Consider the following 122,138-nt stretch of genomic DNA (forward strand, 5'->3'; position numbering starts at 1 on the left):
ATGAAGATCCACATAGAAGCTTCCTATGTATGGAGTTGATCAATATGCATGTATCGTATGCTGGGGTACAGACAGGATATATATATTATATTCAGACACTCTGAGGACTTTTATCTTCCATGATGAGGACCGTCTCTTTGGAACAACCTACTTCCATCACTTCAATCACCATCTACATTATTGTTATTTGAAAACACAAGTGAAAAAGTCTTTAATTCGAAAAGTTTTATTACACATCATTTCATTTTTTGTAATGAATCACAACTATTTAAACGTATATGCAATTTGTTCATTTTTATACATTTTTATAAGACTGCTTCTTGCAACTTTGATGAATTATGCAATTTTTGTTTCTTTTATCTTTTTCTATTCTATCCTCTTATGACTATTGCTATCTAATATGGGAGGTATATTCATAAGTCATTTCTATTTATACATGTTTATATGAGCAAATAAACTAATAAAACATAAAAGCATCCACCTATAAAAAAGGTAGATGAAGAAATACAGTTGGACACATGAGACTGTGTACACAAACAGGATATATAGGTAATTTTGGGCAAAGAATGCCAAACTGGATGACTAGTAATTTTGATAATAAAATAATAAAGAAAACATTGTTTTTGGAGCCACCAGCAGAGCCAAGACTCTTTAATTCAAGTAGGCAGCAGCACTGTTTATCTCTCTGGTGATGATGCTTCTACAGCATATACCCACTTTTAATCCACAGCCTCTTTATTTGATACTGTGTTGTTTTTAATGATAAGCAGGAAAATGTTCAGCCATAAGAAAACATGGTCACTGAATGCAATAATTCAGCATTTTGGGTAATACACTTAGAGTCAGATGAGAAGATTGTTGACACAATCATATCTGTCCATTTAATATGAAGCTACATTGTAGCTTAGCATAATAGTAGAAATAGAAAAAGTCTGGTACAACACAACTTGTCAGATTAAACAAGACAAGATGAAACATGTTAATAAATTAGCCTTAGAAGTCCACATAGGCAGCTTTTGTTACCTTTGGACAGAGCCAGGCTAGATGTTTTGTCCTATTTCTGGTATACATGCTAAGCTAACCTAAGCAGCTGCTGCTGCTAGCTTCATATTGGATCAACAGCCCAGAGTTAACAATCTTTTCATCTAATTCTCGGCAAGAAAGCTATTAAGTGTATTTCCCAAGATATCGGACAACACGCTGACTATCTTTGTCTTGGCTCAAACACTTAAGACAGATTTTCATCCCTCAGTGACAACTGATGGCCCTGCTGACACGTGTTTACACTTCTCTCTCTGCAGGAAGTTGCAGATGACAGAATGGTCACAAGAGAATATAGAGCACGATGCAGACTCCATGTATAGGCAACAGGGATAATAAATGTTCAGTCGGAGGTGCAGCATGTACTGAAGGCTGTGTGTTTTTCTGTTTGTCCCGTTGAGGGAGAGTGGGCTATTTAAAGCTTTAGGGGAGGTGGAATAGGTGTAACATTGACTTGGCAGTGTAGGCTGCAAAGAGTTTGCAAAGTGGGACATACTAGTGTGTCCCTCTATTCTTCCAGCCTCTCCACATCTTTTTTTCTCTCCCTCTCCCCATCTGTTAAAGGCGCAGAGAGACACAGGACAAGGTGCAAACCCAGAAATGTCAAGCCAATGTCAAGTGGACACAGCTATTTTCCCATATGTCCTATTTCTCAGTGTTTTGTTTTTTTTAAATCTCAACCTCTTATGTAATAAAGTCCTTACTTTACCCCTGAAGATCTGCCGCCCACACAACAATGAAAGATGAGACTGCATGCTGTTGTAACTCACGACGTCAACATCAACACTGCATTGCCTCCTCTAAACTAAAACGGAAAATGGCCAGAAAGTTTGTTGCACACAACTCTTGCTGTCAGAGCATCGAAGGTATAAGAAAAAACGTCGTAGATGAGGAAGTTCAGCCCAGAAAACTATTTCAGCATCTTTGGCATCAGCTTTTAATGACTCCTGAGGCCGAGCACAAATAACAGAGCTGAATACATCTGACCTTATTGAGTAGGCTGTGTGTGTATGATTGATTATTTGTGGCTCTCTGCATTGCTCCTGCCTGCAGCAATATGAAAGTAAGCTTGGATTATGACACTGTTGCTGCCCTACTGTAAAAAAAAAAAAAAAAAATCACCACCACAGCAAGCTTTCATCACTTGTTTTTTTTAATAATTAGTATATAGTAGATTATTAAATGTGCAACTGGACTTGTAGTTTTAGTCTTGTTAATGATGTAAACGAGTTCCTGTTTCTTGCTGCTTTGTTATGAACAGAGAAATCAAAAGTAGCAGTATGGTAAAAATATAAATATTGACATTGAAATCAAGTACATTTTACACACAACACTGAAGCACAGCCGATGTTATTCCACCAAAAGGACTCAGTAAAAAGGAACAGGTGCAGGAAGCGTGGGATGATAAATACTTAAAAAAACTGTAACTTGAAATTAATTTGTGTATTGTGTCATCACCAGCAGCAAAGAAGGAAAGAAAACACCACTTGATAAAAAAGTGAAGCGACTGAGGAGGGAGAAACAGAATTGGAGAGAGAGAGAGCAGAGTGATGAATGGTCGGTCTTCTATGTAGGACGAGGTGTCTGCAACTTTTCAGGAGCCCCAGAAAGCAAACTTTCTGCTTAATATCATTCTGGGTTAGGAAGCCTCGCGGGGAGACAAGAAGCAGAGCAGTCCTGGCCTTTCTTTGGCCGTGCAGCACACTGGTCCACACATCATTCAGTCCCCGGTGTCTTCCCGATCTGCTCAAAATGTGATCTAAAACACTTCATCAGATCAGGCCTCATATGGACTACATGTCAGTGCAGACTCATATAGGAGGTGGTCCATTTGTTATGTACATTCTGAGCTCCATCAGCAAGGACACAGTGACAGGAAGTCAATGCCAGCCTGTTGTGTTTTAATGTTTAGTCACCTGCCCTCTAGAGGACATGAGGAGGATAAAGAGAAAACACAGACAGACTGTTTCCATTGTTAAAGCCTTTTACTTGATTTGAAAATAATAGTGTTAGAAATTCAAACTTAATAAATGCAGTCTTTATACAAATACAATATACATTGTACTTGTTTTAGGTATTTCAAACCATAAACACGTAATCGGCAACATTGTTTTAAAAGTGTGTACGTGAGTTCAGTACAGTAGCTGAGGATCTTGGCCTCTATGATGAAGGTACACTCATATTTCTTTTTCAGGTTCATTCCTTTTTATATCAGTGCAAAAAAAAAGCATAGAAACTGTTTATTCACTGGCAGAACCGTCTCCAACAAAACAGTGCATGTCGAAGCTACAGACACTTCTATACATATAAAATGACTAACTCTTTGATACAGCCTGTGCTCTAAAGCATTAGTCTCAGAGATGCATTTAATCCAGTGTAGAAACACATTTTAAATTCAAGGTATTAAATATAATTTATTTTTACTGAAGATCAGGTCAATCCAGATTTGGGCATTTTTGTGCAAGTCTTGAAATGTGTTACTATTTTTTTTAGCCTCCCTTGGAACGACAGTAAAATAACTGTGGTTAAAGTTTTTGTCCAGTTATTTCTTCGTCATTTTTTTTATTATTTAAAATGTTGATAAATGTTGAAATCATAAGATTTTCTTTCTTTTCCAAAGATCCATAATGTTCTCTGTGATTTGGAGGAATGTCGCTGATCAGCTGCTGGGGGAAATACAGGTCACATCAATGTAATGTTCCACACTGGCAGGTATCTGGGCCAATGTGTCTCGTGACTCTCAGCATCACACCTGCTGTAACAGCAGGCAGGGGACACTGGAGGTTAACAAAGTAGGTAATTGTGTCCCTTCTCAAAGAATAAAATGTCTTCTCTTATTCAGTCCAGCCAGACAAGTTACAACTTGCAGACATAATCAAATATATTGTTTTCTTATTCCCCACTTTCCCCTTTTGGCTTCACAGTCTGTAGCAGAAGAAAGGCAGCAGATTTCCATTTTCAGCGATCCACCCAGAGTAACTTATCCTATAAAACTGTGGCTTCCTCCATGGCATTTACCCACCTGCATGAGTAGAGGATTTTACATTAGGAGAAAGACAGCATAAAATGGAGGAATTTCAGTCTGCTTCACCTAAACATATCAATTCTGTGCCTTTCAGCAGGACATATAGCTGCATTATCAAGTGAGCTAATTTGATAGAGTGCTCCTGAATTTAAAAAAAAGATTTTAGTAGTATTTTGTCTTAGAGGAGTTAGTACTACTAACTTTTTTGTTTTTGTAAACTCCACACTTCTGCTGCTGTTCAGAGAAAACACTGAACATCAACAAATTTGGTGTTGATCATGTTTCCAGTTAAGTCAAGAATGACATTGTCATCTGTGGGTCAAGGAAAACTATCCAATCCTGGGCCCATAAAATCCTATGAGACCCATTGAGTGAAATTAAATTTAAAAATGTGACTGGTTTTCTTATTTTTTTCCCTGCAGAGAGCAACTTATCAGTAACAACCCTGTTGGTCATCAGACAAAAATCTTTAAATTGTCAATCTCTACAAACATATTGAAATTAGCTATCAAGGCATCATGCTTCTCACCTCTGGGCTGTGTAGTTGTCCTCAGCTCTAAAGGAGTAATACAAAGTGTTTTTGTGGTAAAGCTGGAAGATGTTGGCCTCCTCCTCTCTCCCCTGCTTGTCAGGTAGCTTCACTGTGAAACCCAGCAGAGGTAAACTCTCAGATGCTACTTTCTCCTGCAGAATTTGTCAGGGGAACAGAAATGGATTATAAGATACTGTGAGGTAACTGTGGGTTTTTCAGCACTTTTAGTCATGCTGGCTATAGACCTCACTGTGTAAAGTCTGTTTAAGTGTAAATATGTGTTGCTCAGGTTTAGGGGAGTGCATGTTTCCCCTCACCTCTTGGACTCGGTAGGTGTAAAGCACCTTGTCTCTTAGGAGGAACCACAGTCTCTTCCAGTTCCTCTTGCTCGTCTTGCTGCGCTGCAGAGTGCCACTAATGAAGCCTTCCTCTGACACCGTCACCTGCACAAAATAGGAGAAGGAAGGGACTGATAACTATCTATGCTACTTACAAAACATGTCACAGCTGTCGCTCCTATGATGATCAACTATTCAGTAATCTGCACTGTGCAGTGAACATGGCCCTCTCATGTTGCAGGCGTACCTGGGTGAAGGAAGCAGTGCCTTTCCGATGTCTCCAGATGTTGGGAGGATGAATGTTTTGGAACACAGCAGAGAGAGGACGACTGGAGCGGTTTGGACAAGGGCTACTCTTACCTGACAAAGCAGACACATCTCCCCCTGCAGAAATATACAATTGCTTTCTTACCACAGCTGAGGACGATACTATAACACTGACAAACTAAGTGACATGGCAGGTTACTTGTGCACTTTGGTGACTGAACTGCGCTGCAGCAGAGGCTTTATATTCAAGTAACAATGGAAAGACTTTGGGATGACTTTTTCTTTCACAAATGAAACTCAGCTTCAGTTTTGCACTTTTCATACATGCATATGACACAAACTGGAGTGTAATTTCTCACAACCCACATGTGCAACCCATTGAAATCAGTTTATGTATATTTTTGTTTGGGCTTGTTTCATACATTTTACATGATCATTATCCTGTACCCAGTGTTCCTTGAACCAAACTCAGATAGCTATATTATGATGCAACTGGCACTGATGGATTTGTGCACTAAGTAACAGTACCCATGTCTTTCTTTGTTTTACTTCTACTTTTCCTTTTTGTACTACTTCCTTTATTTTAGTAATCTATTTCCCGTAAAATAAATGTATTTATCCAAAATCTGCTGGCTCTGTCTGATTATTTCAGTCCATTGTAAGTAGGGCATAAGAATAGCAATTCTAGATGTGTGGGCTGATAAGCAGACTGACAATCAAAGTGATCAATTAATCATAAAAAAATATTCAAGCAGAGCTTCCCTACCTCTCTTCTTTAGCTCATTGTAACAGTGATCACACACTTTGGCCATGCGGTCTTTCATGTATTTCAGTGGATATCGGTTTCTGGAGCAGCTCCTACAAACAATCTATGTGAAACAACATCAATTCACCACAGGCACATTTAAAAGAACACACTCTTTTAGCACACTTATAGTTCTCGGCCAAAGACACATTTTGTTGCATCTCCTAACAGATATTAATGTCTTATTGAGCACTGTGTTATATTTGTGTGTGACTCACTCTTCCGCAGCCATGGCAATGGTGTCTACGGAGAGTGAGGCTGAAATCTGAGGTGCAGTTCATGCACATCATCACTTGTGAGACTGGAACAAGCGTGGGGGCTTTCTCTCCGAGAGTCAGCCGCAGACGATCTCTGGCCTGGAGCAAACACACAGAAACAGAGAAGCACACTAGAACACACTGCGTAGATTGGTGTCGATGACTTATAACATCCATCTCAAACCGGTTGGATGAGGATAAGCACGACTGAGGAAAAATGATTAATACAAAGAGGCAGAGTTTGCTCACCTCTCCTGAGCAGCTGTTGAATGCTACAGATCCCCTGACATGTTCAGTCACAGTGCGGTTCAGAGTGTAAAACCAGTCCTCTCTTTCAATGAAGGAACTGCAAAAAGCACATTACACTACTAAGTAAAAGAATACTCAATGTTCTACATTCACGAGTTAGTTTTAACCTTTTTTTAATCACTGCCATTATTACTATTAGTCATTATTCAAACAGGACTCAGTACAGTGTCACCCACCTTGCAGACAAAGTGATGGAGATGTCTGTTCCTTCAATCCTCAGTGCATTTTGGACATTATCCACGATGGGTTTACTGACCTGAGAAATCATTAAGACTAGGTTGTAAAAACTTTCAGTCTGACAGTTAAGGAACAGCTAATTTTTTTATTCTCACAATCTCTGTTAACTGCAAAGAAGTAAGTAATATAATTAAAACAACATATGGCTGTATAATTTACACATGTACTGCCAGCTTTAATTGCATATAAACTCTGTGGGAATTTGATGTGAGTGTTAGAAATCAAATCAATCAATTAGGCAACTTAATGAAAGACTCTGACCTTCAAGCCAGCGAGTGGCAGAGTATTCTTTAGTCTGTATTTCCCGTCCTGCTGAGGGTAGGTGTACAGCAGCACATCATTCATCTGACAACAGACAGAGATAACGCTCATAATTCACAGAGAACAGACAAGTAAATGCCGATCAGAGAACATGTTGAAAGGACCAAATAAAATGGTAAAATAGTCCAAAAAGTAATTCGCACAGACTTCATCATTCATGTATGTGCAGAAATTCTCCAGTAGGTGACACTCTACTACAAAACTTGACTTGATGAGTTCACATACTTGATTCACTTGATGGGTAAAAATTGTGTGTATTTTTTCTCTTATTTTTAATAAGGGGGATGTACAGTCACACCATTGTCCATTCCACACAGTACAGATCTCTAATGTTAAACACAAAATCTGAAATTAAAGTTCCCCTCCATATAAAAAAATGCTTATTTAGTTGGATGTTTGAGCTTCACTGTGCATAATGATGTATGTGCAGAGTTTGACACTAGAAGGCTGTTTTCACCAAAGGGGGACCTTTTATCCATGTGGGGGATCTATAAATTTAAAACCCCTACCTTGAATTTTTACGATCATACATGATTGAGATACTTCCGCAAATAGATAACGAAGTAGTTGAAATCAAACTGGATCATTAATCTCTGTATCACTTTTTTGCTGTGTGTTTAAATACTTTTTTTATGAGACTAGCTGCTCCTGCAGACTCTTTTTATTATGCTGTCTCCAACATTAATAATAGCTGATAACACGTGATCAGAGTCTGGGTGGATAAACTGGCAGGATAAAAGTAACACAACGATGATTACCAACATTCCTCCAGAAGAGACATTTACGAGCTTTTTTTAGTGTCGAGCCCAGACCACAAATTTCAAAAACGCCACAGGAGGGAAAAGCAATGTGCTATGATGATGCCCTATGGATAATTTGCGAAGGCGTTTAATTTTGTAATCTTTCTTGATTATAACATTTTAAGGCTATCTCTATGTTGTGTTATGCTATGTGATTTATACATACAACTTTATCGATTACATCCTTCTCCCCTCTCTCTACATCCTACATCCATATTTCCTGTAGCATGATCTTAGTCAGCTGAACAATTTTTCTACAGTAAAGGTGCAGAAGACACATCAAACTTTATATATATATATATATATATATATATATATATATATATATATATATATATATATATATACAATATTTAACTGACAGAATTAAAGTCATGAAATTTAACAGGAGGCACACATGGATAAGGAGCTGGTGTTGACCTTCCCTCGGCTGTCAGTAAAGAACTGGCTCAGGAAGTCAGAATTCAGAAACATCCTGCCAGGAAACCCTGCTCTTAATAGTTCAGTCTGGACATAGAAACACTGCAGACAAAAAATGCATGACTCTTCATTTTACACAGTGATGCCTTAGGAACGTACTGTGGTTACTGTACAAAATATAGCAAATAAAAAGATTATAAAACTTAGTATGACCACTGGCACATGTCTGTTAACTTAGCAACTACAAACAGGAAGCACAGGTTACCAGAAATAGATGGCGGGGCTGTCGACTCTTCCTGCTGACCTTCATCAGGGTGCCCTCCTTCACAAAGACCTGATTAAAACAGCAAAAACAAAGTACCAAACTGAACACTTCACAAGTCAACTGATCATGACACCCAGAGGCCATCTGCAATAATTAATGTTGTTTTAAAGCCTGGCCGGCTGGGGATTCCCAGCTGAATGATTGTGTAAAGGGCAACACAGGGTGGTGCATGGCAGACAGGGTGGGCTGGCACGGAAACAATGCTGTTATCTGAGTCATACCCTGCTCGGTTGCAGCAGATCCCGCAGGCCACGAACACTGTACTCTATGTTGACCAGACGCAACAAGTTCTCCTGAGACACCACATACACACACACACACACACACACACAAAAGAACAAAAAGAGAGGGAGAGAAAATGAGACAACAACAACAGAGAAATGATGAAAGAGTCCATTAAATGTAATTTTCCTGTAAACCCCAAACTATTTTCTTCTACTTGGCTATTTCGCGGTACGTCTCTTTGTTTTAGACATAGTTATCGCGTGGATCAGACAGGCATGTTCTCTTTAGAGAGCCACATTATTTAGAAACGTTTTTATTTGGCATGCGGCTCTAACTAGATCTACTGTAGCCATCAAAAAAAGTACAGCATTGCTTTGAGCTACATGCTACAGCAGCATGCTAACAAGCTCAAAATGGTAATGGTAACATTCTGATGGATAGTAGTCATCTCAGTTGAGTGTGTTAGCATGCTAACACTTGCTAATCAGCACTAAGAACAAAGCTCAGGAGTCTGGGGGTGTTTCCTGTGGGTGCTGTGACCCTATGAGGCCCACAGAGGAAGAATAAAATAGAGTTGGACCTGTTGCTGCCCGAATATTCACAATTCACAGCACATTCAGATTTTGATTGCAGCTTGTTTCTCAGCTGTCGGTTAAAGCCTTATCCCTCAATACTGGACCAATCTCAAAAACACAGGAAAATAGTCTAGGTTGAAAAATACCGAAGAATACTTGTGTGTTCATTACTGACTCACACTTAGGTTAAAAATAAGATATGTAATTCAGAAGGCAAATGTTTGTTTATTGGGTTCAAAAGTTTCATACATGACACTCACCCCATGTTTCAAGCTGTCATTCACTTGATCTGCAATGTCAGACACTACAGCTACAGCAGCTGTTAAAGAAGAAAACACAGAGAGGAATCAGGAAAGACAATGAAAAATCATAACTGATTAGATGTTCTTCTTCTCCTTGTAGAAAGTCACCGAACATAAAACCTGAAATGAGAGCGTGAACATGTCTGGACTGGGGTGGCTCCCTTATTGGAGATAAGAGATAGTATTGTTGCATCTGGCCTTCTCATGAATTACTCATTACAATGTCCACACAGAAGAAAGCTGAAATGTCTGCCTTTTGGGTTTCCACCACAAACAGGATAATCTAGGTTGTCTCTCTCAATGCTGTCTTTCCATGCCAAATGTGAGCAAATAAATTCCCTGTACACACACAAAGAACAAAAGTCACAAACACCAGTGGGGCTCTCCTATGAGTAACTGCCTCTGTCCACACTGAGACCGCTGTTTGTTTCAGGTACCTTGTGTGTCTTTATATTCCTTGGAATCTGGGGAGAGATTGTTCAGGTAATCTGTAAGAGGAGTGAGAGAAATAAAATGCCTTGTGAGAGTTGAAAATGTAACCACTATTGTACAATGTATGTTTTAACCAGAAAAGATACTAAATCTTGTCCTTTACACAAGACTCACCTGTGAGGAGCATGCGGTACTGAGCCACACGCACAATGACCTGCAACAGTTGATGTTTCAGAGACACTTTTTCCCCAGCTGGACTCTGCTGCTGAGACAAATAAAAAATTAAAAAATTTAACATTTTCACTGTATAACTCCTGCACATTAAGGCCAAATGTATTGTGGAAATCCACATGAACTGTGGCCAAACAACATTTTAGGTTATTTAAAACAGTCAAGGGATCTCACTGGGTGTATACAAAACCTTGGTAAAGAAAATAAAAGTTGCACTGAGAAGCAAATTATACAACAACACTGGAGCTTTGAGCAGAATCGCCGCTCATATTTTAAGTGTGAACAAGGGCCAACAACAATGCTAGTCAGCACGCAGGATAACGAGTGTGTGTTTGATTGTTCGTATGTGTGCATGTGAAAAGACAGCAATTTTTTTAATAATCACATCAATAATTAGTAATCTCTCTCTCTCTCTCTCTCTCTCTCTCTCTCTCTCTCTCTCTCTCTCTCTCAAAAACACAGTCATAATATTATCTTACCTGCTTTGGTTTTTTAGTCCTTCTGCATGTTAAATACAACAATCTAATTTTGAACAGATTTATTTCAAAAGGGTGGAAAAAATATTTTGTCACCAGAATATCTCAAAATTAAAAACTCATTTAAACATGGGTGCTATTGAATCTGACAGAGAAAACTGCAGATCTGCAAAGTCTTCTCCTTGGTGATCTATAAAATGGAGGGAAAATATTGAAAACATTATTTTGTCCATGGCTTGGTAGTATTTGATTGTTGCACTGTCAAGCATACTGTTACATATCCTATTTTCTATGTTTAATATTTTTAACATATTAATAAATTGAATAGCTTCTCTGAATGACTGGCTTTAAATACACTGCCTTATGTGTGTTCATTAATTTGAGGCCAATTATAGCGCCACACTAAAGTGCATTGTTTGAATATGTTGGGAAATTCAACCTACATAAATTTTAAGATCCCCTTGTTTTAAATGAGACGTTCAGTGGTTAATTGTTGTTCTGAGTGGCTCATACCGAACATATTAGTTGTTAACATCCAAACATGTGGTCTATTTTTCCTTTGGGTGTCATGACAGTCTCTTTTAACAGCCAGGAACACTGTGTAGTTGTTGCTCTAAATTAAATCACTACTTTTATTCACTTAGCTTTCTGCCTTTTGCTTGAACCTTTCAAGGGTTTACATCTTTTGCTTTCAGTCACAAGGTCTTTCTCATACACTTAGCCATAGCCATCTCTGCTACCACAAAACACATACTTCATCTTTGTCAATGTACACGTACACAAACACACACACACACACACACACACACACACACACACACACACACACACAAAACTCTTTGATAAGAGACAATGTGCAGAGATAAGTAAAGCTCTTGATAAGTATAAAATATATGAGGTTGAAAGTAAAGTTTCCCTGTTATTTTTAATCAAAACCTCTGTAATTTTTCACCACCTTGTCAAGTGTTTTCTATTAAAATATCTAAATTATTTGAAACGTTCCCAGTAGTCCTCTGTTTTCCTGTTGTTTACTCATTATGTGTTGCATTACACATTTTGTGTTTAGAGTTAGGGAAGCACTTTAGGTCTGACCTCAAACTGATGAACAATGGCTGCAAAGGCAGGTGAAGCTCGGCAGCTCTCCTCCAGCAGGCTCATACTTCGATCGTAGTGGCCGATATAGGTGGTGAAAACCAAGAACTCTGCTTTTCTGGACAAGTAGATGTCTGCGATCCTCTGGCTCTCCTCCCTGAATGAAGGAGAAACAGAGGTGAGCGCGTGGAAGGTAATTCATTTTTAGTTATAACATATGTGTTCATGCGTCTGCACATCATTCTCACCAGTGTCGGATCCGATTCTCCAGCTCGCTGAGGATTCGGCGGTGCAGGGTGTAAACATCAGGCAGCTCGTTGAGAATCTCTCGAAGCCTCTCTTCGTCCAACACAGGATCCCCCTCGTCCCCAACTGCTGTCCCCACTGCTTCTCGAAAGTCCTAACATACAGGCGAGTGTGGGGGAAGGCTTATTTTTCATAGTTTATGCTTAAAATCTCACTAAACTCACAATTTTACTGAAGTCTGCATTTCTACCGTTTTTCCTTCCCCTTTATTTGCAATAGTGTAACAAGATAAGCTTATATATATCAAATCATCATTAATCAAAATATTGGAGCAGGGTTGGTCTATGTCACCAGATTAATCCCCACACCAGAGACATAACTCTAGGAAAGAGAAGTGTTCCTCCCTCATTACCTGATAACTGGTGCGGTGGAGCTGCTCAGAGGCCAACAGATCAGATTGTGTTTGTGATGTGCAGTTTGTAAATGAGAAGGTGAAGAGTGTCGAGCAAATGTTCCTGAAAATGAGCAATTGTGCTCAGTGAACCTACTCTGGTTAAATAAATACATTAATAGCATTTAATTAAAGGTAACTCATGAAGAGCTCAGCCTCCTGCTAGAGTCAAAACCACTGTCATTCCCTTCCACAGATAGATACATACATGATAATTATATTACAATAGTAATCTAAAAAAGAATATAGATGCATCACTCACTTCCTGAAGGAGCTTGAGGGCTTCCACGTGTCTGTGGACAGAGAAATAGAAACACCATCAAACAGGAAGGCGAAGGGAATCTGATTTGTTTTGACCGATTAGCCGAGATATTTGATAGAAGGAATTAGTGTACATGTAACTTACAATCTCTCTGTATCCACCAGCTCTTTCGCGACGTAAAAGGCTCTGGATCGGCCGTCAGGCTGAAAACAATCATATTATTTTACTTGTAATAAGCCCAAGGTTAGGAAGAGATGAAGCATTTTGGCACCAGTTCAATAAATATATCTGGCTCCCTTTTCTACATCGTCTCCAAGTGGCACTCATCATCTAAATAATGAGGATAGCCTTGTAGTAGCCCATTAACCTCCATTAACCCACATTAAAATCCTGGCTTGTGTGGGCAATTATGCAATTGCCCAAGGTCAAAACAGTTTACTTTGTTTTATTTTGTTTTGTTTTGTTTTTTTCTAGCAGTTGGAAAAAGGTGACACAAAACAGAACAAATTAAATCATTTTAAACTTTGAATTAAAGCAAAATATATCACAACGGGTATCTGAAATTCTAAAACATGTTATATAAATAGGTATTTCCAACTCTGCACAAATTCAACACACATTTGTCAGAACTAACCTGTCTGTCATAAATGCTGTCTGAACCTCCCTCTTCCTCCTCAGAGGTGCGTCCTTGGTCTTCTTCAGCCGCCGTCTCTCCCCCGACATCACCCACTGAGACAGTCTTTGGAGCAACAGCCACCGAGCACACATTGTAGGCTTCTGTATAGGCACTGGTGAGAAAGAAGGGGTGCCATGGTGAAATTTAGCATACATACAATAAATGCATACAGTAAGTAGACAGGTAATTATAATGGCTGACGGTCAAGCTGCAAAGTAATACATTAGAAAACCTTGACTGTGTAGAAGACTAAAGGCATCTTTAGTAATAATTCAACACTGACTGTTTTAAACCTGCATTAGAATTATCCAGGCCTAGTCCAGTGGTTCCCAAAGTTTTCAGCTTGTGACCACTAATGATGAAGTTATGGCCTTGGTGTAAACATGATTGGTGATTTTTTTTTTCTCTAAGTTTCATTTTAAAGGAATAGTTCGACATTTTGGGAAAAAACTTTTTTTTGCTTTACCACGGAGTTAGATGAGAAGATCAAGGTCACTCTCATGTCTGTACAGTAAATATAAAGGCTATATGTTTAGCTTAGCATAAAGACTGGGAACAGGGGGAAACAGCTAGACTGGATCTGTCCTAAGATAACACTCTATCTCTACATCAGCATCAACATCAAGTATCTCATATTTCTCAAGACAAAATAAGCGGCAGAAAAAAACTAACTTCTTAAAAAACAAATAAATGTTCTTCTTTCTTTTTGTGACCCATTGGTTGGGTATGTGAATAGATAAAACATTGCCGATCTTGAGAAACCAATAAACTGATTGGGTGATGACCCAAAGGCTATTGGTAGACTGTATGCCTCAGTGGTATTATAGTGCCCAATAGTGTTCCGTGCCCAAACCTTTATTTATGACAATAAATCAGATGAATTTCATTTAACCATCCAAGCCATCTTTATAGTCCTTTATGGTCATCTGCATTGAAATATCACTATAATAAACATATTCAGCAAAAGAAGAAAATGTGAATAGATAAAACATTGCCGATCTTGAGAAACCAATAAACTGATCCTGAAAGGCCTGCAGTGACAACTGTACTTAACCAGGGACGCATATCGGTATTTTATGCTACGAGATTCTCTTCTGCAGGGAGCCCAAATGAATATGCTAATGTCTGCAGCTCAGTGGGGAGAATAAGCTATGCAAATAAAAACACATCCTTGACTTACAGTAGTGATGCAGTCGTCCTCTATATGTGACCAATTGCCTTGCCAATGTTTCTGCCATGTTTCACTCCAAGCACCAGTGGATTTTAACCCCACTGAGATGCAAATTAGCTTCGTATGAAGAACATATGTGAGCAGTTCAGATCTCTGCATCACACACATTAGAGCTGCATGGCCCATTACTGCTCACTGGATCAAACTCTGGATGAGATACCAGAGGGTGTTTGAACCACAAATTACTTGCACGGTTCTTATATTAGGCTATCACACCACAGGAACTGCCTCTGTCACTTCTCACAGTCCTACTATGTTGTATAAAGGCTCAAGGCAAAATCTATGGAGATAAATTGCAGAAGGAGACAAAAAAAAGTATCCATTTTCATTTTGCCTCAGGTTCATCTGTGAGCCTATTTGTCCCGGTGATAGCAGTGATGGGGGCAAACAACCTCCAAACTACGATCTGCTAATATTGCCCCTTCAGGCTACTGCAAAACTTACTGCCTCAACTACCGACTCGTGTCCATCCAGATATCTCTTTGCTGTAATAACAGGCACCGTATCCACTGGAAGTGTGGACAATGACAGTCATACCAATATCTTTGTTTAGTACTAGCATAGAGAGCTCAGGTTCTTACACAGAGGCATGTCACCTTTGCAGTTGTGTATTTTGCAATGGAAAAGCAAAGACTAAAAAAATGTATGAGGCGTCAGATGTTTTCCCCCGACTTTGATGTCTTACCTGCCATAATTTGCATTAACAGTATTAGGCGGATTTTTCTAATTTTATTCAGATTTAGGAGGAATTAAGTGCAAGATAACATTCTTTAAGAAGGCACCTTATTTACATATCCAGTAACTTTTGGCTTATCCAAATGTAATAACAAAATTATTTCTGGAGGCCTTTCAAGTTGGAAAGAATAAATGCTTCGGCTTAAATGATTAATCACTCATTAAAATTGTTGCTACCAATTTTTCTGTTGATCAACTTATCAATTAACAGCTTAATTGTGTCATTGCTACTCAGTCTATACACACACATATCTGAATTCAGACAATACATAAAGTAATAGCAGACATGCACTGCTATCAGTATTGTAGTTCTCAAGATCGATCTCAAGAGCACGTTTTGAAAGTCTCGGAATTTTTTTGTCGTTCTTGTCTCAGATTTAGACAAAGAAGACTTTGGGTTTTATATCAAGACCACAGCTGCGGGGATTTCACTAAATTGCCTGTGCATTGCCTGATTTATTTGTTAACATCATTACTGTTACTGATTGGATGTAAAACTTCCTGCTTCAACCAATAACTCATTTCTAATAATTGTTACTGTGGCTGTCAGCCCTCCCTCTTCACACGCACTCAAAGAGAGTGAGACAGGAGAAGAAGCTGTGGTTGTCTGGAAGGAGATGTCAGTCAAATCTTCAGTATGGAAATTTGGCTTCCTAAAAAAACACAGCAGTACTAGGAGTTGCTCTGGTCTGGTCTTTGTCTTGACTTGGTCGAAACCCCTCAAAGTCTTAGTCTTGTCAATTTCTGATTGTAATATAATTCTCATGGATGTATCTAGATCATTTCTATGGGAGGAAGTTAAACAGGTCATAATTCCATCTCTAGTATATATTTTATATTGCTGTGAAAACATCTCCTTCAAACAACTATTTAGTCAAGTTTCTTGCCAAAACTATATTTTACAAGATTACATTTGAACACATTATTATAACGTTGTAATTTACAGTTTGGAGCTTGAACGCACCACAATTCTTCTCAATTAAAATGAAGATGTTGTATTTATTAGTGTGTATTAAGTACTTATGGAAATACAAAAGATTACGTTGTAATATCAAACAAAATTTCTGTCTTTCCAGTATTTTAGAGCCTTTGTAGTACATGTGTTTTTGCACACAGCCACAATGGTATACATGATGAGACTGAAGCACTGCAGTGACTGCTGACTACAGAACATACTGAGATTTTATCTCAGCCTGTTGTTTCTGACTGGATAGAGAAGAGCAATGACTCCAAAATGCTCTCACTATTAATCATCCTGAGCGGCCTGTATGATATGGGCACAGCCAACAGGAATGCAGGGGGGATGGGTAAATGTCAGCAGAGCATGGCTGATCATACCAACAAATAACACTACAGCGGGGAGGCGAGAGGCTCTACCTACAGCACCAACACATGGGCCTGTTTTCACAACTAAAAAAATTATTTATGAATGAAACCAGCCTGTTTTCACTTAAATCTGAAGATACCACCCCCACCTCCAACATCACCTCCAGCGTTTCCTTCTCTACCACCCAACATGCCCCAACAACACACGGACACCACAGCTGAGACTTAGTACATATCACTGCATAGCAGGGAAGCTACTGCACTGTCCTCACTACCACTGATCACCACTTCCATGTCTGCTGTGACAGCAGCGTCAGGGGACTCAACATAATAAATAGTTATAAATCTTCCTCCCCAGGGGCATTGTTAAACCCACACAGTGGCCGAGCAGTAATAAAAAAGCCTTGTGCTCAGTGTAAAACATCACTAATATTATGTCCAGCTGCATCAATCTACATGAACACACAGACACAGGTTTTAGCCACACTAGCGACATGGCTCTATAGATGGTAATGTCAGCAAGTCGGTCTTTTTGTCCAAACTAAAATATCTCAATAACTATTGGAGGGACTTCCATCAAATTTTGTACAGATGTTCATATGCCCCAGAGGATGAATACCGAGGATTTTGGTGATACCTAGACTTTTTCTCTAGCCCTATCATGATTAGTTTAGGATTTCAAGACTCAAATGTGTAGACTTTTGTTTACATACCTTTCTGTTTCCTGTTCAGGTGACTGTGTTGTATTCTTGAAACCAGGGAGGCTGCTCATGTCCACGTAACCGTCAGTGTCATTGGCAGAGGACAGCACCCGACTGGGGCGGTCAAAGAAGTCTGTGAACGGCGCCTGGTAGACTGGCCTCCGCTGTGGGACCTGAAGGTTCTCGTAGTCCGAGCTGATGGCGGGAACATTTTCATAGTCTGAGGTATCTGCGTTGGGGAAGGAGATGGAGCGAGGCTTGGTCAGGGGAAGAGGTGTGAAAGGCACACGGGAGCGTTCCTCAAAAGACTCAACCCGGACGACATTGCGATTGAGAAAGGCCACAGAGTTCCCTTTTCTTTTGCTTTCCTTGTAGAGCAAGAAGGAGGAGGTTGGCTCTGATGAAAAATGAGGTTTACTAGCAGAGCGCGAGTTGAGCTGTGGAGAGCTACCGATGCTGCGTCTCTCTAGATCCAGCAGTCTGCTGGGCGTGTGGTGGTTGGACTCTGCTGAGGACTTAAACAAGGACGGGTTCACATCCACTGGCTTGCTCTCTGTTTTCCGCCTAAATTTAAGCATCAGGAAACGCTTAATGGAGGATTTCTTTTTCCTGTTATTCCCAGACGAGTCTCCTTCGATGAAAAGTGAGGGGGAACTCTTTGTGATGGGTCTCTTGGTGATGTAGGCCAGCTCAAACGGAGGAGGGATATCCACTACAGATGTTGGAGTGGACAGGCCACTGGATGACAACGGCGAGCACCGTGAGAAGCTTCCAGATGAACAAATGGCTCCTCCCTGTCTTGGGGATCCATCCCTGTAGCTGTAGACACCCAGAGGCATGTCCTGTCCCTCCATAGAGATGGAGCGCGGGTACAGGGACAAATAGTGGGGTTTGCTGTAGCTCTTGTGCCGCGTTGAGCTTATCATGGGGCTGCTGCTCAGAGCAGGTTGTCCAAATCCACTCATGTAGGGCCTCTGAACAAACTGCACTCCTAACTCAGCCACATTATTATTAATGCAATGTGCCAATGAGCAGGGGAACATCTCTGCTGTCCTCTTATGAGAAGGAAAAACATGTTCACCCTCTGAGCTGTGCCCTGGCTCCTCATAAACATGCTCATCACTGATGTCCGGTTCTGTGTCAGAGGTGTCGTCCAGAAACGGCACTATGTGACCCTCTAGGTCTTCTTCGAAGACATCAGAGTCACTTGGAGAAAGCAGCTGGCTTTTCGAGAGAGAAGATGTCAGCGAGGTGTCCGTGTCTGTCGGCAGTGAGATGGATACAAGCCTGAACCTCGGCTGGCAGTCCACGTGATCAAAAAAGGCCTCGGGTGTCTGAGCTTTGAGTTCTTCAGTCATTTTCAGATATGATCTCACCTTATTTTCATTCCTGTTGTAGCTGCTGTACTCAAGAGGGTTACCAACCTCCACATAATCCTCAGAGGACACACACTCTGTTTGTCCATTTTCTGCTGTTTTCTCATATTCCCCGGCTGATACTCCACTGCTGTTTACAGATGAAAGTGGCCTCTGTGGTAGTCCATGAGCTTTATTATTCCTTGATATCATCTCTCTGTTAATGATGTCCTCTGAGGAGACGTAGTAAGGCTCATGAGTCGGATCATCCACTACAGCAAAAAGTCTCTTAGTTGTGTCACAGACGTTTTTCTGGTCTTCAGGTTTAAAGTCGTAAAAACTAACGCTCTGTATGTTTCCACCCTTTTCCTTCACTTTATGGCCACATTTAAACTTCAGGATGTTACAAGTGATGCCACAATCAGGATCAGTTTCCTCTTCTTTCTCCTCTCCGTCTATGAGAAAAACTTGTTGTGTATCAGTGTCCTTCATGTTTCCATTGCTGATGAGACCAGGTTCATCTGTGAGGGACTCAGTTATATCATCTGCTGTACAGTCACCTGTTTCATCCTCCTTGATCTGGAGAGGTCCCTGCCTCTCCCTCATGTCTCGATTTTCAGCAGAATAGCAGCCTGCCTCCTCATCAATGCTATTAACAGAGATGTCTCCCATTGAGAGGCCATCTGTGTCGGCCAGCGCTTCGCCTGCGTCACAACTTTCGGCGTCCATGTCCTCCGTCACGTCTGTGTCAACCATCTCCACTGCGTCCTCAGAGTCAGCTGTGAGCCCAGCATCACTGACCCAAAGTGTGTCCAGGGAGTCCACCTCCTCTGTTAAAGCACTGTCAGTTAACCTCCAGTCCTCGTCTACCTTCTGAATCATGTCTTCTTCCTCTTCCTTTTCCTCCTCTGTCCCCCTTCCGTCCTCCGACCCCTGAACATTATTTTGTGGTGATTTAAGGATGTAGACGTTAAATTGTTTCTCTGCTGGCAACTCGTCTGCAACCACTTTGTTTAAACCGTTCTCTGTCTCGTGCTCTTCATCAACCTCGCCATCTGAATTTAGTAAGCCGCCATTGAAGCATCCTCCCTGGTTACTATTAAGCTCTGGTGTGACTTTAGGTTTTGGGGCTATAAAGGGTTTTGGACCTCTGGCTGCGGACATGTGAGGGGAGGGTAGCTTCAGGCTGGCGTGACAAACAAATCTTGGCTTTGGAGCAACAGAAGGCTTGGTGCAGTCTGAAAGAACAACAGGAAAAGGAAACTGTAAGATTACGCGCTTTAAAATAGCTTACAGGTCATTTACATTGTGTCCCTTTGACCTAAAACTGTTCCAAGATTCTAACTTTAGACATAATAAAATTTGAATAGTGTGTGTAATAGTCACAGTTAGATGATTGTTATCATGTGGTTGCAGTTTGACCATTTTCGTCACAAAATGCGGAAAATGTTTGTTGTAACACATCTAGCAAATCTGGCAACCTATCAAATGTAGCTAAGCTGAAAAACTTTCCAAATACTTTCCAGAATTAGCTACCCAAAAAAAAAGAAGTTGATCATAAAATGACAAAATACTTTAAATGAGTAATGAGTGATTTTACATCCTTTGATAAAGAATACAAAAAAAAAATCTAAGGGAATTCCCTGGCTCACTTCCTGTGATTCAAGTTAGAGAAACTCCTCTCGCTGCCATTACTTCTTTAAAGAAAATCTCATATACAGTTCCTTTTTATATATATTTTTGTATATATATAGTAGATATACCCATTAAACCCATGCACACCATTTGATCACTTTCTGAGAAGAACCTGACTAATCTAATCAGGATAATAGGCTCACCATACTACGTTTCTTGCAAACAACAATTAACTCAATATTTGGCATAAAGGGCAAGTATCTACCCCCAAAACTAGAACAAAAAAATTGTTTTTAAAAGAGTGCATTACCTGTGGACGACTGCAACGTTTGCTTGAGTTTTTACAACAAAATGAGCTCAATTGGTGCTAAATTATGCGGAAACCTCTTTATTCTACCAGAAAGGCATAAAGTGAATAATTTATCAACATAACAATGAACTCTGCTCTGACATAAAGAAACACTGAGTTAAACACACTTTGGTTTCCTGTTGCTACCGATGTATTCGCCATACATAGCCTCTTAATATAAACTACAAAGTCATATAAGATAATACGAGACAAACTAAAACTCTATGTCCAGCTCGCTTAATACTCATTTACTCTAAATACATAAAATACCAAGCAGTGAAACAGAGGCTTTGGTTCAAAACCACCCTTGTCATTTCAAATAAATCTCACCTGTGTTCATTTTTGCGAAGCGACCGTCTCCAACATCTCGTCCACGAAAGCAGCTTCTGTACACAAAATGTTGGATAACGTGTAAAAACGGAGCCAAACTCGGCTGAACTGTGCAAACAGAGACTGAGTGAGTCTGACTGAACAGCAGCTCTGTCTGATCTTCTGAGAGGGAAACCGCTGCTCAGCTGATCGTGTGTGAGTCTCACAGCGCGCAGGACGCGACTGGAAACCAAATGGAGAAAAAAAGGGCGACCCGAAAACCAGAATCCCTGCAAAACCAGCAGCAGGTCCAGTCAAGTGTTGGAAATGTTAACATCAGCCTTCAACTTAAGACTGATTAGCATTTATTACAGCAAAAAGGAAAATGTTACTGCTGCAAAGGAGGTGATGTGTATGTTTTGACGGTGGCAAAGTGAGTTAAATACTACATCGAATTTATAATAAAACTTTTCAAGAACAACTTTTCTTGATTATACACCAGACTACCTGGGACACAACTTTTTGTGACAGAAATTAACAGAAATAATTCCAATTTTTAATATATATAATATAATATTTTTATAAAGTGTTTATACGTTCTAAATAATTGTTGTATTACTGTTAGATAAATCGGTTACTATAGCCTAATGCTTTATAGATCGGTCACAATCTGTTAATAAGAATAAACCTTGATGGACTAATACTAATGTATTAATGACTTAATAAGATCTATAGTTTCACACTAAATGGCTCAATAGAAAGTGAGAAGCCCATGAGCATTTGCTAACAAACTAACAACATTATTTACTGCATTATTAGCAAATAGAAAGGATAAACACCAGGCAAAGGGATTTCCCAACCTGGCAACCCAAAAGTTGTTCTTATTCATAGTGTACAAATAAATAACTAATATATTTACCATACACAAAGCCATTAGTCACAACTTCATAAGGCGTGCCTTATTAGAAGAAAGAGTAGAACCAAAATAATATGTTTTACTTTAAAAAAACACAAGATAATATTACTTCCATTAAATCAAAGCTTCCCCTCATGCTTTCCACAATTTCTGTCTGACATTTAGATCGAGTCATGATTAGGTGAGAACAATACATTCCCAGATCCCTGTTGTTTCTGGATATTATCATAAAGCTGTATTTCTCAGTATTACTGATCACGTCTCATTAAAAAAAGTAAACTATGTGTGATCTTAAATCAGCTCTCCCTTATTGATAAACCAGTCTTGCTTCCCTGTCTGATTGGTGCACAACAGGCTCTTTTCTACATAACAGGAAACTGCTCTCCCTGTTTCCTGCACAACCCAACTTCACATCCTTCAGCTTATGGATGGCATGCTCACATTTAACCCCTCTGTGAATTAAATGTGACTCACTGGGAGTGAAGTAAGGGAAGCTATTTTTACTCAGCTGATGGAGACTTATTACACAAAAACAATATCTGTGCTGTGTGTTACAGATTCAGTAGCAGCAAATAGGAGCAAGAACATGGAGAGTGGCTCAGAGGGAGGATCAGTACGGCAGTAGAAAGAGAAAATAGGGAGTCAAGTCCTGGCCGTTTTGACTCCAAACACAACACATGAATCCATTTTATATTTGGTGCCATAAATGGACTGACTTCAGACTTATAAGTTACCCATTTTTCAGGCCATGAAACATGATTAAATGTAATAACATACAGTGTATTACCAATTGCTGTAATCCTGGCCAAACAGCACAGTGAAGAGTCTCCCTGTTAAATGGAAGCTTTCCCAAACATCAAGCAGAGGCTTTCTGTGCTTAAGGTCCTTACAACACAATGATGAATAGTGTCTCCTTATGCTCTTATGCATCACACGATAAGGTCAAACATCAATCCAAGGAAATCTAGGCACATTACTCCACAGCTACTGGCATAGGACTGCAAATATTTTGTGTCAAACCATCTGTCCGACATGACCCAATGTAAAACCTATAAACAGACTAACTCTTCCTAATTAATATAAACAGTGAGGTACTAGAATGCTTCTTTCAGTGTGCTGCTCATGGTGCTAAAAAAAGGATTGTCACCAACGGAGAGTTCAGCTCATTGAAAAACATAATGTGGCTGCACCTTTGACCACCTTTTTGTCGGTGCAATAATTGTGTTTTCATATTGAGTCAATAAAGGGGAGGTAGGTGGGCTCTGCAGCCTGCAGCACGAGAGAATAACATGACATGTTTTGGGATGAGGGGGTGTCCCCACACACTGATGATACATGATGTAGTCAAGAAATACCATGTAAAGACCAGAACAAACAATGCTTCCTTCAATCCTTTACGTCCTCCCTAGCCCAGTGGTTCTTAATGAAAACGTGAATCTCCAAAAGTAGATCACAAATACAGTATATACATTACATTACATTTTCAAAAAAAGGCTCAGCAATTTCCTAAAACAGCTGGGCATAGTAGTTTTTAAGCGAACATTACTCAAACAGGAGTAGATTTTGCATTTTTTAGGGACTATTTTCTCCTGCAAATTAATCCACAATTGTGCTCTAATGAGTATTTGCAGGACGGTGTTTTGTGGGATTGACTCAAAATAATACGGTAATTCAACCGTATCAATAAATCATCCTTTATCTATGTGGATCTCTCTCATAAAGAGTTGGGATGTAGGAGATCCATGTCAGACACGTATACAGCCATGATATATTGGATGTGTACAGTAACAGTATTGAGCAATATTAGTATGTGTTTGGTAACAGATTAGAAAAACTGTCTCCTGTTTGCGTCAGGCGAGGAAAGAGTGCGTCTCCTCCTCTCTCCTGCTCTGAGGTGAAACAATAAGACTGGGGCTTAAAAAAGGAACTCCATCTTGATATACTCCTTCCTGTGACTGTTTTCAAGTCTTTCAGCAAAACTGGAGCCCGGAGGGCGTAGTCACCAAACTTAAAGGATAATTCCAGTTATTTTCAACCTGGGCCTCATTGGCCTACTTTTTGACAGCATCGCAGGTTTATATGCTGTTTTTTTTTTTTTAAAGAATGTCACTTTGACATTTTCTGACTCATTCTAGGTCTCCTTTCAATCACTTCACGTTTACTTGTATTATATCAGAAGAATTAGGGTCCATGGAAGGGGAGAAGTTCTTAAAGCTTGAAAAGGCAGGTTATTTTTGGCATCATTGGGCAAAAAGTTGATAATAACCTTTCAGCATATAGTAATTCAAGTGTTACCCCAGAGTAGGCAGGGTAGGCTCATCCTGCAGCTCTCTCCTTGCAGTGCTAAGCCCCTCCCACCAGACAAGCACTAGCACATGCATGTCCTTCATATAGTAACCTTTACGAGTATTTGTCATTGATTTCAAACATCATCCTGCATCCACATCATTGTGATCCCGATGCTCTTATATAGCAGCAATTCTATGAGAATAACCCTCCTTTGTTCTTGGCAAACTTGTGGGCCTGTAAAGTCCTTTCAGAACACATACTGTGATTAGAGGCTCTAGTGAGCTACGATATTAGTGAAGCATTTCAGCGATGGAGAGAATGCTAATAGTTTAGCTTTCAGCTACCCGCAGCCAGATATATACAGGATACTCTGCAGCTGAATCAAGCGATCACCGAAGGGATGCGTATGGGTATCTGCATTTCTAGAACAGCCAATGGGAATGCCGTCTTTCTGAACTGACCTGTTATTGGCCAAAGTCTCCCATCACAGGCTACATTTTCTAAAGCCTGAAAACAGAGTCAAGAGGAGGCGCAGAAGTCTAGTTTTCTCTCAGATCTCTTGAATTACATCATGCTGAAAGGTTATCATGAAATAAAGTTTTCTTGTCTTTATTTTTAATCAATATTGCATATTCAAATTACTTTCTCAAAAAAATAAAGGATCCATTAGACACATCTTTTGGATTTTCTGAGGACAAATTGAAACAAGAAAGGAACTAAGTGACTACTGTAAGTCCACACAACTTCCTACTTTCACAAAATATAAACGAAAACATAAAAAACAAAGGAAAGTATTGTTGACTTGTGCTGTCTTTGGCAACAGTGAATCCTGTAAACTGTCAAGTATTTGAACTAGTAGGATGCAGGAACAAACTCTTGTTCACGGCTGTCTAAATTTAGTTTCCCGTCGCATCATGACAAGGAAGAAAACACAGCTGGAGGGTTGTTTTTGTTCTTCTGTGAGAACTTCTGACAAGTGAACAATGGGATAAGTTCTGACAAAAGAAAGCTGGAGGAATTGACTGAATATGTAAATATATTATATGTACAGTATGTATATGTATATATTTTAATATGAAGCAAAAGTGTGTGTTATTCTTAATCTAATCTCTTAACACACTGTTATTCAACGTACCTGTACATTCAGTACTCGTAAATTGGCTTTAACATTTTCTGTGCTGAACGAATTCAACAGCATAAAGCCCATTAAAGCACTTGCTGAGATTTATTCATTGGCTTTGACTTTCAGCCAATTAATCACTGTTGATTTAAGTGACAGCTATTAACTGAAACTGAACAATACATCCATCAGTTTGTTGTCATGGGAAGCATTAAGTATAATGACCAAATTAATGTGAGCACAGATCACACATCACCATAAAACCACATTGGATTAACCTAAACTGACCCTCCGTCATGTGTCGTGTGTGTGTTAGTATGCAGCGGACAAGACAGGTTAAACTTTTCAGGAAGTGAATTTAACAAAAGAATGCAAAATTACAACAATTCAGTTAAAATCCTCAGGACTCATATATCCAGCAAACCTGCAACAAAGATTCAACTGAGCTTGATAGTCCATCAATAATTTATAATGAAACAAGTTTTACGTCCCTTTTCAGGAATATGTCAACAAATTATTTAGGCAAAGCCCGAGAAGTTACTTGTTTTCTATCTATAACAACACATGTGTCAAATTCATAGACTGTATATATAAGAAGACAACGTAGTCAACATGACGTCACCCACTGGTTTGTAGGCTGCAGTTCTGAAGACTTGAGTTCTGCATTTTGGCCTTTGCCATCTTGACTTTTTGCAACCAGAAGTGATACGAGAGGGTGAAGTACAACCAAACAATGAATCAGACATTTTAAGGCGACCAAAAGGTTACAATTAAATTTCATGAAATGAAAACACCCTGTGAAAGGGTTAAAGTTCTAACATGAACAACGGACAACTCCCAGACCAGACAACGCCATGGTAGCGACCTGTCAATCACAAGGTAGCCACGCCCTAAAGCATATCCTGCTATATGGTCTATTTTTTTACCAAATAAACTTCATGCTGTATTGAAAAACACCTGAAACTTGAGATTGAGACCATAAACTCAAACAATGTTTAATGAAGTAATAAATCAAGTGAGAAGTAGGGTCAATTTCTCATAGACTTTTATACAATCTGACTTATTTTTGCAACCAGAGGAGTCGCCCCCTGATGCCCAGTAGAAAGAATAAAAGTTTAGGTACTTCCTTACACATTGGGTTCACTTGTCAGACCTGGAGGTTGCTGCCTGGTCTAAGCAGATAATTATCTGACTTCCTGACTTACAGTAAAACTATTACAGAGAGTTAGATACAAATATTGATACTGCACTACTCTCATGTCTGTACTGTAAATATTAAGCTGCATCCTGCAGCCGGTTAGCTTTTCTTAGCATTAAGAAAGAAACAGTTAATCTAGGTCAGTTTAAAGGAAACAAAATCTGTCTACAAGCACCTTTAAAGCTCCCTCATTAATGAACATGTTGGATATTGTCTGTTTAATCTGTACAAAAGAAGTGTGTCATGTGCCAGACTATTACTTGGCACAGTTAGTAGGGAGCAGTAACAAGTGAGCTTTTGAGGTGGATGGATTTTGTTACCTTCAGACAGAGCCAGGCTAGCTGTTTCCCTCTGTTTCCAGTCTCTATGCTAAGCTAAGCTAACTGTCTACTAGCTGTAGCGCCATATTTACCATACAGGCGTTAGAGTACATCAATCTTCAATCCATCCTCTCATCTAACTCTCAAACAATTGAAAATGTTAAAAGGTCAGCCTATTTCTTTAGTGATTACATTTACACATACACATTCTTTTTTTCTAAATATTAATCCTACGATCACTATTTGTGCTTGTTTTTGTTTAATGTTGGAGCCGCTGTGTGGTTAGAATCAGATGTTTATTTTGGTTTGGCAAACTGCCATTTACGTTTCATTAATAATGAAGAGAAATGCAGGCGGGAGTCTGTTTTTTTAGAGGCAACATTAATCTTCTACTGCAGGACACATTGAGATGCAAGTAGCAACTTAACAGCCCCTGGATCTAACAATCAATACTGGCCATGTGACACCAGTGCTGCCAAGAGACACTGCCTCCACCCTTTAAAGCAGCTAATCTAGATTAAAAAAAATCACTGACGATCACATTTCACTACCAAACCGATCTCACTGAGCACATAATAAACTCTTATTATTCAGGATTTTTCCCCATCAGTGGGTCAGAATAGACCCAAAATAGTTTTATCGATTGATGAAGATGTACTCAGTGATTTGCCTTTATAGACAGAACAAGGTGTAATTTGAAATAGAGATGAAACTAGGAGATCAGATATTTAACACATTTAAGAGTAGGGTTACTTCAGAAAGTGACAAAGACATTTCACCAGTTTGAAGCCAGCTGATTGATTAAATCAATTAGGTTAATTATGTTTCAAGCCAACACTGCTTGTAAGAACAATCAGCAACACGTATCAACACCACATATACATCAACACACATCAACACTCAAAGCTCTCAACATCCCTGTTGAAGGAAGGTTGAGATCAGCAGATGGCAAATTATTCTTTGAGGAAAAGAATCTCCAAGTATTTTCAAACATTTAATGTCATATAATGATATTAAACATATAATTGATATAAAAGACTGACTCTTGGCAAAAAGATGGAGACAACTCATGAAAAAGACAAAACACAAAAGTAACTGATCAAAGTACATATTGGGACATCATTGCATAGTTATGACTAGATAAGTAACAATCAAATTTAAATTTAGAAAAACATTTTTTAGTTGTTATTTAAATAATTGAACACCCAAAAAACGTAAAACTGGAAATTCTGAGCTCTGTTCTAGAAATAATAAAACCTCATTCATAATCCATTCGAGTCACTACTGTAACTACGCTAATAACAAAAAATCCTATGTATGTGACATTGCATTTTTTTTAGCCCTGTTCAATTCAAAAGAGCACAGACAAAAGAAGAACTGTGTAAAGTGGAACAACCAAAACTGCTTCAAATTTGGGAGAACATTGTGTTTCTATGTAGGAACCCATCGTTAAAGAAACCTCCTGATTGGAGAAATATGTTTTCAGAGCCTTTAACATCAATAAATGTCCATAAAATGTCCATAGAATTACATTCATATATGTAGTGTTTTTATGACTGTGACATTAAAAATATAAATACAAAGAATTGCAAACACTAGGTTAGTAAAAGCCTCAGTCTTTTTGTTAGTCAGTGCTTTGAAAAGAAATTACTCTACTAAATGTATTGTATACATACACTGTGAAGTGCAATGTAAACACGGACGTCAAATGCTGCCTGGAGGAGTATTTGCTGCATCTGTTAACTGCAGGTATGGTGCATGCTGGGTGGTTTAAAGCAGGCAGAGAGAGTGCGAGTGGACTGCCAATGAGTCCACAGTGCCTTTCCTTGCTTTTTCACTCCCTTTCTCCCTTTCACACCAGCAGAATTTATGAGGCCATTACAAGTGTGCATGCAGTGTCAACAGTGCCCAGCTAATATCTTTATCCTGCACCGTGAGGAGCCTGTCAGACAACACATGCAGCGTCCAGGAGACAAACTGCCCTCCCAGCTCCCAGTTCAGATGAAAACACACGTAAACACTTAATACATTAACCATGCCTTAGCATTTCAAACACATTATCTGGCTTCTTAAGGTAGCTAGTAACTTAAATAATGAGTTCAGCCCAAGCCTCCACTTACTATGAACAAACCTGTTAATGAAAGGAGGACACTGCAACCTGGTCAGATACACAGCGGATTTAAATCAATGCAAAAATAATGCTTCTGTGTGTGTGTGTTGTTGTTGTTGTTTTTTAAATGTACTGAAAGCTGTCATCACATGTCTGGACACATTACTCAAACAGGAATAATTTGGTTTTAACCTTACCTAAATGCAAATGTGCAGATGGAGCCTTAGCTCATCTATTCTGGCATTGCACAAAGCTTAATACAATCTTGAGTGACATTTTTCACTTCCTCTCAGAGGTACACAAATGCAATCTTGCCCCTGACCCATGAATAGCCACTCTAGGCTGGTCACAATTCACCCTGGGCTTAAACTACTGGCAGCTAATCGTGATCCCAAAAAAAGAACATTCTGAGCCTGTGTAATAAAGATGCAGCACCTGTATTAAATAGCTGGTTCAGTGAACGTACTAGATTCTTTAATATGGAAAGAATCCATTATAATGTGTCAGGAAAGCCCAATACTTTTATCAAGATCTAGCAACCCATTCTCACTTTTCCCACCCCAACTAACTAGACCAGACTAGAACATACATTAATGGCTTAACAGAAAAGAGGCTGTGGTTTGAGGTATGTGATATGATAGTGGCATCAACGGTAAAACAAAACTGGTATCAATGTAATTTTCAATGTTTGTATGGAGATTAGGAGATGATCACATGGAGGCGATGATATTCATAATAACATAGTATTATCTATTGGCATAATGGCAACCGTTTCTTTTCTTTTACCTTTTCTTCTACTGTTTTTATTTTTGGATACCTGTATGTTTTGTTGTTTATGTGTATGTGTAATAATTGTGTAAGACATTTAATTTACACTTCCACTACTGTCAGTAACAGTGCAGCTAATTTATGTGTTTGAATAGATGCTGTACAACAATGGAGGTCTGTGGCAGAGAGGAATAATGTATATTAGGCTATGGCTATACTTATTAGGATCAATCAATTGTTGCTTTTAGTAATTTTTTGGAATTTATTGACATTAAGAGCTATAGTAAATTGTACAGTTGTATCCTTTAATGTTTGCTTCTTTTGTTGAATGACAAAATGGGTTTTGCAGAAAGCATTATTATTTATCAAAGTAATGTATCGGTATTGGGACCAAAACTCAGGTGTTGTATCGTATTGTATAGTAAAATGTCAATGTTAACGATATGTGGTCAACAGAGAGCAATGGTGTTAAATACAACATAAATTCAGTCGCCCGATGTTGTGACTTGAACTGCAGCTGAATGCTGTCATTAGGGACTCCACAGGGCCTGTGTCCCTCTTTCTGTGATCCATCTGCTGCTGGGGAGACAATGAAGCAGGCCTGCCATCAAGCTCACTGGCACCAGTCTGTTTTGCATGTGTCTGTTTGACACAACACAGCAGGAGTGGCATTATGGCCTGGTGGCAAAAACGGCTCAATAGCTGTGGCGGCATTAGCTCTCATTACACACACACCAGCTCATTACAGCTCACCGTGGGGTGATGCTGACAGAGGGACCCGGGCCTCCATGTGAAGAACATTGTCTCACAGTGTGGAGGTGGTGATACACACCAGTGGAAGATGCTATTCACTGATGGACCATTAAAGAAGCCCACAGCAGCAAAACAGTGCTCTTATTGAGCAGTGTGGGGTGTTGCGGCAATAATGTGCATTAATTGTCAGCCCTATGGACGTTGCTCTGATTTGAAAGCATGTGATTTGAAATCTAGGGCCAAATGGAAATCAGATATAGTAACACCCATTTTTAAGTCAGGAGATTCAACCGATGTCTCTAATTATTGGCCAATCAGTATTCTCCCTGCTGTTTCCAAAATTGCTGAGAAATGTGTTGCAGAGCAACTTATTAAACATCTCAACAGCTCTCCATATCAGCTGCATCCTATGCAGTTTGGTTACAGGGCTAATCATTCAACTGAAACAGCCAACTGCTTCCTCTTAGAGAATGTGAAGCTTAAAATGGATAAAGGGGGTGTAGTAGCAGTAGTTTTTCTTGACCTCAAGAAGGCTTTTGATACCGTTAATCACAATGTCCTGATTAATAAACTGCTGTCAAATTTTAACTTTTCCCGAGAGTCTCTTGCCTTGCTGAAATCCTACCTTGAAGGAAGAACCCAGTGTGTCAGAGTGGGTAATGTTTCATCATCTACTCTGAGATCTAATGTGGGAGTACCCCAGGGTTCTATTTTAGGACCTTTATTATTCAGTTTATACATTAATGATTTGCCGAGTGTCTGCAATGGGTGTAGTATTCAAATGTACGCTGACGATACAGTGATTTATGTGCACGCATAGAACAAAGAACAAGCTGCACTTAAACTCACGTCCACAATGACAAATGTAACTAAAGATTCCTGCCTTCACCTGAATGTTAAAAAGACTGTTTTTATGTTCTTCACAAAGAGGGCTTGCAAAGTGTCACCGGAGCCAGATGTTTATGTTGCTGGTGAGAGGCTACAGGTAGTGTCAGATTTTCAATATTTAGGAATTTTTATTGATTCTAATCTCTCTTTTAAAAAGCAGGTAAAACATGTGACAAAGGTCTTAAAATGTAATCTCATGAATTTCAGATATATAAGAAACAGTCTAACCATGCAGGCTGCGAAACTGTATTTTAATGCAATGATTGTCCCCCATCTGACCTACTGCTTAACCAGCTGGGCACAAGCCAGCAGCACAACATTAACATCTATTCATATTCTCCATAAACAAGCTCTAAAAACACTTGATAAAAAACCCAGAAGTCACCATCACTGCAATATCCTCATCAAACACCATATCATGAGTTGGGAGAACCTCATTAAATTCACTGATGTGTGTCTGGTTTTTAAAATTGTACATGGTATGGCCCCGCCTCCACTTAGTGATTTTATTAAACAAAGCGCTCAAAGCAGCAGACTCACTAGATCTGCTTCAAGAGGTGATTGTGTAATTTCACATAGGTCAAGCTCTTTTAGCATATCTACATTCTCTGTGAAGGCAGCTCACTCGTGGAATGCTCCGCCACCACACACACACACACACACACACACACACACACACACACACACACACACACACATACGCACACAAAACACATACAAAACATTCAAACATAGCCTTAAGGAATGGCTTGATGCCAATCAGGTGTGCAAGCATTGATGTACTGTCTGTCCTGCCTGCTTGTTTTGCCTATATGTGCATTTGTCTTGTTCAGTGTTGCTATTTTCCATTTTTGATGTGTGTTATGTGTCTCAGTGTTATATATGTGCTTGTACTGTAGGTGGGTTTGTTCTGCTCTACTCTAGTGTCGTACACTTTTCTTTTGCTTATATGTGTATTGGTTTTGTCTATACGTTACTGTCTATCTATGAATTTTAATTCCATTTTATTTGAAATTTTTTAATTTTTTAGGCAGCCTTCGAACATCTGGCCGGGGACAGCAGATGAAAACTAGCCTCTCTGGCTAACTCTGGCTCACCTACAGTTTCACTGTTGATTGGTGTGCATTGTCCCTGCAAAATAAATAAACAAATAAATAAATAAATAAGTCTCTTATTTTTTTATGCCTAATTCTATTATGTGCAGATTTTCTCCTTTAAATTATGAAAAATGTCCTTCCAAAGACTGGTTTTTAATTGTGGATTTAAGGCAACATTATTTATTTTGATTAAATTGTGCGATTTACTAGCATGCTTTTGTTGTTGTGATAACTGTAATAATTGTAGCAGTTGCAGCAATAGTAGTAAACAAGGAGATGAAACAGGCTCAAAAACTAGCTGCCATTCTTCTCTTTGTATTTTTATATTTTAGTTCATCTTCTACAGATAACAGATAACTCCTGCAGCGCTCCACAGCTGAGAAAAGCACACAGAAGAACAACTTGCGTCCCAAAGCAAGAATCACATCACGTTCAAAGTAAATGAAACCTAACAGCTGTCCATCTCAGGTGGTACAGAACAAAAGGTGAAGTTAATTTAGATGGATAAACCTGCTTACGTATTAAAAATTAAATGTAATAAGCTCTAATGAATGTTCGATTTTGTCTCTCTTTCTTGCCGGACCTCACAAAAAGCCCCCCTATTGTTTTATGAGCCCAATGAAAAGCTAATCTTAAAGTTACTTTACAAGTTGTCTCGCAGCTTTCTATCAATGTTCTTTGTGTTTGTCTTTCTTTTACCTGAACTCTGTATGTTTTTAAGACAATTCTATTATTTATAACTCAAAATATCCTGTTTAAAATGTTAGAAAAAAATCCAAGTTATGAGAAAAACACAAACAAGTTATTTTCTTATTATCTGTCCAAAACAAATTCTTTACACATTTGCATTAGTGTCCCAGTTTTTGGAGTTTCCCAGTTATGTGTTGTGTATGTAAACATAACATCCTGGTTTTGACAAAACCTTCCAGGTGGAGTAAATACAAAAATAACACAGTTGCATTCCTAATCATTGCTCAAAAATATTTTTTTGTTTTTTTTAGAGTGTGCGAGAACACTTGATGTGAAAACTGCAGTATCCCTTTAACGAGTTTTCTAAATTTGTCTGATGGCTCAATATGCTTGCTTTTACTGATAGAGCCTTAATGGCCTATTATCCTTAATGGAGCCAGTTGTATTTCCTTTATTCCCTTCACTTGTTTTTATGTTAATGTCTATAAATTAAAGAAGAATCCTAAAGTGATCCTACAAGCTCAAAATCTTGCCTCTTTGGGCTATTTTTTTGTCTCTTTTGGTGACTTGTAAAATTGCACTGCTCTTTTGTTGAGTAACCCTTCCAATATCAAAGATTCATCCAGCTCAGTGAACTAGTTGCAGAATGTGCCCTGGGATTAACAATTTATGAGTTTGATTCCCTCTCTCAGTTTGTGAGTGCAGTCCCCAGTTGGGTCATTGAAACTCTGCATCATAAAACGGATTCGAGAATTAAAAATCTTCTAATAGACGAGTGTCTTATCTGAGCTCGTAGCACATCTGGGTCTCAATAGAGTTACGCCAGCGGTGCAGATTCTGCATCATGTTACAGTACAAGCAAAGCAAAGAGTCTCCAGGAAGGAGAAACACTTTTTTTTTTACAGATTAAGCAAACAAGATATAATTTGTTAATCTGTGAGTTTTATAGAGCTGTTGAATGGATGTTTTTTTACCCTTTGGACAAAACCAGGCTAGCTGTTTCCTTCTGTTTGCAGTCTTTATGCTAAGCTAAGCTAACTGGCTCTTTAGCACTTTATCCTTCTACATACAAAAATATATTTCAAGGAGAGGTAATTAAGGTCCAGTTACCTAATTTGATTAACTTGATTTATTAGACAGGTAAATACTTTTTGAGGCCAAGACTTGTTTTTAGTCTCATTGTGGCATTTTCTTAATTACATTTTTTTTTTAACTGGAGGTACATTTCCCCAAAACGTTATCATGTTGTTAGTACACAGCGACTGTCTTTCAAATATAAAAGACTCAGCATCTTACTGCTGCTGCTCTCGTCAATGGCTGTTTACTTTTTAAATTTGTGTTAGATGGAGCCGTAACAGATCAATAAAGACACAATCCAGAGCAGATCCAGACCAAAAACACAAAAACACCAAACCTCTGCACTACTCTAGTGTATCTGAATATATCATAATATCTATGAGGTCTGTGAACGGATGCATTTGATCTTCTTACCATGTCTGAAGTTTCATTTAGCTTTTAGAGGGTGTAAACATCACAGTTTATTGTCCTGGCCATTCCTTAGTTGCCTTTCATCCCAGTAAAGCGTCATTAACCAGGGCCAGACCTCCTCCATACTCCCTCTCTGGATCCAGGACCTCCAGTGCCATTAAGACAACATTGATTGCCTGCTCAGGTCTAGAGGATATAAAACAGGATTACTGAGGAACAAGTGTCAGGCCTCTTAACCGTCCTCATAGAGGCTCCATTAGCTCCTGCGCCACAGTAGCTTTATAGCTGCACCGAAAAAAATATTAACTGTACACTGACACCTAACTGTGTAGAAAGTAGATCTGGACAGTGCATACATTACTGCTGGTCAAACAAATAATGCTTTGCAAAAATATATTAATAAAAAGAGACTACTTGGAAAAATCACATTGGATCTGGAGCTGCTTCTACAGGCTGAAGGTCATTTAATTTCTATTATGAAAACAGCAGGTAGCCATTTTCCTCAGCCACAGCAGGATTAAACTGCCACAACTAAATGCAGAGATCATTTGTCAGTGCAGCTGCTCCCTAAGAGGAGGGCAGATCTGTCAATGAGACACTCCTTCCTGTCCCTAATAAGTGATTAGACTCATCAAAGTGTTGAGTCAGCAAGTGAAATTAAGCTGAGAAGATGCACATTTTTCTTAAGTCTATCTTAGTTATTAGTGCGGTGGTAATTCTACACAGAGGAGGTTTCCTGTTCTCCTCAATGCAGAGTTGATGGTCAGCATAAGTGCTGAGAATAAAAGAAGCTGCTCTGAACAGCAACTGTTAGTTCTATAAGTCCAGTAAAGGTTCCTGTACATACTATACATAAAGGGTTTACAGCCATGCTAACAACTCTGCAGTGCTTGGAGCTAAATGCTAACGTCATAATGCTAACATGCACACAATGGAAACGCTAACATTCTGATGTTTAGCATGTATAATGTTTACTATGTTCACCATCTTAGTTTAGCATTACCATTTAGCATTGAAAATTTGGATTCTTGACATGGACATGAATTTGTGTGTAATTTCATGGCCATCAATTTAATAGTTGATGGGACATAAAACTCAAAACCACAAATGTTAGCCTCATAGCGGCGCTACAAGAGTCACACCACTGTTTTGGATAATGTTGCTCCTGCCCACATTTTATTTTATTATTTTCTGTCTTACTTAAGATGTAAGATTGTGTCAGCTATGTCTTGTCTCATAACTATCTTTTTAAAAGCAAAAAAAAACATACTGTGGTTCCTCTGGGAACCATGAAAGTCTGAACAAAAATGAATGGAAAATCATCAAATAGATATTGAGATATTTCAGTCTGGACCAAAGTGGCCTAACTGCCTCTGTGTGCTGTTGGAAGTGCTACTTTATTCTGTTATAAATCTCATTAAAAGGGCCTTTTCTTTATTGTTACGAGTATTGCAGTCAGTACTGCAGTTTGTATGCGTGTAAGAGCATATTTAAATCCCTATATGACTATCACTCTGTGAGGTCGTGTCACTGTATCAACATCATCTCACCTCTGAGGCAGCCAATTTACTCAGGCAGCAAATTGGCTTCAAAAAACTCAAAACAAACACGTTAGCTCACAAAAAGACACTTAAACATACTGTATATAAACACACACACACACACACACACTTACCAGACGGACAGTGCTGAAGCTATCGGAGTGTGTATTTCCCACTCTGGTTGAACTGCTCTAACTTGAGGCTGCAGGAACAAATAAGGAAATAAACATTGTTTTTAAGGTCATAGTGTGGTCAAACATCCACCACAACAGGAAGAAAATCACCGAAAAGAGACACACAAAGTTCCAAACTACCTGTTTATTATGGAAACAAGTGACCCAGACATCATGCCAAAGAGCTAATGTAGAGGATAATGGGGTAATCTGGTCTTTGATCTGTGGTCAAATTGTAGTTTCAGCTCTTATTAAGCAAAATACTGAAAACGATCAACTCCTCTGAATAGCTCCTCTCTTGTTTCCTGACATGTTTTAGGTCCCACATGGATTCTGTGGACCAAGACATGGGGCGGAGGTCAATGTCAGACAATTGACCATGTTACATTCAAACACATGTAAACTAACGTGATCCACTGGTAGAACTATTGTCTTATGTAATCTTAAGACCTTGTGTCTAAATGCACTTTATTGATGTAATTGATCCTGCTATCAGGAACAGGACTCAGATGCTCTGCCAGTAGGAGGCGACTGTTTTGTCAGTATAATTGCTTTGATGTGCATGGAGGTTACTTTGGTAACAGTACAAGACTGTGATACTGTAAGTTATTGTATCATCTTTTACTGCAATAGATTCCATCTGCACACTACACGGTGCTTTTCAAAAAGGTATTCACCAGTCACGTGGTAATACATCACCACAGAAGACCTTGGCTTTGAGTTTGTGGCAAGAAGCTGAAGATAAATGTGTTCCTCTCCAGTATTAATTATCCCACTTCCATTATTTGGACTCTGATAACACTGTGAGGAGCATGCCAGAAGGAGCTGAAATGATTCAAACTGAATTAAATTGATCTTCCCTGGACTTAGGAACTGACATTGTTAAGTTGGAGACTCACCAGCCCGTGTATACACAGGGACTGGAACTGGCACAGATCTGTTGGAGGACTGAGGGAGGAGGTGATGAAGAACACCAGGATGACTCCGGTCCGGCATCAAGATGCAGCAATGAAGAGGTGCAGTTCAGGTTACTAATGGATTACACTTCAGCTGTACAGTAAAACCCTTTTGCACTCATTTTACAGGAAAAAGACATTTCTGAAACAAAATGCAGTCACAACTTCACCTGCTGCCTTTTCCAGCTGCCATGACTTAGCACATTTGGCATGAGAGACAGAGACATTTGTAATTCAAACACTCATACTTTGTTAAAACGATTCAACGATTGACAGAAAAATAATCCGAAAGGTTTTTGATAAGTCAGTTCTCAAGCAAAAACATCTTTCTCAGTTGTGACAATGTGCTGCCTTTCTTTCTGTTGTGTGAGAATACACTGAATATCTTTGGGTTATGGATTGTTGGAAGGACAACATAAGACATTTGAAGATGTCATCTTGAGGGAGTTTTCCCTACAACGTAACAATTGATCATTTATGGGTAAAGTAATCAGCTGATTGATGGACAATGAAAATAATTGCGGCACTAGAATGATGTCCTTTAACAGTTCAGATAGATCACAGCATATTTTCTCACAATGGAGGTGTACAGGTCCACCTGGTGGATATTTTCATACTGCAGCTAAATGTCCAAACAGACTACTTCATTTCATAACCTCTTGCCGTTAAACAAATATTTCACGAGGTGGAAAAAAACTACAAAAAAAAAAAAAAAAAAAAAGTCAGAACAATGTTTAGTTGAATTCCTGATATTTATTCAATTCTAAAACTCCAAAGAGCTGAGAAGTTGTATGTTGTTGTTTCTGTGATTTCCTGAACAAGAAAAAAAAAAAAGGAAACCGCAGAATTTACACTCTCAGTATGAAGCAACTACACGTTAAATGTGGCATTTTAGAGATCAGGTAGTGTTCCTGTAGAAGGACAGCATGTCATCCAGACTCTCTGTAGGCTGTCTGGCCTGGCTGAGGTCTACAGGCTGCAGGAGCTGCTGAGGCTGAGGTGGATGCTGAGGTGGATGCTGAGGTGGATGCTGGTGGGGATACTGGTAGGGATACTGGTAGGGATACTGGGGTGGATACTGGGGTGGATACTGGGGTGGATACTGGGGTGGATACTGGGGTGGATACTGGTTTGGGTATTGTGGGGGAAACGGAGGAGGCAGGTGATGTGGTCCAGAAAACTGAGGAGAAGGAATCGGAGGATAAAATGGAGGGGTATACTGGGGATTAGAAGGAGGAGCAGACGCAGGAGCTGAATCTGCTGGGTGATCTGAAGGTGATGACTGCGATGAAGTCTGTGGTTGTGATGGAGGTGGAAGATTTTGTTGAGGTGGAGGAGGTGAAGGAGGTGAAGGAGGAGAAGGAGCCGTTTTAGGCGGAGATCGTGGTTCCTCCTTGCTCTCAGAGATTTCTTCTGGGCCTTTGGTCCACTTAAAGGACATCTTGGATTTATTCTCCTGAGTTTTAATCTTCCCTGGTCTTTCTCTCCTCCCCTCAGTAAAGTAGGCAGAGGGAGGTGCAAAATCGGACTCTCGCTCTTCGCGACACCGTGTTTTCCACTCAGCAAACATAAACTCTGGAAGAAACAGTAAAAGAAGTTCATGAAGTCAAGTATTTGACAACGGACAGAAAGAGCTTTTCTTTAATCTTGAAAAAGCTTAACCACTGGCACAGGCACAATTATACATAATTCAGTTTGAATTATTGTTTCTTTACTTATAGATACAGTGCCCTCCAGAATCATTGGCACCCTTAGTAAATATGAGCAAAACAGGCTGTGAAAAAATGTCTTTGCTGTTTATCCTCTTGGTCTTTCACTCAAAATATTCACAAAAATCGTACCTTTTCATTGAAGTAAAATGATTGAAAGAAAAAAAATGTTGACATTAAATAAATATTTGTCTCCAAAACATGTGTGCCACAATTATTGGCACCCCTAAAAAATCTCATGATTAAAATCTAACTGAAGAATAATTCCAGTCATATTTTACATTTGTAAGTTCACCTGTTTGATTGAAACTCTTAAGTGGTTAACCATGACTTCCTCCTTCACTGGGGTATAAATATGAGGTGACACAGGCCAAGATCCCTTAGTCATTCATCACAATGGGAAAGACCCGAGAACACAGTGACGATGTGCAACGAAAAGTTGATGAGCTGCACAAATCTGAAAATGGATATAAGAAAATCTCTAAACAGTTGAAAATACCCATTTCCACAATCAGGGCAATAATTAAGAAGTTTAAAGCGACAGGACATGTTAAGAATCAGCCTGGAAGAGGACGTATGTGTAAATCGACCCCACGCACCGTGAGGAGGATGGTTCGACTGGCAAAAGAATCTCCAAGAATCACAGCTGGAGAATTGCAGAGGTTAGTTGAGTCTTGGGGTCAGAAAGTCTCCAAAACTACCATCAGACGCCACCTACATCACCACGAGTTGTTTGGGAGGGTTGCCAGAAAAAAGCCTCTGCTGTCAATCAACAACAAACTAAAGCACCTACAGTTTGCCAAACGTTACTGGGACTTTCAATGGGACCGGGTTATATGGTCAGATGAGACCAACAGCTTTTTGGCAACAAACATCAAAGGTGGGTTTGGCGTAGACAGAAAGATAGCCACACAGAGAAGCACCTCATACCCACTGTGAAGTATGGTGGCGGATCTTTGATGTTGTGGGGCTGTTTTTCTTCCAAAGGCCCTGGACATCTTGTTAGGATACATGGTACCATGGACTCCATCAAATACCAGCAGGTATTAAATGAAAACCTAACAGCCTCTGCCAGGAGGCTTAAAATGGGCCATGGTTGGACCTTCCAGCAGGACAATGATCCAAAGCACACCTCAAAATCTACACAAAAATGGTTCACCGCCCACAGAATAAAGGTTTTGCCATGGCCATCACAGTCCCCCGACCTAAACCCCAGAGAAGATCTGTGGGATGAGCTGAAGAGGAGAGCCTACAAGCATCGACCTCAGAATCTGAAGGATCTGGAGAGATTCTGCATGGAGGAATGGTCTCAGATCCAGAGCCATGTGTTCACCAACCTCATCACGCATTAAAGGAGAAGACTCAGAGCTGTTATCTTGGCAAAGGGAGGCTGCACAAAATATTAAATGAAGGGGCACATATATTTTTGAGAAAAATATTAGTTTCATGATAATAATTTAATGTTTCTTTAAATTATGTTACTTCAGTTAAAGTTTAGTGAATATTTTGAATGAAAGATCATGAGGATAAACAATAAAGATTTTTTTTCGCATCTCGTTTTGCTCATTTTTACTAAAGGGTGCCAATACTTCTGGACAGCACTGTATCTGAACACTGCTCCATAACAAAAGGAACACAAAAAGGGAGGAGGGTAATTTAGATCTATACTTCTAACTTTCTAACCCATAACATAAGCATAAAAGTACATGTGCTACTTTTGCAAGACATTCCCTTCATGTCATGATATCATTTTAAATATGGACCATTAAATAATAAGGATTACCTTTGCCTCTGTCCCATTCTCTGACATGAGGAACTCCTGGTTTGGTGTCCTTCCTTTCCTGGATCTCCACTACCACCTTCTTTACTGTGATCACTTCTGGGGGGTCCTCTGGTGGAGGCAAGGGTCCTATAAATTCACCTTCGTCCTCCATTCCTAGGACAAAGAATTCAAAACAATCCATTGAACTGCAGTATGCAAACAGACTTTATATGCAAATAGTTCCAACTATTTGATACCAAATAAAGGCCGTGGCTGCGTTTGATCTGAGGTAGTTGTGGATCCTAACCTTCATTGTTCTCCTCTCCCTGCTTGTCCTCGGTGCCATCCAGCTTGCCCTTGTTCCTCTTCCTCTGCCTCACTTTGTTCAATCGGGCCCGCAGGATGGCCTGCCTCTTGTCCTTCAGTTGTTCCCTCTTGGTGCGCTGATTGGTTGTCTGAAGTACAGGACAGATGTAAAAGAGAGAAACAAGGACTGAGCAAAAACTGACAGGGACATTATTCATCCGTTTGCACTCAAAATTGATTTTTTTATCATATATATATATATATATATATATATATATATATATATATATATATATATATATATATATATATATATATATATACATACACAGTGCTGTGAAAAAGTATTTGCCCCCTTCCTGGTTTCTTATTGTTTTGCATATTTGTCACACTTAAATGTTTCAGATCATCAAAATTGTTTTAATATTAGACAAAGATAACCCAAGTAAATACAAAATGCAGTTTTTAAATGATGATTTCATTTATTAAGGGAGAAAAGCTATCCAAACCTACTTGGCCCTATGTGAAAAAGTAATTTCCCCCCCTTGATAAATCATGAATCAACTGTGATTTTTTGGAAAGCTGAGTTCAATTTCACTATCCACACCCAGGCCTGATTACTGCCAGACCTGTTGAATCAAGAAATCACTTAAATAGAACCTGTCTGACAAAGTGAAGTCGGCTGAAAGATCTCAAAAAGCAACACATCATGCCGCGATGTAAAGAAATTCAAGAACAGATGAGAAACAAAGTAACTGACATGAATCAGTCTGGAAAGACCTCAGAACAACATCTAAAGAACTGCAGGCCTCACTCGCCTCAGTTAAGATCAGTGTTCATGATTCAACAATAAGAAACAGACTGGGCACAAATAGCATCCATGGGAGAGTTCTAAGGCGAAAGCCACTGCTGACCAAAAAGAACACAAAGGCTCGTCTCACATTTGCCAAAAAACATCTTGATGATACCCAAGACTTTTGGGCAAATATTCTGTGGACTGACGAGACAAAAGTTGAACTTTTTGGAAGGTGTGCGTCCCGTTATATCTGGCGTAAAACTGACACAGCATTTCATAAAAACAACATCATACCAACAGTAAAACATGGTGGTGATAGTGTGATGGTCTGGGGCTGCTTTGCAGCTTCAGGACCTGGACGACTTGCCATAATTTATGGAACCATGAATTCTGCTCTCTACCAGAACATCCTGAAAGAGAATGTCGAGCCATCAGTTCGTGACCTCCAGCTCAAGTGCACTTTGGTTATGCAGAAGGACAATGATCCGAAACACACCAGCAAGTCCACCTCTGAATGGCTCAAAAAAAGCAAAATGAGGGTTTTGGAGTGGCCTAGTCAAAGTCTGGACTTGAATCTGATTGAGATGCTGTGGCGTGAGCTTAAACAAGCTGTTTATGCTCAAAAACCATCCACTGTGGCTGAATTAAAACAATTCTGCAAAGAAGAGTGAGCCAAAATTCTTCCACAGCGACATGAAAAACTCATTGTCAGTTATTGCAAACGCTTGATTGCAATTGTTGCCGCCAGGGGTGACAAAACCAGTTATCAGGTTTAGGGGGCAATTACTTTTTCACATAGGGCCAAGTAGGTTTGGATAGCTTTTCTCCCTTAATAAATTAAATCATCATTTAAAAACTGCATTTTGTATTTACTCGGGTTATCTTTGTCTAATATCAAAATTAGTTTGATGATCTGACACATTTAAGTGTGACAAATATGCAAAACAATAAGAAACCAGGAAGGGGGCAAATACTTTTTCACAGCACTGTGTATATATGTGTATATATGTGTATTTATGTGTATTTATATATATATATATATATATATATATATATATATATATATATATATATATATATATATATATATATATATATATGTACAAAGTGCACAAGGACTTCAAGTGTGTAACAATATGGAGCGAACTCTGTAAACAACAAAGACGATGCACATGGACAAGATATTTCTGTCTGTCCAGTACATTGTGGATATCAGTGTTTAATGTACAAGCATGTAAGAGTGTGCTTGTAGTGTGGGGTGATTGGTTATCAAGGGAACTTTCAAAAAGACACACACTAAAGACAAATATTTCTGTGTTTCCAGCTCACCTGGTCTCTCAGCATGTCCAGAGTTTCTCTCTGCTTTCTGCGCTGCTCTTCATTGTGAGCGAACGCAAAGTAACCGACACCGAGATCTCGAGCCTCTGAGATGAACAGACACGTAAAGTTATTTCTACAGCGAAAGACTCACAAACCAAAACCCTTCGTTTCAAAAGTGTGCACAAGTGTTTTAGAAATGATTTGACAGTAACCTTGTCCCCTGATATCCTCGTAGTGGATCGGTCCAACAGGCCTCTTCATAGCCTCCTCTTCCTCCCTCTCCCACTCCTGCCTCTGTAGCTCCCGACGCATGTCCTCCGACAGTAAGGTCTTATCAGCTGAAGCGTTTCTATGTGGAATAGTCAAATCCAAAAGAGTTGCAGTTCCCAGTATGACACTCACATCCAGAAACCATCACCTGAACCGTTAAAGAGTTTTTATTTGTAGAATATTTACCCATTGCCATGAATGTCTTGGTCCATTTTCTTAAAACCTGGCAGGTCTTTCTTCATGCATCTTCGAGATCGGCCCAAAGCGTCCACATAGTCCACCCTACAGAGAAACAACGCAGAAGGAGAACAGTTTACCAATAGTTTTAAACGGTTTAATAAATTAAGCATTAACTTAATTATGTAATAAATACATTTTCACTTCTTTTATTAGAATGTTGTAATAAAAAGAGGTGATTTTGAGGTTAGTAGTGGCGGAGTTATTGGTACTAGTTTAAAATAAATTACTGGAATTGGTCAGTGTTTTTTGTATATATAGTTAACGTATCTAGGTTTAAACAACGTACTACCTCAACTTTATATTTCCAAATCAAACATGTAATTGATTGAATCTGACCTTACCATTCCTCATCTGGGTTTTGAGGAGGAGGGACAGGAGAAGACGTGTTTATTTCCTCAACATCTCTTTCGGTTTCCGTCTGTGTTTCTCTCCTTTTGTCAATAATCTTCTGGGTGAAATCAACCAGGAACAGTCCCTCCGTTTCTTCATCTGAGGTATCACAAGACAAAAGGATTACAAAGAAAATACATTTCGTCATCCAACTAAACATCAGGGAGATATAATGTATAATCCACCAACCTGGAAAGTCTCCTTTTATCATTTGATCATAGAGTTTGGCCTTCTCCTCCAACTTGCGTCTGTTATAAGAAGACACATGAGGAGTCAGAGGTTTTGCTTGCCACTGTATCTCAACAGTAGATCTACTTATGATGTGTTGAACTCACTTAGATGTGTCAAGGCTGTTCTGCTCCTCGGCCAGCTGCTCCGCGTCTTTCTCAGCTCTTGCAGAAACACCAGCGTTTTGTTTAGTCCAGACATTTGGTTTCTACACAGGACAATGAACACATGACACCCTGGTTAGTCAATCTGTAGCTATAGAAACAGCTAAAAACATGTTAAAAATGAACACACATACTGTACCTTGACTTTGGATTTTGATGTGAATCCAGCACCAGTGTTTTCATGCCCAAGTTTTTCCTGTTTGAATTGTTCCTGCTTTCTGTACAGTTCAGCTTTAAGGTCCACCAGCTGCAAGAAAGACTTTATTACTGAAATACAGGGAACGAAATAACAGCAAATGTTTTATTTTCTACTTTACAACATGCTAGCATGTCGCCTGAGAGTACGTTTGCTAACGTTAGCTGTTATTGTCGTGTATTTAATGTCACACAGGGAATCAATATAATGCTTATAAAGATGCATCTCAATACAACTCACAGATGTAGCAGTCACAGCGAAGGGTTTCTTCTTTTTATCCATGTTTACGACTTGTTTTCTACACTATTATATTGTTCGGGCTACTGCTGTGATAACTGTCTGACTTCTTCGTTTTTTCTTCTCTCGCGAGTAGAATCTGACTTTACCGCCACCTAGTGTCGTTTCAATATAAACACAGTATCTATAGATCATACCGTCCCAATCTGCTCTGCTCTGGTGCCTTTTTCTCTCTCTCAACCCCCCAAAAAGTCTTCATGACCTGTATCTGTTTAATTTATTTCTGTCTCATGTGCAACTTTGTCTTTTAACTGATTTCAACATTGCCTATAACAAAGAAAAGCCAGATTATGTGGAAGTGAAAAGGTAAAAAGTTTGTGCCTGTCCACAGTCTCACATTTTTTGTGATCATCATCCTCTTGGGAAGAAAACTGCAATTCGATCCAAGCTCCAAGGCCTCAAAAGCAAGGAAATCAAATGTTTCTGCTGTGCTAGACCGACCAAATGTGTGCAAAGTGTTTCAGAGCAGCTTTGATTGTAACCTTGCTCCTAATGATCAGCTCCATCAGAGCTGCTGCTTCCTCCCTCGTCCACGTCTCTCAATATGTGGTGTTAGATTCAGTACGTCCTCTCAGCTGGTTTATGTTGATTATATCCAGCATGAGGTTATGTCAATATTAGGTCCTCTGTGCAGCATTTAACAAATTATACCAAGTTTCCTCTCCTGTAGTATAAACCATGGACATTAATGCCTTGCAGGAAGTTCTAATACTAAGTAATAATAATAATATTATATGGACTCATGTGTCTGGAAAATAAAACAAAGTAATAATAATAATGCATTAATTTTGAATAGCGCTTTAAAAGGTATTTAAAGGCACTTCACATGGTAAAAACAGAAACAATAAAAGCAATAATATATGCAAAGCAGATAAATGACAATATAAAAGTTTTTCAAAAGTAAGTATGTAAGTAATTTGTGTCTTATTCATAAAAACACAATATTCATCAATAAAGATTTTTCTCTAATGGCTCTTTTCTGTCTCCAAGCAATTTGTTCACACCCCTCAGAGTGTAGTTCTGCTTAAGAGTTACATGCATGTCTGTATTTTAACTGTTAGGCACCCATGTATTAAACTGTTTTAACTGTGTGAGGTTTTCATCTTCAAGATAGACCGACTAACACTCATCAATATGATACTTAAGCTTTTTTGTGCTAAATAATTGTACAAGGCTTTAAGTATTACATTAATAAATATTGATTGGAAAATGCCAAAGTCCCATTTCATAAAGTTATGAAACATCATGATTTTACAGATATCACACATTACATTTCATTATATGAACAATGATTAATCAAGGATCAGAATGCTGTATTTTAGCTTATCTCAAATAGGTTTGATATCTTTTAAAAATTGGTAGCATTATACGTTTTATTCTTATCAAATATACATTTATGGGCTCAGATTTAGTTAACTTCCTCAGTTTGATGCACTTAAGACCCATTATAGGAGATTTCTTAACTGTTGAGCAGTGTGCCTGTTCAATGTTTAGCTTAATATATAACTGTGTTGATATGAAGCAGATTGTTTTCCCTGAGTAAACATTATTTGTAATAATTTCCATGTGTATCGCACAAGTCCTGGGAACAATAGCTCAATATTGGCATGTTGCTGTAGACATGCAGTCCCAGTTATTAGTATCTCTATGACAGTGATAGCACTGTCTCCATCATCACATTGGATAGATAAGAGGATCGGGAGGCTTGCTATTAGGTTACAACAGAGAAATGCCCACTTTGTTATCAATTTAAACATTTGAACAGTCCAATGCTACCAAGATACGACTGCACGTTACTATTCTATTTAATGCATTTGTGAACCAAAATGAAAGAGGATGAAAGGTATATAAAGGTATCAAGCCACAAGCTCCCCAACAAAGGAAGAAAAGAGAACTGGTCGCTGTCAATATCAGATTAGCAGATCAATCTTTTCAACTCTTCACACTGCAGATTATCATAGTTTGTGCAGTAGATCAGACAGAGATTTTACTTCCATCATGTTTGTGAAGAGAAACACCTGTTTGCTCGTCTTTCTGTTGTGCTCTCTGACCCTGTGGTGCAAGTCCACCAGCGCTGGCTCCAGCTTTCTCAGCCCTTCACAAAAACCTCAGGTAAGACGCTTCCTCTCCGACAGACATTCAACACATTTGGATTCATTCTTTAAGTCTTCATTAAAATTTGAGGCATCACACAAGATTAATTAAGGGCTGTATGGATAATGAAATCATAGTTAGATCTGCACTGACTGCATAGACTTTATTAATTTGTCTCATTTACTGCATTTGAACCTCTGTGAAAGTGAATTGTTTACAATCATGAGATTCTTCTGCTCTGGGTCGACCACAGAACAAGGGGAAGCCTCCCAGAGTCGGCCGCCAAGTCATGGAGGAGCCTAGTCAGCCCGCTGAGGACAACCACATCACAGTGAGTGGAAATCACACTCACGACTACACCGCGTCACCCAAAATCCTCTCGATAACTGCATGGTGTTCCTCTCCTCTGACTAGATAAGTGTCCCCTTTGACATTGGCTTCACCGTGAGAGAGGAGGACTTTGAGCAGTACGGTGCTGCGCTGCAGGAGATCATTCAGCGTCTGCTGGGAAGCACAGAGGAAGCAGCAGGTTTGCCTAATTCCTGTGTTTTATACATTCAAAAGTTCCTTTTAGCCAATATAAAGTAAAATAATTAAACTTACAATTATTAAATGTTCTTTTTTAACATGTTTCATCTTGTTTCAGAGAGACCATCCCAACTTTGAAGATCATGGTCAAGAATTTAAAGTTTGCTGTCTCAAAGCCTTCCAATTTCCCCTTTAATTATTCGATAGTAATCAAGAAATTAGTCTGTAGAAATGTTGGTCTCGTCTTTAATTTCATATATTCTTTAGCTTAAGGCTCTTAAAACACAGTTACTCAGTCTGTGACTAATTCAGTTGCAGTCTGTGCCACTAAATCTTAGAGAATCTACTGATGTCCGTCATTACAAACTAAAAAACGAGACTGTTTTTCAGATGAAACCGTGTGTAAGATCTTTTTGGAGCTTTCAACCACATCCCAGGGTCTTCATTTATAGAGTAGGTTCAGCTTCCATCACATTAACATATTATGAAGCTTGGCTCATGTAAAAACACAATATGGAAGCTGATAAGTTGATTATAGTTATATATGGAACTTGAGTTATGATTTTGTCAAACTACTACAACTAACGAATGATCATGTAAATGTTTGACGTTTGTTTGACGTGAGAAAACTACTAAAAATTGTAGTGAAATGAATGTCTATAGTTTTAATTCATCTTCATTTAAAAAATTGTCTGCAAATGAGCCACTCATATCCTGTGTATTGATTTGATGTTATTGAGCAATAAAACCCCAATATCTATTGTTCTTATTCATCTTCAGAGACCCACATATGCCTGCAAAAATAAAGGATCAACTCATCGTTTGTCTCTGTCTAATCGTTAACCAAAACGAACAAAAAAATCAAGGTCAAGATTTTGGGCGAAATTGAGGAATTATGAAGGGGTGGGGAGACACACAGGTTTACTTGTTCCCCTTTGAGTCAGTGATACAAGGTTAACTGGTTTTGAGGCATTAATGTTGTAAATTACGTCAATATTCAGCTTGCATTTGAAAGAAAATCAAGTAAGAACCATTCATTCTCCTCCTAAATGAACTGCACCTTTCTGTGGAAATGGACATATACATTTATTGAATATATATATATATACATACATATATATATATATATATATACACACGTGTATATATATATACATATACATATATATACATATACATATACATATATATATACATATACATATACATATACATACATACATATATATATATATATATATATATATATACACACACACGTGTATATATATACACACACACGTGTATATATATATATACACACGTGTATATATATATATATATATATATATATATATATATATATATATATATATATATATATATATATATACATATACACACACACACACGTGTATATATATATACACACACGTGTATATATATATATATATATATATATATACATACACATATATATATATATACATACACACACACATACACATTTATTCACCAGGAACTGATTCGAGGATCTGAGTGTTTTAGTGTCTCTACCTTTACAACAGCCATAACAGGTTTGAATGTGTTATTGCAGGTTTTGCAATTCCCAAGACTGGTACTGGCACAAGTATACTTTATTACTGCCAAGTGATAATTGCTTGGTACGGCATAATAATCTAAACCACCAACTCATGTAGCTCATCTATTGACCATTTTGTGTATATCTTTTTCTTTTATGTGTGTAGAGTTTTGAAAAGCAGGACCCTAGTTTCAGAAACTGTTTTAGCAATAAAACAAAATTAACATAGGGCAGAATAAATGACCAACTCCCAGAACAAGGTTGGAAAACTTCCTGTTCAAATCTGAAGAACTTTGTCAAACAGCAAATGACATACTGCTGTGATGCTCGTGTCCATCCTGCATCTCACCTTGTAGCTTTTAATAATAAACACAGACAAACAACCATGAACATAATGTGCTCTGGCTGAATGTCTGAAGAGGCTCTAAACCTCTTGGAAACAGCTTTAAGAACCTGAAAAAAGGAGGTCATGTCTATTTCAACACATCCCTCTTTTCAAACCTGATACACACGAGACGCATATATTCATCTACCATTGAGCTTGTCCTCAGTCAACACTAACCACCAAAAAACATCACGGGTAGGCCAGGCTACTCTTTCTTAAAATAAAAAGCACTCAAGCCAAATGTGTATGACAAACATGGTGGAATGAAAACAAGGTAATGGACTATCCTCGCAGCCACTTCCTTTCTTCAATAAAGAAGCAGCTTTGCTCACAGCAAACGCCACATGTTTTTGTGTTGATGTCTGACATACGATACTCTGATGTGCTCTTCAGTCTGCACTCATGTACATTTATGAGTGATTTAACAAACCATACATACCACAAAATAGCAGGATTAAAAGATTTGAATACATGTCCACTGTACCAAACTAAACAAAACTACACATCTGGACAAGACAAACATCCAAACAAATTAGAACAAACAACCTGTTATTTAAAATAAGACATTCCACCATTCCTGAGGATCACACGCCATAGAGCTGCGTGGTGTTGTCTCTGACGGTGGAGAGGACCGTGGCCATGTCCTCTCCCTTCAGCATGCTCAGCTCCTGCAGCGTGTGGATTCCCATTCCTGGATGTGAGAACCTGCAGACATCTTTCCTCACCTGTTGAGAGACACACTTATCACATGAATGTTGTCAAAACGTACTCCCGTTTGTTCAGTTGTACCAGAGCTCTCAACAGCACAATACCGTCCGTTTGGTGGCGACATCTGGAGCCCAACTCAAAGGGGTTCATCCAAAAGCTTCGACGAATACATTGAAATATATACTGTATATTTTTAAAATGTCTACCAATAGTTTTAGGCCAAAGTGGCAAATAGCTGACATTTTGTACCAAAAAATCAATATCTGCACAGTTCTGTAGTCCATTCTTGAAATTGTCTCAGACAACCATCAGATCATTGGACACTAAAACCAAGACAAAGACTTTACTGTAAATAACTTCAATGCATTTTACAGCAAAAATATTCTAAACTAGTTCAATAGAGAACACTGAACCACAAATGAATCCTTAAAATTAAGATTTAAAAACATGGATATCTGGTAACAGATGGTATCTGGTATCTTATTTTGTTTCAGGTTGTGAAGAGTTTTCTTTGGATCAATACTTCAACGACTAAGAGTATGCATCTCTCATCTCATCTCATCTCATCTTCATCCGCTTATCCGGGATCGGGTCGCGGGGGCAACAGCTCCAGCAGGGGACCCCAAACTTCCCTTTCCCGAGCCACATCAGCCAGCTCTGACTGGGGGATCCCGAGGCGCTCCCAGGCCAGTTTGGAGATATAGTCCCTCCACCTGGTCCTAGGCCTCCCTCGGGGTCTCCTCCCAGCTGGTCGTGCCTGGAACACCTCCCTAGGGAGGCGCCCAGGAGGCATCCTTACCAGATGCCCGAACCACCTCAACTGGCTCCTTTCCACGCAAAGAAGCAGCGGCTCTACTCCGAGTCCCTCACGGATGACCAAACTTCTCACCCTATCTCTAAGGGAGATGCCAGCCACCCTCCTGAGGAAACCCATTTCGGCCGCTTGTACCCGCGATCTAATTCTTTCGGTCATGACCCAGTCCACATGACCATAGGTGAGGGTAGGAACGAAGATTGCCCGGTAGATAGAGAGCTTTGCCTTGCGGCTCAGCTCTCTTTTCGTCACAACGGTGTGGTAGAGCGACTGCAATACCGCCCCAGCTGCTCCGATTCTCCGGCCAATCTCACGTTCCATTGTTCCCTCACTCGCGAACAAGACCCCGAGGTACTTGAACTCCTTCACTTGGGGTAAGGACTCATTCCCTACCTGGAGTGGGCAATCCAGTGGGTGTACAGGGATTGGATGGTCCCCAGAAGTGGCCCCCTCACCCCATACTCCCGCAGCACCTTCCACAGTATTTCCCGGGGGCCGCGGTCATACGCCTTCTCTAGGTCCACAAAACACATGTAGACCGGATGGGCGTGTTCCCAAGCCCCCTCCAGGATCCTTGCGAGAGTGAAGAGCTGGTCCGTTGTTCCACGGCCAGGACGGAATCCGCATTGTTCCTCTTCAATCCGAGGTTCTACTATCGGCCGAACCCTCCTTTCCAGCACCTTGGAGTAGACTTTATCTGGGAGGCTGAGTAGTGTGATACCGCGGTAATTGGCACACACCCTCTGGTCCCCCTTTTTGAACAGGGGAACTACCACCCCGGTCTGCCTCTCCCTAGGCACCGTCCCAGACCTCCACACAATGTTGAAGAGACAGTTGAAGTCAACAGAGTCCCATCCTTACTGTATACAGCTTGGATGTTTCCCCGTTTCCCCCTCCTGAGGTTCTGGATGGTTTTCCAGAAACACCTTGGTGCCGACCGAAAGTCCTTCTCCATGGCTAATCCGAACTCCTCCCACACCCGCTGCTTTGCCTCCTTCACGGCAGCGGCTGTAGCCCTTCAGGTCTGTCGGTACCTTGCAACTGTCTCAGGAGTCCTCCGGGATAACATATCCCGGAAGGCCTCTTTCTTCAGTCGGACGGCTTCCCTGACCACCGGTGTCCACCACGGTGTTCAAGGGTTACTGCCCCTTGAGGCACCTAAGACCTTGAGACCACAGCTCACCGCCGTAGCTTTGGCAATAGAAGCTTCGAACATCGTCCATTCCTGTTCGATGCCCCCAACCTCCACAGGGATGCTAGAAAAGCTCCGTCGGAGGTGTGAGTTGAAGATCTCCCGGACAGGGGCCTCCTCCAGACGTTCCCAGTTTGCCCGCACTACCAGTTTGGGCTTACCAGGTCTGTCCAGAGTTTTCCCACACCCTCTGACCCAACTCGCAACCAGATGGTGATCAGTTGACAGCGCCGCCCCTCTCTTCACCAGAGTGTCCAAAACATACGGCCTCAGATCCGATGATACGATAACAAAATCGATCATCGACCTTCGGCCTAGGGTACTCTGGTACCACGCACACTTATGAACATCCTTATGCTCAAACATGGTGTTCGTTATGGACAATCCATGACTAGCACAGAAGTCCAACAACAAACGACCGCTCGGATTTAGATCAGGGAGGCCATTCCTCCCAATCACGCCTCTCCAGGTATCCCCATCATTGTCCCCGTGCGTGTTGAAATCCCCCAGCAGAACTATGGAGTCCCCCACTGGAGCCCCATACAGGACTCCAGTCAGGGTCTCTAAGAAGGCCGAATACTCTGAACTGTTGTTCGGTGCATATGCACAGACAACAGTCAGAGTTTTCCCTCCCATAACCCGCAGGCGTAGGGAGGCGAGCCTCTCGTCCACCGGGGGAAACTCCGACACAGCAGCACTCAGCCGGGGATTTGTGAGTATCCCCACACCCGCCTGGCGCCTCACACCCTGGGCAATTCCAGAGAAGAAAAGAGTCCAACCCCTATCCAGGAGTACGGTTCCAGAACCGATGCAGTGCGTAGAGGTAAGCCCCACCAGATCTAACTGGTAGCGCTCCACCTCCCGCACTAGCTCCAGCTCCTTCCCCCACAGAGAGGTGACGTTCCACGTCCCCAGAGCCAGCCTTTGCCGCCCGGGTCTGGTCCGTCGAGGTCCCTGGCCGTCACTGCCATCCATGGGGCAGCGCACCCGACCCCAGCGGTTCCTCCCGCAGGTGGTGAGCCCACAGGATGGTAAGAGTATGCTAAGAGTATGCAGTCCAAGGTTATTATGATTATAAAGTATATTGTACATACTTATCCAAGAATGAGTATTTATTCCTTTGAGGGTCACTTCCCTTGAAAACAGGAGTGCTTGTGTTTGTATTTTATGTATAATGACTGCTTGTTGAACATTCATCACAATATCAATTATTGATTGAACAATACATTTGATGCATACATCATGCATCAATACAAAACATAATCAACACATGCTGGGTCTTCAAATCAGAGAGAATAATTCACTTTCAGCTAAACTTGGCACAAAGTCACGTCAGCTGTAATTATAATACACATTTAGCCTGGATAAATGTGCAATAATTTGCAGTTATTAAATATAGTAAGAGCTGGAAAATGAGCCTAGCATTCATTAATGACCATAGAGCAGTGTTTTGGTTTCCCCAAGCCTCAATTTAAATGTACCTGTCTTGGCAGGAAGTACGGTGCATCCGTCTCCAGCACGATGCGGTTCAGAGGGATCTGGCGGACGGCATCTCGGGCCTCGGTGGCCTTGAGGTAAGTGATCAGGGCTGTGAAGCCCACGTAGAGGTTCGGGAACTCAGTCAGGAAGGGCTCAATCACTGGGTAGCTGTTTGTGAAACAGTGTCTGGAAACACACAAGTGAGAAAATTCACAGATTAAATGCATAGCTGTTTACTCTTTGAGGGTCCTTAAAGTTTTATTCCTCAATATTCCAGTCTCAAAAATAAACAAGTCTGCTGGCAAAAAAGACCAAAAATGACATTTTTGATGAACGACTACAGTGACAAATACATTGTGTTCCTGTGTGCCGTTTTGCTAAATAATATACATTACATGGCTATTGCTTAAAAAAGCCAAATTAAATACAATCAAAAATGGGTTAGATTTAATGATTATCTTAAGGATTGTAATAATATTAGTCTTTAGACTGATATTTCTGAAAATTTTATTTAAAATGGTAATAATTAGATGATTTTCCTCCCACCACACCTGTGGATTTTGTAGTCCCTCGGGACACACTTCTTCATGATTTCCAGCAGGTCATCATCAGCATCCCTACAGTGGATCACCAGAGGCTTCTGCATGGCCACAGCGAGACGCAGCTGACGCTCAAACACCTTCACAGAACAAAAGAGAAGAACAAAACACGGACCACGCCATCCATTATCATTGCAGTCCACACAAAATATTTCTGACATCTTCCCGAATGATGAAGGCCATTTTTAGTTCAAGATAAACAGTTAGTTACTGGATTAAAAAGTTGTCTTCAATCGAGACCGTACCTCTTTCTGCTTGGAGTTGTGAGTGGAGTTTTTGTGGGAGTAGTCCAGGCCAATCTCACCAAACGCCACAGCTTTTGGATGCCGCATGGCCATCAGTATGTCGCGTTCCTGGACACTTGAGTAGTCTGTGGCAAAGTGGGGGTGGCACCCAAAAGCCCCCCACACCATGTCTTCAGCCAGCAAACCTTCCCACAGGGCCTCCCTCACCATGACCCTCGGGTTGCAGAAGTTGGCAATACAGCCTCTGAACTCTGGAGGAAAGCTGCTTCTGTAGTGATCGCGAAAGCTGACGAATGTCCCGCTGAAGCGAAGCTTTCCATAGAGCATGTCTAAGTGGCAATGTGTGTCTATGAAACCACCCTGACTGTCCGGGTTGGGGTAAGTGGTCCGCATAGGTTCTGCCCCAAGTGATAATCTTCTTTTAGCAGTGACACCTAGAGTAAAGGAGGCGGGGGGGTGACACATGGAAGAACCAGCATCCGATTGCCTGCGTGTGGTTGCTGACTTCAACTGAGGGTTCGATACTCTGGTTGAGTGTAGTGGCAGCGCAAAGGGGTCCCTGTAGGTCATTGTTCTGGAGGAGCAGAAATTGTCAGTCTCAACTCTGGGTGCATGTGAAGGGGCCATGTTTGTTGGGTGGGGCTGCTTTAATGAGACATAAACAGTTCTCTGTGACAGTGAGTAAGGTGTATCCTTGTCCACTGCAGCTGCCTGGACGACCCCAGTGGTTTCATTGGGGGATGAAAAGGTGAAAGAGGAAGTTTTAGCTTCCTCTGTATGCACTAAACAATTTCTCCATTGTTGGCTGTCAAAAGGGCCTTTCTTCAAAGAATCAGGTGTATACTCCAGGGCCGGGAGGTACGAACCACAGCACGTGGCTTCTGGTCCGTATTCTGTAGCAAAGGATTGGTCTTGAGAGGATGTTTCTACTGACGCAGAGTTTGGAGCAACAAACCTCTTGGAGGAATCCTCTCCTTTTAGCACAACACTCTGAAAAACGTAAACAAATAGGGAGAAAAATGACACTTTTAGCTTTTAATCATCAGTGGATTGATGATGTTTTTGTGGTCAATATATTTTAAGGACGTAAATTGTACAAACGTAATGGTTGCTTTTGATAAACAAAGAAAAAGAAAAGATTAGCTAAATGAACAAAAATTGTATTAAATAACAGATTGCATGCAACTAAAACATTTTAAATGATATAGAAGCAAATAAAACTACAACAAGGTGTCAGTTAACTTACCCTTCCGTCTGTTTTCAGCTCTGAGCCGTCATCTTGATCTTCAATGTCCTCAAACACCTGAAGGGGGGACCACTGTTCTTCCTGGACAGTGTCACTGTCCTTGGATCTGTTCTCAGTCGAGGAACACCTACTATCCCTGTATGCTTTGTCAAGTGTTGCTGGACTGGGTGCTTCAGTGTTAACCGGTGAAGACACAAATGGTAAAGTTCTGGGGATAATAGTTGTTCTGCCTCTTGCTCTGGTGCTGCCAATGGCTGCGACCACTGCCTTCCTGTAAATCGCCTTCGATCCCTCCTCGGGTGTCCTCGCTTTCTTTTTCATGATGAAAGAGTGAGGTGGAGGTGATGATGCTTCCTGTGTCTTTGTGGATTCTTGCTGCCTCGATGGGTTGTCCATAGGTTTCTCCTGATAGTTATGGTGCAAATGTACAAATAAATCAGTAATTTCTTTACAAGAACTGAATATAATGCAAGAAATAGCACATTTAAGACTCTAGCTCTGATAAAACACTTTAGATGTACCATTAAAAAGATGGGCAGAGCAAGCTATACAGTAAAGATTTACCTCTGAAGTTATGAAATGTTCATAATTTTCCCTGGAAAGCTTCCTCAGCTTAACTTTGCCTAAAGATGGCGTGCTTTCACTGAGCACTCCTGCTTTCCTCTTGGGAGTGTCCAGACTCAGTGCTCCAAGGCCATCAGGTCCTGGAGAGTCACCGAGGGGCAAAGTATTTGAATCTTCAGTCGGTGACTCATTCCAACGAGAGGGTGTGCCTGAGTCAGCATCTCTCTCCTGAAGGTTTGTGGGCGAGGTGATTGCAGTTCGTAGCCACTTAAACATCAACTTCTTTTTGCTGCAGTCCATGTCAGAGACTTCTAATCCAATTCAGAGTTAGAAAAGAAAAGAACAGACCTGTATGACCATTTAGTACATAACGCAAGCAAACACGAAAACATGACAGCATCACTGTTCAAATACTCAAGTTAAAAACTGCAATAATCATTTTATTAATATTATTATCTTAAAGGGACCATGTACAGTTTAAAACATATATGGCACCATTTGATGCACTTTACCAGATTACTGCTTAAAGTCAATTTGCATCTGTAGTCCCTTGGCAGGTCAAAACAAAGAAGGCATTAAAACTAAACAGTACAGAGTAAAACCATAATACAAAGTTTTACAAAAAAAAGCAAAATAGTATACTCTCGTATGGAGGATATTCTGGAGGATTTAATCAAATTTACTGAGCGAGTATACACAAAGTAACATAGTGACAGAGGGGCTAAACCATTTCAAACTGTATAAACCAGACACAAAATTGAAAATAATCTAAAATTCTCAAAGCTCATTTCTCTAGTACTCTACAGGGACTGTTTTATCGCATAATATACTAAATATCTTTGAGTTTTGTGCTGATGAAACAAGACATTAATGGACATCAACTTAGACTTTGAGAAAATGAGATAACAAAATGTCAGTATTTTCTGACATTTTATAGACCAAACAAATAATTGGTTAGTGTAGTAAATAATTGGCAGTTTAATCGCTAATAAAAAGTAATCATTAGTTGCAGCTCTAGTTAGTAAAGACCTAAACAATGGCTGCACTAATACAGCAAGTTGTGTAAAAAAGGACATTTTTCCTTGTAAGTTATTTCACATTTCTAGACTATTGTATTTTCTTTTAGACATCAGCTAAAAACACATTTTTAAACTGGATTTTAAATGACTGATAATTTAAACCTCCTATATTTTATTTTATTGTATACTTTTATTAGTCTCTTATGTCCTATATCAAAGCATTTTGTAACCAGTTTTATAAGTGCAATTCAAATAGTTATTATCCTTATACTGAATATATACAGTAACGTAAACATGGCCTGTCTCGTACAGCACTAGCTGCTATTGGCCTGATTCGTCACTTCCGTCGTTTCGCAATTTCCGGTCTTTTCGCGGTTATTTTCTTCGGAGATCGCCATCCAAAACGTAAGTAATATTCATTCATACATATCAAAGAATCTACATGTCAAATTTCATGAATATATATGGACGTTTACATATCTAAATACTATAGGAAAGTGACTTTGATGAGAGAAAGCAGAAAGAACACTCGGGCGACGCTCTTTACTCTGAAAAGTGTCTCTGTATTTTCACCGTACTGCTAATATGAGTTAGCATATGAGTGTAGTTTGTAGCTAGCTTTACACTACTTTGTCTAGCCAATGAAAATATAGCATTAATGTGTGACATAATCTATAGTCGAGGGGAGGGAGGCAGAAATGTTGTGTCTGAAAAAATAGTTGTGGCCGCGGGAAAAACGACAAAGAATCATAGCGCAGGCAGCTGTTTGTTTATTTTTAGCTCTGAAATATAACAGCAGACATATGTAAAATAAAGTGTTTTTCTTGTTTATCATAAGCCAGGCTACATAAAGTATATTCATGGACAATGATCTAATAAATGATGCAAATAATTTTGGTGTGCGTGTTAGAGAGAGAGAGCGAGCGAGAGCGAGAGAGAGAGAGACTGCTGAGAGCCACTGCTGACTTTCAATAAATGTACAGTACATTTATTGAAAGCCAGCAGTGGCTCTTATGATTAGAAATATTGTTTATGTAGATAAACCTCCAATATAATACAGTGCTAGGTTATATATAAGGTTAACCAAAATGTAATGTTTTTGACACAAATTTCTCTCTTGTGGTTTATGTTCCTGCCTGAAAAGATAGAGAACAGAGAGAAGGAAGAGAAGAGAGGCAAATGGAGACATAAAGAAGCAGAAAAAGAGTAGAAAGGAGACATCAGGAAGCAGAACGGAGACACCAGGAAGCAAAAAGGAGACATCAGGGAGCAGAAAGGAGACATCAGGGAGCAGAAAAGAGTAGAAAGGATACATCAGGAAGCAGTAGAAAAGAAAGGAAGAAGCTGTTAAAATAAGAAAGGTAGGTACCGTGTGTCTGTGAGTTTTTTCCATTACAGGAGGATCAAGAAAAGAAAAGATAAATATAGAAATTGTAAATCTGCAATGGTTTAAGGTAAATATATTTATGTCTATGCATGTGTTAAATATGCATGGTAATCTGGCAATTTATAGAATTATTCAACTTATTGAGACAAATAATGTGGCTTTAAAACTAATTTTTCATTAAATTTCTTACTGTGCCAAAATTAATGTGTATTTGCAGATGCCAAACATTAGGCAAGTCAGGAAGAGGGAGAGGAAGACGAGGAAGTGGACCCAGGAGGCCATGGCACAGGCCCTATACAGGAGGTAAAAGCAGGCAGGCTCACTCTACGGCAGGCAGCCCAGGAGTTTGGGGTCCCGAAGTCCAGCCTGAGTGACCGAGTCAGTGGAAGGGTGTCCTCTGACTGTGTCTATGGTCAGAGGACTCTCCTCACCCCTGAAGATGAGGATTCCCTGGTGGAGTACTGTTTGTATTCTGCCAGTCACGGCTTTCCACTGACGAAGCCTCAGGTCCTAGCCCACGCTCTGGCCATATACAACCTCCGCCACCAGGAAGCACAGAGAACCGTGCTTGGCCAGACGTGGTGGATTAACTTTAGGGAGCGGCAACACCATCGCCTTACTGCCCGGACCCCAGACATAATTGACCGTGGAAGGGCATCCTGCGCCAAGAGGGGGCCAATTGAGGAGTATTTCAGGCTCCTCACCACCACCCTGGAGGAGCACGGGTTGAGGGAGAAACCCCTTCAGATATACAATTGCGACGAGACGGGGTTTCAGCTGGACTCTACGAGAAGAAAGGTGATCATGCCCCGGGGGACTAAACGTGCTTACAAGCAGGCCCAGGGAACCAGAGAACACTTCACCGTCCTGGCCTGCCTCAACGCGGCTGGGGAGGATGTCCCCCCTTTCATCATCTACAAGGGGGGATATCCAGGGGGCCCCTATAATAAGGAAGGGGTTCCCGATGCCCTCTACGGGAAGTCACCAGCAGGGTACATGGACAGTGAGCTGTTTAGGAAGTGGTTTGTCGGGCACTTCCTGAAGTTCGCCGCGCAGGAGCGCCCGCTGCTGCTCATTATGGATGGACACCAATCCCACCTGGATCCAGAGCTGGTCCGGGCGGCACAGAGGGAGGGGGTCATTCTCCTGTGCCTGCCACCACACACGTCTCACATCCTTCAACCTCTGGATGTGAGTTTCTTCGGACCCTTGAAGGCAAATTTCTCTGGTGTTACAGGAGATCTGTTGGCAGTGAGCCACTCCTTCTTGGTTTCTAAGAAGGAGTTTTCAAGGGTCCTAAGAGACTCCTACCAGAGGGTGAAGGATCGGAGACTGGTGGTGGCTGGGTTCAGGAGGTGTGGCCTCTACCCTCTGGACCCAATGGCCATCGACTGGTCACGGGTCATGCCGTCCGGGCCGCGGTGTGGGGCCTCCTCACCACCTCCACCAACCCCATCGGCATCTTCCTGGGCTGTGCCTGATGTTGCCCTCCCCTCCCAGCATCCCCTTTCCCCAGCCCAACCAGCCCCTATCCCCAATCCCCAGAACCAACCTCCACCTGCCCCTCCTCCTCCCAATCCTTACATCATCCATCCCCTGGTAATATCAGGCCGGATAACAGTAGACCTGGCCCACCTCCTGGCCGAAATAAATTACAACCGCAACACCGGCAAGGTCAGGAGGAACAACACCAAGGCCAGGTTACTGACAGCTCAGGAGATGTCTGATGTCATCGTGGAGGCGGAGGACCGTGCTGCAAGGCGGGAGGCCCAAGTTCTGGCCAGAAGAGACAGAGAGCAGCAGCGAGCCGGAGACACCGGCCCGGCAGCCACTTCCTCTACCCTGTCTGCCGGCTCTCGTCCCAGCCGCAGAAGACCAGTGTCCCTCGGGGCTGCTTCAGCCACCAGCTCCGGACTTTCCATCACCGGTCCCTCATCCTGCTCTGCCCCCTCTTGTGCCTCCCACGGTCCCCGGCTGCCTGTCAGCAGGACCACATCACCACCGAGCCTGCCTGCTGAGGGACACCACCACCTTCCCCCGTCTCCTGGTCAGCGCATATCTATTATGTATTTGAATTCACGTATAAATCAGAATGTATTAACTATTGTGACGCATAAACATTATTATGAGTATGTATTTTAGTGTTGTAATGATAAAATATGATTATTATTTCAGAGCCTTCAACATCGGCTGCAGGACATGGCCTCTATGGGTCCCAAACTCCTTCCTCTCCCTCCCACCGTAAATGCTCTAAATAATCTGAAAATAGAAACAAGCAATATTATAACATGATGGTGACATTAGCCACGATGAAGAGTAAACAAAACATGGTTATGCTTTTTCTGTTATTTATACAGCCTCCCAACCTGCACAGACCAGACCATCATCCAGCTCCTCGTCTGCTGGACCCACGACATCCACCGGTAGTGTACTTAATGTAAACTTTCATTGTATGCCAACCCATGAAATGATGGTTGTCTTTAATTCAAAGTTAAAACAAGTTAAATTCTATTAATAGGTCACACTCCTGAAGAGATGGAGCAGACAGTTTGGGAGTGTGGCCGGTGCCGGGAACCTGACCCCCCTGAGAGCTCGGAGGGATTGGCGTCGTGGGTCCAGTGTGACAGCTGCCACACATGGTATCACACCATGTGTGTGGGCTGGGACGAGGAGCTGGATGATGAAGACGATTATTTTAAATGCCATTTGTGTCCAGATTTTTGATTACATTTTTTTTTTTTTTAAAGTTGTTGGTCGGTGTATGTTTGAACTTGACAGGCCAGGGTAGAAAATACTGCATCATCTACTTTTTGCATGCAAAAGGCAGGATTTTGGTTTGCATGTGTAAAATCTACTCTACAAAATGATACGTTAGCACAACTTATAACACCCAGACAGGACACATTAAATACATTAACATAAAACACAATATATGCTGCATAGAAAAAGCACCAGGTAATCGATGTGATGTGATGCGCTGGCTTACCTAACTAATTAAGATTATTTTATGTTAACAGGTATAAAATCTTTTTATAGTTTTTTTTGTTTCTTTTCACGGGGGAGTCTGTACCGCTACCCTAAGGGCAGTAGCTAAAACTAGTGATTCAATGGATGGCTGTGTGTCTAACATTGTGCCACTTAAGCTCTGGACTGCTTTGCTGTGAAAGGACAGCAGGTTTGTTTGCAGCCTGTAATTGCACTACCCAGTTTGACTACTTTGGGAAGCTTTGTCTTGCTTTTGCTTTTGACACTTGTTGTCATGATGTTCGGCTTCCGACTGTCTTCAGTTCAGTTTAAGGATCAAACTCTTCAGTGTAATCTAGGCTTTTATACGTTTTGTTTGTATATAGGTTTAATAGTTTAGCAGCCTTCTATTTTCAACAGTTATCACGTAACGGTTGTTGCTGTAGATTGTTCATAGTTTTTCCATCTTTCCATAAACAAAGTAGCGTACTGTGAATCACAGCGGAGCGGACAATGGGGCTCTCGGTTACCAGTGAGGAGCTCCACTACTAAAAGCTACTGACAGTTCACCAATTGTTGAGCTAATCTGTAATTCAGCCTTAAAAGTACTGTAATAATAATAGTACATGGGAGCTGCAGTAAAAAGGCTGAAACATGTGCTCACAATTTTTTTAATAAATATTTGCATCACCTTTTCAATCATTTGCACAAGTTATTTGTCTTTCACTTTAACAATGTGGCTTTTCAATCATGAATACTTGTGTTTTTGTTGTAATCAAACTCTTACTCTGCACTGTGTGTTATGATAGTAATTGTTATGTGTGCATAATTGTTAAATTCCATGCATCAGCTGGTGTTTTGCCAGTGATTGACATGAGAAGAGTTTAACAAAACAACCAGCAGGTGGTGGTATACGCTCAAACGGGAATTAAGGAGCTTTTATTGCACAATTTGGAGTTGTTGAAGCGTGATATCTTATTGTGAAGGACAGAACTACGTTCCCGGAGGTGTTGACAGCATTGATGGTAATTTTGGCGACACTGCAACAAGCGAATATCCCCGAAAAACCAGCAGCACCCAATGTTTACAACGACATAGAAGTTTGGATTAGGCCAATATCGGCGCACGGCTAATTCACCGGCATTAGCATCCTTTTAACGACTCTGGTAAAGGCAAAGCTAACTTTAATAATTACCTCAATATTTAGTTCGAAAGCTACGAAGTTAAACTTTAGTTTAACACCATTAAATCATCTGAAAACATTACACGATCATTTTTATCAATATTTTAAGTGAATTTTTATTGGAACGTTAGCTAAAACTGTCCGGTTTGAGATACACATCCGTTATATTCATAAAGGTGTATTAGTTTATTACGATGTTGATAGAGGTTGTCTTGAGTTCAAAACATTATTTTTTAATATACCGTCCATTATTAGCAGTGTGTCTGTTATCAACCAGTTTTAAATTGTTAATTGTGAAATTACTGAAATTTAAACAATACGTTCCCGCACATTATGGCCACCATGTTTTGTAGCTAACATTGACTACACCTAGTCTCCCAATTCATTCTAGGGGATCAGGTTATTCTCCTGTCAACAGTTACAATAGGGTTTTGGGGATTTTGTGCAGCGGTCTGACTCGACCTCGGTAGAAAAAAAGCCCAAAACTGCAGTCATTGCTGAGATGTTGGTAATAAACGAGACTATCATTTAACATTAGCACCTTCACTTTAGCCAATTAGCTGTTAGCTAACAGCCAGCTGTTAGCTAACATGAACGTCTTTCAGGTGTTGATTCAAACTGCGACACAGAATGTTCTGGCTACGAAAAGACGCGTAAACGCCACTGTTTTGTTATTACCTTACACTACTTTATCACATATATATATATTTACATTTATTCAACAAGGTAATGTTGAGGAGTTGTTAACTTACCTTCTGATGATCCTTACAGCAGGAATGGAAAGTCAGAAAAATAATGCGTCACTCTCTCCGTTGGTTCAGTCCGCCATTCTTCACTCGGTAGCTCAAACGGTTTAATGCTTACAACGTTTCTGAACAAAAGCGAATATCATAACGTTTCGTTGGATTCAATGAAAAAGTTTAAATAGTTTATTAAATAGCAAAGTTTTGTTTTGGACCGTTGGGTTCAAACGCTACCAGCGACCAACGGATTACTCCACTTCCCGCGAGATCAACTCTATCAACGAGATTCGACTGATGGGCGACAATAACCGCGAAAACGTGATTCTGCTCAGAACACAACACAACCCAAGACAAATTCTATTGATACAGCACAAATTATGCTGTTTCCAAGTGCCTTGTATGCCTTTAAACTATAGGGAAAATAAGATTTTAAATACTGAATAAGATAAAATGTGGGATGTACAGTATAGCCTACTGTATACAATATTAAAGGCAATCCCGATTATGAAAAAAAGAGAATAAAGACTTTGATAGATGTCTAATACTTTGAGGTAACAGCCTTTCACTAAAAGGCAAATCACTCTTCAGGTAGTGGCAGTAGTGTCTTAATAGCTGTGGACACACTCTAGTATAGGTGATAGAGGATTAATACATTAAACTCTCTGAGTGCAATCATATATTTTTACTTTGAAGGGATTTAATGACTTTTGACAGAGGGTTACAGAAATCTTAGACAGTGACACTTTGTTAGACTTTTGGTAATCCCAGAGAGGTTTTGTAGGCCCCAAAGCTGTTTCCTTTACCTATAAGGAAGGAATGAAGATGCATCAGTCCTCTGAGTTGTGTAAACCAATCATAATGTGAAGTGACAGTAGTTATTCTAAAAGACACAGTTGTTTCTGCTTGTGACATTTAGAAGTATTTGCATTCCTTTTATTAAATACAGAAAATAAAATTCGGATTTCTGTTGACTGTATGAATGTGAGCAGACTAGGAGGTCTGTGTCAGACAATTGAGGAAAATAATAAAATGGTCTAACCTGCTGCTTACAACCATGCACCAATGTCAGTCAGTGAGTGACAGAGCAGCGGGGAAGTTAAACTACTTTGTCGACTTTGAAAGGTTGAGCACACAGTGGAAAGTCTGAACAGCAGGATCAGAAATTAAAAGTATTGAGCGTATGGGCCTGTGAATGTCACAGAACTTCTTGTATAGGTGATATTTGGTTCATTGCTTACATGCTGAGCCTTTCTTTTCAATGAACCAGTAGCAGAAGCCCCTCCTGGCACGGTCGTTAAACTCATTCCTGAACTGGGCCATGTTTTGAGGCGAGTTTTTTGGTGCGTTTTGATGCACATCTAAAGAAAACAAACATAATAGTGAATCAGCAACAAAGCAAATAATAAAAAAGAAAGATATTTAAATAACTTCTGTCAATGTGGGACCGACTGTATGCTTGCACCATGGATGATCTAGGATCTTTAACTGCAGTTTCATCCAGTGGCAGCGGAGGGAACAGGCTGTTGTTGGGGGTACGGTGGAGATCACCTTGTTGTGATTCATACATAGTAAGAAAGCTAAATTAGAGACACATTTTCTTTCTGTACTGTACAAAGTGCTCTCATGGTCACCTCCCAATTTGATGTTATCTGTTAAATAGGATCATTTTCACAAACCTCTGTTCTTCGACAAGGCAGCTGGAACAGATGCAAGATAAACTGGAACCTAGGTGGGAACAACTGCTCATAGTATCACAAGAATACAAAGTATGTATTTGTTTTTAATCATTAGTGTCATTGGACTTTTTATAATTCTGTTAGTAGAAAGGCTTGTTTTAATTAGGGCCCGAGCCACAGACAACGTCGGGCCAGCGAAGGCCCTATTGAAATTGTATGGGGTATTATTAGGGCCCGAGCCACCGACAACGTCGGGCCAGCGAAGGCCCTATTGAGTTTCTAAGGGGTTTTATTATTATTAGGGCCCGAGCCACCGACAACGTCGGGCCAGCGAAGGCCCTATTGAGTTTCTAAGGGGTTTTATTATTATTAGGGCCCGAGCCACCGACAACGTCGGGCCAGCGAAGGCCCTATTGAAATTCTATGGGGTATTATTATTTATTATTATTCTGATTTTTATTTTTCCTCTTTGGGAGCATTTCTGGGGAACTTGTCATGCATGAAAACTCACCAAATTTTGCAGTCTTGTCATGTCTGGTGAAACTTGGGGTATGATATAGGTTGTATATTTGTGTGAAAAAAAATGGCTCTGTAGCGCCCCCTACAAGTCGGACCGGCGACGCCCCTCGGCCAGTATGTCCGATTTATTTGAAATTCAACACAGATGTCCACATCCACTAGATCTAAAAAAAAGCCTCTCAGACCCCTAAGCTCCGCCTGCAAAATTTTTCCGCCATCTTGAATTTTGTGAAAAACACATTTTTTTAAACTCCTCCTACATGCTAAGTCTGATTGCTACCAAATTTTCTGTGGATTATTATTGGATCTAGATCACATGAATTTATCAAAAGCTTGTTGATATCTTAAAGCGTTTAGAAGATACGGACTAATGAACTTCTTGGGGCGTGGCTTGTTTTTCAATACACATAACTCCTCAACCGTGTATCCTAAAATCACCAAATTTGCAGTATTTGTGCATATTGCATGGTGGAACATACCCTGCAATTTTCATTCCATTCAACCCATAGGGGGCGCTACAGTAATTCACTCAATTTCATTTTTTTTGTGATTTTTCGCGTTTTCAGCCTTTGTATTTGAACGAAGTCCTCCTAGAGAATTCATGCGATCGACTTCAAATTTGGTCAGGATGCTCTTAAGACCTTTGTGATGAAAAGTTATCAAAAGCTAGAGTTTTCATCAAAGAACCTTGACGTGGCGGGGCGGCCATTTTGCCTCATTGGCAGGGAAAAAAGAAGTTGTTATAACTCCAAGGTACATTATTCAATCTGCACGAAATTTCTTATGCATGATGCTACTTCAACCCTTAGCACATTTCAATTGAAAAATGTTCAATAACTCATAGTGCCACCTACTGGCAAAAGGAAATGTCATATTTTATACTTTTATTTACTCCTCCTAGCCAGTTCACCAGATCAGTCTGAAATTTTGTAAAGATAGTCTAAACACGTTGATGATGCACCATCATGAATATTGGGAGTTTTCATTGAACGCTGTTGCCGCGGCAACGCATCATTCGCCATGAAAAAGTAGGCTGATGGATCAGTGGCTTGCGATGCTCAAAAACTCATGGAACTTTATAGATGTGTTATAGGTAATGGGAGGACATATTTTATATGGGTGTTTGGCTTGGCCGTTTTAAATTGCCTCCATAGCGCCCCCTACAATATTTCAAAAGAGCAGCCCCAGCGCTACGTCTGAGGTACCTGTATGAAACTTAGTAGGATTATGTATCTCAGAGAGACTTACAAATAAGTCTCTTGGGACCATGCTCTAAACCGTTTTGATTTTTGTGTAATTTTTCAATGGATTTAGGCTCATTTCTAGTCGCTATACTTTAACGAACTCCTCCTAGGCACTTTGTCGGATCCACTTCAAATTTGGTCGGTACAGTCTCAAGACCTTTGTGATTAAAAGTTATCAAAAGCTTTACGTTTGACGGAATGGCTTAGCCGTAGCGGGCGGCTACTTTACGTGATTCCCCACCAAAGAAGCTGATGTAACTCAGCCGGACTTGTTCCAAACGCTCCCAAACTTCACATGGTTGATAACACTCATGGCCTGAGGATGTCTACAAGCTAATTTTCACTAATACTCACAGCGCCACCTGCTGGCCAAAGTAATTCTGCGTTTTTTGACAACTGGCATCCGATTTACATGACTTTTACACAATGTCGTCTACAGTTGTTATAGAGCAACATAATACATGTTTGTGCATGCTCTGTAGCACCACACAGTGGATACAGGATGCTGTGGACTATTTGCATTGCATCATTTCCTGCGTCACGCGGTCCAAGCAGAAAAAAAGCATCGGACTCCTAAGCGCGTTGTCCGACTGTCGCAGACGATCTCGGCTGCATACGTTGGAGTCCCGCCGGCACCCCCGACGTGCGGGAGGAGGCGAGGGCCCGCTCATCGCTGCTTGCAGCTTTAATTGTTCTTACCATTGTTTTCATTTTGCTCCAGTGGTCTGTCTGGATATGTGGAAACATGACTGGGTGACTCCTTGGCCAAAATGTCATGCTGGTGCGGGTAATTGCAGGATAATGAATGTTAGTTATCATCTATTTCTTCTGTCAAAAGAAATGACATCATGCACAACACGGCCGCAAAACAAAACGTGTGTGAAGACAAGTACTTACTTCTCTCCCCTAAAACAACTTGAACCCCACGTTGTTGTTTTTTCCGCTGCCTGCATGTTCCTGATATTTCTGCAGCGGGCGCACCTACCAGAGAAGCGTTGTGTTACTTTGTTGCTTAGCGACTGTTTGGTAACAGTACTCATGTGACTTGGAACTGACATCCTTCTGTTTGTGAGTGTGCAGTTATTCAGCTTACACCGAATGAAAACAGTAATGTTGTACTTCTCCACCAACATCACATCTACCCAAAACTCCCTCTAAATGTTGAGAAATGAAGTCTCAATTTGATGATTGTTGTTTTATGACCTGTTCAAAATGTAAAAGTTCATTATCAATAAGAGACTTAGCAAATAACTAACATATCAAGTCTTCACAGCTTTCAACCAGTAAGAAATATATCTTTTATTTATTTATTACACAAATAAACGATGAAGGTCTTTGAGATACAGTAGCAATGTATGTGTTTAAAACATGGAGACAGAAGAACAAAGTAAGCAAAGAATACCAAAGTCGACAAAAACAAAAGTATAAATCCTCACTCACAGTGTTTCACAGCCAAGTCTGAAAATTGTAAAGACAGGGTAAAATATTTAGTTTTTCAGCTGCAAGACAACATTTTAGGAGAGACTCCATTTATGGTGGCAGGTATATTCTGACAGAACGTCCACATTTACCAAAACAGGCCATCTTTTTCCAAACTAAAAGTGCTAAAGCTTTCTGAAGACTGCTAAACAGTTCAGTCTTGGTTTAACCTCTGAGTTTAACAGCTAGGATAACAAAGTAAGATGTTCTTGAGGGGAGATGTGCAGTAAACTGGATAAGTTTAGATCCCCTTATCTCAGGCATTCTCAATAAGAATATTAACAACACATATCTATCCAACTGTCCTTTCTAAATTGGGATATTTATGACCAGAGATCAATTAAAACACTGTATGCATGACAAAAACAAAAAAGCTCTGTCTTGTGTGTATGATCAAATGGGACAGAACCTCACTATATATGACAAAATAAAAAAGAGAGTAAGATAATCAGATTGGCATCAATGGCTAAAATATCCCCATTTCTCTGGTGGCCTTTTAGGAAAAAACATTGAAATGCTTAAATACCATTTTAGAGTACAAACAATACCATTTAATTGAATATGCTGCAATCACATTATATACAATCTTCTCTTCCTAAAAGGTAAATGTTCGGGTGAGAGTTTTTTTCTGCAAAAGCCAAGGTGTGAATATAACAAGCAGCAGATCATCATTTGCAGCAAATGTAAGACCTCAGGGGAAGTGTGGAATATAATATTGTCCATACGTGATCGTTATGCATCCAGTTTCATGCCTCATTCCTCCTGGCATTGGATCCTCTCCAGAAGATGCTGCTCTACTCGCTGGTTCATGCGGTGGAGATCTTTCAATACACTAGGCTGATCTTCCAGCTCCTCATGGAGACATCGAGCTATTTCCAACCTCCTGTAGTCTTCTGCTCGCACCAGACGCCGAATAACCTGCAGAGCGCGATCCTTGAGGCTGTAAACTGTGTAGACCGAACACACAAGTGTTTGTCAAATGTTCAGAACTTGTTAGGCAGGGACAGTCTTTCCTTCGAATTACAACAAATACCAAATTGATACCAGTGTAAGTATAGAACTGTTTTACAGCTGCATTTACAATCATTCTAAAAAAAAAAAGTTAAGGACAAAGTGCAATGTGTAAGATCTGGTCACATGCTCCAAAGGAATAGGGGGTAGCGTTACACCTCTACTACTGGGTCCATACAATCTAAATTTACAGTCCTCAGTTATAAAAGCCAATTGTACTAACCAACAGCTGGGCAGGAAACGCAAAAATTCAACCAAAATGCTGAAACTCTGTCCAAGCAACACTGCTATCTCAGCCTAAACTTCATGTGTGGCGTCGGTCTATAGCTTACGTTTAGCCATATGCGTGTTTGTGCCACTAACAGGGGGCTGTACGGTTTGGTGTGCGTAGATAGTTTGTTTATTTGGTTAAATCCAAAGAAACAAACCCCTGGCGGCAGGGATGACAATGTTTTTTCAATGTCCAGGAACATAAAAAAATCAAATGATCAAAATAAAAAAAAAAATACAAAAATTGTTTTGGATGTTTCCCAACTGCATTTTGGATAAAATCTTTCTTATTTTAGGATAGGAATTACAGAACCATCCTAATTTAGGGATTTCACAAGTTCCTATATTATACTAAATGAGATTGGCCTATTGCCCCTTGAAGAACAAGTGGCATTACAAGAAGGGTTGGCAGTAGATTATTACATATTTGGCATAGGTCAAAATTATACTTCTTCACATTTTTTTGATAATGTTATCTTTTTTTAATGTTATAAAGCAAAAATAAAAGAATATTAATAAGTCTTAGTCCCTGAGTGAAAACATGTCAATCAATAGTTTGTGGCACACAAAGCTTTATTGAATTAGAAAATCTCTGCAAAACCGCTGAAAACCACTCACAGCAAGATCTATGGATCTATGTGTGTTTCTGCAAAAGATTTTTGGAGGTATTTTTATGTAATTTTGTGATCCTTTGAGCACCGCAAGCCAAATGACATTCACCTGTGATTTTTAGCCATGTGGTAGAAGTATCAGAAAAAGATTTAAAACTACCTACATGACATGATAACACTAAAGGCAGGTGGAAAACTATTAGCACTATTTCTGTAAATTGTCCCTTTAAACCATCAGACTGGACATTATTCGCAGCACCGAATCAACAGCAGTTCAACAGCCTTTGAAAATACACAAATGCAATTTATTGTGGAATTTACTATCAAGCTCAGTGTGATTGCATGTGATGATAATGGTTAAAGTTTTAAGTAAAGTGGCTAATCTTACCTGGTAAAGTGATATCCGCGTTTCTACCCTCTGCTGGTTTAGGAAGAAACAGTTCTTTGCCGTTCACCCTCAGTGGCTCATCAGAATCTGCATCTCTGAACATCCATGGGTGACCTGGGAAAATAATCCATAAAACATCTTTTAAAATGAGTGTGTATTACACTGCCCACAAGCAATACTGTACCATCGCATTACAGCTGTGTCAGAATAAGAAAATGTCCCCATGTCTCAGTGAAATAACAGTTGTTATAGCTTCCTGGGATGAAAGCATGAGTTGCAGCGAGTGAGAGACTTTTTCATGTACTGTAAAATATTATATAAATAACATGATAGCCTTCATGCTGCCCCTGGGTGACTTCTCACTATAGGAAACAGTGGCGAGCACATTCACTAAGCACAAAGTACTATTTCGAGATACTTGTATTTCTTTGAATATTTCCATTTTCTTCTTTCATCTACTTCACTACAGTTCTGAGGGAAATAGTGTACTCTTTATCCACATATATTTGACACCTTTAGTTACCAACTTTAGTCACTTTACTGATAAATAAAACAAAATACAACATTAACAATCATTATGCATGATTCTGAAAAGGGGTCATTCTGCATAATGAGAACTTTTACTTTTGGTACTTTATATTACGATGGTAATACTTTTGTACTTAAAAGTATTACCATCTGAGTAACGTTACTTCTCCCACCGCTGGACACGTAGCTCACATCTGAGACAAGAAGCAACACCCAATGCATAAGTAACGTTGTCTTGTAATAGAAGCTGCCTTACCGATGTAGGTGGCCATTTCTCGTCCAGTTCCTGGCTGTAAATCGACGTATGGCCGTGGTTCCCCGCGGTAATCGATCCATAGTGGTCGCACGACACGAGGACTGAGGTTACGAAACACAGAACTGATAGGTATGAGACTGTTCAGGGAGCGGACCAGCGGAAGAGACTGCTCTTCCTCTTGAGGCATTGGTGCTGGTGTCTTAATAACACTTTATCATTAGCGCAGTGAGATTAGCTAACGCTAGCTAGCAGTGCTAGCCATGTATGTCGCCTGTTGTCGACATGGAGATCGTAGAATCAAAGACAAATGACTCAGTCCGTCTAATTACATCACATCGTTTACAAACAATGATTACGAGCAGCTATTTCTGTTACACTACAGCGTGAGAACCGTCTACTGTCACTTCTTCTCAATCTCAACTAGCAGCTCGTTACTTTGTTTACATTCACACTTCCGGTTGAAAGTCCTGGGACGTCAAAGTATCCTGTGCTGTGATTGGTCGAAAGGTATGATGACGTCTCGGTCTCACAGAGGATGTGTGTTTCATGAGCTGTACTGTTGTACAGAGAGAAGCAAGAGAAGTAACTACAATCTTAAAGTAAATACATCATAATATACAGTTAAACTACCACACTCCTTAAAGTTGATTGTTTTTGGTCTCATTTCAAATACAGATGCAGTAAGAATTCAGTATTACTGCCTCAATGACATTCATTTATTGGTACATTTACTCAAGTACTGTACAGTTTTAAGGTAACGTTAGTCGTAATTTATTTGAGAAGCTTATAATCATATCACCTTTATATCAATTCCATTTTGTGCACGAACACTGTGAGCACAGTTACAGGCTTCATTTTTTTCATATAGGCATAAGAGCAATTATACTTATTTGCCTGGTAATACTGAATGATTCTAAGCTCCACCCAGTTTCATCCTCACAAAACAAAAGGCACAGCTGTACACGAGCACCCTTCTCTTTCGAGATTGCAACCTGAGCTCGACCACTGCAGTATCAAATCACCTCGGGACTACATATATATAAAGGTAGGTAGAAATACTTGCTAAATAACAAATTGTTACTTTTTTGATTGAATAGGTGATTTCTAACAAACGAAACAATTTCTTCAGAATAAAAAGTGTTAGAATACACAGTTATTACGTGACAGACTAGGATACCAGTACATGTTTTTCATTTCAACACTGTCTGTTATTTTCCCCCCACCAGCCCGTTTCTCTGCCATTTGGCAAGTCTGAACTCTTTCACGACACAAACACAATGTGTCCTCTGAATGCCAGTGACTTTGCGGAGGACGTGGCGAGAGATGAGAGTTTGGCCAAGCTGGAGATCGCGCTCCTCAGTGTCATCTTCATCAGCGCCACCATCCTCAACGCCTCCCTGCTGCTCGTCCTCTGGAGACAGCGCAAACAGATGTCCAGGATGCGCGTCTTCGTCTTCCACCTGTGCCTGGCGGATCTGGTGGTCGCTTTCTTCCAGGTGTGCCCGCAGCTCATGTGGGACATCACAGACAGATTCGTCGGACCAGACCTGGTGTGCCGCCTGGTGAAGTACCTGCAAGTTCTCGGCATGTTTTCATCCACTTACATGATCGTGGTGATGACAGTTGACAGATACCAAGCTGTCTGCAACCCGATGGTGAAGTTCCAGCGGACAAGTACGAGGCTTAACATCCCCGTGTGCATGGCGTGGGGGGTTTCTCTGCTGGGCAGCTTGCCACAGGTTTTTATTTTCTCTCAGGTAGAGGTTGCACCTGGTGTGTTTGACTGCTGGGCCACATTTATCCATCCGTGGGGGCTACAGACTTACATAACCTGGACCACTCTGGTCATTTTTATTTTACCTGTTATTACACTTGTTTTTTGTCAAGTGCGCATCTGCCGAGCCATCCAGATCAACCTGTATCAAAAGACTCAACAGCAGGGCAAAGTGGGTCTCCGTCTGCCGTCCAAAGCCAGCGGTGTGGCCGGTATGTCCAAGGCCAGGGTGAAGACGCTGAAGATGACGGTGGTTATCGTGCTGGCTTATATCGTCTGCTGGACACCCTTCTTCACTGTCCAGCTCTGGTCCGCCTGGGACACAAATGCGCCGAAAGAAAGTAAGTCATTAAGTATTTCTGGCTGGTGCCCAGTTTGATGTGGTTATAATGTATTATTTTACTCTACTAGATCTTATTTTACTTTTCTTAAACGTGATCCGTAATTAGGTTACATTAAACATATCCTAAAAGTGCGCATTTACGCAAAAAAACAAACAAAACCAAACGATAAGATATTCAGAAATGAAAAATGACACTTGCAAACGCATGACGCTTTTATATTCCAGATGCGACTTTCACCATCCTGATGTTGCTAGCCAGTCTGAACAGCTGCGCGAATCCTTGCATTTACCTTCTGTTCAGCGGTCAGTTTCCTCAGAGGCTGGTGACACTTCTGTGGCAACGGCACCCTAACGGCAGGGACTCAATCCGTGAAGAGGCGACGCTGGTCAGCACGTTGTACATGAGCTTCAAAAATGTGTCCGAGTCCAAATGAGAGCAATGAGTTTCCATCTGGAAACGGGAAAATCCTGTCGATGCGCCTCGCAGGGCTGCCTCCGAGATCTCTCTACGTTTGACCGAGTGTTTCTTCTGAACAGGAGACATGGAGATAAGAAATACTGTACCTGTCAGAATCTCTGACATATAAAAAATATGGTAGGCGTCATGGAAGTATTCAACAAAAGCAGACCTTCAATCGGTGGCCATGAGTAAGAACTGCGCTCCAGATGTTCGATGTTGAAGGATGACTAAAGGTGGTGGACTGCTGGGCCAGTGCCCTATTTGGAAAATCAGTATGGACTCATGGAGATCATGTCATCACATTGTTATGACTGTGACAGTTTTGATGTGCCATAAAAAATATTCCTCACATTTAACAGAGGCTGGATTTAGACTTCAGGAACATTTTGCCTTTCAGGCAGATTCAATGATTGGATTATACAGTGTTGAGGTAAAGAGGAACACAAAAATCCAGTTGCATTGTTATTTTAAGCAAGATGCCAGTAATCATGTCATATTATACCACAGTCATTTGAGTTGAGCTAAGGGATAAGGGATCAACTCTATTGTATCTATAGCTTTATTTTCCCAAAGAGAAAGCTATTACAAAGAGTGAAAGCAAACTGTGTTTTCATGAAGAAGAAATACAAACACTTTATTTCAATATTGCCAAAAAAGCTGTTGTAACGTTTCTGTATTTAACGACTGTGAAACACATTTGTCACTTCTATAAATGTTCTCTGTGGTGAATATCTGTTTTAAAATCCCACACTGAGTGTGAATATGTTTGTATATTTGCTATAACTAAGGCAAGAGTGGAATAAAGTTATGTTCTCTCAGCTGCTTTGTATTTTTACTTGTGTATGAACATATTTTTAGTCCATTTATGACAAAGTATGAATTATGATCATAATATTCCAAGACTATTTAGTCAAATTAAGTTTTACCAGCTGCTGATAATTTGTATAGGACACATTTATATTAATTCTCACTGGCATTTTTACATTTATCTTACAGTCGATATAATGAACCGATATTAGCTATTATTACACCTGAAGTATGGCAAACATGGTCAAACCGTTCTCACTCACAAGGCGTCAAGACACGTTACGTAAATGACGTTGTTTAAAGACCAAGTGTGTAACTACTCAAGTGACTAGCGTGAAGAAAAATGAAGTTTATTTTGAAAAGACTCGATGCACGTGACGAGCGATGACACCCTGTCATTGACACGTAACGGACGTTAGAGGGTTGGGCAGGGCGTCATAGGCTGTTGAAGCATAATGCCTCTGACCAAGCTGTGTTATTTGACGCATTGGTGAGAATATGTTGCAATGGTTTATGTATATGATCTGCTGGTCAGCAGGGGTTTTTTATTATTGAAGCAGCAGCATATCACAAGGCTGACACAGCCTGAAAAATGTCACACATGCAAGTAGTGAGGTCCATATACATATCTTTAACCACACCCAGGTAAGTACAAGGCCACATTCACATTGTAAATGCAAACAAAAACACTTGCATAGGTTTAGGCAACCAAAAAAACCCTTACTTAGTCTAGAAATAAGCACGTAAACTAAATAAAACGTAAGCATAAGTACAGAAAACATCTATCAGTTTCAAACTTTAGTGTCCTGGTTGATAGTGCTGTGTTTGTTTGACCCTACAGTTTGACACATCCACCTCAGTATATGAATATATTTTGGTCTTTATTCGTGTTCACATGGGTTTGTATGGGTTTACATTGGCATGATTTGAATAATTGAAAAATTAAAATAGTAGACTAAACAAACTTCAGTATGTATGGTTAAGCATCATTTTAACAGAAGACAGCAAAATGGCATAAAGCAAGAAACTTTTCCAGAGAGAAGCAGAAAGACACAACTGCTCAAGCCACGAAACAAATATGGAGTATTTTCAATATCAAATAATGAGAATTCCCAAGTTGCATGTCCCAAACCTTGTCCACTTTATTACTATAATGTTCCTCTGTGGGAGCCTCACATGGTCCACATGACTCATTAGACTCTCACTGCGCTAGAATACAAATAATCCTCTGACCACGTGTATCTGCACAAAAGACTAATTCACTGCTAACTCATTATATTCAGAGAAGACAAATAAAGTGAAGGCGTACATTTGCCTGTAGATGTGAAGTTGTTACACCCGCGCGCGCACATGCACGCGTTGTGTAAACGGTCACATTGATGCCTCTTGATGCACGCCCTGCCTTAAGAGTCCTGCTGAAACATGTACATCAGTAAACTGCCACAGGAGTACTGCATGCTTTCTTGTACTCTGTGGTACACTGAATGTCAAGAAAAAACAGCCATAAGCCATCTTTGGAACCAGGCCAATGATTTCTCCTGTGAAGCATCCATTTTATTGTTGGGGTGCATGAAAGCCTGACAGCTTGGTGAACACTGAATCAGCGATATGACAGAGAATATTGAAAGCTTAACACAGGATTTTAGATTGTACATTTATGAAACAAAATATATATGAATCTGCTGAATAGTCCAAAATATAACTATAAATAATATTTCAAATGTCAACTATTACTACCACAGGCATAACACACCAGAATCTTTGACCAAATTGCCAGCGGTTGAGATGCACTGTGGGTAATGCCGATGGCAAGTATTAACATTGAAGAACGCGTGGAATAAAAAAGGATTCTTCTGCTGCTTTGATTTCTATAACATAATTTAACTGTCCCTCTTTAGTCCGACAGTGTTACAGGGGTGCAATGTTAAATCATGGAGTACACTTTGAAGGAAAGACCATTGGAATAAAAGATTCATTCAAAACAGGTCGACTCCGAACTGAATCTCCACACGATATCGGGCTTTGGCTGCAAGACAAACATGTCATCATTTTTAAATTGAAAGTTATCTCCCTTTTAAAAAGTAGTTTTGACATTTTCAGACATCACGCTAATTTGCTTTAATGCTAGGGATTGTGTGACAATAGCACTCTCATATCAGTAAAGACTGGATCTATTCCTTTATGAAAATATCCAAAACCATTAAATTAGACAAACCAACATCTTCACATTCTAGATGATTTCTTATTGCGATCAATGACGTTGCTTACTGATATAATTCTCTGTGACATGAAGAGACACGTGAAATGAGTCAGATTCTACAAACTCTAGAACACCAGTTATGTTACACAACAAACGCTTTATCTGCCTCATATTTACAGCAACATTTATACAAACATGAGACAGCACCTTGCAAAAAAATCGTAAGAAGTCCTGAAAACTGAGACACTAAAAACAAAACAATTTATTTTATTTTTTTAATTAAATCTTAATCTCTTCATCACGTTCATCATTTACAATCTTTCATTCACGCCTGTGGTTCACAGATTTATCAAACTTATCAAAAGACACTGAGCTGGGGCGTAGACACAGCATTTTAACATGCCACACAACATGAACTGACCAAATGAAGACCGGTAAATGCTCTTCTTGCTCTCTGTTTTATGAAGCTTTAACATTTAAAAAAAACAGCCCTCCATCAGGCGCCAAGAAGACGTCTTTAATGTTCACTTAGTTGTTTCATGAAGCACATCATCTGACAGGACAATGAGCCTTGGTTGAATACAAACCAGACAGCGATTATATCAAGTATATTATACATTGTCATTATCGTCACCTCAGTTTTTTTGTTTATTGCACAAAAAACTGGTGTGATAATAGAAAGCACAGATGGATGAGTAGGTTCATTACTTTCCAATCTTCTTGCATACAAAAATACATCAAATTTAATTCCAAGATTCAAAATATTCCCTCTAGAGACAGATCTACACATACAAGTGCTCTTTCATTCCCTCTCAAGACCTCCAGCAGCTGACATCAGAAAACATATCTGAGAAAGGAAGTGAATTTATATTTTCTGGTTAACAACAGACTAAAGTAGGAGACCAACAATATCTTTATCTCACCTGCATGCAGTCAAACACTCCATCATACAGAGGGAAGGAGCTCAAAGGAAAACTGTGTTTGTGTGTCTGCAGCTACCAAGGAATCAGCTGGACAGAGGTGCAGATCAGCTAGCTGCGTGATAGGATGCTACAACGTCAGGGAATCAATCTGTTACTCTCTATTTCTTTCTCACAATGCACTTAGACGTCATATCAAGGACCTTTGAGAACAATCACTCCCCCCCTTTTCTAATTTGCTCTTTGAGTGCCATTTTAAGGCCTACTGACCTTTCCACTAATATGATGGATTTGCTGCATGGTGTGTGATGCATCGATCACTAAAAGTAAACGCAGCAAGAGAGCGCATGACGATCCAGGCTTGTAAAGATTTTTTTTATTGATTTTTTTTTACGCTAACTGATGGTCCGACATCACAGGCAGAAAAGGCGAGAGCCCTCTCTCCCCTCCTCCCCCTCCCCAGGGGGGATACGGGGGAGCATAGCTGAACGGGTCAGACCCCAGAAACGAGGTGGACACAAGTCCTTCTTGGTGGCTGTGAACTTCCAACCCATGTGAGACCCGCAGGTCCGGCACTGAGCAATTGTCCAGGCGTACCTGAGGGCAGAGGAAGAGGACTACATTTTTATTAAAGATGCCCTGAAGACATGTTTGAAGATATAAAAACATTCTCTGTTTGGAATGATGATGATGCAGTTTTTCTCCAAGAGTGATCCCATCACAAGATGGTCTCTTATATTCGCTATTAAACCCATTACAAACAGCTCATACTGGTACTTACTGTATGTGTCATTCTACTACTGATGAAAAACAGTATACGGAAATCAAAAGTATTATTTATATATCACTTGTTATAAATAGTTGATGCTTTCTTTGTGATGGTATTTTGTAGATGTAGTAACCCACAGAATGTACAATGTACCATGATTTCACAGCCTCTCATAGCTTACTAATTACACTAAATTCACACAGGTGAATTTAGTTTAGTTTAGTTGCCTTAAATTGTAAATATCTCACAGTCCATACCAGTGAAACAAATTCTCATCATCTTCTCAGATTGTTGTTACGGATGCAGTATGTGTTTTATTAGGGGGGCGGTTTGATTGATACAGAGAGCCTCTGGGAGGTCTCACTATCCTGCTGCTCTCTACAGAAATCTGGCATAATACAATGACCTCAGATCACTGATAAGAGATTCCCCACTGATCAAAATGACACTATTGATTACAATGCCACACAGAAAGGCCAGAGGTTTCTAATTCAAGGCCCTGGGACAGTGTCACAATACAGTTAGAGCAATTGTGGTATTGAAGCATGACTAAAACCCCCAGTGCAATGGGCCAGATGTTTTATATAATGTGTCAAATAAGTACAGCAAAGTTACCCTGGAAACCAGCTGTGCAGTGTGGATGGCCTGCCGACCAGGTTGAGGTTGTTGGCTTTGTAGACAGTCAGGGTTTCATGGACGTAACCGTGAGGGTTGACGTATGCAGCCATGGGTCCATACAGAGACAAGCTGCAGGGAGAGCACAGACAGCAGTGAATATGACTTCAGTTCACGGTTCAGCCAAAGAACAAAACATCAGAATGGTCCTAAGACTTGAGGATGGTAAATGTTGTTTTCAACCTTAAGTTCTACAAGATAACTATTTAACCTCACAGGTCCTTGCAGACAATAAAACACAAAGAGACACATTTTGAGTCAGTTTCTCAAGTAGCAATTTCCTGCCTCCACTTATTGTCCTGGTCCTAAATTGAAAATGCATACATACTCGCATATATATGTAGTTGTTAGTCGGAGGAAGTGTCTAACTTCAGGAATCAGATTAAACACATAATCATTCATTCTCTTAGATTTTCTGGATGTCCTTAGACAAAAAACAGTTGAAGCATTGTAGAGAGAAGGTCTGGACAGTTTCTTTGGTGGTTCCGTGTTTGACTCTTGGACAAACACATTAACTGTCACCCATCAAAGACAGTTGTAAAATAAATTACATTACATTACATTACATAACAGTGTGTGTGTGTGTGTGTGTGTGTGTGTGTGTGTGTGTGTGTGTGTGTGTGTGTGTGTGTGTGTGTGTGTATTTGTATAGTGAGTGTGCAGGTACGGTGCAGGGACATTTATGTTCACGATGTAACCGCAGACTGTATGCAACGTCCGTACAGACACTCAAATCAACACTGACTTTGACGTGTTAATAATTACAGTGATTACTGTGATGAAGGTAAATAAAAAAATTTAAATAAACAATTATAAATGGGAGCAGGTTTGTTCCTGGCAGAGTACCACCATCAGACTGCTTTAATGTGTTTTTTCTTTTTTTTTTACATTAACCACAACTGCTGCGGGGAAGGACTCATTTGTAAAACCATTATGACAACCGTCTGGTTTCAACAGGTAGCCGATTGATCAGTGCATCTCAAGAAAAAATCTCTTCAAAGACAGAAAATTGTGCATCTAGGTGATAAAAAATGTTCAAGCTTCATTAAAAGTTATTTTTACTGCTCAGACATTTTCAGCTGCAAAGTGCAACATCACATGTAACATTCACGGTGATTAATTATCTCTCTCAAACAAATGTCTGGAGATTTTGATAAACACTTCGTAATAACCGATGCTACAAAATGCAAAAGTACTGATGTCCTCACCTGAAGATCTCATTTTTAGTGGTGATTTCTGTGTCCTGGCACTGCTTACAGCACAGTGATGTGCACTGAGGAGGAGAGATAATAAAGTGTAAAAAGGACTTATACATATCAGATGTTCTCAAAGCACAAGTGTTCTTATTGTTGAGGCTTATTAAGGACCCGATCCTTTATGCTTCCACAAGAGTAAGTAGCTGGATGATATGAGTTCAGGTCTGCAGTGTGTGACCAGTGAGACTCACTACATTAAGGAGGATTATTATCCTCAATCAGACAGGAGGGAAAAAGCCAATAACAAGCAGGCATATTAAAGCAGCACTTTACACATCCGGTGAATGCTTTACAGTTTCTGGTGATGCAGGAGTACCACTCGCTTGTGCTTGTGTGTGTGGTCAGTTTAATGTCTGGTGATAAGGTTAGAGTGACATGAGCCCTCTTCACCCAGGATTATCTGTCATTTTTGCCGCTATAACATTCTAATGTAAATGTTAATTAAGGCACAAAATGCCTAATAAATTGATCAGTGAAAGCTAATAACTCCCAAAATGTTAATTGTCATTAAGGTAAATTCCAACATAGCACACAGAACCACATTTAATAACATTAAGCCTAAATATCGTTATTAACCATTTACTGCTGTGTAGCTGTTTTGTTAGTAAATATTCCAGCAAACATTCCTCTTACAGGTTAAATGTGACACGCAGCTAATGTATACTGTATGTTTACTACAGATCTGTCAAAATCCATTGTTACAAGCAATAAAATGAAACTGGGTTTGCTTACACAAAATTATTTCTAAACAGTTTACATTGTGAAGTTCAACTTCGGACTGAAATATTGCAGGTACGGCCCCTGACAGCTACAGAACATCAGAAGGAAAAACAGACACAGTCTGTGCCGAACGACACTGGCAGGAGCACCAGATCTTATCACACGATGGCGCCGATGATGATGGCTGCAGGGACAGAGGAGACGGGCTGAGGTGGCCGGGCAGGAATGAGGGGCCGGTGGTAAACCTTTCCTTACCCGGTCCATGATGTCCAGCTCACAGCGGAGTCTCTGGATGGCACTGCCGATCTTTAGCAGCTGGAGCCGCAGAGCGTCGTCTATGGGCAGGCAGGCCGCCACTCTGTAGGAGAAGTCTGACGGAAACCAGACAGATGGGAAAGAGAGGGATGAAAGGAGGGAGACACAAACAAAGAGACGTACAGTATGTGCGCATGTGTGTATGCGTCTGCTATCCATCTGTAACACACTGAACAGAGGCTGACCTACGGCGTTCTTAGGGAGAGAGTCATCCTTCAGATTCTCGTCCCATTCATGGAGCTGTTTCTTCACTCTGTTCATGAGCGACTCCTGTGAGGTGAGAAAAACTGGTTTACATTCATTCTGATGTGATGTTTATATACAGTACGGAGGAAACTACAAGCAACGCACGCTGTCTGCAGTACTCACAGAGTCGTAGAGTCCGTAGACCCAGTGCGGCCATGGTGTCAGACTGGCACATTGGAACTTTCTCTGTGATGAAAAACAGACATTAACTAATTAAATATTCATACAATGATTACTGAAGTACCCAGTTCTTCATTCCCCACATTGTGATTACTGACATACACAGCATGGCCAAAAGTATGTGGATACCAAAACTTCATACTCATATACGACGATGTCAATGTGCACAAAGTCACATATTGTAATTCCCATGTTTGGAAGCACACTATTGTTTAAAATATTTGTTGTAACATTAAGATTTGCTTCAACTGTGGGACAAGAGCCCGAGTCAAAACTATGAGACAGTGCTGGAACAAAAGTAAACAAAAATCCTAAAACAAAATTGATTGATGTTTGGTCTAACAAAAACTGTAGTCCCCTTTGAATTTGGGTATCGACGATTGACATTTATCACTATTTTCTGATGTTTCATAGTCCAAAAAATGAACCATGTAATTGAGAAAATCAATAATAGCAAAAATCGTTCTAGCTGGAATTTATTTCTTATTCTGTCTGGACATGTGAGCCACCTCAAACTTTAGTTTCCTTGTGATGGACAAATAATGTGATTTTTAGAATTTCAAAGCAAAAGTTGTTGCATGTTATTGCTGCACATGTGTACAACATGCACTGTGTTTGTGTGCTTCACCTGCTGGTAGTTACTCCACCAGCGCTGGGCCTGTTTGCAGCTCTGAGTCGGGGGTTTGGAGGAGGGGTGCATGTGGAGCCTGGAGAGGGGAGTCAGCTGCAGGGCAGAGAGGGGATCTGGAAGGATTCTTTCTGGAAGGATCTGTACTTTAGCTTGTCTGATCCTGACGAGACAAATGAAGGGAGACAATAACATAGGTTGACGAAGGAGAGGGAAACCGAGCAGAGGAATAACAGATTAAACACATGGTGTGCTGGTTGAATGCTATTAGGTGTATGACAGGATGTTTGTGAATCTGAGACGATCATAAAAAAGGTGCCGTCTGTGCATTTTCTCTGTCAGCAATTAGAAATACTTCTCTACACCCAACATGCCCGCAGTGAACTCCCTGGAGCTCAGCCAAACAAACATGCACTAAGCAATGCCGCATGAACAATAAAACACCTTTAGGTGTAACCATGAACCACAACACACAACTAAAATGACGTGTAGTTCAATCCTGCCAAAAAGATAATAAGCAGTGTTTAATTTCTAACTATTAAATGCACAAACAGAAAGAAAACCCACTAAACTGCTGCCATAATATGATGGCAGTGGAACTGAATTTCCAAATATTTGTTTCTGCAGATCCAAAATCTGAACATTCAGAAATGTTTTAGAACATTTCAGAAAGGAAGAGAAGGGTATTAAAATATACAGTAATTGGTGTATTAATATTCAGTACACATCACCTCCGAGGGCACAACAGCCAATTCCATTTAAGAGGAAGATAATTTTATTTCTATGCTTGCTGGGGTCACTTACAGTACAACAAAAGGTTAACAGAATTATGGCAACTAATGTATGTGCATTACACAGCAGCAACTAAAGAAAGAGGGAACAATTTCTGTACGAAGACCCAGTTTTATGGACAGTAAACTTCAAGCATTTCCTGAACAGTGGAAGATATAAGTAGACATGATGTACAGTCCCGCCACAACAATTAAACAGCCAGCGTTTCTCCATAGATGCTTCCGTCCTTTACTGTACGCGCCGACAAGAGGAGGCTCAAAGAACAGAAAATAAACTAAACCATCTCCAGAGTATGTAGCAGAAAAAACACAGTGAACTCATCTTTAAAAAACAAGTCACAACCAAACCATCTCGTATAAAAACCTGAATGTGTATATTTACAGTAGTTACTCCACTGATACAATCATCACAAGCTGACGATGATGTTCTCAGTTTACTTTTTGAGGATGACTGTGAATAGTTAGTCTGCCCTCTAGCTGTGAACTATGAGAACACTACTTGAGTGAAACTGGACAAACACTAGAACACGGTTGTCACTCTTTTCTAGAGATAATATCTAAAGGATATTTTGAGTGATGATCCAACTGGTTTGACAGACAACATCTCGTCATACGCTGATATTTTCCTCTCTATCAAAGCCTGATTTAAAAGATGTGCAGTCTATGGCTATAACTTATCCCTGAAATCATCTCTTACATGCGGAGAAACTATGAAACATTGATCATAGACCAATATAATAATACAATCTACCACAGTTAAGCCACTCCTGTAGTTCAACCTGCATGTGCTACCATGTGACAGGACTCATGTTCAAAGTGTTTCCACAACGTTACAGCCTGTTCAAAATACTCTCGTCCATAAACTATAATTTAAAGGGTAATGTGAACATAACTTAGCCCTTTCAGGTGGCAATGCTATCCGTTTTGGGGAGCTCTGATCAATAGCCCAGTAGTTAGAAGAATGATGGAATCATTTTCATTTGACCATTTCCATGTGTTTTCCATGATGTCCTCTTCTTTGAGTAAATACTCATCACATATGATGTATATAAAAAAAAATGACACTTCAAAGTTGGATTTCATTGTTTGTATCGACTAAGAAAATCGGAGGAAATCGGATATTTTCAATTTGTTGTGTTGCACTCAAAATAAGAGGGATAATAACATTCAAACCTACAGGGTTCCTACAGACAACCGCAGGCTCACTTCATGTGAGGACCACAACACACTGTTTATGTCTTTATTCATAGAGGACAGCAAAGTCAAACGTGCACATGCATCTAGCCCTAACTTTGGTTTATGAGGCAATTAAACTTACCCGTCTGCTTGAGTTCTTATCTCGTGGACCTTGAATCTCTGCCTGCCTACAGCTTTCACTTTGACAGTTTCAATGCCATATTCCTGCTCTTCTCGGTATGCATAGATTTCAGCTGTTGTCCCAAACTCTGCCTCCGACTCACCTGCATCACTGCTGAAACAGACACCAAATAAAACCATTCAAATTAAAATCCAAAAAACAATTCAAAAGGATACTTCAGTCATTCAGTGTTGTGTGTCAGACTCGGGGACGGACATAAAAACAATAGTAACGATCTTGGAAAAAAAACACTGGATCATACAATTCCCATCAAGCATACCCAGATTTTTCAGAGGATTATCCTCATGATATCATCAAGATGTATTTTCTCAGACTTAAAAAGCTCTTAAAAAAGCTCTTCAAGTGTCTCATAAGAAACATTATAAAACAGTTTTCATTGTCACAAAAGCACCTGTCATGACTGGTAAACCCTTTAACTGATACACCAAACAAAGAAGTGCTCGCTGTCCAGTCTGGATGATTTGCCAATGTCAACAGAGTCCTTTACAATGCTTCTTACCTGTGTGCAAGCACAGCAAAGGTGCGGTCTCTCTGGATGACGTTCCGCATCATGCTGACCTCCTGCGGCCTGAAGAGCTGCAGAGGCAGCGTCTGACCTGGGACCAGCATCACGGCCGTGTGTGGCAGCACAGGGATGGTCTGACAGCTGTCCTCATCATGGACTGTGCGGCCGTGAAACTCCTCCATGTCTGAACCCAGGTACTGCCACCACAGGGGTCACAGTCAACACAATGACAGCTGCACAAAACTACCTTTACAGCTCTGTGATTATGAAAACACTGTGAAGGTAACAATGGTAGTAAACATGTGGAGAAAGAACGAGTCAGTGGCATCACTCACGGCATGTGAGGTGGGAAGACTGGGGTCGAAGGTGATGAGGGTGGGCTTCTCTGCTCCATCGCTGTCTCGGTCTTCAGTCTCCATGTCATCTTCCTCCTCCTCTTCCTCATTGTCTGTTAACAGGCACAGCAAAGCACAGCGGTATTTTAACGTCTCCTAACCAAACTACAGCTGCGACTTCATCATCTTAATGAGTCGTTATGATGGTAAACATGAACAGAAAGTGACAGCGTAAGATGTGTCAGTCGGGATGTGATATGCCTGACGGTGGCCCGTTGATAAGAAACGTTAGCTAGCTGTTAGCAGGGCGAAGAGATAACTGCTCTCCTGTTGAGACACCGACCAGTCATGTGATACATGTAACAGTTACCTGGTAGGAGCTGTAACTGGTTCCCCATGTTGTCGTTAACGTTGTCTTCACCTCCACCCCTCTCGTCAGCCATATCCTTGTGTTTACAATACGAACTCTTCTTCTACGGCGTCTTCAGTGTGCAGCATCAAGACGGGTCACGTGCGCCCTCTGTCGACGCGTCACAGTCAGACTCAACCAGAGACACTTATTGGATTATGATGACTGAATCCACTACATTAATTGAAGCACTGTGATCAAGTACAATTTTGAGATACTTGTACTTCAGTTGAATATTTCCATCTATGCTACTACATTTCAGAGGCAAGTATTTAGTAAGTAATAGCTATTTATTTCACTTCTTTTATCTGACAGCTTCTAGTGAGTCACAGCTACATTTACTTTGCAGATCACAGATCATTCTGCCTGCATAATGAATACTTTTTCTTTTCATACTTAAAGTAAAATTTGCTGATACAAGTAAAAATGTTAATGCAGAACTAGAATTTAATATTTAACAGAAAGAAGAAGTGTGACAGACCCAATCGTATATACAGTAAACTCATAGTGTGTAACAGAAGCATGCTGTTGGCGTCTACCAGTGCTACAACAAAACAATGCGTTCTTATTTACTCATTTAAACTGCTTTAGTTAAATCGTAGTTTGAGCCAGTGAGCCATGTTCAGATACATTTCAAATGGATCTCGTCTAAGCTCATCACACAACAAAACAAGTTTATTTGTAAAGCACCTGAAGTCTCAGGTTCAGCATTAGAAACTGTAAAAACAATTGGATAAATGAAATTAAGCCACATTAGAAATGTAGCCATGTACATTAGGGTTGATAATTAGTTGCTATGCAATACCTTCTCCAGAATATTGTCATCTACAGGTGCATCTCAATGAATATGAATATCATTGAAAAGTGAATTTGTTTCAGTAATTCAATTAAAAAAGTGAAACTCATATTATATAGATTCATTTCACAAAGGGTGATATATTTCAAGCATTTATTTCTTTTAATTTGGATGATTATGGCTTGCAGCTAATGAAAACCCAAAATTCAGTATCTCAGAAAATTAGAATATTACATAAGACCAATTAAAAAAAGGATTTTTAATACAGAAATGTTGGCCGACTGAAAAGTATGTCCATGTACAGTATACAGTATGCACTCAATACTGTCTATGGTGTTGTGAAGAATTTAAAGTTAAAAAGCAATGTTAGTGTGTTTAATAAGCACACCTAGTGGTGGATATAATGTTGTAACATGTTTATTTTAAGAAGTGTTAAATCATAAAAGTATAATCATTCTATGTATCAAACTATAAAATACAGTTACTGAATGTTTTGAGGGAAAGAGAGAGACCTTTGAGACAGGCTTTTCAGATCCGAAAACAACTGTATGGTAATGAGATGAGTTGGGTGAGCCGACTTCAGGAATGTGAGGTGTGGACAGTAGGGGAAGGAGATGTATTGATCAAGCAGAGATGTTGATGAATACAGCCCTAAGAAAGCGTGGGGGTCGGGTACATGCAGTTTTACGAGGAGGACAGGTCGGACCAGCGGACACTATTCAGACATTATCCGGATCACTTAGACCAATGGAGAGCATTGTCAGAGGACAGGAGGAGACAATCGGATTTCAGCCAATCACAAAGCTGATAATGGACTTTTGAAAGTAAACTACTGACTTTCGGGTATAAAAGCATTGTTCGGAGAGACGTAATTCAGTTCTTGGCGATCCTCTTTACTGTAAACTGGCGTTTGTCGGCCGGTTGGAGGGGGAGAGTGTTTGAACTCGGTTTCGCGATTCCTTACTGTCGACAGTGTAATTCAGTTTGTAACTGTCTTTTAGCATTTGTGAATTATTAAATACTTTTTCATTGTAAGCCGGATCCAGCTGATTTTTCTTGGCGTGACTTCGTTGCTCAAACAACGATAGAGCGAGAGGTCCGCGGCCTCCTGCAAGCAGAGGTCTCACTGCACCACAGTGTCAGGCGAGTTTGGGGGCCAATCAAGCACAGTGATACCGTGGTCATTAAACCAGGTATTGATACTTTTGGCAGTGTGGACAGGTGCCAAGTCCTGCCGGAAAGTGAAATCAGCATCTCTATAAAGCTTGTCAGCAGAGGGAAGCATGAAGTGCTCTAAAATTGCTCTAATGTTGTCTCTGGTTGAGGAGTGGCTTGACAGAAGGAATGCGACAGCTGTAGCCCATGTCCTGGATACGTCTGTGTGTGGTGGCTCTTGAAGCACTGACTCCAGCCGCAGTCCACTCCTTGTAAATCTCCCCCAAATTCTTGAATGGGCTTTGCTTCACAATCCTCACAAAGCTGTGGTTATCCCTGTTGCTTGTGCACCTTTTTCGACCACACGTTTTCCTTCCACTCACCTTTCCATCAATATGCTTGGATACAGCACTCTGTGAACAGCCAGTTTCTTCAGCTATGACCTTTTGTGGCTTCCCCTCCTTGTAGAGGGTGTCAATAACTGTCTTCTGGACAACTGTCCAGTCAGCAATCTTCCCCATGATTGTGTAGCCTACTGAACCAGACCAGGAAACGTTGCAGGTGTTTTGAGTTCATTAGCTGATTAGAGTGTGACACCATGAGTCTACAATATTGAACTTATACACAATATTCTGATTTTCAGAGATACTGAATTTTGGGTTTTCATTAGCTGTAAGCCATAATCATCAAAATACATATAAATAAATCATTTTGTGTGAAATGAATCTATGCAATACGAGTTTCAGTTTGAATTACTGAAATAAATCAACTTTCCAATGATATTCCAATTCATTGAGATGCACCTGAACATGCAGCCACTCAATACCTTCACAGTAGTGTGCTGGCTGTGTACTTTACATTGGAACTGAAATCTAGGTGTTAAATGTACTTTTAACATGTGAATATTAAAACTTAGTTTCCCAAATTCTATACCAAAGGTCATTGTAAACAATTCTTTGCAGTATGTAGTCCAAAGACACCACTTAACACCTGGTACCAAGCCATTTCATGTACAGCTCCAATTAGACCCCTTATACAATTCATATACCTGAAGCTATTGAAACTTACACAAGTCCAGCAGTGACATGACTGACAACCCAACCCCCAAAAACCATGACGCAATTAATAGTCAAGCAAGAGTAAGTTGTGAGACGTGCATCGTTTTTTAAATCTCTTTTGCCTTACGTTTTGATGCTTTTAAATGTTTAAGTGAAGCACTTTGCCTAGTTGAAATGTGCTATACAAATAAACTTGCCATCAACTAATGTTTATAGTCACATTAATCAGCAGACGCAACCATGTCATAACTTTTAAGCAGTGTTTATTGTTCAATACATCACAGAATGACAGTTGGTAAACAATATGCATTATGATCCTTGAACAACGCAGCTGTAGTTCTGATGTTAGTCCAGCGTCGTTGCCTTTTCCAGTCAGACTTTCACAGCAGTCTCCATGAGGTGCGCAGTCATCTGAAATCAGGGTTTAGGCCTCCGTTTCACCGATGGAGGCTTCACTTCAGCCACATGGGTCAGTTAACTGGAGAGGCTCCGACAGGATCACAGCTGGCAGGGATGAGGGCCTACTTAGACCTCTGCCTCATCTTCCTCCTTTTACGCTTCAGCCTGTTGAAACAAAAAAAAACAAGAGCCTTTTAGGAAAACATTTAGAAGTTAGCTGAGCAATGGCCATATAACAGTACACAAATCTAGATTTATTGCAAAGCCCAAAAAATAATCCACTTTGAATGGCCAAGTCCACCAAAAAAATTATTTGACAATAGATTTTAATGTTACGCTAATAATCTGTAATCAGTGTTTGGTACAGTCCTGTGTAGAAAAGCCTAAACATTTCTCCTTTCAATTGTCAAAACAGTAAATGTAGCAGTTTAAATATCCAAGCTTGTGGAAAAACTGATTTTGGAGGGAATCAAGGCATTTTGAAATCAAGAGTTGTAACTTTGACCCATTGAGAAATAACTGATCTTCACATGGACCCACATTTACAGCATTGATCCATTAACATTTCAATATGTACACATTTGTGGAAGCCAATCCTGCATTCAGCACCTGACTTGAGTAGTGAACTATGGGCGAGCATTTAAAATTTAGAAACCTAGCAATGCCAATCAATATTAATGCAATGTTTAAATTAGAAATTGAACAAATTCCAAGAGGCACTGATCAAGTGCTTGTTGAATTGTACATCTAACTGAATGCAGTAATTATGGCATACATGGAGATGGATTAGTTTAATGGTAGGTCATATCAATCATTAGACAGCTACTGGGAACTAGGAGTTTGTACAGAAAGGATTAATAATGCTCACCTGCGCATACGCTTCTTCCTCCACTGGAAGACAAGAGGGATATTTATTAGAGTGCAGTTAGTGCAGTCACGTTTGCCATGCTTGCACTACCTTACAGACCGACAGCAAGCTTTACATTATGTAGCTAAACTATTACTGAAACTTCGCACTGCTACAAACTGTTTTTAACATTGAAGTCTTTTAAAGACCTTGACTGGAACTTCAACCATGAACACATTAGAGATAGAACAGCATTGAGGTTACCATTGCTAACAGAGCGTGTAACCGAGGCGGGCCTTCCTGACGCAGTAGCATTTAAAGTTACTGCATAACACACTTATTGTACTATGAGTTTAGATTCACATGTAAATTAATGCATTATAAACACAGTATAAGGATAGAGAAACATTTTCAGTAAAACAAGACAAAGCAGCACAGGAGAGGCTATGCTGATGCTAGCTAGCGGCGTTTGACTGCAACAGGAAGAGGATGTAAAATCACAAAAATACGGATACTTGCTGGTCAACTCACCTTAGCTCTCATCGTGAGGAGAAGTTTCTGTGAAAACAATACAAACAAATGATTAGTGCCTGTGGATTATTTGTAAAATGTGAGGATTGATGTGGATTCAGTTTGCAGAGGAAAGATGTTCCATACATACCTCAAGGCGAGAGGAGCAACGGAAAGAGGGTGTGACGAAAAAAGAGGGAGGTATTTATAGAGGTGGTGACGTCATGTTCAAGCGACAAATGTGGTGTAATCACCTCACAGGGAAATGTAGTTTTAAGTTAATTGCACCACATTTTTTGCGTTTTTCCTACTCCAAAGTAATTGTATTGACATATGGCGCCTTATTTTAATTGCATATCCACTTTTCAAGACGATTATAGTAAAAGAGCACAGTTTTTAAGAATTTTAACGAAAACTAGTATATTATTCTGGAAATAAATTGACCTGATGTTTTGTTTTTAAAAGGTTTCAATTCACTTCACAGTTTTATCTCTTAACTACTGAATTGACTGACAAGTTAACAGACAAGTTAATTCAAGTAAAGTAAATAAATACGGAAATGCAATTGACCGTAATCTGCTGATAAGTATTGTATGCAATGTTCAAAAGCTCCAGAACTACATTGACCTTGAAATTTGATTTGATTTTTTAATTTGTCAAAAAAACAAATCTATTTACTTTCTAATTGATTATAGCACAACTCCTCCAACCTCCGACTCCATCTGGCCTCAACGACTATCAACCAGTTGCCCTCACATCACATGTGATGAATGTGCTGGAGAGGCTGGTCTTGGCCAACCTCCAATCACAGGTGAAATCTTCACTGGACCCTCTGCAATTTGCATACCAGCCTCATGTGGGAGTGGATGACGCCATCATCTACCTGCTGCAATGAGCTCAGTCACACCTGGATGGAACCGGTGGCTCTGTGAGAATCACTTTTTTTTGTTTCTCCAGTGCATTTAATACCATCCAACCACTGCTGCTGAGTGAGAAGCTGCGGGTGGTGGGGGTTAACGCGTCCACCGTCTCCTGGATCACTGACTACCTCACAGGCAGACCACAGTTCATCCGACTGTGCCGTGTGCTGTCTGATATAGTGGTCAGTGATACTGGAGCCTCACATGGAACTGTTCTGTCTCCTTTCCTGTTCACCCTGTACACCACTGACTTCCAGTACAACTTAGGGTCATGCCATCTGCAGAAGTTCTCTGATGACTCTACAGTGGTCGGGTATATAAGGGACGGACGGGAGGAGGAGTACAGTGCAGTAGTGGATGACTTTGTGGAGTGGGCCGGTAGAAATCACTTGCTTCTGAACGTGGTCAAGACCAGAGAGATGGTGGTCAACTTCAGGAGGAAGACGACGGCTCCACAACCGCTGAGAGTTCTGGAAGAGGATGTGGACATGGTGGAGGAGTACAAGTACCTGGGTGTCTCCATTGACAACAGACTGAACTGGAAGGCCAACATCAACGCTGTGTACAAGAAGGGGATGAGTCGGCTCTTTTTCTTGAGGAAACTTCAATCCTTCAACGTGTGCAGCAAGATGTTGGAGATGTTCTACCAGTCTGTTGTGGCCAGTGCACTGTACTTCTCCGTAGTCTGCTGGGGGAGCAGCATTGGAGCTGGAGACACCAACAGACTTAATAAACTGATTAAGAAGGCCGGCTCTATCATCGGCTGCAAACAAGACAATCTGGAAAGGACAAAAAGTGGAGAGGAGGACACTGAAGAAATTATCCATATTGGATAACCCGGACCACCCTCTCCACCACCTACTGCAGGGACAGCAGAGCACTTTCTCCAACAGACTGATCCAGCTCTGCTGTCACAAGGACAGATACAGGAGAACATTCCTGTCCACTGCAATAAGACTCTATAACAAATCACCTCTGGCCAGATCATCCTTCACATGACTACATGCCGCTACACTGTTGTTGTTTACTGTTGGTTGGTCTTTGCACCACTGTTTAGTTTACCTAGTTAATTAATTTAACACTATTCTATTTGATTGTATATACTGTGCATTTCTATTGTTATTTTCTTTTCTTTATATTTACTATGTTCTACTGTTATTTTATATATTAGTATTTTTACTCCGTTATTTCATTTTGCTGAAGTATATCTTTGCTGCTGTAACAACCAAATTTCCCCCTGGGGATGAATAAAGTGTTTATCTATCTAAAATAATATGTATGCAAAAACCATGCTGGTGCTTTGGAGAGGGTGATATAGATAAAATACTTAATTACCAAGACAGGCTACAAGTAATTTAATAATGTGTTATCAATATCCATCATGATATGGTAAAATCATTAGGAAATCAATCAAATCACTAGGCAGGTATGTCAGACTAATTGAATACCTAATGTTGCAATAAAGAAGCTCAGGTCATTGGCTTCCAACATTTCCCACAATGGCCGAATACACTCAGATATTTAAGGGCTGTAATAAACCTCATTCCTTCTCCTTCAACACGACCACAATTTATGAAATTACAATTTGGACTCATGTAGGCAGGTCGTCATGATAATTAATTGCAGACATTTCCAATACTGAACTTTGACAAAAAACCTTCAGAGAAAACCAACAAATGTATGAAAATGTTTTTATTTCATTAGATGTAAAGTTCCATTGCCCACTGATGGAGCTACAAAGCAGGATTTTACTTTTCTCAACATATTCAGCTGTTGACACATCTGACCCAGACCTCGAAATGAAACTCAGACCTGAAATGATCTCTTACTGGTCCAATTCCACGGAAGACACCCATAAAAAACTACTCAGCTTTAAATTTCATGATTCACAAGACCAATGACGTAGTAAAGCAAGTAACAGGTGTCGCTAATAGAAAAGTTTTTAAAAAGTAGAATACATAAGATTCTATCTTTTTATAAAATTCAAGGGGAATGGCAGTAAATGTATCGGTTTTGTTCCCTAAAGTAGAGCCGATTACAATTGTGATTCTTGCTCGTATTCTTAAAAATATTCCAGTGTTTTGCTCAGGTTAATACTTTAAAAAGAGTTGTGTGGTTAAAACACTAGTTTCAGCTACATATGTGTTCAGGCCTTGATGATGGAAGACTAACCATAAACACTTACTTATACTACAGTCCTTGTGATTATCGTCATTTGACTGTTTCGTTTTGTTTGGTAACAATTATAGTTCAACCCTTTACTGCATAGTGAAGTTAAGGAAAAATGCTTTTGATTAAACGTCTTAAAATACTAACGGTCCATTTTTTTCATAAAGCAATGGATGAATAAACTCATCACGTGACTCTCACACTCACAGGAGGTGACAAAGTGCTCGTATATTCACTGTAAATCTTTGTTTACAAATAAATAAGTTTAGATAACTTGTTGTGAACTATGTTTCTGTTGGTCTCATCCAATAATCCTTTACTGTATTGGACGTCAAAAATACAGAATGATCCACTTCCTTTAACGCCCACTGTAAGCTTCAGTTATACTTGAAAGTTGCAAGAAGAGGATCAAAAGATTATTTAGGTAAAACAATGCAGGCACCAGTCGCACATGTACCATTTGGCAACATGTACTTTCAAAGATGCAAAACTAGTTACAAATATTCTTTATTTGTTACTCAAGTAAACAAAGAAAAAGCAACCTGGTACTTTCAGTGACTGCAGTAAAGGGTTAAGCATCAATGTAGGATCTAATATTAATTCATCTAATTTGTGAAATTAAAGGTGTATAATGGGCTGAGATTTTGGGGCAATTTGTCATGTTTCCTCTTGCTTCTCTTTGAGGTCTTGCATGTGTGGAAAGGCAGTATTTTGTTATTCTACGGCTTCCGTGTCCTCAGTTGGCTGTCCAGTTGCATTTTCTGCTGTCTTTGAGGCCTGTGGGATGTGAAAAGAGGGGGAACAGATCAGTGAGGTGACACACAAGTCAAGGAGGTGAATGGTAGTAATGAGGGTTTATTGTTTGAATAATAATTTACCTTCTTTTTCTTTTTCTTCTGTGTTTTACGGCTTGCAGAGCTCTGTAGTAAAGTCTGCGGAAGAGGAGAGACGGTTAAGCAAAAAAAGGTAATAAGATGTTGAAAGCAGCCAGTTTCTGTGTGATGAAGGAGCTTGATGTATAGTATGTGAAACAACAATGTTACCCGTAGATCTGCATCCTGAACTTCATGCTCTGACTTGTAGAGCTCTGGATCTAAGGCTCCGCTAGTGATTCTGTGAGGCCCGTTGGCCATCAGCAACACTGTGAACTTAAACTGAGCTACACACTCTCCTGAGAAAAGACACAAAGTAGGGGTCACGGTAAATAAAAATGGAAACGTTAAAAAGCAAAAACACGATAAAGGGGAGCGGTAAATACTCACCCTCTTTCTCATGTAGCACACTGAAGGGCTGTAGCAGTTCATGTTTGGCACACTCCACCACACCCAGACGGGCTTTGGCCTCATCCTCGAATGCTCTGACAATGGAATTAAGTATGTTTTTTAATATTCAACGCTGTCAATCTATTCAAAATGTCAGCAGGTGGTGGACTATGTATATGTATATTAGTAGTTACACATGAAGTGTGGTATTCATACCGGAGAGTAAAAGGCATGGCATCAAAGCGCCGTTCAACTTCACTGAAGAACGTACGGGATGTTTTCATCTTCAAGCCGTACTGCTTACTGGGGTCCCTCTTATAAATGGTGGTCCTCAGACCTCCATCTCTGGCCTAATAGTAAATGACAAGAGGGATAAAACATTAGGTGTCTGTTCTTTAAGTGTTTAGTCTGTACAATTTTGGCAGCAATGGGTATGAATAAAGAAGGACTAGAGAGCACACTGACCTTCCCTTCTCCAGTGCTTATCAAGACGTCCACAGCATAGACTTCATGTACCTCGAACTCTGCCTTCTCATGGTCCTTCCTGAAATTGAGTGTCAACAGCAGCCAGTGAAAAACTAAAGACAATTTGCTGTTGAGTTTCTCCAAATGTAATTTTGGTTGGTTGGTGTCAGCACCACAAATCAAATTTCATTCATTTCCACTATATTGGTTCTGTGATACAAGTCTCAGAGCTTACAACATCAAACTAAGACTTACAGCCTGGCTAGATGGGGACACGGTATACAAGTATATTTTTAATACGCATGTTTTTTGTGATTTGGGTGACCGGCCCTTAAATTGTCTGCAGTTATTATAGTTATATTGCAACATTACAATAACATTACTCCTGTTGAAAACAACGTCAGACCTTAGACATCACAAGTCAAATTGGCACTTGCTTAGAAAAAAATCCTTACGTTTATGGGCGGATTGTGAATTGAGAGAAAATTAAAACACAGACGAGACATTTGAACAGACAGACAACTGGTGGTGTGCGATATTTGAAGGGTGATATTGATTGAAAGGACCGATTCCCACTTGATACATTCAAGCATTACCCATTATTTACACTCTGTGTGTCTAAATGGACACAAAACGTGAGACTCAAGTTCATCTTTAGTCTAAGAGATTTACTACAATTCAAAACACCCACAGGGCACAGTCATACATTCGAGCCGAGAGTTCACCAAAGTTGAATTTGCTTCTTCGCCGATAGCGATTGCCCTTCGCTGGCATAAAATGGAAGCGTTGCAAATTTTGCATCTGTGTGACTGCGCCAACAGCACGCCTCAGATTCACCCCTCTTCCTCCTGTGTGTAAAAAGAGACTAAATGTACCTTTGCTGGTCTGTCGGGTTCTGAATGATTGTCTTCTCTCCATCTATGACATGTTGCTTTAGCTGATGCGATAGCATACCTTGAAAAAGTAGAGAAAAGCAGAACAAATGGTAATAAAACATCCACTTGCATGCTATGAATCGTCTTCACTTTACATGAACAAATCTAAAGAAATACGAACACAACAGTCAAAATGTGAACAGTTGTGGTTGCTCTGAATGTACTTTTCATGAAAACTCACCCTCTATAGGTGAGCATTTGAATGACTGAGCAATCTTGTTCCAGGCTTCTGTCACTTGAGAGTTCTGAGACACAGAAAAAAGTGTTACTTTCACATGCAAAATACAGTTTTGCACTGACTTACCACACAAAGTGCAGGGAGAGCAGCAGAGCAAAACTATTAGGGGCTCTGCAGTGAATTGTTTAGCAGAAAAGACACTGACAAAAAACTGAGTTTTAATTCTTAAAAACAATTGTAAAAGCAGAAATCTTTTCATGAGCCAGAGCTGTAGAGAAAGTAACTCGTTATTATGGCGGACATGGAGAAAACTGTGAGGAAGAGGTTCCATGTACCTGGTTACCAGGTTTAACGAGGCGAAGAGCTGCTTCCGCACAAAGATGGGCCGCTTTGATTACATCAGCTTTCCGACCTGTGACGGGGTTCTCCTGCAGAAACAAGACACGGAGAGAAGAGGACTTAAAGGAGGGCTCCACAGAAGGACACAAAAGGTTGAAAAAAAAAAAAAAGCATTTTAGAAAAGGTCCTCACCTTACTGGCTCCCACCACAAAGCTGTGAGCAACATTGGCAATGAAGCCGTCAACATGAACTCCTAGATCTCTAAACACAATAAAGAGGAAACGTGGAGATGAGAATATGAAATAACAAGAAAATTAGTGCATGTGCCAAGCAGCTGTCAAGTTTACAAATGTTGAGACAGGAACCAACTCAGGAAGGACAGAATGTCAACTATCATTTACTTTGGAAAATAAGACTAATAAAGAAGGTCACTTCTTTATTATAAGAAGACACAAATAAAACATTTAAACTGTTATGGCCATTACACAGAATATATACTCCAAGGTTAATTTATTTTTGGCTGTACATGAGCTGGAGCACAGTGAAGGACTAATTATAAATTCAAGGGAGCGTGTGTAACTACATTACCACGAGCAACAACAAACTTCCAAACATCGCAAATCCATATGCAGCACAAAAGACGACACAGAGGACAACAACGTATGTGGCAATACAACAACTAAGATAAGCTGACTTCCTTTTTCAAAGCACAACATTGCATTACAAAAATTTGAAACATAGGATTTAGCAGATGGATGGCCATCAAAGCTAAAAATCTAATACATCACTTGCCACAAATGGCAAAAAAACACATTCTAAAAGTGTGCAACCTTACTTGTCGTTTGCCACACAGGACAGACAGGAAGATGAGACATTACTGATGAAGCAGACAGTCAACAGCCAAAATAATACCCTCACATACAAGCCAAGATGTCACATAGAACGAGGGGAGGACAACAGACTCGTGACACACATGGGAGAACAAGGGGTGACGTTGTTTCAGAGCATGGTGCCTACATTTTGACCAGATCCCCATCTTTAAGTGTGTAGTCGTGGTCACTCTTCAGGGGAGAGAAGTGGCAAACACAGTTATTGACTGAGACGCTGGTGGGAAAGGCAATGCCTAAAAGAGGGAAAGGAGAACCACCAAGTCTTCATTTGGAAATCATCCACAAGTTTAGCAAAAAAGTGTACAAGGATGGAGGGAGTGACACTGGGGTCAGCAATTTGAATGACTGCAGCTAGACTCTTCTTGATGGGTCCACCTCAGTGCACCCAAATGACAACAGACTCACTCCTATGATTGTTGGCTCACCTTTCTTCATGTCCTTCTCCTTTTTGAAGACCTTTCCAGTCTCTGTCATGATGTAGGCATCCCCCTTTTGACAGAGGGTGAGCACCGACACCCCGGGAGTGGCTGTTTCCACAACCAGACGAAGAGCCTCTGGACACACACACACACACACACACACACACACACACACACACACACACAAGACAAATGATGAAGAGGTGCAGAAGAGGAACCAAGTGGAGCAGGTATGAGAGCAGATATCACATTAGGTATTGTTTAAAACAGATGAGTTACAGTGTGTTAACTCTGAGTGAAACGAACACTGAATGCCCACAAAAATTATCACATTTTTTCAAAGAGATAATATCAACGAACCCCTAGTTTAACACCATCAGTTGTCAGAGAACTGACTCAAAAATATTGATTAATTAAATTTGTCAACATTGTTGAAATCTAGGTTTTAAATAGGGTTGGTTGATATGACTACATATACCACAGGACAATTTACATCTGTCAACCATAAGTGATTTAGTAGTACCATTTATAACGGCCTCTTTAATATATCAGCAGACACTATTGCAAATCAAAAACAGCTTTATAATATTAGATGTTAACATGATGACATTACTTCGTTTGTCAGGTATTTAAGTGCTGGATTTGCCAAAAACGCACATTACTGTCTGGTTCTGTCATCTCGAAGCAGTTACTTAAAATGTAATTACTTACAACTCATAACTTAAAAATCACAGACTGTGTGACAGAGGATTTTATCCATATCTGCTACAGCAACGATACTGTCATCTGAATAACGTTAGAGTAACATGCTGTAACTTTGACCTCATATTATTCCTGTAGCAGACATATCAGCTTGTGAGTTATGTCAGTTAAACAGATTACCATCAACATTAAGAATAAACTAACACAAAGAGGTCAGCATGTAACGAGCGGTAAAGTGGCTTCATATCGCTGGCTTCCTGCTTATCTTTTAACGTTTGCTCTAACTGAAGCTGACTGCAACAGGCTGACCTAGCTCATTAGCTAGTTGGCATCCTGCGTTAGCTAAACAAACAGACAGCTATCTCTAGTAAAGCACACAACGTCAATGTTGGTCAACAGTAACAGAGGAGCTAGCATTAGTTAGAACTGAACCAACTGTACCTGCTAGCTAGCTAGCTAGCTAGCTAACCAGTTAGGCTAGTATACGTGCGCCTCGCATGTAACCCACATGGCTGCTGCTGTGTGAGGAGACTAACGTTAACGACGGGCCGAATAGAGCATCTCTCACCCATTCACCAACGGCTACTAGTTACGTTTACTTACGGTTGGCGATGTCACCACCCATCTTGTACTTGGTGACCACCAGGTCTTCGGCTATGGTCTGCTCTTGCTCTTCGTCGGACATCTTGGCAGTCAAGTTTCAGTCGCTAGTGGGCCAAAAAGCTCAGGACGACTCTGACGGCTGCTGCTTACACCGGCCCTCCAAGCCCCTCCCCCTTCACCGAGACGATAACGACGTCACAGCGACCCCGACCCGCCAAAATGCAGGGATGCTGCCTAAAATATCCATCAATTCGTTGTTCAACAATGTCAATGACAACGTTGTATTTAAGGATAAGTTTACATAAAATAATAGTCAGGTGCCATATGAACATTTAAAAAGGAATCATTCATAAGTGCTGACAGAAACTCCCTAGGACAAGTTGAACATACTCAATCCTCTGATGAAGGCCATGATATGTGGCTGAAAGCTCTGGAAAGACATTCATTGAACCTAAGAGGCAACATTTACAGAACAGCACAGAAACTCACCCAGTGACCCATGTGAGAGCATTAACCGCTACACCAAATGTCTATAAATCGACAAAAGACACAGAATTATTTTTTGAAATTACTGTTGAGGTCCAGAAATATGTTCTACATTCATTATTAAACCTGACTGAAGAACATAGCCCACATTTCACACATTGAAAACATTGTCATGTTATATAGGTAAGTTAAAATAAAAAGTTGGTGCTTCAGAATAGTTAAAAATATTTTAATGAGTAGAAATTGTATTTCATATACCATCATTAAAAGAGGTCTCATCACATAAAAAGTAAAAATTTCAAACAAACACATTTGTTCCTAAAAAAGAAAAGTTTTGTTAATTTCAAAATGTAAACAGAAAAATATAGCTTGTATTCTGTTCATTTCCGTTAGTGTTTTTAACACTCAGTGCTTTTATTTCTGGAAACGCCCCAAATTACAATCCCGAATACAAGAAATAACGTTGGCCTTTAACAGGCAGCAGAGCCTGTTGAAAAGTCGAGCCTGTTGGGTTTTTGAAATTGTGTCATAGGCTACATTATGAACATGGCTTTAGATTGCATTTCCTGTTTCAAGTCCTTCATGAATAAGTCTCAGAGGGAAGTTCATGAGATTTAAAATGTTCTTCATGTAGGCACGGCGTTGGGCTTCAGAAACATCCTGCTGTGCCAGTAGTCTGGATTGTCAAAGGATTTGTCGACAGCTGCAGGTTCCCCAACCCTGACTCCAGCTCGCACTTTTACGTAGGGTTCAAACCCAGATTGATGATCCTCTGTGCCCCCTTCTGCTCCCTCTCCGCCTTTCTGCAGGTTGTGGTACACCACAGCATCTCCAGGCCGCAGGGCAGCAAAGGAGTCCATGTCCTCATACTCATACGCCTCCTCCTCGTCCTCGTCCCTTCCCTCTATCTTCAGCTCCTTCTTGTCTCGAAGAGCTTGACGCAGCTTCGGCTGTCTGTTTGTGTAATGATAGTTACTGTCCTCCACATATTCCTCCTCCTCTTCCTCCTCCTCCTCCTCTTTGCCCATCCTTGCTTGTGTTGTCGGACGAGAAGGAGTGTCAGGCACTGGAGGGCTTTCATCCTTTTCATTACCCCTGATGTCCATGTATTCATATTCAACTTCATTAGATCCCTGCTGCTCTGAATCAGAGTTGTGATTACTTTTTGTGTGACCTCCTCGGACCTCCACAGACGATGTGGTGTCACCTGAGCACGCTGTCGCTTGTGACGATACGGAGGAGGTGCGCTTCTTGTTCGGCTTCAGCCGGTTGCTGCTGTGCCTGGGCGAGACAGCTGTTACACATGTCTGCTTGTTCATATACTCATATTCTTCTTCATCTGGGTCATCCAGGAGGCCCGACGAATGAGACTTACCCATCCTACCAGGACTGGCCCGAGATGAGAAAAGTAGGGTTTCTGACAAAAAAAGAAAGAAAAGTGGATAAAGTGAGGTTTGCAGGAGAGTAATGTGTGAGGAGCTATGAAGAACATACTATTAACCTAGACAATTTGTATTCATTCTTTAAAAGGGTGGCTGTGACTCAGCAGAACTAACCCAGACATATAAACCCATTTCAGAGAAAAGATGATTGACAATATAATTTCAATATACTATATTTCCAATGATGCTATCACCTCTCTCTGGGCTGTCTCCAGGAAGCACATATCCATTCTGGTCCTCTTCCTCCATCTCTGGTGATGGAGTCTCTGGTGGCCCGCCGGACAAGCTGTCCCTCTGCGACATGTAAGCGCTGTCCTCGCGTTGACGTCGTCTCTTCAGGCTACCAGCCAGAGAAAAGTCCTCACTCATCTCCAGCTCCACTGCTGTGCCGCAGCCCTCCGAGCTCTCAGACACAGTGCGGGCTGAGTTTAGTCGAGAGCGTGACTGCCACATGGCCTATACAAGGCAACACAAACACACCTGCATTCGTAAAATGGCAAGAGGAATGTGCAGTAGGATGATGTTGATAATATATTTAAATAGTATAACCTAATTATGCTCAGTTACACAAAACACAAAACAATTTATATTAAAAGTAGACTGTTTTAGCTACCTGTCCTGGGTTGTCAAAACCTGGGGTCATAGGCAGGTAACCCACCACGTTTGATGGCGAAATAATCACCTTTACAAGAAAAGACAGGAGTGTGATTTAGTGACAGAAAAGACATTTCCAGATATAAACTGGCGATGAAATTAACAGGAAGAGGTGTCTCTTACTCTGGGAGTGTCCATCCTGGAGAGGCGGCTGAGGCTCCTGGCTTGAGACAAGTAGTGAGGGGCTCGAGTCATACCATCTTCCACCGCCTCCTCCTTCTGCTCCTCCAGCTGAATGTCTAGATCGTCCAGGTCGTCCAGGTCTGCACTCCGCTGGGCTAGTTCATCAGGGGCGGAGTCCTGTTGGTTGCAGTCCTCCTGGTGGACAGAAGTGAGACATAAATTAGCATATTGCATGTACGATTTTACTAAAGTGCCACAATAAACAGAACTATTCTGCCCACAGAAACAACAAGTGCTGTACCGATTGGGTGGCTATACTGACAAACACAAATCCTTTCTTACTTTGATCACCAGGTAGCGAGGCGGGTCTCTGGCCATTCTGGTGAATTCATTTCCCAGCTCTTTGAATGTTGGACGGACATTCTCATCAATCATCCAACCTTGAAATAAAAAATGAAAGCCATAGTTTGCCACTCGTTTCTATGAAAACAACGCACCATAAGGAGCATCTGAAACTAATTAAATACAATATAAACACAACTTAGTCTTTTGCCATGCTAGCAGCTCTGTAAGATAGTACCGCGATGCTTTGAGCTAAGTGCTAACGTCACCATTTAAACATGCTCACAATGCTAAGCAGCAGGTATTCATGTTTTACCATATTCACTGTCTAGGTGCAGCTTGCTAACATTTGCTAATTTGATCTAAACACAAAGCCTGAAGTGAGAGTCATTAGTTTTGTAGGTATTTGGGAATAAACCAAAGTATTGGACAAATTAAATTTTGACTTGATGATGGCGCTGACATGTAAGGACATGTAAGGATGTTTGTAAGGACAATTTATTAAAATTCAAAAATTTACTTTTTGGTGGCGAAAAAGAAAATGTCCGGCAACCACCAAAGTAATTATAGGATCCATCCTCTGGAGATCATGACTGTACAAAATGTCATTGCAATCCGAATCTGAATCCAATAGTCGCTGAGGTGTTTCATTCTGATTCATCTGCTATCATGTCTTAAACGCATACGTTTGTATTACTGCTTTCGTTTTGTAGGTCAGACCAGTGTAAAAGAAGTATCGAAGACAAGCACTCACACTTGACCATGACCATGTAGACATCAATGGTGCAAATTTGAGGCTGCGACAGACGCTCGCCCGTTTCCAAAAGATCAGGAACGTCCTGTGGGCGCATCATAGTGTACGGCTCAGCCCCATTGGACATCATCTCCCACACTGTCACACCTAAATGAAGGGGACAAATATAATGTGGCATGAAACAGCATGACTGGTGCAGCTGGAACATCCAAACCTCCACCTCTGTTTTCATTAACACTCAACTGGGATTTGTAAACTGGTTTAAAACTCACCGTAACTCCAGACATCGCTCTGATGTGTGTATCTGCGAAACAAGATGCTCTCTAAGGCCATCCATTTGATTGGTGTCTAAAGACGTAAAAAGAGAATGTCTTCATTAATTACGTCAGTGAAAACAACAGAACATGTGTTCAGTGAATGTGCGCAAAAAGAAGTTCATGTCAAAGGCTCTGTTAATGAACTTTGATCATATTACTCAGTATCTTTTCTCAACCAGGCTACGGACCTTGACCTCATTGTAAAAGTACTTCTTGTCATCCGGGTAAAGTAGGTCTGCAATGCCGTAATCTGAGATCTGGGCTGTGTAATTATTCTTCAGGAGCACATTTCTCGCTGCAAGGTTCCTGTGGACCATCCTGTTCTCCTCCAGGTAATACATCCCCTGATGAGAAAGGACAACTGCGTTTAAGACCAATTAGTGCTCTACACACAGCCTCCGCAGACAAACAAAAAAAGGTTGGTCCTTTACCTTTGCGATTTGAACACACCAGTTGAGCAGCCTTTGCGGGCTGAGTTTGTTCTTGCAGTTCCTGACGTGCTCCAGCAGGGAGCCCTGACTGCTGAGCTGAGTGACGAGCTGCAGGCTGGCCCCGGGACAGATACCCAGGGTCCGGACTACATTAACATGGTCCATGCTTCCAATGGTCATCATGTGCTACAGGGAGCAGTAAATTATTACAGACTTTTAAAATAAATTACAACCTTTAATTCAGGTTTTAAAGAAATACTTAAATACTTTAAGTATCAAATATTCACTTCTTGTAGGCTGTGAAAAGTTTGAAGATTGCTTCTTCAAGAAGGTTAAACATCATAATGTCCAAATAAACCTCTCACATTTATCAAGCTCCTGCAACATATTAGACTCCTCTTTATGTTCCATATATCACAGATAAATAATCCTCATATTGCCAATAAATCTTGTGGGGAAATTAGTTCTTGAAAACCTACTTCACATACAGATCATCTGAGAAGTGCTGCAGGAGTGATTTGAGAAGTTTCCTTGGATAAGTTACGGCATGTTATTATTATTTTGTTTTTAAGTGACTCCAGGAACTTCTGTGAATCCAAGATGACTCCTCGAAGTTGCAAGCTACAAACCTTTCAGATTCACCTTTCACGCCTACCTTTAAGTGAGTATTTGGCACACAAAATATCTTTTCCTTTAAGTCATGTTTTCTTACATCCGTCAGCTCATAGAAGGTCTGCCGTTTGGTTCGATCGTGAATCGTCTTTATGGCCACAGGAAGCTTCACTGTATCGCCCTCAGGGATCCAAATGCCCTGTGTGGTAAGAAATAGAGACGGATTCAAAATGTGTTAAATCAATATCAAATGTGCAAGTGGAGGATGGAATAGACAACTGCCACAATCAACATTACCTTATGGACTGATCCAAACGCTCCATTACCCAGCAGCTTGATCTGACGGAGCTCTGTGGTCTTCAGGATCCGAGCATGGACTTTAGAGCCTTTCTCTCCACGATCCAGAGGTTCAAAACTCTGAGAGACCCACAGATCATGTGTTCAAACAAATGTTTACTGAAGTATAACAACATCGTAAAGACCTCAGACTCTGACTGACCTCTCCGCTCTCCATGTATCTCCTCACGGCTCGCTTGCGACGGATGGCAAGACCTCGACGGTACAGAACAGTCAGCACGAAAACAGAGAATGAGGCAAAAAGAAGGGCAATCACTCCCAGGACGATGGCTGTGGTCGTTTGTCTGATGACAGATGAAAAGGAAGAAGAGATATCACATGAACTGTTAATAAATCAAAATGTCTAAGTTACATAAAACATGTCAGATTCAACTTACCCGGAAAGGTACCGGGAAGACCCCCCACATTCTCCAATTCCTGGGCCATAGCACCTATAAACACAGGAAAGAGGTAAGTTTGAATCAAACACAAACACATGAATACACAGAAATAACTCACTCATACCTCACCCTTTGGTGCAGTTGACGTGGCACGGTTCACAGCTGCCCTGCCTGTTGGGGTATTTAAATATAACTTCCTCCCCTCCCATCAAGCCCTCAGGACACAAGGACACACAGTGGGGACCGTCCTGCAGGCTGGCACATGCAACACACTGATCCGCTCCCTTAAAAGACGTAGGGACAGTTTAGTTGACAGACGAAAGCACAGCAGACAGAAGCCAGTGGTAATATTGAGTATAATTATGTCACTAGGTGGCAGCAACCAACCCAAAGTAACTACAACAGAATTGTTGAGATTAGAGAAGTCGTTTTGTGAATATCACTGTTCAGTCTGCTGTTTGTCTCACTGAATAGAGAGAATCATACCGGGCCTGTGCAGGTCTGCTTCCCCCCCTGGACCTTACACTCAGGATGGCATGGCATACACTCCCCTGTTTGAGTAGCAAACTCCCGCCTCTCTCTGCAGTCAGAGCGAAAAGTCAATCACTTTCAAAATCTTTCAACAGACTGCAGATAACATTGAAACCCTTGGGACAGTAACGCCACAGCAAACATTACTCACATTAAGACAAACACTGGGAATTATATCATTCATATCAATGTTGTTTTTGTTAAGACTCACCCAGTTAAGAACATGCAGTCTGGCACGCACGTTCCTCCCCTGCTGTACTTTTTACAAGACAGACACTGGTTTGGCCCCCGGCCCCAGCAGCCATCAGAGGAGCACAGGGGGTCACACACATGGCCCTCATCAACTACAAACACAACAGAACAAAACAATACTGTATCATCATAAACACTGACAAATGAGCTGGTTAAAAAATGATCCTCCCCCACTCACCACACTGATTTATTGGTCTGTTCTGGCGTAGCTGTAGGTGAGAGCCGCTGGTCAAGATACGCGTCCAGTTAACGGTGTATTGGTAGCAGAGCTTCCTATTTACTGTGATGTAGACGCCGCCGCCGTTTATTTTTCGCAGTGAGCGTAACCCCAGCGAGGTCAAAGAGCGGATCTTCACCACCAGAAGAGCGTAGCCCCTGAGATAGAAGATAGAAAATAAATGCTGTGTAAGAAATTTATATTTGACAATGTTGTGATTCTGTTTAAATCACTATGGAAGCAAAGACATTTCTTTATAATTTCATGCGCAACTGGGTGTTTTACTTTGTAGAACATCTTTCTGAATTTGTAAGGTTTGATGTTTTTTTTACAGTATAAAATAGCTTTTTGGTTTACAAATTCATAAAAAAAATACACTTTTCAAATATTAAAGTGTCCAGGGTTTTCCAGTTTTTCAAAAATATAAATGACAGTTCATTCACTGATCGGACACAGGTCTGATTTTATTCAGGCTTATCGCTTATTCTTCGTAGCCTGAGTGAATTTCACCCATCCAATATTTTTACTTGACTCAAATTCAGTGCAGTTGTATTTCTGTTCTGTTTGTCTGAATTTGTGAAGCTTAAAAAACAAGAGTTCCTCTATGTCCGTGTCTTTGATATTGCACAACTTGTAATTACGTACTGAAAATATCAAGGAGAAATACAAACCACATATAAACAAGTAAATGTTTTTCAATGTAAAGCTACAAAACAAAGAATTTGGTATTTATATTCCTTACATTATGTGAGTAGTCAGAAGTGATTAAACTTTGCAATGAGGAGTTCAGCTGCTTATAAGGTTGAAATTATTTCTTTGCTTCCATAAAATACAACATCACATACCAATATTTTGCAGCCAAATAGCCAATCAGTTTTCATCAGAAAGAGCATGCAAGTAAACCTTGTGAATTCATTAAAGAGTTGCACCCACCACCATCTCAATCACACAATCCCAGTACTGAATATGAGAATATATGAAAAATAAACCAAGAATAATGATTTCAAACCGAGATGAAGAGGCGGATAGAGGCGGACATATGTTCAATATTTACTGTACCTTTTAGAGCTCGGTCCTCTACATTGGGTAACAATTTGGTATAACAAGGAAACAAAGAGATACAAGACATCAGATTCATGCCAGTGATGCTTATTAGTCTGCGATGTAGTGAAAGATAAAACAACACGATAATAACAGGACCTTAGTCATTAAGAGAAACAAAAACAATGTTAGAACAAAAAGAGAAAACAACTACTGCTCACTTGTAAAGTGTTCTGCCCTGAATTGTTTGGAGGTTGGAGAAGACTGACAGGTCAGACATGTTTGCAGGCCACGACTGGATACTGAGGCTGTCTGAAAATAAAGACATTGCATTCCAGAGAACTTAACCAGACTGTAAACACGGTGAGGTGACATACAAATCAAAAGAATATTGAAGGTTTCATCACACCTGTAATCTCCCTAACAGTGTTGAAGATTTTCAGTTTCTCTGGATCGAGGGCTGGCACACCATTGTAAACATCACTTTGAAAAGAGAAGAAGAAAAGATGAAAAAATAAATACCTGTTCCAAAAAAAGTATCCACAAAGCACAGATGGAAATACTTATTATCCTATTAAATACCATCATTCATTAATTAATTTAATTAATGGATGAGTTGGACTATGTATGAGTTTACCCTTCGATCCCGGTCACCAGGAAGTGCAGACTGCCCTGGATCTTAGTGCAGTTTATGAAACTGTCGATGTTAAGAGCATCTACAGTCTGTCTGGTTGGACTTCCTGTGCCATGACAAGCTGAGAGCAAGATGAAGAAGAGGAAGAAGAAAAGGTTAAGAACATATGATGTCAGTTAGAGCCAACCAGCACAGTGCTGGAAATACCAGCCAAAAGTACCAAAAGTACATTTACTCAAATACTGTGCTTATAAATGTGAGCACTTTCCATTTTGTGCTACTTTATTCTACTCCTCCACATCTTATTGGGAACAATTATTAAAATACATTTATTTGACAGCAGATATTATAATATAATATAATATAGTATAGTATAGTATAGTATAGTATAGTATAGTATAATATAATATAGTATAGTATAGTATAGTATAATATAATATAATATAATATAATAAAATATAGTATAGTATAGTATAGTATAATATAATATAATATAATATAGTATAGTATAGTATAATATAATATAATATAATATAGTATAGTATAGTATAGTATAATATAATATAATATAATATAATAAAATATAGTATAGTATAGTATAGTATAATATAATATAATATAATATAGTATAGTATAGTATAATATAATATAATATAATATAGTATAGTATAGTATAGTATAATATAATATAATATAATATAATATAATATAGTATAGTATAGTATAATATAATATAATATAATATAGTATAGTATAGTATAGTATAATATAATATAATATAATATAATATAATATAATATAGTATAGTATAGTATAGTATAATATAATATAATATAATATAATAAAATATAGTATAGTATAGTATAGTATAATATAATATAATATAATATAGTATAGTATAGTATAATATAATATAATATAATATAGTATAGTATAGTATAGTATAGTATAGTATAATATAATATAATATAATATAGTATAGTATAGTATAGTATAGTACAGTATAATATAATATAATATAATATAATCACCAGGGACACGGTTAGCTCCGCTTGTCTCTAAGTTGCATAAAACAACTGTCTTCTATGTTGAATTAAATATACCTTTTGGACAGAGGCCTCCACAGGGTTCACATCTTTTCACTCCGTTTTTCTCCACCTCCATTTTATCAGACGGGCAATTGCTTACACATGAGCTTTCGTCCACCACAAAGTTAGCTTTAAAAAAGAAACAAAAAAATGCAACTGCTGCTTTATGAAAAGCTTTGAATGCTGAACAAAGTATTGTATGAACATAAAAAGTGGATTGATGCTCTAAGGAGAACAGCAACGGTATATAAACTGTGAGTCCGTGTGAACATATAAGGCAGCGTGTGTCAACTCACCAGGGCACTGGGCCACACAGATGGAGCCATACTGGTACTTGGCATTGGGATTGGGCTCCAATTTGAATGTGTGCTTGTTGTAGATGTTGGTTTGAGGACACAGAGGCACGCAGGCGCCCGAGTTGTTGAAGTTCCTGCAAGCCTGAAAAATTTCACATACAGACAGCACTGTCAGCAATACAGCATATGGATATGTTTTTTTTATATTTATGATAAACTATTTTCACAGCAGACATTTTGACTAGTCATAGCAGGAAAAGCACATAATGATGGCTCTGTTCTACGAAAATGTGCCAGTGTGTAATGGCCAAATTGAATTCAGCCATCATTCATTTTATGTTATACACCTGTGATTTTTCTGCTGTGATGTGTCAGAATGTCTTCTGTGTTAATAGGCCTATCGAAGTAATAGACTCACAAAGCAGTTTGTATCCAGGGGTCCAGTGCAGCCTCCGGCACATGCAATGTGACAACACTCGCTTGGGTTTCTACCAAAGCATCGGCTGTTACACTGAGGGGCGCACACAGTCTTTGTCACTGAAAGAGAGTTGAGGGTATGTTAATTTGTTAATCTATTGCAGCAGTGGTTACAAACTCTTTTAAACCAAGGCACCTCTTCATAGTTATTTGTCTCTCCATGCCCCCTCATACCACATCCATATACGGGCAATTATTTCAGAAAAAAAAAAAAAGACACCATGGTTACTGCATTACAGAACTGAGTTGATCCATGGGAAGTAAATGTCACTCACAGATCTGGCACGTTTCATTTCCTGGATCCCAACACTGAAGGTCTCCACATGCTTTGTCACAAGGCTCTACAATACACATGTATTATCAGAAGATGCATTTTTACATTATTAAGCAGACCAAAGGAGTGGAAAGTAAGTGATGCTTGTGTGTGTCCTTCTTTGCACTCACTTTCAGGCCCATTGCCCTCAATCATGATATGATCTGTTCCATCCTTCACGATGTCCGCCCAGTTCACCTGCGGGGCGTAGCTCAGGTACTTGTTCTGGATGATCTTGACTCCTCCCTCCAGTATCTCTGTGGGCGGCACACAAACATTTAAATGTGGAAAGACAATTACCAAAGCAAGCCTGAACTCGCCCATGACTCATCCTTTACTACCACTCATACAAACTCAGTATAATGTGCTGGAGCTCATGTTACACTGGCAGTTGAGACATTCCAGGAACTTCACATTACTGCGACTACACACATCGCAGCTCGCCGACGACCGGTGCACTGTGAAGGTGTGTCTACACTGTGTGGGTGTGGGAGCTCCAACAGTAACCGAGTGTCACATCCTTATCCATCCACCCACTCTTGAATACACTAACTGAGTGACTTCCTGTGTACCTGTGAGGTGTGTCAGGCCCAGTTCTTGCAGGCCGTGCTTCCCATCCTTCTGGTAGTTGACCATCACGGCCAAAGCGTACTTGTCCTCATACAGCGTGGTGCCTCTGATGACACGCAGGTGGTCCAGCGGCAGGCGGCTGAACTCGTTGACGGCGAACAGGATGTAGCCTGTCACCTCCCTGATAGACTGCAGGGTTAGCAAATAATGAGAGGAGGGAATTAAAGAACAGGTGTTCAGAAGAACACTGACTTTGCTCTGATTTTGTTAGTCATAGTGATTGTTATCAGTCACAACATGCTGGCAGCAGAGGTGTGTTTTGCTTGTGTTTGTCATTAATCACCATGACTGTGATTGATTTTGAAAAGGACATAAATGAGCTCACTGTGCATCTGAGACCACAGACAGTGACAAAGATTTGGCATCAGTCAATCCATATCCTTGTCTAGACTGGTTACCTTGCAGTTTTTCTCAATGACACATACACAGTAGCTCTGTGAAAGTAGTACCGAGTTAATGACTCCATGTGTTCAAAGCCTCACCTGCAGAAAGGAGAAGTTTCTGGTGTGATCCATCATGGTAATCTCAAGGTTGCTCAGCACAATCTCACAGCCGGTGTACATCTCCTTCATCAGGTTGTACTGGATCTCGGAGTTTCCTGTCGTGCTCAGACCGTTTTTGGTGCCGGAACAAACTGCAAAAGCAGAGAACAAAGTCTTGTTAATGTCAATATGTCTAGATCCCATGAACAAAAAAACAACAACAAAAAAACAACAAAAAATGGATCCTTTTCACAGCTGTTTATCCAAGGCCTCGTCAGGCTTATTCCTCTACCACTGTCCAAAAATCATTCAGCTGATCCTACACACTGCTGTAAATACTCACAATCCCCAAATATGTGTTAATCCACAACTGAAAATGTCCTCAACAAATATAAACTTTATTTAAACTACAGTGCACTGCAGTCTTTTATAAAAAGAGCCAAAGTGAACCCTGAAATTCTGGGTTTTGTCAAAGAATTAAGAACATCTCATTCAAAAGACCTTTGACATTTGTAACCATGCTAATAACTTAAAATCCTGCAAACCATGTTGTTACTGGCTCACTTCATGTCTTGATAAGAACAGTAGTGGGATTTGTTGTCAATAAGAAAATTGTAGATTAACAACAGCTGTATTCATTGCATTTTAAAGACAGTATCATAAGCCATCAGTAGTTTATTAGTATATGTATCTTTGCCTAATGAGAAGAAAGGGGTATAGCATCACAAAAGTCAAAAAGAAAAACTTTCACTGATGTTTACGCAATTGTATCACAATACAAATAAAATGAGTCTGTTAAATCATTTATGAGGGAACAGTGTATGCTTGATACCACCACTGTGTTCTCTGCTCGCACAATATCAATGAATGTACTGTAACAGTGTGAAACAAGCTGAGGATTCTACACGGGCATGTCCTTCTCTGAGACAAACATACAAGGCCTTGTTTATGGTCTGTGGGGAGTTCAGCCAGTCAGCGTCACTTGAAGGCTGCTTTGCTATTCAAATGTCAGACAGGAGAGAAACAACAGAGAGAAAGGGAAGGATAGAGAGGACAGAGAATTAAACACGAGTGTTGTTCTCAATGTCAAGTACTTTGACTAAAAATACAAACACGTACTGGATAACGTAAACATTGTGCAGATGCAATATGTCCACATACTTTTAGTCTGGGGTTGTTTTTCAATAGTCTAGTCTCCTCAGTTCAACTTAACTCTTAAAGCTTCAGCATACAATGTTTTTTGATATAATAGCGCATTTCCAATATGACAATGACTTCCTGCAGCAAGGTCCATAAAGAAATGGTTTTCCCAGTTTGGTATGGAAGAGCTTGACTAGCCTTCACCCATCCAGCACCTTAGGGATGAATTGGAAACCCGACTGCGAGTCGGGCTTTATCGGGAGATACCAGAGAACAGAGGCTTTTACAGCAGCATATTATGTTCAACAATGATACGGGTGTAATATTGAAATTTCCAAATAATTTATCTGAATCTGAATTTATGAAGACATTACTAGTTCCTAACATTACAGAAAAAATATTTTCTTGCTTCCTACCCTGTTAATGATTTTGGTTTTATTTGTCAAGATTTTGTGATATGAAATTTCATTTAGTGCTCCCAGCATTGGAAAATCTAAATTAAAAAAATCAACAGCAACATATCTTCCAAGAAATACTGTTATGGTTATTCTGGATAATAAGAATACAGTGTCAACAGTTTTCATCCAGGGACTATTTCTTCTTTAGACAGTAGTTTAAAGTATCCAATGAAACAGCGAGGTGTGTGGATTATCCAGAGTAATTAGGACTCTGTTTCTGGATTTTTTTTTTAGATAAATACAGTAATCTCTAATTCTTTGTACAACACAAACAAAATCCCATGCACCTCCATTTCACTGGGGATGGGGGCAGAAATCTCAATGGCTAATGTCTCAAAACAGGAGAAAATAAAACTGTATAGTAACTGGATATCACTAGAAGCAATATTGATTTTGTTTTGTTACTCCGGGGAACTGAAACCTTTTATTTCAGTCTAAGCATATTCATAAACCAGTCAACTCCAGTTGACTTGTTGTTGATTTTGTTGTACTCATTAAGGACTTAAGGAATGTTTTTGCTACACTCGTCACACACCTGTTACATATTCAAAAACACATTCCTTCTACTGACAATAGAGTCAAAATGGAGCCCAGTACAACAACAGGATCAACAAGGGCATAAAGGGCTGATGATTATTAACCTCACAAGGCAAAGCAGGGGAGTCAAAGCACAGTGTTTGTGTATGCGTGCGTGTGTGTGAGAGAGAGAGGGAGAGAGAGAGAGAGAGAGAGCGATGCATGCAACGAGCATGTCCTACGTCCATCAAGTCCTGATAAGAGTCACCTTATTGTGTTACTGAGAACATCGCGTTCAGAGGAACTGGCTCTGTACCAAATTACACTAAAGGGTCAGTTCACTCAAATTACAGAACACACATTGCATGGTGTCTAGTCGTGCAAATATTTTAGTTTTATGAAAGTCTTGTAGTGAATGGAATTTTGTTTATTTTACTCAAGGATTTCTTTCCAGAAATAACGTCTTACTCATAATAGTGGTGTCTGTGGATTATCAAGAATAATCAGGACATTGTTCCTTGGATGACGAGCTGCTTTTGATTTCTTTAAATGTAACAATTCACGTTCAGTATTGTGGGAGTGGAGGCAGGAGGCTCAGAGGCAAATATCTTGATAATGTGTACACGTTTTGTGTCAGTGTGGCTTTGCATGTTTCCCATCAGTTTGTTGTCAATCTTCTGTTCTTTTCACCAATGGGAGACATCGTAGCTGTCAGAAACATCTCAAAATAATTGTCTTTACCATGTAACATAAATACAGCATAACTATAGACTAATGAGCTGCATTAAGAGAAGTGTGTTGGGCTATCTCGGCCTCAGTTGTGACCATATCTTTTTAAATCTGTTTCTTGCAAGTCAATCGACTTTACATAACTGAAATCACTGGAGCACCCCTTTAATGACACATGCCATCATCTCTTTAACATTTGCTTCTATGCATGCTGTAGCATAGGCCATTTCTTTATAGTTTGCTTCATATCAGGGTTATCACAATGAGTTGCATTGACTAACATGCTTTCAGAAACTTTTGCTCATTAAAAGCCATTCAATTGAAATGATGTCAGTTTATGAGCTGCTCAAGGGTGAAGCTCTATATCAACCCCACCTTAAGCTATCAGTGGATGACTTGCTGCTGTTGACTTTGCACCCTTTGAATTGCCTGTTGGGAAATACTCGCGAACATCTGCGCACGTATGTTCAAGAACCTTCCACACGCCACAGTATGTACAGTATGTACAGTATGTATACAGTTCAATCACAACTCACTCCAGAGCAGGACAAACCGGTGTGCACACATGCAATACAGTGTGTTACAAACCATACAGACGATGCACGAGCTCTAGCTATAGAAGCCGAGAAATCTCAACAGGCTGAGTGGGGTTTTTTCTGTCAAAGGAGGACTTTCAGTGTTGGCAGATGGATGATGGAGAAAAAAGGAATGGGGTGGAGGGTTCAGAGTTAATACACACACACATTTACACATGCACATGCACACAATGGCCCTATTTTGAAAGAGTGTCTTAGTGCATCAAGAAGCCTCTTGCTGTCTATACTGACACTTCACGCTCTGTGTGTCTCCTCACTCTTTTCAGACACTGCATGTCTGCCTTCCTACTTATTCCATCACTAACTATCATATACAGGACATGAACTCAAAGCAAAATGGACTCATTGTTCTCAGCACTAAAGTGTAACCCAACACATGACAAAAACACAACACGGATCAGGTTCAGCTGTTTTTTTTCAGAAAGAAGAGAGGGAGAGAAAGAAAAGAAAAGAGGGAGGAGGAGATAAACAAGCTCAATAAAGCGGTTGAGACGATGACTGAGGTAAACAGAAACTTGGCACAGAATGTGCCAGAGATTACTGCATACCTCACAAGTGAGCGTACACACACTCGCAAACACAAAGACACCTGAGCACATGAACTATTTAATTTCGTGGTTTCACAGCCAAATGAACAGAAATATTTATTTTGTATGTTCCCAACATGCAGGACTGCTCAGACTTTGGTGAACAGACTGAGGCAGACACAGAGAGTTACTTAACATCATGCTTTGCTAACAGGAGCGGCAGCATATTTTCAGTTTGACGGGTCGGTTATTTGGATGTCACTCCTGTAAAAGTACAGAAGCACTTTAAAGAGGCACCACCTATTGTTGTTTTCTTGAAAGATATGAAATCTACTTTTACACTGATACATGAGCCCCCTCTGAAACATCACACATTTAAACCCTGAGACATGGCATATGCACTATTTTGTCATGATAATATTTTTAGAATCAAAATTCACTTCCTGTTGGCACAACTGTATTTGAAAATGAAAGTGCTACAAATTAGCTATAGCTGTGTTGTTTATTTACAACGTGAACATGTTTGTGTAATGTGTGCGTGTGTGTGTTTTGAAAAGCATTTTCACTTAATAATCAAACACTTGATTCTTGCAGAAAAGTGCATTGAGGATCTAACATGACAACTGGCTTTGAAGTTTAACCTAAAAAGACACCACGAGTGCCCCCAAACACACACAAAAAACAATATTACCATTGGTTATTTCATTTTAGTATGGTTGGCCAATTAACCTCATATTACAACAGACATGTTCATCAAAAGTTTGGCGTACAGGTACACCTACATCCACATAACAACAGCAATCTCTTTCATAACTACATGGTTACTGCACAACAAAATCCTGTTCAACAACTGGCTTAATGGCTGATGGGAGATAATATACTTCTGAAATGTCATTAGTTTATGGACATTACTAACTCTAAACAAGCAAATATTTCAATCAAGGTTTGCATCAATGCTTCTCTTCAATATAAAAATGTTTAGTGAAACATTAAGTACACACCAAGTTAACTTAGTTTAGTACGTTTTATACTTTGTTATGGATTTCAGAATGCATTTATAGCATCATTACAGTACAGAACCTCTTACAAACAATCAAATCTTCCTTCTCATATGATCAAACTTTTTTTTTTCTTCGTTTTTACTTCAGGTGCCAGAGGCTTTGTCACCTGAGCATCAGCGGCCTAAGCATCGATGATCTCATGTTCACATAGCTTTTCTCTTAATCAGAGCACCACTCGATTCACCTACGGCCAGGTGACTGCAACAAGAGCACGAGGTCAAAGTTCACAGAGTCTTGCTGGGATTCAAATCACAACACCTCTCTCTCTGCCTCAAACACGTCAGATCAATACATTTAATGGAGATCTTTATTCAAGTGCAATCTTGACTTAATTGAGGATTTCCATCTTATGTTACTTTCTACTTCACTATATTTCAGAGGGAAGTATTACACGTGTTACTTAGCTACATTTATTTGAGTCATTGTTGGCAACAAAACAATACTAAGTTGCAGTCTCTCAATTGTGATGTTTTGCTGCTTTGCATTCTGCTAAGTATGCACTTTCACGACTTAAAGCAGGACTTTTAATTAGTATTATTCATTTTTTTACATTGTAGTATAGTTTTACTTAACTAGTAAATCAGAATACTTACTCTAAAGGAGATTTACAATTTTACAGAGAGCATTTTTTTTTTCATTTTAAAGGAAATCTCGTTTGGGCTGACTGTGGTTGTCAGTCAACATGCGGTGTAAGGTTGGGCTCCTCTGTTGCAAAGCCTTGAAACAATTGAGTCAAACATGATAAAGCCCACACAGAGTCGTGGGAGAGGTGCGGGTGACTCACAGCAAACAAGTTGTACGTGTGCGGAACAGGTTCTCGTGTGTGGTTTGTGAGGTAGGACAGGTGTTTTGTCAGCAGGCTAGAGAGCAACTCTTATCCAGGTGTTCGGATGGATTTGTCAAATATATTGTGGGAAACTTGAGAATAAAAAAGGGATGATTCTGTACAGAAAAGTTGTGCGCGCGTGTGTGTGTGTGTGTGTGTGTGTGTGTGTGTGTGTGTGTGTGTGTGTGTGTGTGTGCCCACCTCCTTGTGTCTGCGCGCTGCAGAGTTGGAGAGCAAACGGCAACAGGACGCACAGCATCTGTTGCACCTTCCTCATGAGGGCGGTCATCCTCACTAAAATTTCCAAGCTGATGACGTTTTAAACAAACATTGCCATTACATTAATAAGAAGACGTTTGTCCTTTTCGCATCGAAAATCGTGCTCGGTCCTTTTAACCTGATAGAGTCCATTCAGAAACAACAGTTGTTGAGTTAATCCCAATCGTCTTTCTTATTCCTTTTCTTAGCTTTCTTCTAGTATTGAAATGAAGACGGAAATCCGCCCTATAGTGAAAACCTGTTGGTGTTTTCTCTGTTTGACATTTAACTGAGCCGTAACTTTACGAGCTGTCCGCTTCATCTCGAGTGAGAGGAATCACTACAGCTCAATGATTGGAGCTCAGCGTGGAGCCAATCAGTGACGGGCCAGTCTGTTTCTCTGGCACTGATTTATGTGGGAGGGCCTGCACGGCGCTTACACAACCTGGAAGATTCAGTAGCTGAGTTTCATTCTTCCACATCCAGGGAAATGACGATGCTTTTGGCCATGAAACACATGAATGGATGCATTCAGGGGCAGGTGTCAGTCTTCAATAATGTTTTTCCTATAGTTAATTTAGGTTTATTGATCAATATTGTGTATGAAAACAGTTTGTAGGGCCTATTTTGTAAAATAAAAATATGAATCATTCGTTAGGTGTTCATGCAAGGCCAAATAGTTTGGATGAGGAGGGCTTTTGATGTTATAGTCCACAGTGGGTCTGCAGTAAAGTAAGTTATTCAGCAATTTTCCAAACAAAAGTTGGCCTATGAGGTGCTTCACAATAAAAGCATGTCATGTTACACAGGCAGGCCAAAAGTAGAATTACCAACAAAATAGAATTTACAAAACAGAAATAACATTTAAATAAAATCAGTAGGAAAGTGTGAGGGATGATATTATAGTGAGGAGTAAAGTTGAGAGACAAAGACAACAAACACTCATATCTCACTTTATTTTAAGTTGAGTTCTGGGACGATACAGAAAAAAACCAAGAGCAGGAAAATAATTTCGAAGTACATGTTCCAAATGTACAAATGTATAAATGTACAGGGAAAATACCCCCCCCCCCCCAAAAAAAAACAACAAACTGCAACTTGTTGTGTGTGCAGTTTCTAGGTTGCACAGTCCCACCAAGATTGTCATTGTGACCATTTACACAGCAGAGCTTTCACAACAATGTGATGGTGGAGCATTTTGCCTTTATTTTGAAAGTTTGACTGTTAAGATGGGCGATGTGGACGAATATTAACTGGGATGATCTCCAACAAAGGTCACAATCAAACTAGGAACATTGTGATTACACGGCACTTTGAGCTCAGTAAGAGGCATATTTTATCATGAGCATGATTTTTGGTACCAGGCACTTGGAAACCTGTGACAAAGTATGACATTCGTTCTCAAAAAACTGCACTGATTTTCAGACTTGATGTGCAGAATAACCTGCACAGCAGCGAGGGTGAAGCTGTGCAGGGGTGACATTTCCCCTTTTATTCTGCATTTGTCATACATTTATTGAACATTGTGTGCACATAATTTTAACTCTTCACATTTTTGTGCTCAATCACTGTGAAAATGCAAATACAGAGTTGACATATTATTACGGTCCGAACAGGTGAGTCAATTCCTATTTCCTCCTCATAACCAAACAACAAAGAATGGACCATTTGTACTGTCCTGAAGAAGAAAAAAATACACCTCTTCTAGCACTGTCTGTTCTCCTCCTGCTCCTTTGTATAAGTCACTCTGTCACTGTTGATCCTCACGAAACATTTCATATGTCTGTTGTCTTAAGATCAGGCTTTGACCCCTCCACTCCTTTTTGCTGGTGCCCTGGTAATATAAGATTGTTTTTATTGCTGCATCATTCTATTGCTGCATGATCTTACTGATATACTTTGGACTAATTTAATGAGATAACAGCGTCAGCTAACTGCTTTACAAACCAAGCCAAGTTGCACAGCAGGAAGTGCTCTTCTTGAAGCCAGCCATCTTATCTCATGTCATCATGTCAGTTTGACACTCAAGCTTCATGCAAACATCGTCCGCCTGTAAGAGTGGGCGAGCCAGCTGAACTGCTCTATAGAAACTGGCTCTGCCTGCAGCTCCGGTCTCTCTGTCACACACACACACACACACACACACACACACACACACACACACACACACACACACACACACACACACACACACACGCAATACAAACTTCTCCATCTAAACAGGTATAATTCCATAGAATTATACATCTGACAAAAAAATGTCTCCAGTTCATCAGAAAAAGTCATCTACTTCTTTTCCAGTCAGTTATTTGAAATGTAAAAACAGCGTTGAAAACAAATGGTTAATATTTGACCACTACCCGGAAGTCATTTTCAAAAGTATTTCCTCACAGAAACAGCCTGCTGAGGAGCGGAATAAATTCAGGGACACACAAAAAGATTGTAAACATTACATGTGTTCAGTCTGTACTCTCTCAATAAAAAAAGTAGCAAAGGACACACACACACACACACACACACACACACACACGCACACACACACAGAATGGAACATTCAGCATTTGTCAGGAATCTGTTATTATGATGAACGTGTTCCTGGCGTGTGTCTTACAAATTATAAGCATCAACAGGTAAACAGGAACTACTAAGTCTACTTGACCTAAATGTGCTTTTCTACTCACAGTAAACGTGATTTCAGCAGACTGATAAAGTATAACTGAAACCCATGGTTGTCAAAATCAAACATACTCTGAAAGTTGCAAAATTATAAAGAAAAATAGCCAGAAACATTACAAGACATGGCCATAGTCAAGATTTCAGAAATACTGGGGCCATTATTCCAAACAGCCGTCCCACAGACCAGGAAATTCTATGAATTTGTTTGGATGTGTTTCAATGCTTTATTCAAAACTGTTTTTTAAAAGCTGTTTAATTTATAAACAGTTGCATGTCCCATAGTTTCTCATGTTGGTCTTAAAACCAAACTCTACTCTGCCTGAAAGAAATTCTGATAGGCAAATTTGTTATTTATTTCTTCAACTAAAAACAGCCCACTTTAAGGACAGTATTTTAAAAATACTGATATACTGGTATTTCCCTTTTAACCTGTGAGGTTTGTTGAGATTGACTTTACTTCCTCATTGTTTGGTGTCCCACAGACCCCACTGCTATCAATAAAACAATATTGAATGTGTTTTATTGAGATGATAAAGAGGGTCAAACAGATAAATTAGCCACTACTTTGATTTATGAAATGTAGACACAGCTCTTGATGCTTTGAATCACAACATAAACTGTTGCTAAAGGCCGCCCTCTTCTGGTGGCAGCTTGTCACAGACAGATCTTCTCCACCTTTTCAGTCACTTGTGAACATGGATTTAAGATGTTAATATGAAATCCATCAGAAACACTCACTCACAGTTCATGAGACAGCTCATAGAGAAAATGGGTTTATTTGTAATACAGCAGGATTTTGTTTGTTGTCTTACATCACATACAGATGTCTCCTTGCATTCAGCATTGAAACATAGTTTTCACCGTTTTTCAATCTACTTGTGTAACTATAACGGTACAGTGAATCATCAAGTTGTTTTTTTGTTGGCACTGATTATCATTGTTTCACAGACACAGTCTACATCAATGTTTTTAACACCCAAAAGAAAACCAGAGAAATCTACCACCAAATATGAATCAAGTAAACTGGCAGAAAAAAGGACAAAACTTTTGCCTAATCATTTTAAACTGTGGTGCAAACGCCGTCTTATGACAGCATAGAGAAATAAAGCTGTAAATCATTCAGTACAGATCAATATATATGACTCAAAATCAGAACCGAACAAGCTGAG

The 122,138-nt window shown here is 40.1% G+C and overlaps 10 protein-coding genes and 1 long non-coding RNA gene across 20 annotated transcripts; 3 read left to right on the top strand and 8 right to left on the bottom strand.

Annotated features, from left to right (window-relative positions):
• Positions 1-2,338: 2,338 nt before the first annotated feature.
• fgd5b (FYVE, RhoGEF and PH domain containing 5b) lies at positions 2,339-21,487 on the bottom strand. 4 transcript variants are annotated; one of them, XM_068712691.1, is made up of 21 exons: positions 21,308-21,487; positions 17,651-20,231; positions 13,604-13,757; positions 13,114-13,172; positions 12,970-13,000; positions 12,259-12,410; positions 12,011-12,167; positions 10,386-10,473; positions 10,217-10,267; positions 9,738-9,796; positions 8,899-8,970; positions 8,618-8,686; positions 7,073-7,156; positions 6,751-6,830; positions 6,515-6,611; positions 6,227-6,364; positions 5,970-6,072; positions 5,184-5,320; positions 4,916-5,041; positions 4,596-4,750; positions 2,339-4,063 (listed from the first exon to the last, which is right to left on the bottom strand). In XM_068712691.1, the coding sequence occupies exons 1-21, from the start codon at positions 21,315-21,317 to the stop codon at positions 4,027-4,029; spliced, it is 4,440 nt and encodes a 1,479-aa protein (XP_068568792.1). In that variant the 5' UTR covers positions 21,318-21,487; the 3' UTR covers positions 2,339-4,026. The 4 variants fall into 4 exon arrangements, with proteins under 4 accessions (XP_068568792.1, XP_068568793.1, XP_068568790.1 ...); XM_068712692.1 differs by having other exon boundaries at positions 4,943-5,041; positions 10,386-10,476; XM_068712689.1 differs by having other exon boundaries at positions 10,386-10,476.
• Positions 21,488-38,326: 16,839 nt separating this feature from the next.
• ccdc174 (coiled-coil domain containing 174) lies at positions 38,327-45,326 on the bottom strand. Its single transcript, XM_068712694.1, has 11 exons — positions 45,215-45,326; positions 44,918-45,025; positions 44,722-44,822; positions 44,576-44,634; positions 44,338-44,485; positions 43,943-44,038; positions 43,699-43,835; positions 43,496-43,590; positions 41,372-41,519; positions 41,086-41,238; positions 38,327-39,168 (listed from the first exon to the last, which is right to left on the bottom strand). Exons 1-11 carry the CDS (start codon positions 45,254-45,256, stop codon positions 38,492-38,494), a joined length of 1,764 nt encoding a protein of 587 aa, XP_068568795.1. The 5' UTR covers positions 45,257-45,326; the 3' UTR covers positions 38,327-38,491.
• Positions 45,327-47,174: 1,848 nt separating this feature from the next.
• On the top strand, positions 47,175-48,512 carry ghrl (ghrelin/obestatin prepropeptide). Its single transcript, XM_068712703.1, has 4 exons — positions 47,175-47,383; positions 47,619-47,696; positions 47,780-47,894; positions 48,012-48,512. The coding sequence occupies exons 1-4, from the start codon at positions 47,270-47,272 to the stop codon at positions 48,029-48,031; spliced, it is 327 nt and encodes a 108-aa protein (XP_068568804.1). The 5' UTR covers positions 47,175-47,269; the 3' UTR covers positions 48,032-48,512.
• Positions 47,546-64,163, bottom strand: tatdn2 (TatD DNase domain containing 2). Of its 2 annotated transcripts, XM_068712696.1 has the most exons (8): positions 63,992-64,163; positions 56,687-56,997; positions 56,123-56,527; positions 54,877-55,866; positions 54,584-54,711; positions 54,035-54,218; positions 50,386-50,564; positions 47,546-47,866 (listed from the first exon to the last, which is right to left on the bottom strand). In XM_068712696.1, exons 2-7 carry the CDS (start codon positions 56,984-56,986, stop codon positions 50,424-50,426), a joined length of 2,148 nt encoding a protein of 715 aa, XP_068568797.1. In that variant the 5' UTR covers positions 56,987-56,997; positions 63,992-64,163; the 3' UTR covers positions 47,546-47,866; positions 50,386-50,423. The 2 variants fall into 2 exon arrangements, with proteins under 2 accessions (XP_068568797.1, XP_068568796.1); XM_068712695.1 differs by lacking the exon at positions 47,546-47,866 and having other exon boundaries at positions 49,394-50,564.
• On the top strand, positions 58,066-62,736 carry LOC137873569 (uncharacterized). Of its 4 annotated transcripts, XM_068711800.1 has the most exons (6): positions 58,091-58,110; positions 58,850-59,066; positions 59,310-61,139; positions 61,268-61,333; positions 61,450-61,515; positions 61,611-62,736. In XM_068711800.1, exons 3-6 carry the CDS (start codon positions 59,897-59,899, stop codon positions 61,814-61,816), a joined length of 1,581 nt encoding a protein of 526 aa, XP_068567901.1. In that variant the 5' UTR covers positions 58,091-58,110; positions 58,850-59,066; positions 59,310-59,896; the 3' UTR covers positions 61,817-62,736. The 4 variants fall into 4 exon arrangements, with proteins under 4 accessions (XP_068567900.1, XP_068567903.1, XP_068567901.1 ...); XM_068711799.1 differs by lacking the exon at positions 58,850-59,066 and having other exon boundaries at positions 58,066-58,110; XM_068711802.1 differs by lacking the exon at positions 58,850-59,066 and having other exon boundaries at positions 58,066-58,110; positions 61,594-61,672.
• A 4,532-nt stretch (positions 64,164-68,695) lies between the features above and the next one.
• Positions 68,696-72,438, bottom strand: vhl (von Hippel-Lindau tumor suppressor). The gene is made up of 3 exons (XM_068712701.1): positions 71,965-72,438; positions 71,181-71,294; positions 68,696-69,847 (listed from the first exon to the last, which is right to left on the bottom strand). The coding sequence occupies exons 1-3, from the start codon at positions 72,149-72,151 to the stop codon at positions 69,654-69,656; spliced, it is 495 nt and encodes a 164-aa protein (XP_068568802.1). The 5' UTR covers positions 72,152-72,438; the 3' UTR covers positions 68,696-69,653.
• Positions 72,439-72,816: 378 nt separating this feature from the next.
• Positions 72,817-75,359, top strand: LOC137874067 (vasopressin V2 receptor-like). Of its 2 annotated transcripts, XM_068712700.1 has the most exons (4): positions 72,818-73,009; positions 73,191-73,638; positions 73,852-74,079; positions 74,307-75,359. In XM_068712700.1, exons 1-4 carry the CDS (start codon positions 72,872-72,874, stop codon positions 74,513-74,515), a joined length of 1,023 nt encoding a protein of 340 aa, XP_068568801.1. In that variant the 5' UTR covers positions 72,818-72,871; the 3' UTR covers positions 74,516-75,359. The 2 variants fall into 2 exon arrangements, with proteins under 2 accessions (XP_068568800.1, XP_068568801.1); XM_068712699.1 differs by having other exon boundaries at positions 72,817-73,009; positions 73,191-74,079.
• A 1,502-nt stretch (positions 75,360-76,861) lies between these two features.
• On the bottom strand, positions 76,862-86,753 carry crbn (cereblon). Of its 2 annotated transcripts, none has more exons than XM_068712698.1 (11): positions 86,637-86,753; positions 86,267-86,379; positions 85,926-86,128; positions 85,367-85,516; positions 83,258-83,420; positions 82,573-82,635; positions 82,389-82,473; positions 82,144-82,259; positions 81,121-81,185; positions 79,853-79,984; positions 76,862-79,065 (listed from the first exon to the last, which is right to left on the bottom strand). In XM_068712698.1, exons 1-11 carry the CDS (start codon positions 86,707-86,709, stop codon positions 78,882-78,884), a joined length of 1,347 nt encoding a protein of 448 aa, XP_068568799.1. In that variant the 5' UTR covers positions 86,710-86,753; the 3' UTR covers positions 76,862-78,881. The 2 variants fall into 2 exon arrangements, with proteins under 2 accessions (XP_068568799.1, XP_068568798.1); XM_068712697.1 differs by having other exon boundaries at positions 85,367-85,519; positions 86,637-86,752.
• Positions 86,754-89,930: 3,177 nt separating this feature from the next.
• Positions 89,931-91,649, bottom strand: LOC137874070 (uncharacterized). The gene is made up of 4 exons (XR_011103271.1): positions 91,592-91,649; positions 91,462-91,488; positions 90,952-90,974; positions 89,931-90,248 (listed from the first exon to the last, which is right to left on the bottom strand). It is a non-coding gene; the product is annotated as an uncharacterized lncRNA (long non-coding RNA).
• Positions 91,650-94,037: 2,388 nt separating this feature from the next.
• Positions 94,038-100,484, bottom strand: LOC137874071 (proliferation-associated protein 2G4-like). Its single transcript, XM_068712704.1, has 13 exons — positions 100,324-100,484; positions 99,025-99,153; positions 98,727-98,832; positions 97,901-97,970; positions 97,705-97,797; positions 97,373-97,436; positions 97,132-97,210; positions 96,257-96,335; positions 96,008-96,141; positions 95,792-95,886; positions 95,573-95,700; positions 95,408-95,461; positions 94,038-95,306 (listed from the first exon to the last, which is right to left on the bottom strand). The coding sequence occupies exons 1-13, from the start codon at positions 100,403-100,405 to the stop codon at positions 95,244-95,246; spliced, it is 1,176 nt and encodes a 391-aa protein (XP_068568805.1). The 5' UTR covers positions 100,406-100,484; the 3' UTR covers positions 94,038-95,243.
• A 538-nt stretch (positions 100,485-101,022) lies between these two features.
• On the bottom strand, positions 101,023-118,603 carry LOC137874072 (receptor tyrosine-protein kinase erbB-3-like). The gene is made up of 29 exons (XM_068712705.1): positions 118,237-118,603; positions 112,183-112,334; positions 111,643-111,829; positions 111,202-111,327; positions 111,033-111,098; positions 110,699-110,817; positions 110,281-110,422; positions 110,000-110,113; positions 108,900-109,017; positions 108,672-108,745; positions 108,484-108,574; positions 108,281-108,298; positions 107,183-107,379; positions 106,964-107,096; positions 106,708-106,801; positions 106,351-106,505; positions 106,219-106,272; positions 105,984-106,125; positions 105,782-105,901; positions 105,585-105,683; positions 104,873-105,058; positions 104,630-104,785; positions 104,397-104,472; positions 104,125-104,271; positions 103,371-103,468; positions 103,029-103,223; positions 102,865-102,933; positions 102,446-102,707; positions 101,023-102,226 (listed from the first exon to the last, which is right to left on the bottom strand). The coding sequence occupies exons 1-29, from the start codon at positions 118,322-118,324 to the stop codon at positions 101,436-101,438; spliced, it is 4,269 nt and encodes a 1,422-aa protein (XP_068568806.1). The 5' UTR covers positions 118,325-118,603; the 3' UTR covers positions 101,023-101,435.
• Positions 118,604-122,138: the final 3,535 nt, after the last annotated feature.

This window comes from Cebidichthys violaceus, unplaced genomic scaffold (genome assembly GCF_023349555.1).
Source record: "Cebidichthys violaceus isolate CVI_PGR_0920_01 unplaced genomic scaffold, fCebVio1.0.p SCAF_17, whole genome shotgun sequence".
NCBI classification, from domain to species: domain Eukaryota; kingdom Metazoa; phylum Chordata; class Actinopteri; order Perciformes; family Stichaeidae; genus Cebidichthys; species Cebidichthys violaceus.

What these genes read in the sequence shown, in the direction of transcription:
- fgd5b (XM_068712689.1), bottom strand. An exon ending in GGAATATAAAGACACACAAG is followed by an intron (nt 9,797 to 10,216) that starts GTACCTGAAACA and finishes CTTCTTTAACAG; the next exon opens with CTGCTGTAGCTGTAGTGTCT. An exon ending in AGCCCCGCCATCTATTTCTG is followed by an intron (nt 7,157 to 8,617) that starts GTAACCTGTGCT and finishes GTCTGTTGTCAG; the next exon opens with ATGAATGATGTGCTGCTGTA.
- ccdc174 (XM_068712694.1), bottom strand. Translation starts at nt 45,256, where the DNA reads ATGGATAAAAAGAAGAAACCCTTCGCTGTGACTGCTACATCT. An exon ending in CATCAAAATCCAAAGTCAAG is followed by an intron (nt 44,823 to 44,917) that starts GTACAGTATGTG and finishes TGTCCTGTGTAG; the next exon opens with AAACCAAATGTCTGGACTAA. An exon ending in TGGACATGCTGAGAGACCAG is followed by an intron (nt 41,520 to 43,495) that starts GTGAGCTGGAAA and finishes CCTGTACTTCAG; the next exon opens with ACAACCAATCAGCGCACCAA.
- ghrl (XM_068712703.1), top strand. Translation starts at nt 47,270, where the DNA reads ATGTTTGTGAAGAGAAACACCTGTTTGCTCGTCTTTCTGTTGTGCTCT. An exon ending in GCCCTTCACAAAAACCTCAG is followed by an intron (nt 47,384 to 47,618) that starts GTAAGACGCTTC and finishes GGTCGACCACAG; the next exon opens with AACAAGGGGAAGCCTCCCAG. An exon ending in AAGCACAGAGGAAGCAGCAG is followed by an intron (nt 47,895 to 48,011) that starts GTTTGCCTAATT and finishes ATCTTGTTTCAG; the next exon opens with AGAGACCATCCCAACTTTGA.
- tatdn2 (XM_068712696.1), bottom strand. Translation starts at nt 56,986, where the DNA reads ATGGACTGCAGCAAAAAGAAGTTGATGTTTAAGTGGCTACGAACTGCA. An exon ending in AGCTGAAAACAGACGGAAGG is followed by an intron (nt 55,867 to 56,122) that starts GTAAGTTAACTG and finishes TACGTTTTTCAG; the next exon opens with AGTGTTGTGCTAAAAGGAGA. An exon ending in ACAACTCCAAGCAGAAAGAG is followed by an intron (nt 54,712 to 54,876) that starts GTACGGTCTCGA and finishes TGTTCTGTGAAG; the next exon opens with GTGTTTGAGCGTCAGCTGCG.
- LOC137873569 (XM_068711799.1), top strand. Translation starts at nt 59,897, where the DNA reads ATGCCCCGGGGGACTAAACGTGCTTACAAGCAGGCCCAGGGAACCAGA. An exon ending in CCACCTTCCCCCGTCTCCTG is followed by an intron (nt 61,140 to 61,267) that starts GTCAGCGCATAT and finishes TTATTATTTCAG; the next exon opens with AGCCTTCAACATCGGCTGCA. An exon ending in TCCTTCCTCTCCCTCCCACC is followed by an intron (nt 61,334 to 61,449) that starts GTAAATGCTCTA and finishes TTATTTATACAG; the next exon opens with CCTCCCAACCTGCACAGACC.
- vhl (XM_068712701.1), bottom strand. Translation starts at nt 72,151, where the DNA reads ATGCCTCAAGAGGAAGAGCAGTCTCTTCCGCTGGTCCGCTCCCTGAAC. An exon ending in AGAAATGGCCACCTACATCG is followed by an intron (nt 71,295 to 71,964) that starts GTAAGGCAGCTT and finishes TTATTTTCCCAG; the next exon opens with GTCACCCATGGATGTTCAGA. An exon ending in CGCGGATATCACTTTACCAG is followed by an intron (nt 69,848 to 71,180) that starts GTAAGATTAGCC and finishes CGGTCTACACAG; the next exon opens with TTTACAGCCTCAAGGATCGC.
- LOC137874067 (XM_068712699.1), top strand. Translation starts at nt 72,872, where the DNA reads ATGATTCTAAGCTCCACCCAGTTTCATCCTCACAAAACAAAAGGCACA. An exon ending in GGGACTACATATATATAAAG is followed by an intron (nt 73,010 to 73,190) that starts GTAGGTAGAAAT and finishes TCCCCCCACCAG; the next exon opens with CCCGTTTCTCTGCCATTTGG. An exon ending in CACAAATGCGCCGAAAGAAA is followed by an intron (nt 74,080 to 74,306) that starts GTAAGTCATTAA and finishes TTTATATTCCAG; the next exon opens with ATGCGACTTTCACCATCCTG.
- crbn (XM_068712697.1), bottom strand. Translation starts at nt 86,709, where the DNA reads ATGGCTGACGAGAGGGGTGGAGGTGAAGACAACGTTAACGACAACATG. An exon ending in TCTACGGACTCTACGACTCT is followed by an intron (nt 82,474 to 82,572) that starts GTGAGTACTGCA and finishes CTCACCTCACAG; the next exon opens with GAGTCGCTCATGAACAGAGT. An exon ending in AGCTGGACATCATGGACCGG is followed by an intron (nt 81,186 to 82,143) that starts GTAAGGAAAGGT and finishes TCTCCTCCTCAG; the next exon opens with TGCACATCACTGTGCTGTAA.
- LOC137874071 (XM_068712704.1), bottom strand. Translation starts at nt 100,405, where the DNA reads ATGTCCGACGAAGAGCAAGAGCAGACCATAGCCGAAGACCTGGTGGTC. An exon ending in GGAGAAGGACATGAAGAAAG is followed by an intron (nt 98,833 to 99,024) that starts GTGAGCCAACAA and finishes TCCCTCTTTTAG; the next exon opens with GCATTGCCTTTCCCACCAGC. An exon ending in GCCATGCCTTTTACTCTCCG is followed by an intron (nt 95,887 to 96,007) that starts GTATGAATACCA and finishes TTCCATTGTCAG; the next exon opens with AGCATTCGAGGATGAGGCCA.
- LOC137874072 (XM_068712705.1), bottom strand. Translation starts at nt 118,324, where the DNA reads ATGACCGCCCTCATGAGGAAGGTGCAACAGATGCTGTGCGTCCTGTTG. An exon ending in GAAACTTCTCCTTTCTGCAG is followed by an intron (nt 111,830 to 112,182) that starts GTGAGGCTTTGA and finishes CTAACCCTGCAG; the next exon opens with TCTATCAGGGAGGTGACAGG. An exon ending in GGTGTGTTCAAATCGCAAAG is followed by an intron (nt 104,786 to 104,872) that starts GTAAAGGACCAA and finishes CTTTCTCATCAG; the next exon opens with GGGATGTATTACCTGGAGGA.